At 35.9% G+C, this 144,179-nt stretch overlaps 1 protein-coding gene and 1 long non-coding RNA gene across 7 annotated transcripts; one reads left to right on the forward strand and one right to left on the reverse strand.

Annotated features, from left to right (window-relative positions):
• Positions 1-8,907: 8,907 nt before the first annotated feature.
• LOC107529813 (uncharacterized) lies at positions 8,908-63,194 on the reverse strand. 3 transcript variants are annotated; one of them, XR_015714394.1, is made up of 5 exons: positions 63,045-63,194; positions 61,338-61,415; positions 59,693-59,892; positions 10,470-10,628; positions 8,908-8,989 (listed from the first exon to the last, which is right to left on the reverse strand). It is a non-coding gene; the product is annotated as an uncharacterized LOC107529813 (long non-coding RNA). The 3 variants fall into 3 exon arrangements; XR_001602481.2 differs by lacking the exon at positions 8,908-8,989 and having other exon boundaries at positions 10,403-10,628; XR_001602482.2 differs by lacking the exons at positions 8,908-8,989; positions 10,470-10,628 and adding an exon at positions 40,450-41,880.
• A 331-nt stretch (positions 63,195-63,525) lies between these two features.
• Positions 63,526-102,710, forward strand: PCDH10 (protocadherin 10). 4 transcript variants are annotated; one of them, XM_087816483.1, is made up of 5 exons: positions 63,526-66,970; positions 68,547-68,605; positions 69,205-69,311; positions 77,146-77,451; positions 102,592-102,710. In XM_087816483.1, the coding sequence occupies exons 1-5, from the start codon at positions 64,328-64,330 to the stop codon at positions 102,609-102,611; spliced, it is 3,135 nt and encodes a 1,044-aa protein (XP_087672609.1). In that variant the 5' UTR covers positions 63,526-64,327; the 3' UTR covers positions 102,612-102,710. The 4 variants fall into 4 exon arrangements, with proteins under 4 accessions (XP_087672609.1, XP_087672608.1, XP_087672610.1 ...); XM_087816482.1 differs by lacking the exon at positions 102,592-102,710 and adding an exon at positions 83,623-83,898; XM_087816484.1 differs by lacking the exon at positions 102,592-102,710 and adding an exon at positions 81,970-82,451.
• Positions 102,711-144,179: the final 41,469 nt, after the last annotated feature.

Consider the following 144,179-nt stretch of genomic DNA (forward strand, 5'->3'; position numbering starts at 1 on the left):
AAATATGCTCATGTAAAATATTTTAAATATTGCTCACTTTAAAGTGCTCAGTTAATTTGCCAAGCCCAAGGCCCACAGGAACACCATGCCCTGCCAATGCTGGAGATCACAAAAAGTATGATTAGGATAAAATAAGCAACAGAGGCTACCAGGTCTGCCCTTGAGTACAAATTCCCTCACGTACCTCAAATGCCCTCTCTGTCCCACGTCATTCACAGTAAACAAGCAAACAAACAAGAAATGTCTATAGATCATAAAACAGCATGTTTAAAAACTATAAGGTTTTATAGTGCTGAATTGCTTAATTACTCAGATTTAACTCTCCCGAATTATTTCTTATTCTCTTGGCTTATAATAACACTAAAATGGATGTTAAAATTCAGAAAAACATTCAAGAAAAAAACTGAATAAAAATGAAATAATATATATGGACAATTCATGTTCTTTCCAGAATCATGGCTACAGCTTGGATGTCATCTATCCTATTATTTGCTTAGTGTTATAATTAACAATAAAAGTTACCAGCTGAAAAGTTATATGAAAATTCTGTTAGCTATATAGTCTTCATCAATTTATTTTTTATTTTCTATCATCATAGTTATTGGTAGTTCATCCAAACATGTGCATTATTTTTCTTAATGGCAACATGGGAAGTGGTGTTTAGAGTTTCAGTTTTCTCATCAGAGACTCAGCTTGAATCTAGGGTTCTATTAGTTATTTTTGTCACTTGCTAAAGCTCTGAATCTGTTACCCACCTACAGATATAGAAAATACCTTTAATTGAGCATTTGTATAATATTTTGCATTAATAAAAAACATTTAAATAGTAACAACAATAATAAATTCATGTTTATCTTATGTAAAGAACTATTTTGGACTTAATAAAGAAAATCAGTGCTATTGTTGAGGTCTATGGAGTATTTCATCAATCTTCCTTTTAATCATTTTGGAAAGTTATGGTAAAAATTTTGTAAAAAAAATTATGTTGTTGAATTTGCACAGCCTAAGAAACTTATCATCCACCAATCCACAATAACATATAAAACTCTAGAACAGAAATATTTTCAATGATACACTTTCAATACAAATCACCAAGGAGGAGTGTCACACTATTCTTTTGGAGCAGTTTTTTACAGTGTCACTATTTTTCTGGTGGAGGATATGTTTCATGGTAAACCAAGAATACACTATACAGTATTTCTCATTTAAAATTTTACCAAGAATTTACTAACAGAAAGTTTTTAAGAAGTCTTTCGCTAAAAAACTTACCTGATTATAAAATATCTTTGAGCGATACACTGATACACTTACAGAAATGCTTCTTTATACACATGGAAAAAGCAAAAACAAGATTGATAAGAACAGTGAAAATAAAGGTTATAAAATAAACTGATATCAGAAGAAACTAAATTTATTTTAAGAAAAAGCTTATAACCTTATTTGATTGAGTAGCAACTTTGATGGGTACATTATTATGATTATATTGGGTCAAATGAATGAAAATCAGAGTAATCATATCAATGGCTTTACTGAAAAGATATTTAAGGACTTAACGGAACACAAGTTCAAATTGTGAAAAACCAAAAATCATTTTAAAAGGAACATCAGCCCATATGTCATAAACCCAATTTTAAAAGGCTCTGCAAAATAGCAGCTGCAACCAAAGTATTGTGTATTGGAGTCTCTTATTTTTATTGTATACAGTGGTTTCTCTTGTTAAATTATAAGGGGAAATAGCATACATTGAGACTTTGGTCATCTTTAAATATAAAAAAAAAAAAACACAAAAAAAAATTTAACTGGAAAGAGACAAAATTTGGCAAAGAAAAATCCCAAACTGAGAAGGCTGCACAAATTAGTAAAATGACAAAAAAGTCAGCAGGCGGGCTACTACAACTTGATAGTGCTAAAACTCAAGGGATCCAGCAAAACAGTTTATTACCCACAGCACAACAAACACCAGGAGCATCAGTGTGGTACCACAGGTTTTTCTGAGCCAGAGTCCCAAAGAGAGACAAAAATGGGCCCCGATGGAGACTACACGAGGTGGGTTGTGCCACTTCAGAGGCGCCTCTAGGTTCCAGGGCTCAGCACTTTCTGTAGAAAGCAGAAAATAAGCCAGTCCTTTGCCCTGGGGAGCTAGGAGTTGCCTGGTAGTCACATGTGGTTTTCTTGACCTACTTGACTGTCCATGTGACTAGCTGCTGAAACCGCTTATTATCAGGAGATAGACCTTGCTGTTCCATACATGCAGCAAAGATGTACAAGGACACTCAGGAACCACGGCAGCCTGCTTTCCCCACAAAAGCAAACAATGTCTGCATCAAATTAACACAGAGGAATTAGACTCTGTAACATATCTACAGCGATTTAAAAAACCGGTTATTATGATGATTGGTAATCATATGAGACTAACTGTTAGCTAATAGAGCTGACTTTTTTCACCCTTCAAAGTAGCATTCTCTTAATTTATTTTTCAATTTTGGGATTTTAGGGAAATGATTTCACCTGCTTAGATCTAACCTAATTTACAGATTAAATTATAAAATATAAGCATCCTTTCATTAAATTCTTTATTCAAAATTTGCATAACTTGCCCTAGCCAGTTTGGCTCAGGGTTAGAGTGTCAGCCTGCAGACAGAAGGGTCTCGAGTTCAGTGCCGATCAAGGGCACACACCAGGGCTGCAGGCTTGATCCCAGCTCCCGTCAGGGTGCGTGGGGGAGGCAGCCAATCGATGTGTCTCTCTCACATCGATGTCTCTCTCTCCCTCTCTCTCTCTTTCTCTCCCTTCCACTCTTTCTGAAAAGCAATGGGAAAAATATCCTCAGGTGAGTATTAAAAAAAAAAAAAGTAAAATTTGCATAACTTCATGTATCACTATAAGAATTCTGTAGAAGGCAAAGCTCTACCTGGTTCTAACACAGGTAAGCTTATCTGTAAGTTTGGTTATGGCTCAATTACTTTACAGATGATGGGGGGGGGTCAAGCCATTATAAATTGAAATTTCATTATCTGTTGGCAAAGTCTAATAAATGTCATACTATGAGAAAGTCATATCTTATGAAAATGCTAATAGTGATATCAAAAATAAAATCCCTTTATAACCACGTGTGTACAAAAAACCAAACAAGCAAAATTTGAGAGTTTTCATTTTATTATATTATGAAATGTCCCTTTACTCTTCATAGTATGGTGAGGGATACATATATCTTCATGCATTTGTGATAAGGTGCAAAAATTACATGTATGTATGTACAGAGTGCTAAGACACAGCAGAGGAGAACACTTAAAACAACCTGTGATTGTGATGGATGGTGACCTTGAAATTATTCCTGGATATGGTGTTACATGGGCTCTTTGTAGGAGAAAGCATCGACTGAGTTGACAGAGGAAACAAAGACACTTCAAAGCAAAAGTACAATCTGAGAAACATCAATGTTGAACTAGCTGAAATGTGGCATGAAAAATTGGACTGGAGCACTAAGCCAAGTCCATGTCATAAAAGGCCCAGTATGTCATTATGTTCTGGCTTGAAGACTTTATTCATGAAGGCATAGGGACCACACGCACAAAATTAAATTGAGGTATGATATCCCATCATACAATTTTTGAAATAACATTTTTTTCAGTGGAAAAGGGATTTAAGGAACATCTTAAGTCAATCGATTTAGGAAGGAAACAGTGGTAATTACTCAAATGAGAAACGATATGATGGCTAGAACTTCATAGCCAAGTGGCTGCAATCAGATAAAGAGATAGTGGAGCACATTTGAAAAGATGGCATCATGGAAATTCTTGGTAGTCAAGTAATTGTATTTGGTGAGGAATAAACAGAAGTTCAGGAGAATTACCAGCTTTAATATAGGGTGGTCAAAAGCAAGGTCAACAAGATGGACAATTTAGGGAAAAGATCAACTTGAAGACATTGTGGTGGATTGAGTCCATGCTGCCCACTGCTCACCCTTATTTCTCTGTCATAGCGTCATGCATTCCAACTCATTGCTATATCCCTGGGGGAGGAACATAAGACCAATTTTACTGACTTTGAGCACACTCAAATGACAAGTTTTGGTCAAGGAAATGTGAGTGGACATGGCATTTACCATGACCTCATTCAGGCAAGTTTTAAATGTTACTGTGATATATGGCTTGGGTCTTGCATAACTAACCTCTACAATAAGAACACCCAGAGAGCGGTTCCAGAATTAGAAGACATGCAGAATCCAATCAAGCTTAACAGAGGCACAATTGACCAATGACCCTCATGTAATGTAAACAAGAAATGTAAGTTACCATAATCCAATGTGAAAATGGGGTTGTTTGTTATTATAACAAAACTTAACTAATCAGCAAATTTGTTTGCTTCAGTTTAACATGTCAGGTTTGAGTTACTGACTGAGGAATCTATGAAAAATTCCAATAAAGGTCATTAGGTGCAGCAGATACAAAAATAATAAAATAAGAGGCAGAGAATGAAGATAAAAAGAGAAAAAGGTACCTCCCAAACTGTTTTGTCCGTAGTAAAGATGATCGTTAAAATGAGTGCTTTTTTCTTGGCAGTATTGGCAGTAGATAAGAAGACATCTGCAACACCTCTATCTGAAGAGCTATCAGAGTACAGCTCTAAATTTCAGTTTCCAAAGTGAAAAACCTTGGCTCCAATAAAAGGAAGAGCAAGGATGCAAGTAGCCGAGATGATGAGTAGGCTTGTGTTCAGTGAATTAGCTTTGTACAATATGACTTCGGAAATCCCACTTTACATCATTATACCTACTGTCTCTCTAGAAATATCAGTGCATTGGAAATGTTTTTGTTGTTTTTTAATTTTGAAGACTAATCTAGGGGTGATATCAGAAAAGTAGTTGACTGCTTTATTAATAACATATAAAGTATTAAGAGGTTTGATTTTTAAGAAACATTGACTTTCATTTGATATTAATCTATTGTGGCCTTAAGCATTAGGTGGATGAAAGCAGCCCTTGGAAATTTTCCTGTGTGAGTTCACAACATTAAAGTGTTCCAGTGTCTCATTATTAAGGGGGTTAAGCTCTTATTTTATCAGTAATGTGGATTAATTTTATCTTTTCCCAGCCCTCTGACCTCCTAGGATTAATTCAGCTGTAAGAGAATGAACCATTTATGGAATGATAACCTTACCAAAAATAAAGTTCATCTAGGTTCCTGGGTTATTCATGTGAATACTTTCCTTCTATTGTAAATATCCAATTTAATAGGCAATTTCTAGAGGTGACATGGCCTGCCTTTCTTATAAAAGTTACAAGTATGTCTGAGCATATAATATTTACACCCAAAGACTTAAGGAATCAAAAAATGAAAATAAAAAGACTTGAGTTTATTTGTTAGTGCTTTCAAGGAAGAACAATCTCTTCTTTGTTTCTGTATCTCTGATATCTAACCAGGTCATGTCATATAATAAGCATTAAAGAAAGGATTAAAGAATGCATTTCTCAGCCAAGATAGTGCAATAATTTGCGATGATATATAACACTACATAAGAAGCGCCAGTACAATTAATGAGTTGACTGATTAATAAGTTAATTAGCCCTAGCTGGTTAGACTCAGTGGTTAGAGTGTCTGCCCAAGGACTGAAGGATTCCAGCTCTTGCACATCAGTGTTTCTCTCTTTCTCTCCCTTTCTCTCTCTCTTTCTCTCTCTCTCCACCTCCCACTCTGAAAAACAGTGGAAAAAAATATCCTTGAATGGACATTAAAAATATTAAATAAATAAATAAATAAATAAATAAATAAATAAATAAATAAATAAATAAATAGTTAATTAGTGCATAATTTTTGAGATATAGAAAACTTTGAGTCTGGCACCAAACACCAAACCAGGGATATGTGGAAAGCTGTATTCAAGCTATCCAGGTTGAGCAATGCTGTGCAGAAAATCAAGTTATCCTAGAGAGATGAGGGGAAATACTTCTTTCACAATGTGAGCTGGAGGTCAACTTTCAGAAATCCAAACCAGAAAGAAAATCATATAATGGGATTATTTGTTTGTTTGTTCCGTGTTGAGTTGTATGAGTTCTTTATATATTTTAAGACCTTGTCAGAGCTATTGTTTGCAAATACCTTCTCACATTCTGTTGGTTGCCATTGTTTTTTTAACTTTATTTTTATAGTTGATACTATTACAGATCCTCCTCCCATCGCCCACTTTCAGTTAACTCAAATAACAGAAGTCATTAGGCCTGCAGGTTTACATAATTAAAATTACAGAAAATAAAATATGTGGAATTATCCATGTTGAAATCTAAAACAGATACATACAAAAATAAAATTTAATTAGAATTCGTTAATATTTTTTCAATGTAATATAATACAACTATAGTTTAGAATCAATGATAGATTTCTAATGTTAAAAACATTTAATTTAATTATGCTCTTTATACTATAAATAAACAAAAAATGTAGATCGTGTGCTTTTTACAACATTGTTTAAAGCTATTAAAATATTTTCAGTTATCAGTATTTAAACATTCATCATGATCTGTAGAACAAATAGATGGAAACATAAATTACAATAAAAATTTTATTGTGCATTGTTATTGACGGCTAATATTGTGGAAATTGTTTTTACATAAAAATAAATTATTAAAGCATTTAATAATGATAAATCACCTTATTTAAATATTTGGCATGTTAAAGGTTCTTAATAAATTAATATAGGAACTAATAGACATGTTTACTCACTCATCTTTCAAGTATAATTTGAATCCTATGTTTCAATTTGAAAACTACTTTTTCTAAATAGATAAAAACACATTTTTAGTGGTTAATGCAATGAGTTAAAAAACTATTATTGTATAACATGTTTAAGATATGATCTGCCATTTAAATGATAACCAAAATAAGCACACACACACACACACACACACACACACACACACACACTTGCTATAAAAAAGTAGTCAAACTTTTAGCTTTCCTATCATTTCAAAGTTTGATATTCTTTTATAACAATAATCAGTACCACAACAAAAACAGCAGCATTTAATGGCACTATTAACTCAAGAACCTAAAACAGCAACTACATTAATTATATTCATTATATTTAATTGAACATAATCATCTAACCTAACAATTCCTTGTGCACTAATTAATAAAACAGCATGTTTTCTCTATCAAAAATGTATAAAAATAATCTTTCTTTAGTAGATCATTTTTTGTAAAATATGTAAACCACAATTTTGTGTATACAATAGATAATAAATTACATTTAATTTTAATATTATAATTTTAATGTACCTTAATGTTATATTCTTAATGAAAATTACTTAAGGATATAGTGTCATCCTTTTAAACAACAAAAGCAAATGTTTTCCAATAATTATTTGAAGATTTTTACTGCTCTTGTTAGCATGTGATTTGGGAGAAGTTGTTACTCTTGATATTTATTCCAATTGTCATTTCTTTCATCAAATGCCCTAACCAAACCCTTTCAACTTCACAACAAGTGCATGATTTTGTGTCCCACCTAAGAAAATATTTATTTCAACATTGCCTCTACAAATAAGCTAAACTAAATATACTCATAGAATTATATTTTTACATCTCTCTCAATGAAAAACATGACCCCCCTCCTCCAAATTTCTGTCCCCAGTGAAACAATTCTTGACAAAGTTAATAATGACTACCATTATTATGATATTCCACTGATAGTTTTCTATTTCTTTTTTATATCTTTGCAACAACTGATTGTAGTTTTCATCTCAAACTCCTTCCTCTTGCTTACCCTCCAAATTCCCAACTTCTTCATGAGATCTCTTTCATGTTCAACATCAACTTCACCACCACCTTGGAAATCCATCTTCCTTTCCATCATGTGATTTCTCTTAGTTTTTACATTATATTTTTTCAAATCCATAGATTTTTAAAAACTGTATGCCAATATCTCCCCAAATAATATGTATTTTTTCTCCCAATATACAGGCCACATGTGATAACGATCATAAGAAAAGAATCTCCAAATGCCAACTAAGGAGAAAACACTATAAAATCCATTATGTTTAATATAACCAAATATTTTGGTATTAAATATCTTGTTTAATGAGAATGGTGAGGATCAAAGAATTTAAGTCACTTACGTTTTCACAGCTTATAAACTGTAAAACCATGATTGAAATTTTAGTTTGATTAAAAACACTAGTTCTTATCAAGGTAGGTTGCTTCTCTATATCTAAAAGACAAAGGGATGTCCTAGATATCTAACAGGAAACTCAAGCCAATTCCAAACATAATTCCATCATCTCTATTCTTCTACCTTCTCGAATAAAAGCAAACCTCCTCATGCCTTCTCTATCATAGCGAGTGGTGCTGCATTGCACGCACTCATTCAAGCCCCAAATCAGTGAATCGTATGGACTCCTTTATATATAATCTGTACACAATTCCTATTGCTTCTCTTAGATATATTTTTAAACCTAATCTCTCCTCTATTGAGAAGATGACCTTTGATGCTGCTTTTATTTCTGGCCAGCAGCAGCCTAAAGACTTTTCTCTCTGCTTCTGAACTTTCTCCTCTGCAATCCATTTCCCACATGAGAGTGGATGTGTGTTTTTTAAATCATAAGTCAGATCTGGATACTTGTCTCCTTGAAACAATCCATTGCAATTGGAATCAAAACTAAATTTCTTAAGATAGTCTACAAAGAACTAAATGAAATGGTCCTTGAACACCTGTCAACTTGTGCTTTGCCAATCCCAACACCCCACCCCAGACCTCTGTTTAATTCTCTGCTACAACAATTAGCTTAAGGGTTTTCTACTTGATTTAGGATAGTCACTTCAGGCTGGCCGGCATGGCTCAGCAGTTGAGCATTAACCTATGACCCAGGAGATTGTAGTTCGATTCCCAGTCAGGGCACATACCTGGCTTGCGGGCTCGATCCCCAGTAGGGGGTGTGCAAGAAGCAGCTGGTCAATGACTCTCTTATCATTAATGTTTCTATCTCTTCCTCTCTCTGAAATCAATAAAGATATATATATATTTTTAAAAATACCTTATTTGCCATTTAGCTCACAAATTACACATTTACATTTACCCACTCTACACTAGATTCTTCATCCAGCAATTTTCTGTTAAAATATCCTGATATATTTTCCTTCAAGCACATTTTACTCTATGAAAATAATAGTTACATATTTGTTAATTTATTACATCCCGCCAATAGAATGTAAAGTCTAGGAAAACATAAATCACATTCATCCCGGATTCTGGATTCTTAAAAAAGTATCTGGAGCAATTCTAATACTTATCAAATATATAAAAATACTTCAGTGTCATTCTAATGCTTAATTTGAAAAAGAAGGCTCATTTATAATTAAGTCATTTAAAATTTTATTATTTTTAATTTGTGTACAGCAGTTTGTTGAAATATCCCTTTGACTTCAAAGTTACTATCTCTTCTGCCATTTCCTACTCTTTCACCTATATAGTTCATGGTTTTCATTCCAGACAGAGCTCAAATATTACCTGAAATAGGAAGTATTATCTGGCCTTTAACTTAATTAGATATAGCTATCATATACTATAAAAAAGAAGCTCATGTAGAACTCTCAAAGGACTTCTGTTACTTTTGGAATATAATATAGATGTTAAAACATATACAGAGCCTTGTATTTCCAGGAACATGGCTAGGAGCTTGCTTTGCTATTATGATAAAGAATAGAATAGCATAGCATAGCTAGAATAGAATAGAATAGAAAATAATAGAATAGAATAGAATAGAATAGAATAGAATAGAATAGAATAGAATAGAATAGAATAGAATAGAATAGAAATTTATAATAGAATAGAAAGTTTAGAACAGAATAGAAAATTTAGAACAGGATAGAAAATTTAGAACAGAATAGAATAAGAATAAGAATAAGAATAAGAATAAGAATAGAATAGAATAGAATAGAATAGAATAGAATAGAATAGAATAGAATAGAATAGAATAGAATAGAATAGAATAGAATAGAATAGAAAGAATAGAATAGAATAGAATAGAATAGAATAGAATAGAATAGAATAGAATTAATAGAATAGAATAGAATAGAATAGAATAGAATAGAATAGAATAGAATAGAATAGAATAGAATAGAACAGAACAGAATAGAATAGAAAGTATTAGAGCTGCTTCTTCCATTGAAAACCATTAAAATAAATTGAGAGGACAAAACAAAATTTTCTTGCCCAAATCCAAGTGAAAGCAAAATACATAAAAGTAAATTACTTTTGAGGTTTCTTCTGTCATGAGACTATTTCCTAACCCCAAGAACTTGCTGTGTGTACTCAGGCAGCACAATCCAAGGAGCCACATGCATGATATATTCCACGTGAGCTGTGGTCTGAATCCCATAACTGTGGGATCCCAAAGTCTACCCCTCAATATACCAATGTACCAAATTAAGTTTCTCCACCACTCATTGCCAGGAGATTGCCAGGAATTGCTTTACCTTCAGCAGATCTGCAGGACGGAAGAGGACGCTCCATAGAAGTTGTAACCAACAGAGCTAAACAGGTTACAATTCATTATGTTAGCACATTCCACTTCATAATAATTTGAACTTTGTAATAAATTAAAACTAAGTTTCATCAAGCAATGGCGTTTATCCCTATAAATGGGAAATAGAAGAAAGACAGGATAAAGCACGTTGCTCAATGTCACAGAGCCGGCAAATGGCAGTTAAATTAGCCAAGGCAGCGACTTGCTAAGTCATTATGCTGTTTCCCAGTTTCATGTTGCTGCCCCAAGTATCACTTGCAAATTCTGATTGCCAAATTCATAACAAAAAGTTGTATTCCTACACTCACTTTAGATTTTATGGAATTACAATGTCATGGCAAAAGTGTGTGTGTGTGTGTGTGTGGTGTGGTATACGAGGTGTGAATGAGTATTAATTTTCTTTCAGAATCCTGTGGTGATTTTCTGCTGTTAAATTCAAATATTTATACATTTTATAAACCACATTTACAAAATAATAATGTTAGGATAGTTGAATAAATAAAAAGCTAAAAATAGAGCACACATTATATTCCTTATAAGTTTTCCATTTTATAGATAGATGAATATAGACAATATAATAGCATGTAATAGATGTGTGCATATATGGATCTATAACATTTTCTGAGTTTCTTTATAATGTAGTCAATAAATTCCTTCTTGTTTATCCATGTTTATTTTTAAAGTAAAAATCCTCAATTTGTTTTTAAGTAATCTATAACATCATGGGAACATTCCAATATGAACATGATCTTAAAGGAGGAAAACAAAATGACGCTCTCTTAGGGACAAAGGCTACACTGCGATGCCACTCCTACTAACCATAAAGCATGTCCAAATAGAAGTCAAGCAAAGAGAGGTTGGAGCATAATGGTATTAACAGTAAGAAATAGAACAAGTTAAGAGATTTTAGTCAAAATGCTTGCTGTTGATAAATTTGATAACAATGCTGGTCTAAAATAATTGATTAGTTTAAATCCAATAGAAAATATAGGAGTAAAAGAAAAGGGAAAATCCTTAACTCTTCTGAATTGTAACTTAACATTGTAACCTTACCCATTTGCACAATCTTTCTCAACCACACGTGTTTTATTTGACTTGTCAGTATAGTCTTTTGGCCATTACAAGTTAAGGAATAGCCTTATATTCTGGAATACCTTACTCTTGTAACAGACATTTAAAAGCAGAGTAGTATAACCATAGCATCTGAGACATGTCAAATGGATTGTTGAATATCTCTATCATTCAATGACCTCTTTCTACGTGGTAGTTATGTTCTCTTCACTTTAACATCTCCTTGAACAACCATGTGGTAGCAAGCCAATTATTCTACAAACACTTTCTCTTTAATTTCTCATAAATACAGAGCAGACCAAAGACAGGACATGCTTTGACTTGATAGCTATGCCTGGACCCCTAACCCCTCTGGGAGTTTGCCTTAGGAATGCTGACCATTCTCATGTCCAAGGAACGTGCTGAGCTGTTTTTAACACCATAAAAAATTAACTATCTTGTTGTCAGACTTCAAGATCCTGGAAGGAGACACACTGACCATACACTCTGCAGCCCTTATTCAGCCCCCCTTCCTTCTTGCACGTAGCCCTTCTTCTTTATCCCTGTATAATCAGTCAGCTAGTAGGAGATGTTAGAGCAGAATTTTCAGGATGATGTGCTGCTCTCTCCATACCGCTGACATTATTGGAATAAACTCTCATATATGATTTAACTTTGTCTCTGCTTTATTTGACTCAAGTGGTGACAGGTGACCCCGGACCTGTTCTGTGTCTGGTTTCCGTTAGAGGTGAGAAATTCAAGTAACTGAGAAGTCATATTGTTGGATAAATTGGCAAGTTCAGTATTAATACTGTGACACATGGGCCATCATTTCCAATATATAGTAGCTATTATTGGTGCTTAGGGGTAAAAGACATTTTATCCTAATGGCATGGGCCTTAAATGGCAAAGGTTTATAAAAGTTTATCAAGAAATAACAGCATGCAAGCTGCTAAGAAAATGAGATAATTTACCATACTTTGGACAGTGATGTAGTACTCAGAGCGTGAAGAACTAACAATTCCACCGAGGGGGAAGGCAGAGAAGTAGTCTCCTCAGGAGAATGCTAGGCTTGTGTTAATATAAGATGTATGAGACATGTTAGTTGAAGAGATTGAACAGATAAGAGCCTTCATTAAGCCTGAAAAGCGACTTTAGAGGCAAATAAAAATGCTATCTAACTTGGTAAGAAGGCCATGAATTTTTCTTTAACATTTTTACCACCATTACCAAAGGGAACCAAATTTTATCTGGAGAAATATATCACTCCAGAACTAATTTTCAGGGTTTTTTTAGTTTTTCTAAGTGCCTATCCTAGTGAAAAATTGGACTAAGTATATAGAATGATCTGCAAATGCTCTTTAACCACTGAATTACACCCATATAATTATAACTTATACTCAGGACTTTTTAATGAAGACTTTTTAATAAAAAAGAACTATAAATGTTGTTGTTTTCCAAATAAAAATCAAATTCCAAGCTAACCACTACATGATACTGTGTGACAAGTCAGTTTCAATGGCAAAGTACCATAAATTATAAAATATATGGTTACCACACATATTAAAGAAGATGTTAATTATTCTAGTTTAAATTTGTGTCTTTAGGATATTACAAAGTAAACTTCTTAATAAATTTCATAACCACCCTATAACTATCACCGTTAAATTGCATAACATTTTATTTTAAAAGTATAAATTTTCAAATAAATATTTTAAAATGTGTCAAAATTTTCATACACTTATTTGATTTTTTAAAAATTTTGAGATAGAAATAAAGTCACTGGAAACAGCCTTACTTCTACCAATTTCTTAACCTATTGTATAGAATGGCATAAAATAAATTCCTAATTATAGCTGGAATCAACTCATGTTAAAAAACAATAACAAAAAATCAGTCAACCAATCAGATACTTCGCAGTTGGTTTGCATGATTGTTATCAGGGAATTGAAGAGCCTCTGATATATATCCTTGGTATAACTCTCATGCAACTCTGGAAGTTAAATGTAAATTAGAAATTAATTGAAACAAATGGTATGTTTGTTATTTAAAAGCAAATACATAATTTCAGGAGTATAGATATATATGTTAACTGCTTTTATACATTAATGTTCAGAGAAAAATATTTTGAGTTTTAACTTTTAAAGCTCAAAAACTGAGAAAAATATTTTACAACTTTACCAAATAAATCAGCTATGTGGAATGCATGATAACATTCATCAGTCATGGCACATCATATTTTATTTCTATCGGGCACATTTATTCAACATAAAGAGATCAAGCAGAGAGAATAAATGACAAATATTTCTTCAGACACCATTTGACCCAGCAAGTGTTAGACTCTTCTGGCAAATCACAGTGGCTGTAAATAATGGGGTTAATTGCAGGCTTTTTTCTGCTTCAGAAACTCAGTTGTGCTCATCAAGAGGGAAAAAAAAAAAAGTTTAACAGTAATGTTACATTAATAAGTAATCTCAATGATGTTCATCATTACTGTTGTTTACGAAAACTAAAGCCTGCTGCTGGGGGGGGGGGGGACCACAAAACCTTTGGTTTTGAACTGAGGGCGAAAGAAATCAATCTAAAGGGACATATTTAGTATATAGCGATGGATTTTCCAACCCCCTGATTTCTAATACTGGTCAGATATAAGAATACTTTTTAAAGTTCAGGCTCCCAGGTCTCGTCAACATCTTAATTAAATAAGACTCTTTGGAAGTAGATCCCTGGCTTCAGTACTTTTCAAAAATACCTTCAGATGATTCTTACGTGCATCAGGTTGACAACCTATGGTCTATAATACCCTCTTCTTTCCTAAAATAGTCTAATCTATGAAGCTGTGTGGTCAGCAAAATATTATCAATATTTTCTTTATTACAAATCACTCAGCTAGATCTATTCTTAATCAAAACAGCCTAATAGCCCGTTGCAGGTGCATACCAACCCCATGATGAAAACTAGATTCCAGATAAGAGCTTCCAGCATGCAAAGGCTTGTTATTTCAAGTTGTCATGTATCTTGAAGGCTCATCTTTCAAAATATGAAAAGATAACAATGAGCTGTCTTCCCATAGAGCACTGTGGAGGAACTCCTAATTATTTTATTACATGAGTGATCACAAAAGGTATCCTTCTCAAGGAATGACAGCACAACACCGAAACAAAACTTGTTACCAAGCACCAATGATGAAGAACATTAGAGTTCGTCTCCTAACCAGTGTGCGCACTGGTCAGGCATAAGTGCTCCCGGGAGACAAAGGCCCACCTACAAGAGTCTGAATCTCTGGCCCAGACTTCTGCTATGGCCCTCGCTTTAGGGACTTACCTACTGAGCAGACTTTTGTAAAACTAGCAACAAATCTGACATCTATAAAGAAAAAAAAAGTAGACAAGAGAGTATCTAATAAAGGAGAAGGAAGATATAAAAAGTGGAAACTTACAAACCCTACAAAAAAAAACATAAACATTCAGTGGCATATAGAACACTGCTAAGAATAAAACTTATAAAATAACACAGAAATTCATCAAAAAGCCATTTCCAATCTAGGCTGCTCTGATGTGCTAACATCCCTGATATCATCTGATACGTTTTGCCTTTCCTACTGAGAGTTTTGAGTTATTTTACAAAAAGGCAAAAACAAACCATTTTGTAACCTGAGTTTCTCTAATAGGAAAAAACACCAGAGTAAATATGGCTTATACTTTCATGGCTAAATATTTTTATTTTTACTTCAAGTAGAAAATATCGATTTGGTCACATTTTCAAAAGTAAGATGTGGATAAAAAGTAAGGTCACTATGTATAGTAAGAGAAAAAAACCTAAATTAAAAACAACAACAAGAAAAACTGATTAATTTTGTTGTTCATGGAAGGAGTTCCAATATTGGTACTAAAATAATATTGCTTCATGGCAGTTATTTTTTTTAATAATCCAAAGCAATTCTCTTCTATGGAAGTCTGTAAATAAACTGAAGTGAATTTGATAACATGTTTTGTAAATTAGTACAACAAAACCTTAGCAATGTTAGCAAACACTTTATATATAGACAATTTTCACAGTGTTCAAATCTCTCCATATCAATCAAACTCTTATAAAAACCACAGAGTAATATATTATCTTAATTTTAAAATGACACAGGATGATTAACTGCCCAAAATCACATAGCTAAGGAATAGGATCCAAACTCAGGCATTTCAAATAATGAATATTGCAGAGCAAGTTTGCAAATAGTTTGCAAAATTCCTTTACTGTTTTTGGTGTTATTGTTTTTCCGTGAAAGTCAAATTCAGAAAAGAAACAGTGGAGACAAACTTCTTGACATCTTTAAAGCTCACTTCCACATTCAGAACGTATATTGGGAGTGCAGAGGAAGTCACTGTCACTTTCCCTCCCTGCTTGCCTCTTCCGGTTCCCAGACCTGATCATTAGAATGTAGTCACTTTGCTCTAGACAGATCTCTAATTATCAGAAGGAGTTTCATAGAATTCTAAAATAACAGTAATTATAATTTTAAACACTTAAAATAATTACATGTCATATAGCACTGGGAACAGAAGGGGATTTCGGGCTATGAACTGTAAAGTTGGAAGGTTTCAGCCCATCCAAAATGCCAGAAATAATTATTACAGAATTTCAAGGTGAAATTAACCAAGAACAACACATTTTCTCTCAGAATTGATGGGATACTTTGAGAGAGTCACATCTAGGTTTCAATTTAGTGTATGGATTTCTATTTAGTGTATGAATCGTGTATTAAAAAATCTTAAAACAATAAGTGATTATAACGGAATCAAAATCCCTTGGCAAGATGCTTAAATGGAGCACACTGTTTAAGTCAGTGTTCACTCACTGTGATGGGAGCTTTATTTGAAATGCACATTGCCAATCACTTTGAAAGACAAATCTGAAAACAGAGAGTGTGTCGTGCATGACAATATTCAGCCGAAGAACTTTTATTACTTCCTGTTAATAGCAACATATCTTAAAAGGATAGAAACTAACTCTACTCAAATGCCTTATAAAATGTAGTATTAATCTAGTGTTAACTCTCATGTGGTTGGAGCATATTGTGTAGGTTTGAAATATTCTAATTTACAATTATCTCTTTGACTTTACTTTTTTCTTCAACTATAGAGGCCTGTGTACACTTATAGACTGAACGACAGGTTTCCCCCACTATCCTTTTTAGAGTTCTTAATAACCTACCAAATCATACCAAATAACACATAAAACCTAAAATAACACTAACTTACAGCAAAACCAGTGCCATTATCACTGCAAAACAAACACTAATGTTCATTTACTTTCTGCTTTTTTCCCTAAAACTGAAAATCTCTTCGGATTTCCTTTGCTGACTGAAAATAGAGACTAACGTAGTAGGTCTTTCATAAAAGTAAAATGGCATAATGTGGATTTCCAAAAACCGGGGAATATCTGTTTTTCAAAGTAAACTAAAAGACTGAAATAATCATATTAAAGGACTTCTAACTTTAGTGCTGACAGGTAAACAGCTTGGAAGTTGTCACTCCTGCCCTCGCCACCACCACCACCACAAGATAAAGACACTGGAAAACAATGCCTTTGTTGGACCCATCAGAGAACTGGGGAAGCAGTCAGAGGGGAAAAGGTGAGAGGGCCTGGGTGAAAGAAGGTGAAGAAATTAGCCAAAGAACATACATGCATAACCTATAGACAGACACAACAGTGTGGTGAAGGCCAGAGGGAGAGGGGCAGGGGCTGGGTGGAGGCGTACAAAAGGAGAGAAAGAGAGGACAGCTGTAAAAACAAACAAACAAAAAAACAAAAACAACAAAACAAACAATAAAACCCTACTAATTATATAATGAATATCTATGACTTCAGACATAATAAAAATCCATTATTTTAAAATATATATATTTTTTAAAGCAAAAGTAAAAAGCCATTATTGGTTTTCAAGCTGGTCAACAGCATAATAATAGGAGAATTTTAAGAACATTATTCTAACAGCAGTATGTAGGATGGATGTTTATCAATAAACTAATTGAGAGTTGATATTCCCATTAAGCCACTGCTGAAAGCTACTGGAGATAATGTGTTGTTGTTATATAGTCAGTTAGGCAGATGGGCAGAGCAAGGACTAAGGACCAGGAACAGAAACTCAACAGGCAAAAAGCCCTGGATGCCTAACAAGGGGCAAAGCTGGAAAAACAAAAACGTTGTCCCCAGGGTCACCTATCCTCCCCTAGGATATCACTAGTCATGCATTTTGGACCCCCTGATTTCTTATCAGTAGTCATACAATTTAAATCCTCTGAGCTTTAGCTCCATAAAGATAATGTCTAGGCTTCCATTGTATTTCAGTTCCAGGCCCAGAAAAGCAGCAAAACCAGGCAAGTGGCACCATGGCTGCCTCAGGACCAACTTCATTGACGCATGATCCCTTGCCCTGGCACCAACCAATCAGTGGAGACCACAACCCTGAAAGATCACACTTGGAAAGCTGATGAATATTCTATTGAGACCCTCCCCTGAGAGCTCCCCTAAGGTTTCCACCTGGGAAAAAAAAAGAGATAAATATGTTCAGGATGAAAAACCCAGTGCTGGCTCTCACCCATGCCATTCCCTTTCCCCCTTCTTTCCTCTAAGGGACCCCATGAGAAGTGCAACCAAGGGAGCCATGGGCAGCAGCAGCTCATCCCACACTTACCCCCTGAACCTGTCTTCAAGGTCCCCTTTTCTCTGACTTCCCAGGGAGCCAAAGCAGCCCAGCCCAGGCTGTCCTGGTGCTTCTTCTGTGACCTTCCTTGTTTCACTGTCCTAAGTATATTTTTATTACAATCAATAAATTCTTACTTACTTTGCTACACTTTGTCTCTTGATTGAAATCTTTCCTTCAAGAAGACAAGAACTGAGGTCTCATCCTGTCCCCGGAAACAGTGTGACATAATAATGCATAATTTGTTATCAACCAATCTGGTCATATTTTCTAATGCCTTAAATGATTGCCTACAATACTTCTTTTTTATTTTTTTAGTGTCTCTTTGCTTGTATATTGGATTTTCATAAACCAAACTTTTCTAAACACTGTACTATTTAATGCTGTGGTTGGTTAAATTTTTGCCTTTTCTCATGTTTTATATAGCCAAATGGGTTATATTTAACTCAGTTTAAAGTTCATTCATTCTTATGAGACATACCTTTGTCAATAAAATTAATGCATTTTCCAATTGGTCAACAGTTTTCTAATTGGCCTAATATGTAGGCCATCCATTTCATGCACCACAGTTTTGTACACAAAATGATATGTATGTATTTTCTGATCACGATGAAGTGTGCTTTTATTTTCTTATAAAGGGGATGAAGGTTGGAAGTTTGTGGTAGATTTGGAGCATGTTTGAGATAGAGTAACATTAAAATCCCAAAATGCATTGAGAAGTAATTGTGATTTCTAAGCATAAGTGAGCAAAATATATATTCAAGAACTGAATATATATAAGAAATGGCGACTTTGGGTAAGTGGGAAATTCATGATAAATATTAGAAGGAAACGAAGTAACAAAAAATTCAATGAAAATGTCAAAGTACATTTAAAAAGTCACAAGTTAAATAAAAGATAATATGATGTTTCAATTATGCCATTAAGTTTCAAGTAGTTTCAAGTATTTTATCACAGTTTACATTGAAGAGGTAGGTGTTTTGAAGAATGAGATGAAGAGGCCCAATTAAATAAGCACTGAGTACTAATTAGAAACAGGTCGAATAAATACTTAATAAGCCAAAGTTGCTGCTCTTCATCACAAGGTGGGATGAGGTAAGAATTTTCTTTCTAATTTAATATTTTTTGAACTTGACTTTCCAGAGAGAGGCATGAAATCATTTGTCTACACTGGTAAATGGCTAAACTTGAAATAAAAATGGTGTAGTTTGGGTTTTTAAAAAAATAGAATTAATACAATTTGTTTGGGTTTAATCTTTAATTGTACATAAAACTTTTCTTGCCATTATTTTCTAAATTGAAATGTTTTTAGACATTCATTTAGTAAAGTCAATGGCTGCTAGAATTCCAAACACAAGCCATGGAAAGAATCAACCAAATATCCTTTCTTTCTTATTTACAGTGATACAGCACTCTACCAGATACTAAACATCATGTATCAAAGACTAAAATCTCTTTGACCTAGAGCACAAAGATATTCTAATTCCAGCCAAAGTGGAGTGACACTAGATATTCCCTTCTGCCTGAGGCAACTAAACAAACTTAAAAAAAAAAAAAGAATAGAAAAAAAAAAAAGAAACAGCAGTTTTTAGACATTGAACCTCAGGCAAAGAAGATAGTGATGATCCCTGAAAGTAAGAAAACAAGTGAGGTAGTCTTATGATTGTCTGTTTCCAGGTTAGAAAGTTTCCAGGCTATAGCTCAGAGAGGAAAAAGGCAGGCAGAGACCAGCAGTCTTGTAGAGTCAAGGAGATGGAGCTAGGGATCCATAGATTCTGTCTATTTTCAGGACAGAGTAGCAGCTAGGAAAAATGGTGCACAGAGAGGTTGGCAGATTTGTCGAAAATCCCCCTTGGGCCTATCACTGAACACTAATCAGCAAATATGAGTGAGGAAACTATCAAAGGCTGGAGAATGAACCACACAAAAAAAGGAGAGAAAACTAGCAACAAATTCATAGAACCCTGAAACTATTTTGAACCACTTAGCAGCTTTTTTCAACTTTTATTATTCCTGGTATTTCTGTGATATCACCATAACCAATTAAGTATTCTACATAACTTAAAAAAAAAAAAAGAAGCAGAGAGAACAATTCTGAGAGCTTCACAGGGTCAAAAACATTCATTTTCCCACCAACCAGAGTTTACACCAAGTAGAGTACTCAGAAACTAATGTCTCAGTATGGGATAAAGTAATCCCTAGACAGATAGCCATTTTATTTTCATCTAACAAGCTTAAAAGAAAGTATCTGACAAATCAAAATATTTCTAAGTAACTGCACTGCAGAGTAAAGTAGAAGACTAAAGACTATAATACAATTCAAAAGTACACAGCTCCCAAAAGATAAAATTTTCAATGTCTGGAACCCAATAAAAAATTACCAGACACTCAAGAGGCAGGCAAATGTGAATTAGCAATCAATAGAAGCAAATGCAAAAATGACACAGATGATTGAATTAGTAGCGAAGGACATTAAAACTGTTTTCTATAAGCTCAAAAAAAAAGAGAGATGAATCATATTAAGTAAAGATTATAAAAATGTACCTAATTTGAATATATGACATGGAAAAGATGTCTGCCATAAAAATGCAATGTATAGGATCAACAACAGATTTATATAATACAGAAGAAACAAGATTAATGCACTTGAAGATGTATTTATAGAAACTATCAAAAATGAAATTCAGAGAGATGAAAGACTGGAAGAAAAAATGTTTAAAGTATCATTGAACTAAGAAACAATTTCAAGCAGCAGAATGTACATCTAATTAGAGATGTTGAAGAAGGGAAGCACAAAAACATTTGAAGAAATAACGTCCAAGTAGTTTTTAACTTTAGTGAAAGCTGTAAGCTCATAGTCTCAAAATGTTCAAAGAATCTCAAGCACTGCAAACATAAAGAAATTTATACCAAGGCACATGAATACGAAACTGCTAATGACCATGATAATTAGGATATCTGAGATGCAACCAGAGAAAAAAAACACATTAAGTATAGAAAAACAAATATTTAAAATGACAGTGAATATCTCATTAGAATCAATGCAAACCATAAGACAGTAAAGTTACATATTTAAAGTACAGAAAGGAAAGGAAAATATAAATCTGTAACTAGGACTTTTATCCCTAACAAAAGTATGCTTCAAAAATCATGGTGAAATAAAGGTATTTTAGACATATGATACTTGAAAGAATTCTTTACCAGCAGATCTTCATAATAAAAAATGTGAAAGGAAATGCTACTCCAAGCACAAGAAAAATAATGCCAAATGGAAATCTGGATCTTAACAAAAAAAGTAAGAGCACTGGAAAAAGGTGAATATGTAAATAAATACAATTTTTCCCCCTAAATTTTCATTAATATATAATTTGACTTTTTTTTTAAGCAGAAATAATATATTGATGATGGGGCTTATAACACATGTAGATATCATTTGTATGATAAAGGTACAAAAATATGGGGTATAGGAGTCACTCAAAAAAAAAAACTGGCCAAGCTAGCATGGCTCAGCGGTTGAGCATCAGCCTATGATCCAGGAGATCATGGTTTGATTCCTTGTCAGGGCACATGCCCGGGTTGTGGGCTCGATTCCCAGTGGGGGGCGTGCAGGAGGCAGCCGATCAATGACTCTCTCATCATTGATGTTTCTATCTCTCCTTCTCCCTTCTTTCTGAAATCAATAAAGACATATTTTTATTATTTTTTATTTTTTTAATATGTCTTTATTGATTTCAGAGAGAGGAAAGGAGAGGGAGAGAGAGAGAAACATCTATGATGAGTCATTGATCGGCTGCCTTCTGTATGCCCCCACTGGGGATGGAGCTCGTAACCTGGGCATGTGCCCTGACCGGGAATCGAATCCCGATCACCTGGATTCTAGGTCGATGCTCAACCACTGAACCACGCCTGGCAGAGCAAGACATATTTTTTAAAAAAGAAAGAAAGAAAGCAAACAATGCAAAAAATTAATGGTCATAATATTTAATGGACACCTTGCCTAAAAGGATATAGGGATGGCAAATAAAGATATAAGATGATGTCAACGTGACTAGCAAAAATGAACATTAAAGCCACAGAGATATCACTCCACATCCATTAGAAAGCCTGACATTAGAGACTGACTATTCCAAGTGCTGATAAGGATGTGGGGCAACTAGATCTCTCAATATCAGTAGTGGGAATGGAAAATGGTACAACCACTGTGGAAAGTTTGGCAGTTTTTTGAAAAGTTTAAACATTTCCCATATGTCCCAGCCATACTAATCCCAGCTCTTTCCCAAGGCAAATAAAAGCATGTGGCCGTACAAAGATTTACACATGGATATTTACAACATGTATGCAATAGCCCTAAACTGGAAATGGCCCACATGTTCAACAACTGGTAAATGCAAAAATAAATTGTGGTATATTCATATAATGGGAAACTACTCAGAAATAAATAGAGTAAACTTTTGATACACACAAAAACACACCTTTCAAAATAGTTATGTAAAATTTAACAGGCCAGATAAATAATATTAACATGCTACATGTTTTCATTTATAGGAAATGTTAGAATCTGAAAAAACTAAGTATTACTGACAGAAAGCTAATAGGTAGCTGTCTTGAGATGGGGTAAAGGGTTGGTGGGCAGAAATAAGATACTACAAAGTGTCAGAATAGAGAAATTTGAGGGCTGATGACTTTATTTATTACATTGAGAGTGATGGTTTCACAAGGGTACACATATTTCAAAACTTGTCAAATAATACACTTTAAATATGTGAAGTTTATTGTGAGTCAGTTATACCTCTATGGAGCTTTTAAAAATTCTTTGACAGGGCATCTTTTTTTACCTATAAATCTAATTTTCTTATCCTCTTCATAAGATTTATGTCCTGCAAGAGTTGGTCTTTTCTGCCTGTATTTCTTTCCTCACCTTGTGTTCACCCTACCATCCATGCCAATTTGGCTTCGGCCCCAAGCTTCTGTCAAAATTGTTCCAAAAAAGAGCCACCAATGCCTCTATATAATTCCATCCAAATTACTCTTTCCTTCCTGTCTCACTTGCCTTCTCAATGGCATTCAACATTGTTAACCACTTCCTTTCTTCTTCAAGCACTCTTTCTGTTTTGCTACTAAAAAGTCATTTTCATCACGCTTTCATCCCATGTTTTGGCCAATTTCCTACTCCAATGTTGGCCCAGTCATCTTAGCCTGTTCATTAAACATTGGTGTTCCTATCAATTAGACATAGCCTCCCATATTTTTATTCCTAACCTCCAACTCCCTTAATTTCAATAAACATTTCTACTCTCCAAGTTATTTCAAAATACTTGTTCATAGCCTAGCACTCTCCTCTGATCAAGTCCTGTACCTTCATATGTCTACTTGAATAAATAAAAACACCTCAAACTTTAAAATCATGTTTTTATTCCCTTCATTCTCTACAATGGAGCCAGTACTGAGTTTTAAAAATGCAAATCTCAGTTGCCACTCACTCCTGAAAATACATCAATGGCTTCCCAGTGATTTCAGATTAAAATTTAAATATTTAGCATGATGTATAACATAATCTTGCTCTTACCTTCTTGTGGACTATCTTATTTAAATTACTTGAGTATTGCTGTCTCTCAAACAAGGCTTTAATATGCTTTCTCACTGGCTGGCACTCATCTCAAGCCCATTCTGCTTTTCTGCTTTTTAAATTTCCTTCCTTAGATCTTAGCTCAAGGAAATATTCACTAGGAAAGGCTGTCGGTTTCCTGTTACCTGGTCTGGAAGTGGTCTGTTTCTTTTTCTTTAACAAATTTTGATATGAAGAGATATGTTTGCTTAGTGGCTTTATATGCTACTAACCTGAAAAGCCCATAAGGCCACAACCGTAATCACATCTATTTTGCTCATAACTGTTCGCTCATTGTATGAACAGTGCCTGACACATAGAAAATATGCAAAGAAATAGACTAATATTGTGTATGCCGTAGGAAGAATTATCACAGTTAATAACTCATACAGGACACAATAGTATAGTCTAAAAAGCACGGGCTTAGAGACAAGAAGTTAGAAGATCAAATTTAGCCTCCAACACTTCTAGATGGGTGATGTTAGATAATTTATTTAACTTTCTGAGCCTAAATATCCCCATCTTTATAATGGTTGTAATTAATAAGAGCTCTCCCTTGAGTTTTTTTATGTATAATAAATTCAATGATCAATACAAAACTCCCCATAGAGATCCTGTAAAACTACATGATCAATATGTTTTAAATATTATTACATATATTTAAAATGTAAAGGGAAGTGCAGGCAATCAGTGCTTACATAAATTTCAAAAAAGAGTTAAACAAAAATTGGTTATGTCTCAATGTGATAGACTTTTAAAGATAATATTTAGCTTAAGAATTTGAAGGCAGTGAGCTCAGTTTAGGAAATCACCAGCCCGTGTTACGACAACATGCTTACATAATACCCATTTGGTTATTTTATTTTATTTCATTTTACTATTATTATTTTTTAAATATATCTTTACTGATTTCAGAGGGAGGAAGGGATAGAGAGAGAGAGAAACATCAATGATGAGAGAGTCATTGATCAGCTGCCTCCTGCACGCCCCCGACTGGGGATCGAGCCCGCAACTGGGGCATGTGCCCTGACGGGGAATCAAACCTCGATCTCCTGGATCCTAGGTCGATACTCAACTGCTGAGCCACGCCCAGCCAGGCCATTTGATTATTTTAAACTCTACTTAGCAGCCTTTTTATTCTCCTGCTATTTTTTCTCAAAATACTTAGATCAAAGGTGTGATTTTTTTCCATATTGCTTACAATTATATATAACTGTAAATCTTTATTTCACGTTACTCATCATCTAAAAATTACATTAGCTCCCAGTTTTATTGGCATGCTCTCAGTGAATTAAGAGCAATATTATGAAAGAGTAGTTGTAAATAATAATATAAAGTAATTAAATAATAATTAAAGTCATAAAGAAATACATGGAGTAAAGTCTTATCTTCATGTCATAGTTACTAAGTAACTAGTCATGTACATTTTCAGCCTTTATTCATGGTGTTTTTGATGGTTATAATTAGACAACTGTGTGAAATAAAATATGGTCAATTTTTAAAATTTTAATTGCCAAAGATTCCAAAAATATAACATAAAAATTGTTAGTAAGAAAAAAAGTAAAAAAAGAAGTGGCTTAATATAAATAACATGGTAGATTAGAAAACTAAGACTAAAAATTAAGAACATGATGACACAGAATATTTTTAACTATTTTTTCCAACAGCAAATATGTTTCAGTCAATAAACCAACAAAGATCCCATTAAATATAGTCATGAAAAGTTTAGTTAATATAATGGTATTATGTAACTTTAGTATTTCTGATTCAAATAGTAAATGAAGGCCAGAAGTCAATATTTTAAAATATAGCTATAAGGGATTTTTAACTTCATTATACAAAAATATAAATACTGTATTCATTTTTTATTGATATCAACATGACCTACAGTACAATAAATTAGTAGCTTGTTAGATTAAGCTGATCACATAATTTTGGCCACATCTCCAAAAATACATGGAGTGTATTCCTCTTCCGTTGATTCTGGGTTGGACTCATAACTTTCCCTGGCTACTAGTACACAATAGAAGTGACACTGTAACTTATGAGACTGGTCTTAAAGAGATCTGCAGCTCTTGCTTTCATATGTTTAAAAGTTTCCTCTTGGGGAGCCCGAGTGTCCACCAGTAGATGAGTGGATAAAAAAGCTGTGGTACATTTACACAATGGAATACCACTCTGTCATAAAAAGGAAGAAAATTTTACCCTTTGCAATAGCATGGGTGGACCTGGAAAACATTATGCTAAATAAAATAAGCCAGTCAGAGAAATAAAAGTACCATATGATTTCACTCACATGGGGAATTTAAGAGGACAAATTGAACTACCAAGCAAAATAGAGACAGACTCATAGATAGGGAGCAGGTGGACAGCTCTTAGGAGTAGTGGGGAGATGTTGGGATGGGGGTAAAGGGGTTGAGCATAAAAGAAAAAAAAGAGAGAGGACTGATGGACATGGGCAGCAGTGAGGTGAAGGCAGGGTGGGCGGCGGGGTGAGTGGGGGTGGAAGAAGGCATAAGGGGATAAACGGTGTTGGAAAAAAATAGAAAATAAGAAAAATAAAATTAATTAATTTTAAAAAAAGTTCCTCTTGGAACCCACCCATTATGCAGAGAGAATTCCAAGGCAGGCAGGGAGGCTGTGCCGAGGATAGTCAAGGGGCTCTTACTGGCAACCTAAGCTAAACGTCCAGCCGGCAGCCGGCGCCCACCAGCAGCCGTGTTGAGTGAGCCCTTTCAGACGGCTCAGTCCAGCGGAGCCTCCAGAAGACTACAGTCCCAGCTGGCACCATGTGAGGCAGAAGATCTGAGTCCAGCTGGCTCAGCCTGTTCAGGCTGCTAGAGCAGGATAACAGATTGGATGGCTTATAAATAACAAAAATATCTTTCTTACAGTTTTGAAGGCCAGGAAGCCCAAGATCGAGGCAAAGCAGATTTGGGATCTGGTGAAGGCCTGCTTCCCGCTTCACAGAAGGCCATCTCGCTGTGTCCTCACATGGTAAAGAGGAAGGGCAGCTCACAGGGCGCCCTTCAATAAGGGCACTAATTCCATTCTTGAGAATTCCATCCTCATGACATAAACACCTCCCAAAAGCCCACATCCTAATATCATTACATTTTGGATTAGTTTTCAACATATGCATTTTAGGGGAAGACAAACTTTCAGTCCATAGCACCAGTCAACCCACAACATCAAGAGAAATAATCAATTGCTTTGTTCTTTAGAACCACTAAGTTTAGGGATGGTTTGCTATGCAGGAGTAGAAACTGAAATACAGGGTAAAAGTTCAGTTGTGATATAAGAGGGACGGTGATTCTGGAGTCAGGCTCCTGCCTTTAGACCCTGGTCTCACAAGAGTTGTATGACCTTGTTCAATCCACAATTCACTCCATTTCTCTGAGTCACAATTTCAATAGAAATCACATTACAGCAGCGATTTTCAACCTGTGCGCTGCAACAATTTTTAAAACATGCACTACCTGACTATTTAATCAGGGGCACTGACCTCTTTTCCCTTAGAGTGCCAAATTAAAAAAAAGACAACAGTCAACACAACAATCGCTGTCCAGTGTGAATGAATCAAAATTATAACTATCCTTCTGTCAAATTGGTAAAAATATATTTTTGGTGTGCTGCAGAATTTTAGTAATCAGCTTATGTGCCATGAGATGAAGAAGGCTGAACATCGCTGCTTTACAATACTGTTGTGAGAAGAGTTACTGTAAAGCACTTACACAGTGACCAAAACTTAGTAAAAAAGTCCCGTAAATGTTGGCTGTTGCTTTACTGTTGCTATTGGTGGCGATGTGAACCTGGTCTGTATGACATATTATGTAAGAGGCTTCGCTGCGAGAGACTGGTGATGCTGACCAGGGAATGGAAAAGTAACCCAGCATAAAATCAGACAGAGCTTATGTTGTTCAATACACTTATTACAAAGAAGATACATATTTTAATAAGCTGCTGTTTTAAATAACAGCAATATTGTTGGGCATAAAGGTAATTTTGACATTGAATAAATAAAGCTATGATTTTTTTTTATAAATTGTTGTTTTATATAACAAGCACATTACCCTTTGCCTCCTTTTCTAGAAATATTCAAAAGGATGCGTTTATCATAATGTTATTATGAAGCTTAAATACCTAAAGGTAGTTGACTATCTATAGTTTGATGTGACAATAGAATTCATGTTATTGCTTATTTGATAATAATAATAATAGTTGATTTAATTTTAACATAAAACTGAAGTTATCACATCCAGAAATATGCCATATTTCATTACATGCCCCATTCCGTTCTTCACTTATCTGATTAGATGTTAGTTTCTGACAAGAACTCTAATTTATACTGGCTATTCAGAAAATTCTTTTTCTTTTTATTTGTATTTATTAAATTTCCCAGCGGTATTCTCTAATTAGGTCTCAACTTTGATTTCACATTTAGAATGGTTTTTCTTTGTTCTTAAAAGAAACTTAACATTAGATTGATACTAATAACTAGTATCTATTTGTGTTACCCAAATAACAAGCATTTTTATCTTTATGTTTGACCAAGTGCACATTGTAAACCACTGATTTCACTTGCACAGAGTCAAACGCATAATTTCCTCTGCATTTACCCTTTCCAGCTCAGTGGGGAGTGTCTCTCCTCTCAAGCCTCCGCTGCAGACTTGATTTATTCAATAGAAAAGGGCGGTCATTCTGATGCATGACATGAAAAACTCTGCTATTGCTCCTTACTGATCTGTCCACCATGTACCATGGGCCTCTCCCTTAAATGGGCTCCTTATGATTAGTTTCTACAGGTTCATAAAATTAACATCAATCTAGAGAGGTTCTAACAGATCATAGAAGAAATGCAAAAGGGAAGTAAATGAATGGAAAATTACATTTCTGAAGAGAACACAATTGTACTTACAAAACTGAACAAAGAAAATACATATATGTAAAAATTATCCAGCAGCTCCTAATGCCTCCGTTATTTAGTGAAGATTTTAGGTAGCTACTCAGGCTAAGTCCGCCCAGTTTGTCTAGTTGTTTGTTTAATTTGTTTGTTCTATTACTCATGGTTTGTTCTTACTCAGAAATGTCTTGATCGATATGAAAGCTGCATTCAAACTGCTATTTTCTCTAATTACCCAAATTAAACGGGGGGGGGGGGATGACAGTGAGAATCAAAGAACATGCTCAATATTTTTTCAATGATTAAACAGACAATCTTGAAAGAAGTGTGACAGAGCCAGAAGTATGATGAGAAAACTTACTTTAATAAGAAGAATATAGTCTAGTTAATTGGCCAATGTCAACTAGCAAATTAATAACTAAAGCAGAACTCACACCCAGTCTTTGTTACCTAGTTTTAATTCTACAGTGGAGATCTCTCCCAAAATACAATACAGCAGTACCTCGGTTTTCTAACGTCTCCGTTGACGAGCACCTCAGTTTACGAGCGCCCTGAAGCCGGGTGGAAACGCTTCGGTTTTCGAACCTGCCTCGGAAGTCGAACACACCCCACGGCTTCTGCGGAGGGCAAGGTCCTGAGGCCCAGCTGTCGGCTGTGGATCCCTCGGTTTTCGAGCATTTCAGAACACGAACGGTCTCCCTGAACGGATCACGTTTGGAAACCGAGGCACCACTGTACTGCACATGCAAGAAAGAATCACAATAAATGTAACTTTGATGTCAGAGTAAATCCAAATCCTTATGTCAAATAGTTTTAATTTAATTATTGGTTCACGGCTTCCTTGTTCAGTAGAGACTGAACCAAGGACTGTGTGAGCTAAGCTGTCCTTATCAAATAGGTGTTATTAGAGTCACTTATTATACAGATGGCATAACCAACAGCGCTCCAACAGCGAGTGGAAGTACTATACAAAGAACAGAGCCCAAGCAGGCCCTGCAGGCGCAGCTAAGCTGCAGGAGGAGCTGGCTCGCGCTCAGTGCCATCTGTACTTGCTGCATGGCTGTCTAGTCCTTAAATCACAACCATGGCCCCAATGAGTCCCCAAATTCAAATCCAGTTTAGAGATGGGCCACACATAAAAGTCCGCAGAAGTACCACCACATCCCTGTGGCTCTAAAGGACAATGGAGAAGGAAAACCCTCCCTCTGCGAGAATTTCAGGCAATACATTTGGTTGGTCATCTCTCCTGAAGGAGACAAGGCCAGAGAAGGTTGGCGGGTAGAGAATGGAGTGTCTTTGGTCCACATGAAGGACACTCAGATTCTTCTCACTGAAGGTCTGAAATTTGAAGTCTGAGAAACTTATGCAAAGATATAGACTTAAATTAGAGATTGTGTTGAGTGTCCAGGGCAACAGCAGCAGCAATAAGAATCAATTAAAAATAGAACCAGTGGTGATGTCCTAATCAGGCAAAGTCTCTGAGTTCTACAACACTCCATGAAATTCCACGACCTAACAAACTAAAACACACTTTTCTAAAAATTACTATTTTATTCAAGGTAATCAGAATTATTTTGCTTTTGAAATCAAGAAATCTGACAAATACAATGTCATCTGCTTCTACATGTAAGTATCATTAAAAATATTTTATTCAGCAAGAAATATGTTTTATGAGTTTAATGCTTGGCCTATTTGAAAATAAAAAATACCTTCACTTCTAACATATGAACATTTGTCTACAGAGATTTGTTTTTCAGAGCTCCACTGACATTCTGGGACTATGTTTCACAGATAAGGTAGCCATAGTTAATAACAAATCTCATAAACTTCAATGCACTAAAATAGTATTTGAATGATTTTCCTAATAATATAATGTGAAAAAAATGATACGTGATTAGAAAATTTCTAAAGTGCTGAAAGCATTATACACTAATTAGTACTTTGTAGCTGAGATTAATGTTTTATTTTAAAGGGAAATATGAAGATTGTTCAGAACATTATTGCAGTTGAAATAAAATGGAAATTCAAATTTAATCCACATGTTTTAATTGGTTTTAATGTGAGAACTAGTCTAAATATACTAATGTAACATGACTGTGAAATAATCAACAAGCAATAAGTTTGAAAATATGCATAATTGAAAAGCAATAATAAATAATGTTTACTTTGTTTTGAATTATCTATAAACTATAATTACTGCTTCTGTTTACTCACGTCTGGTTCAAAACATAAATCAACTTAAGGCCAACTTTACTGTTGTTTTCTTCTTTTGATCTTTTGTTTCTTTAAAAAATATTTGCAGTGGACAGGATTTCTACTTTCCTCTTAAGCTGGAAGATGATCCTGCTGAACTCATGAATAGAAAACTTAATTTAAAATTTAACAGCATCATTTACCATGTGAATTATTATAATGTAGCATGCTAAGAGGGCTGTGACTCCAATATCTGTGTTCAAAATACTTGAATATAAATACTGAAGATATTGTCCCTTTTGAGCCAATAAAGAAAGTATCATGAAAGAGAGTAAGTGACTAAAGGAATTGTGGTCACTACAAATGTCCATGAAACCAGAAGTAGTCCTTCAAAAATCTGCTGTGCTGCCAGTGAATTCAAAAAGGGCAAAGTTAATGAGTCATTGATATAATTAAAGTAATAGTTGAATGGGCTACTAATCAATTAATAATACAAACTAGAATATTCTAACATTTTAGTTCATTGGGGCACATTTAATTTAGAAGACCACATTCCATGCATAAAGAAATATAACATTTACATTACCAAAAATATTTATTTTCCTACCCTTTAAAAAAGAAAATAAAAGTGATCTAGAGCCATAGCCTGAACCTCACTGTCTTCTTAAAACATTAGAAATAAAAAAGAACATTTTTCTTTTCCAATCTACAGGCACACATTTAATCGGAATAATGTAACTGATGGATGTCCTCCACAAAAACATGTAGAGGTGATGGACCATGCCCAAGTTGCTCATAAGGCACTTAATAAATGAGAGGGAGCGAGAGGCAGAGATGGAATAATCAAGTACTTCAGAGGGGTAAGCTGTAGGTTTTTCCAGGTAGAGAGACATAAAAATGTCAAAATTATTTTAACTGTTTGATACATAAGTATGTAAAAATGCCTCAGTATCTTGAAAGAGATAATGCGCCTTGCACACATTCTTAGGTCAGAATTTATGTACTAATTTTATCTCCTTTAGAATCTGAATTAAAACAAGCCTTGACTCTGATTACATACTGATGCAAATTAGCCTGCCAGAGTTATGATAAAAGATACACTTTGATAAAGTTAATTCCTACATGAAGACCCACAGAATGGAGGCCACCCCATTGGCCTGGCCCAGATCACAAATCTAAACCTAAGTGAGCCTGCACTTTCAGGAACCGCCTGAAGAAAACCTAACCTACACCAGTCACAATCCTCCAACTCAGCTTTAGCTAGCTTACTGACCCTAAAAAATTAGGACCTGCTAGCATTATAAGGAAATCCCTGATCTCCTAGCCAACCATGCCCTGTTCCTGCGTTGCCTGTCAAACTCACTCTTGCCCAAAATCCCTGGGGCAAGGCCAGCCATTGCTCACGAGGCACAGCCCTTCCCCAGCCCATGGGTTGTTTCGCTTGAATAAAGGACATCAAACTTGTTACTAAATTGTTTTGGTTCTGTCGTTTGACAGTTTATGCCAAGCCCCAGGCCCACACTGATGTTACTTAGCATGCCACTTCGATGGGCATTGTGAGAAATATTGAATTCAAAATTGAAATTATAACAAGGGAACAGCTTTTTGACAGTCCTCCCCTAGAGACCCACTAAAATATCTCGGGGAGGGGAAGATTTGCTCTTTTTCAAAAAGAACAAAAACAAAAACTAACATTTAAATAGTTTCCCTAAATTAGAATATCTAGGACTTTCATTAAGAAAACAATATCTCTAAAGGGGGCCAAATATATGGTGATGGAAGATGATCTGACTGTGGGTGGTGGGCACACAGCACAATATGCAGATCATGTATCATAGAAATGTACACTTGAAACCAATATGATCATCTTCTCCAGTTACTCCGATAAATTTAATAAAAAATTTTAAAAAGCACAATATCTAATCCCTCTTTCACATCTATAATGGATCAGCTTTACGGACACAGAAGAAGGTGTTCCTCCTCTTCACTGCCTACGTACAAACCGGATACTGTAGTAACCATACTCTAAAATCCGGCAGAGTTCCAGTCCTGCAGATGGTCAGATTTTGAGAAAGATATTGCTCAACTCTTACAAATCACCCTTAATTTTCTACATCATAAACATGTAAAACTACTCTGAAATCTGGGGATTGGCAGTGTATTATTTCTTTATTGCTGCTATAGTACATTCTCATGATGTAATGTCTTAAAAGAACACAACTTTAATATCTTACAGTTCTACAGGACAGGAGTCTGACATGGGTCTCACTGGCCTCAAATCAAGATGTTAGCAGGACTGAGTACCTTTCTAGAGACTAGGAAAACAATCCATTTCTCACCTTTTCCAACTTTTAGAGGTTGCCTACTTTCCTTGGCTCATGGCCTTCTTCTGTCTTTAAAGTCGGCATTGGCAGGTTGAATATTTGCCTAACATGATCCCAGCCTTGCTTATTTTATCACACCTTTTCTGACTTTTTCCTCCCTCTTCCACATTTAAACAACCTTAGTGGTTTCATAGGGCCCATCAGAATAATCAGGATAATTGTTTTTTAAGGTCAACTGATTAGCAAACTTAATTCCACCTGTAACCTTCATTCCCCTATTGCCACATACCCTAACCTATTCAGAGTTTCCAGGGGTTTGGACATGGGCCTCTTTGGGAGGTGGGCATTATTCTGCCTACCACCAGTAGTATAATATTGCTTCCTGGAAGCTATTACAAAATTCAGTAATTGACTTAATGCTGGAGTTATTTATGCAGATTGTATTTTTCATGTCCTATAACAGTGTGTTATAGAAGTAGTCCAGACGGGATGCAAGCAACTTGCCTCAGGCCTGCAAAGCCACATGATATAGGCCAAATAACTACTGAAATGTAGCTGTAAATAAGACTTCCATCAACATGGCACACTAAACTAACTGAACAAGCTCTGCCTCAATCTAAATGTAAATAGATATTCTGAATAAAATTTGAGATGAAAGAGTTTTAAAATACATAGTTAAATTTGGGAGGGAAAGGAAAAAGAAAGAAAAAACACAAAGAATAAAAATTAAAAAGAAATAAATTAGCAAAGTACGGGGGGAATTCAAAGCTTCTATAGTGAGAAGGAGCTGGCCCCATGGTTGGTCAGAGAGATTCGACTTCATTGACTTAGGAGATACTGAATTGTGTTTTAATTGCTCAGAAAGATGAAGACAGTAACTGGAACAGCCATGAGTCTGAGAGGTTTACGCAAAGCCAAAAGTGATGCTCTCCCTATAAGAAAGAAAGAGAGGGAGGAAGGGAGGAAGGGAGGAAGGGAGGAAGGGAGGGAGGAAGGAAGGAGTGGAGAAAAAACTACTAATGCCCTCTCTTGATTTCTACATAGGCAAGTAAGTATTTAAAAGATATCTGAGTAAAAGTGAGACAAATCTTGACTCATGCAAAGTATGAGGTCTGCATTTAAATACACTTTGAAGATAAAACATCAATTCATAAAATTAAGATAAATGGGTTTGGGAAAGGGAAGAAACCAAAAACATTGGCAAAAAATAAATACAATGTTTTTTACTAAAAGTTTTACTATCCAAATAAACAAAGGACTACCAGAAATAAGATACCCAAATGAAGCGCATGCAGAGAAAATACCACTCTTTACTTAAGAAAAAGAATTACCATGAGAGAGTCATTAGACATAGAAATCTCATAACTATAAATAAAAAATGAGACTTTACAAAAAGTATGTTTTTAGTGATTAGAAGGTAAAGAATGGATACCTTATTTATTTATTTAAAATATATCTTTATTGATTTCAGAGAGAGGAAGGGAGAGGGAGAGAGAGAGAAACATCAGTGATGAGGGAGTCATTGATCGGCTGCCTCCTGCATGCCCCCGACTGGGGATCGAGCCCGCAACCTGGGCATGTGGCCTGCCCGGGTATTGAACTCCGATCGCCTGGATCCTAGGTCAATGCTCACCTTTGAGCCACGCCTGGCCAGGCTGAATACCTTATTTTTAATGTAATTTCTAAAAATAAAAAAAAAATAGATTTTTTATTAAAAATAAAACCCAATAGACAAATTTAACTTTGTGAAAGAAAAAAATTAGAGACCTAGTGCTTCCAAAATGAATCACCCAGAATGAATTACAGAAAATTATATAGCATGAGGAGACAGAAGTTTAACTTCAGGGCCCAACAAGAAACAGGTCCCAAGGCCACATTCCAGACTTGTTGTAATCCCTGGTTAGCTACATACACCCAAGAAGAATGGGTAACAAAGATAAAGGTACTTTACAAAACCTGCAGCCTTGCCTCAAGCCAGATCGGCTCCTTATTAACTCAAGACAATGCTTCTTAAAATATATACTACCTAGGAGGAAAACCTTTTCATAATAATACTAAAGTGCCATTTACCTTCTCAATTTCGTCAGCATTTGCACCAATGGTGCAAAAGCAATGGCAGTTAAAAATGCGGATGGATGCCTTAGCACAAAATAAGGCAGCGGCCTCAAGCTGTACTAACCCTCACTTCATTGTAGTCATTGTTTTCTTCACAGCTGCACTTACAATTAAAATGCAATCACAATTCCTAATTGACATTTTTATTTATGATGAAGCAGTAAAAAGTCATTAATTGAGTTTTATTAATTGATCCTTAAAATGACATTTCTTTATGATAATAATGTAACTATTCATAAAGCAATCCTGCTCTCTTCTAAAATATATTAACTTGAGGAGAAAAAAAATCACATTTGTTGTAAGCTGAACTAGATACTTTTTTTCATGGAAAGTCATTTTTTTTTAATATATATTTTTATTGATTTCAGAGAGAGGAAGGGAGAAGGAGAGAGAAATAGAGACATCAATGATGAGAGTCATTGATGGGCTGCCTCCTGCACGCCCCCGGCTGGGGATCGAGCCCGCAACCCGGGCATGTGCCCTGACCGGGAATCAAACCACATCTCCTGGATCCTAGGTTGATGCTCAACCGCTGAGCCACGCCTTCTGGGCTGGAAAGTCATTTTTAAAGGAATCAAAAAAATTTAGAGCAGAGAGAGAATGAAGTAGAAGCTGCATATGAAGCAAGAATGGCCAAAAATTTTTCAAAACTAATGTAAAAAATGCTGTAGCACTGGAACAGTAATACAGGGAAATTGAAATATTTTAAAAGTGCAAGTAATACAAAGAGAGAAATTTAAAAGTAGCACAAAAGTAGAATAAATAAACAGCATTGAGTAAAATTATACATATACACCTAACTATATCATTTCTTACATTTAATATAGAGGGAATAATAATCTAAATATTATTTTCAAACTTGAATAAAAAAATACCATATATGTGCTACTTGAAAAAGACATGACTTAAAAGTTAGGACACAGAAACATTGAAGGTAAAATGATCCATCTTGTATAACATGGTAGGAAGAGTGTATTTTTGAGTCTTCACTTTTGGGTCTCCTAAACAGTTTCTTCCTTCTGTATCTGATGTATCCCTTAACTCAACACCATGCTTATAATTCTTTATGAAAATGTTCATAGCTTCTAATTATTTATTTATTCTCTCTATCACTCCCCCCCCCCCCCATTCCTCCCTCTTCCTCTCAGTTTATTCAGAAACACCAACTTCCTACACCCAGGCTATGATCTATAATCTCCCTAAGAATAGGAGCCAGTCTTTCTTGTTTCTCTAAACCCAGTTTGCACATCTTATCAATTAATAACATCATGTGTGTATATAATGAGCTTTTATTGTGTTTACTATGCATTCCAGGCACAATTCTTAGTGTTTTAAGAATAAAATTAAAAAAATAATAACTTGTCTCTCATAGCAACCTAATGAGGTAGTATCATTTGCATCCCCATTTTACAGTAGAGGAAACTGAAGCAAACAGAAGTAATATACCTTTGTCACAGGTGACAGGACTGGCTCCAGGCGCCTGACCTGTGGGGTCAGACCTGACCTGAGTTCCTCAACCTCCATACTTGAGTTCTGGCTGGGAAAGAATTCAGAGCCAAAACTCCAACTATAAGAGAACATTTATTAAATCACAGAGGTATAAAAAGTAATTCCTAGAAGAAATGAGCTTAGCAAACAAGTTATAGAGGCAAAGGAAGGGCCTTGGAGCTTGGGAGTGAGGAAGCTAACACGCCTGGGGGTGGGGAGAGGGAAGTGAAGGGAGAGGGAAAGGTGAGGGCTGCTCCCAGGAGGGAGAGTGTCAGGGGTCCTCTGTCCTAAGGGTTTTAAGCCTGGAGACCTTAGGGGAGGTCCCATGGGGAAGATCTCATTATAATATTCAGCAGCTTTCCAGATGTAACCTTTCAGGTTGTGGTCTCCACTGATAGATTGGTCAGTGTCAGAGTAGGGGTGTCGCTATCCAAGGCCGCTTGTCCTGAGGTCAGCTGTGGCTGGTTTTGTTGCTTTCCTGGGCCTGGAGCTGAAATGCAACTGAGGCCCAGATGTTATTTCTAGGGAGGAAAGGTGAGGGGATCCAAACTACATTACCAGTGGTTTGCTAGGGGAGAAAAGGTCACCCGGGGGACAAGGTCCTACCCTACAATTGTCCTTTGCTAGGCACCTGGGGCTTTCCACCCTAGTGACCTTTTGTACTTGGCTCTGCTCAAGTATGTCTAATAGGCTATCACAACTTGATCAAGGTCACAGGGAGTAGAGACAGAATTATAAACCTAGGCTATCTGGCTGTAAGGCGCCTGCTCTTAACCACTACGCTTTCATTTTCTTGCAAACAGATTAACTTCCTGGAACTACTTTGACATAAACTTTCATTTCAGAAGAGGCTTCTGCTTTATATTTGCTTAATTTAAAAACTCACTCAAAAGATTCCAGAGAGAGAGATAGAAAGAGAGAGAGATGAGAAGAGAGATGAGATTGCCCCCCATGGTGCTTATAGATTTCTACCTTTAGAAAAAATACTTGCTGGTTTAAAATGGAAATACGTAAAGGCAGCTATCTTCTAGACTTGAGATTTTAAAAAAGTATTGCTGATTTCATAGAGCTGAAGACAGGGTAACACATCTCTAATTAGATTAGGGAATTTTAAAGACTAGCTCACTACATTTTCTGAATATAACATTTATATCTTGAAAAATTCTCACTAGCTAGTGAAACATTTTTCATTCAGAGCAGTTGAGAGATCTGTCTTTTGAATAATAGTAAACACAGCTCACATTTATTTGAGAATGTCAGAAAACAGTCCAGTTGACAATATTAATAGAGTGGAAAATCTATGATCATCAAAACTTTCCTGTCAAATATGACAACCTTCTAAATTACTTGTCAAAGTTGACCTGCACACATGCTGAGATGAACCAAGTTAGGCAAGTTAACAGTGAGTGTAAAAGTGAGATAAAACTTCGAATTTCCGTGATATCACTGTATGAATCTTGGAATTGAGTAGAGAAAGCAGAGGAAAAGCTTACCTCCTTCTATAACCATCGAAGAATATAAAGCATATTTATACCAATGTGAGAAGTCCTTCGTTCACCTTTTCCCTAAGTCTTCAGGGCTACAAGCACTTAAGAAGAGGAAGCGGGGCCAGGTATGTGTGTTCAACCCATAGAAGAAAGTCATGTCCCTTTACTCTCATCGCCCCTGGGCAAAGGTCCACAGGTCGTCTGGGAATCTTCATACCAATCCTTCCTTCCCTTGTCCTCACATTTATCATTAATTGTCTGCAACAATCTGCTTGCTTCACCAGTGGCAAGTTTATGCTTAGTGACCTATGGACTGAATGCTGATCTCAAAGTCCAAAAAATTTATTATTCAAAAATAAAAGAAAAATTATACTGGAAATAATCTTGTACATGCACTTCAAACTTTTCTTTTAGTTAAAAAACACACCACTAAACAGAATGTATTTTTCTTTCTCTGCACTCAGTCAGATCATAGAAAAAATAAATATAGCAAGGAAAGAAAAATTACTAAAAGGGATACTTTTCTGTCAGCCAAGAAGATCGGAAGTCTCTGGGGGTTTCGCTCCTCTCTCCCCTTGGTTGCTTCTGTCATATTTTATAATAAAATATATCACAGAAGTGAAAAAACATACATTGTTTCTTCTGATTTTTGAGAAAAGAAATAGCTAAACTTGATATGATGCTTCAAGAATTACTTAACACATATAATTTCTCTGCTATTTAAAGAAAATAAATACAAGACTACTCTGAATAGAGGTGGTTCATAATTGCAAAGATTCTGATTTAATTTGATTTTAGATTTTGTTCAAGGTGCTTGGTAACCAAAGTAATTCCACCAATCACCAGGAATAAAGGCTTTGAGCCCCAAAACAAAAGGCTCAAAGGCTACTCTGCATCTTCTCTTCTGCTAGTCGATATAATTAGATTATCTATTTGGACTCTTTGATTTTCCTGTATTTACACAAGATCTTCCCCTTTGTTTTCCCTTGAAAAATATTATTATTTTTTATTTCTGTTCACCTTCATTTTACATAGGGAGCATCTGTAAAAAAGAATCTGGAAAACCAAAGATTAGGACCCTAAAAAATATTTAAGCATTTTTTCCTTTCTTTTCTTTTTTTTTATAAGAAAACTAAAGTACTTCTTTAAAAGCACTACTTTGATATATAGTTGATTTTTCTTTCCTTATAATAATATATGCTTGTTCATAAATTTCATTATAGGAGAGCTCATTCCAAAACTGACCTTTAGTTTTGGCATTCTGTTCTAATCTTATGGTTGCAAAAATGATCATTTTCCTTTCGGTTCAACTGTATGTATTTTAATACACTCTTTAGTCACACTTTGTGCGTGTGTGGGTTTAGAGCTTAATAGTGTACTCAGGCTTGCCAGGAGAGTGCCATTAGCCTGAGAATGGCAGAAAAGATATATGATACAAAATTTAGGACAATCCAAACACATGTCACTTGTGGGCAAACTGTTCTGTAATATTTTTCCTGATAGAAATTCCACACACTTTTTAAAATGAAAGACTTATGTGACTGTGTGTATTCATTCACTTGTGTACATTTCCTTAAAAGATATTGAAACACTGATTTATTATGATGTATCTTCAATTGCAATAGATAGTCTACAAATATTCCATTTGCTTAAGGATACACTACAATAAAGACATAAGACTAAACCAATCAGACACAGTTCACATCCAAAACAGAACCATAAAGGACACATTTTGGAACCACAGAAATCATTGTAAATGCTTTGACGGATTGTTTTATATATTTCTAAGAAAATTATTGTATTCATCTAAGATATTTAATCATGAACATATTAAAGAGGAATGATTGTCTATTATATGGAAAGGATGCCTGTAAAAGAAAGCTTTATTGATATAACAAGAAAATAATCTGTCCCTAAAATTATAGAGCAAAACATATAATTTGACATATATTCTCAGAAGTTATAGTTCCATGTTCAAATTCACTGTTTTAAAAATTATTAAGATGTACCTTATGAGCTTACTGTGAGTTGAAAGTATAGTAAGTGTAACAAAATTATACTACTAAGCTACTAACCTTGAGGAATGCCATGAAACTTGCATTCTGCATAGGAGAGGATTCTTAGCCTTACCTTCCAAAGATAAGTGTAAGGCTTCTAATCCTTTAGAAATGATCTGGAAAATGTACTATTAAGCCACCCTCCATGTAAATTCTTAGAGCCATTCATCAGGATCTCATGAGGAGGAGAAAACCATAATGCAATTAAAATCCATGACTTTATGCTATTTGGGACTATACACAATGAAATTTTGGGGTTGTGTGTATATGTGTATGCATCATGTTTACGGGGCTAAAAAACACCTTTTACAGTATTAGAAAATGAAAATTTAAAACATATCTCCATGTTTTAAAACAAATCATTGCAAATCTGTTTCTGAATAACCAATCAAATAGACTCTGCTATGTAAAGAGAAAAACAAATGACCCATTTGAAACATCAATAGAAATGAAATTCTGAAGAAAGACAGAATAAATTAAATATGCTTTTAAAAAATTCTTAAAAGTTTCAAAAAGACTTCCTCATTTGGGTCTCATTACAGTAAGTCCTCACTTAATGTTGTCCATAGGATCTGCAACTGCACACGAACCAACATATAGGCCACCAATTTTACCACAGGCTGAGTAATATAAACAAGAGGTAAGCTCCTATGGCATCTCCTAAACATGAGAGCAAAACAGCATTGAATGAAACATTATGAGAGTGCCTGCTGTACCGAGAAAGCTCAGTCCTAAACTGGGCGACAGGAAGAGCCAGGAGACCAGGGTTCCGATTGCCATTTTACCATTAGTTCACTTTGTCACTTAAAACAAATCAATTAACCTGTCTAAATCGTACCTGCCTCCTCCTTAACATTGGCAAATAGATTAGATGATTTCTATAGTAGCCTCTAGCTCTCTGATTCTGATTACATTCTGGCTTGAGACCAAAAATCTTTATAGCAAGTTAAGAGGCTACCACTTAAAGACACTATGAACTTTTTAAATGATTTTCCTACAAATGTAAGAGAGGCAGAAGCTTGAAGGCGGTAGAATGAAAGTTCTGCTTCCTCACAGTGCCGCGTGGTTCATTTCCTCGCTTCAGCCAGGGCTCTGCGAAATATCCCCTCCTCAAAAAGACTTTCCTGAAACAACCCCTGTGACAACTCACCCATTGTTCTCTGCACGTTAATATCTAAAATTTTTCTTTCTAGTGTCCCTTGCTACCAGATATTTTACATTTTTTAATATTTTGGATGTTTATAAACCCCCCAGAAATATAAACTCCAGAAGAGCAGCTTTGCCTTGTTTTAATTCCATGGAAGTTCTTCCAACAGAATGGAGCTTGGTATACAGACGGAGCCCGGTGAAAGTTTGTTGACTGAATGGTTGAGGCTTTGGACAAGTGGATCCATAGGACTGGACCACAGAGGTGCGTTAACACTGTGTAGAAGAGAATGAGGCTGGAAAGTAAGCAGGAACATGGTCAGGGGAGGGTTGATACAACATTCTAGTTAGGGTTGTCCAATAGAATTTTCTGTGATGATTGGAATATTCTTGATTGGTTCTGTCCAATTCTGTATGTAGTCACTAGCCCTGAATGAGGCTGTGATTGAGGAACTTGATTTCTTTTATTTACTTTTAATTCATTTTACATTTAAATGTAAAGAGCCTCATATGGTTAGTCACTACTGTATGAAGTTGTGCAGTTTTTAAGGAACTAGAAACTGATTCCAAAAACAAAAAGCCACGCAAGTTTTTGTAGCAAAAATAAATAAATAAATAAATAATAGCACAAGAACTATATTTTTGAAAAGTGATACCGAAAGTAATCGTTTTTGAATGAATTGGAGTAAAGGAAAACTGGAAAGCAAAATAGCTAGCTAGAAACTTGTAAGAATTTGTGTATTAGGAATGGAGGACCTGACTTAGAGCAGTGACAATATGAATGGAAGGAGAAGAAATGATTAGGAAACATCAGAGGTCAAATCCACAGGATTTTGATGTTGTAACTGTGAATGACCCCATGTTTGCTGCCGTAGATGATCTGATAGATATCAATATCACTAGCAAAAGGCCCGAGGTAGTGGAGAAAAGGCACACTGGTATTAAGGACATTCACTGATAAAAATTCAGCTCATTTTGAATACTTTTTAAATCCAGGTACCTAAATCATAATTATGTTCCAAAAATCAAATGCATACATGAAAAAAAAATTATTGCTTTCTTATTTGCTTCAAAAACAAGTACAAGAAAGTTTGTATTCAATTTAAAGTTGACATTAAATTGAGACTTTTAATATTGAATATACATATATGTGTGTGTGTATGTGTGTGTGTTTGTAAAAGCATATACAAAATAAATTCAAAATGGATAAAAGACTTAAATGTAGGACATGAAACCATAAAAATCCTTGAAGAAAACATAGGAGCAAAATCTCAGACATCTCACATAGCAGAATGTTCACCGATACATCGCCTAGGGCAAGAGAAACAAAGGGAAAAATAAACAAACGGGACTACATCAAACTAAAAAACTTGTGCACGGCAAAATAAACCATCCTCAAAATGCAAAGGGAATTGTATGGGAGAACACATTTGCCAAAGATACATGTGTAGTTTGAAAAATAACTTAAGATTTAAGATGTTGTCAAATGAAACCACTCTGTTCCTCATCTTCATGCAAAGCCACCTGGGGCAAGCAGGCACACACTTTTTTTTTTTTAATGGAGGAATACATTTTTATTCTAAGTTCACCTCTGCACAGTGAAACCCTTTCTATCACAGCACAAGGAAGACTTCTCCCATATTGGCAACTGTTTTTATATGGTTGGCAGGTTTCAATGGGTCTGAACATGAATAAAATCTAGCTACTCCACTGGATGAAAAGCTCACAAACTTCCTCTTTTAAAGATGAAGTAGAAAATAACTGTCAGATGTAAGAAAGCCAAAGAGTGATTTAATATTTCATCAACAAAGAAGCCTTGACCCTTATTTGCACCATTGAAATCTTAATATAACAAAGTCATATAATGGGACAGTCAGAATTTAGAAGCAAATAAAATCCCTTGGCAGACTGAGGACTTTTGCCATCTGTATTTCAAAGCAGAAGGAAACATTCTTTGCATTCAGACTCTGGAATAAGCATACTAAAGTCAAAGGTGTATTTATATACCCCAAGCTAAGAGAAAATGAAAAGAAATGTTTGCAGGACTCATGTTCTGGATAAAACTGCCTATATTTTGAGAAATTCCACTCCTTATGGACTCCTGGTGATTACAACAACAGGAAATGGAGCCAAAGAGACTCAAAATAAATTGAAAAGCACAATTTTATGGGAATTTCCCAACACTCAATAGAATGATAATATAATTTACACAGATTTCAATATATATCAACTAAGAGAATATATATTTAGACAACAGGGACATGATAGAATATAATTCATCTGAGAGACTGACACATAATAGTCACCTTTTCTATTCATCTTCTGAGAGAGATAAGATTATAATTACAAAGCACATGAAATTATTTTAAAGATGTTTATGTTAGGATTTCAAATTTAGGAACTACTGAAAATTTTCAAAATGAGAAATACTGAGAGGCAAACATAGGTAGGATCATGTGTGGAAGATAGCTTACTGCTTAGTCATTAATACTAGCGTGGTAGGTTCAGGCTTATTTTGAATAACTAAATTTTCATTAAAATTCAGTATTATATGGATAATACCATAATTTCTAAGAATTCATTAAGCAACAAATTGTTCATAGCCTTATGCTAGAAGGCAAATCGGATTAGAAAATCTCAGAACTGTGAGCATAGGTATTGGATGATTCTTTATGAGACACTGAAGTTTCAAAATTTTCCTCAAAATTTATCAGTTCATTACTATATGGACATCTCTTTGTGTCATCAGGATCAAAAGATCTACATTGCCACTTTTCCCCCACTTCCCTTGTCTGTGCCACGACCTCAGAGATGCTAGTAGCCTTCATCATTGGTTTGGATTTTGTAGAAGTGTTTGGAGTCTGTTTTTAAAGAATAATTCCTAAGGTATAAGGTTGGAAGTTATCCCATTACAAACATATAAATCTGATTTTCAAGGTTTTAAAGCAATAAATCTTAATGTATTCTAAAACTGTATTAGCTTAACTGAAAATAAATATATTCTTAGGAATGAACTTTCAAAAAGGCAACCCTGGTCTAATCTGTTGCAGACAAATGGTAAATGAACTTCCTCAACTGGATCTTTTTTTTTTCTTATCTTTCTCCCATTGCCCTTATTTCACTTATCTAACATACAAGTTTAAAAGCAAACAAAGAAGAAAGTCGACTTGTCTAAGCAAGTTGTCCTCTGAAGATCTCTATGACTCACCCAAAAATTCTACAAAAGGAAAGAAAATATATTACATTCAACTAATGTGTAAAACAACAGGAATAACTTTTGAAAGGATAATAAATGTAAATATCTTTTTAATATGGATAAGGCAAGAATGTTCATAGGAAGAAATTTGAAAGTATTTTAAATTAGATCAGGGCTATTTAATTTATTTTTAAATTGGCAATATTTAAAATAAGTGAATTTGTAGCTTTAAAGTTTGAAATTGCATTTAAGGAAAGATATTAAAGGAATGTGGAAAAAATCACACTTCAATACATATTTTAACTCTTAACTTCCTCGCTTGTCCTTTAGTATGTTATGTAATGCCCCTGAATCTCATAATTTTCATCAATAAAATCATCATAATTATATCTGTATTTATAGCTTTCATGAGATAGCTGCAATGTCATATGTGAAAGATTAGGCCAAAGAGTAAATTTTCCATGTAGTCAGATACCTAACTAACAGAAAGTGTGACCAATATTGAATGACTGGGGAGATTCTTCATCCAAAGCAGTCAGAGCAAAACCAATTTCAAAGCCAACCCTCTTTAGTCCATATTTATTGGGTAACTAAGACCCATCATAAATAAACCTCCCAAGAAGATGAAAATGAGCAAATTAAGACTGGTCTGCAAGTTAACCTGAAAAACATCAGGGACATTTAAGTGAAAACTACCATGGAATTTGACTGCACACCTATGAACCTATCAAATAACTAAAATTTCAGCCAACACCATGTGCTATAAAGTATGTGAGAGCAATGGGAACTCATAAACTTCTGATGAGAGGTACATTGCTAGAATCGCTTTGAAATACTGTCATCATCTAGCAAGCATATATATCACATAAAGCTGCGGAGTTATGCTAGCATAAATATACAAAAATGCTCATAACAACTGTGCTTGTAATAGCCAATAAAAAAATAACATAACAAAGACATGCAATAAAATTAAAATTTATAACTAAGTTGTAAAGAAAACAAATTAACTACAGCCACCCTCAAGGAAATACAAGAATCTTATGAAATAATATTTATTTTTAAAAGCATAACAAAATAAACTATATAATAATGTTTAATTTATATGAAATTCAAAAACATGTAAATTTGTATTATCTTGCTACATGAGCAGCAAAATTTTAAAGAAAAGTAATTGCCGTAAAGTCAGGATGATTCTAGTGAACAGGGATAGGGAGATGATCATTAAAGAAAACCATGCACTTTCAGAGTGCTGGGGTGGTGGTTTATAATTATTAACACTATCGTGCATTATGTATTATGTATTTTCTGTACTTTTGTTATATTTCACAATTTTAACCTGTTTTTAAAACTTTAGCCATGCTTACTGTAGTGGATTGAGTCCTCCCAAAAGACATGTCCACCCAGAACTTCAGAATGTGATCTTATTTGGAATAAGGGTTTTGCTAATGTAATTAAGATAAGGGTCTCTAGAGACCATCTGGATTAAGGTGGGTCTTAATTCCAATGACAAGCGTCCTTATAAGAGACAGAAAAAGAGAAGAGATACAGAGACACAAGGCAAAAGGCCTTGGGACGATGGAGGTGGCAACTGGAGTTATGTTGGCACATGCCAAGGAAAACCGTGATAAGCGAGGAAGGATTCTTCCCTTAAAGCTTTTGGATGGATATCTGACTTTGAATATCTGGTCTCCAAAACTGTGAGAGAACAAATATATGTTGTTTTAAGCTGCCAAGTTTGTGGTAATTTGTTACAGTAGAACTAAGAATCTAATAAAGCCTGGCCGGCATGGCTCAGTTGTTGAGCGTTGACCCATGAACCTGGAGGTCATGGCTCTGTTCCAGGTGAGGGCACATGCCCAGGTTGCGGGCTCAACCCCCAGAAGGGGGCATGCAGGAGGCAGTCGATCAATGACTCTCATTGCTGATGTTTCTATCTCCCTCTTCCTCCCTCTCTCTGAAATAAATAAAAACATATTAAAAACAAAAAGATTAGTCAAATAATTTATATGTTTATAAGCATAACCCATGGATACAGACATTGGTATGAGGAAGGCCTGGGGTGGGGTGGATGAGGGGTGGAGGGGATCAATGGGGGGGAAAGGAGACATCTGTAATACTTTCAACAATAAAGATTAAAAAAAAAATTTAAAAGAATCTAATACACACATTCTATAGACAATATTGTACAGAGGCCTTTATATCTTGGGTTGAGCAACTGGCCTTGGTTACAATTCTGACTCAATCCTTTACAAGTCTTGGACAATGCATAATATTTTTTAATATCAGTTTCTCATGTGTGAAATGAGAATAATAATATCAACCTGAACATTTTGCAGTAAAGGATAAATAAAAAACATTTGAAGACTGCAATACACTAGCATATATTAAGGGCCCAGAGAAGTCCACACCTTTAAACCTACTCCTCATAAATGAGACACAAATAACAAACTATTCTTCAGGTAAGACCATCATATAAGGAAATGAATGCATTAAATAATCTCAGGGATACTGTAGAATTAAAATAAATTAATTTGCTTTAGTTTCATTTCAAGAACAGCAAGCAAGTGGTCCAAGCAGGGGCCTCCCTATGTGAAGTAAAGAGGCTTCTCTGGTCACACAGGTTTTTACTGCCCTGCTCTCTGTTAGTTCTTTGTCATTGTATTTAAATACGTTCTGTCAGGAAACATCAGTGTTACACTATTGGTGAATGAGAAATGATACCAGAGAAACAGAAATAATGTCAATATAATCAAAGAAATTCTGGACTATGAAAAATCAATTAAATGAAAAATTTGGGGGAAAACAAACTGTTGGCTTTCCCCCAAGAAGAAATCACACCCTTTTCTACTCTTATTTGAACTTCTAGTGCAAGAATGGGTCTAAAAACTTTGAACAGTTTGACCTCTAAGTATGTATACTTTTCCATCTAGTTTTTTACAGAATTTATTTGTATAGCATACTCTTTCTCACTATGTCAAAAAGTTTAATATGAGACTCAGATTTTCAGAAATTCTAAATGAATCAACTGTGAATTAATGTATGATAGACATTATCATATATTTCACTAGACAACAAAATTCCAAATGCTGGCATAAATTCTGCCTTTGAATCAACCTTAACTGAAAAACAACAAAACTGAAAACAATCCCCATAAAAGTCCAACATTTTACATCAGAAAAAATTCTCCCTATTAAGAAAAAGAAGAAAACCAGTCTTCATTATCTATCCGAGCTTGAGGTAGGAAATACATAAACAAACTGTTCCCCACTTGGTTGCCTGTACAATATCCGGAGACTTCAGTTCTGCAATTTATCCCCTCTGTCAAATGTTAATTTTAAGAAAAGTTACTCTGCTTTGTTACTAAAGAGAGAGGAAATGAAAACATTCCTGGGCCTGGCTGGTATAATGCATTTGTAAAGGTGAAACCTTAAAGTGAAATCAAATGGGGCACAGGAAATCAAATGAGCTTAATGATTTAACTCTAACCAGGGAATAAAAGGTTATTCAATTTTGGAAAATCATGACAGTCTCTGAGGAGTCTAATTAAGGAATAAAATTCTTGTTTCTTTTACAATAGACCTTTAAACTATTTCTACTCAGCAGTCGCAAAATGATTTCACTAGGAGGTACCAGAGTTATTGAGCTGAAATGGCAGCTACTGTTTCTCTTCGTTTCCTTTATTCTGTAATAGGATTGGTAACTTATATTTGCATTCAGAATACTTCTCGACAGGCAACTCCCCTCTGCTTTGTTTCTTCCCCCAAAGTTCAATCTGATTTAGAGCACTGGAAGAGGAAAGAATCAGGTTCTTTTTAAAAAGTAATTAAAAGCATGGTGCCTTTTATTCATTCGCTTCTAAATTAGGACTGCCCTTTCAAAGAAATATTAAGCTGAAACAGATAAAGTTCATCTTAGTAAATACTACAATTATCTGGGGAAGGAAGGATCTATACGTAAGTCAAGCTCTTCGTGCCTGTGGGTTAGCAACATCCACGGGAAAGGGAGATTAAGCAGCTCTCAAACTGCACTTTGAACTGTGCAATCGATGTCAACATAATAAATCCCTTACCCTTAAAGATCAATGAGATATTTTCATATTTGAATAGTTTTTTTTAATCATAAAAATATATTCAGTGCCTTCCTGCTAACAAAACAGGATTGATATCGACTGTAGATTTGACCACAGGTTTACAGGTTTCAACAAAATATTACCTAGACAAGAGTATAGAGTTTGGACTTTTTTAGTGAGTTATTTTAGAGTGAACAAAACTAAATCAAGTGAGTGAGAAGAAATATAAAAAGGTGCAAAATCCTCTTATTCAATTAACTAAAGACAAGCTTCCTCAGACTTTTTACAGTTAAAGATCCTTCTGAGGATACAAGTAGGCTAATTAAATAGGTACTTTTGTGCTTCTTAATTACTCCAATTTCTTCCAGAAAGATATTATATGAAATTTAGCAATCTTTTATAGAAGCTAAGATACAAAACTAAAACACAGTTCCAACTTTATGTGATGAAATTAAGCTAGAAACAAGATATCCATAGATGACTATGTAGAAGATAATTCTGCACATGTTGTAGAGCTCATTGTATGCAGGTGGAGAATGGTTTAAACATGATTTTTAAACATTTAGAAGGATTATAAATATATACTTATTATTAATTGCATTACAAGTCTATAAAGTATAGGAAATTCTTTATAGAAAAAACACACATTTGCAACATACAAAGCATGGCAAATCATTAAGCTAAATATATATGGAGTAATTAAAAAAATAGGTTGAGTCCAATCTGCAAGGGTATAACTTATCCATCAAATACTAAAAATAAAATAAGCCATACGAAATAATTTTTATAACAGAACTTTAAAAGAACTAATCAAGAATTTCACAAACTCCTTCAATATATAAATGTAAAGAATTATATTTAAAGTAATTTGTTATTAACTTTATATAAATCTTAACTTTATATAAATGACTACTCTGTTGAAATAATTCTGAAATGGATTAAAAATGTCTCTCCTTCATTAGTAAAAATATAGACAATATAAAACCTTTTCTCTTTGTCATCATTATGAATATCAAATACATAGCATTTAACTGAAATCATCCAGTTTCTGTCTCTCTACCTCCAAACCTAGTGATACTTCTACCTACATCTTCACTATCATCAATCTCTCCTTTCCACTCAATGTACAACCATAACCTAAGAAGAACTAGATCATGGTTCCCAAATTGGATACTGAGAGTAGACATATCACCTTACCACCTTTCATATGAAAAGTTTTTATCCAGAAAAAGTTTCTGTAAGTACCTAACACAATGTCCCATACCTATAGGAGTACATCTCATATTTTTAATAAGTGAATAAATTTGTGAAGTTAGTAAGCAAATAAATATATAAGCTTGGGATGTAGGCATGCTGGTAAAATGAAATAATAATCTGAAAATCTTCCAGAGCACGAGTGAGCATTTTGTAATTAGAGATTTTACAAGGAGAGAGGACATGACCGGAAGACCACTGCTTGTCTAATTATATAACTAAATGAGTTAAGAAAAACCATATGAAGTCTGTGTGAGCTACACATCTATACTACTGGCCAATAGCACATTCCAGAAGTGTCATCATATTGGCATTTAACATGTTTAAGCATCGTCGTTACAACTTGAATACAAATTAGATTTCTGCGAGGCCAATAGAGGCGGGCTCTTAAGGCAGTCAAATCTGAATAAGTTTTTGTCATCAGTTTCCACGTGAAACATACTTGTTCAAATGACAATAACTATATTTTTCGTTGTTTTTAATTTCTTTATTTTTATCATTTAGCTCTTTCCCTAAAGATAAGGGTTTTGTTAAAGCAATCAAGGAATTCCTCTGAAGTCTGCTGAGGACTCAATGTCCTAAACTGACTTTTTGCCTCCACAGACAGATTCTTAAATATTGCCTTATTTTTCTGCCCCCCAAAAGACAACTATAAAAAAATGGAAAACTACTCTACATCCAGACATCCCTTTACTTGCCATTAGAATGACAAGAGTTATTTTAGGGTTCTCCCACTAATCTAGTGTTTGGAGCAAATCACCGAGTGGGAAAACATTCAATTTGGTGGCTAATGAGAAAATCCCTTTTAAAGCAATTCCTAAAGGAAAAGTTAAAAAAGAACAGCTAAAATTGTGTCTGCCTTCCCTTCTCATAGCAAAACAACTACAGTCACCAGTAACCTACTCTACTCCATGTCTGAGTTCCATAACCTCACAAATTTCAGAGCGTTGAAAGTACTTAATTTTCAATTAAGCGAGCCTCTTAACCCATTCTTTCTTTCCTACAGCACCTTCACTTCTGACATACTATTTATTTATTTAAGACACTCATTTGTTGCTGCCTGGACACACATAAAAACCACTGAAACAAAGGTGAGGACATTTGTCTATTTTACTCATTAACATACACCAAGCCCCTTGGCACATGGTAAGTGCTTAATATGTTTTTCTTGAATTAATCAACCAAAACGTCTTGCCATTTTTTAAATTTCAAATTGAAGTTACATAGGGCATGAACAAGTTATTAGCTTCTGGGGGCCCTATATTTAATAAATGTGAGTTCATAAACATAAAGGGTCTGAAATCTAGATTATCATATAGGTCCATGCAAGCACAACCTAAATGAATGATTTTTCCCCAGGCCCTAGCCAAATATGCAAAATAAGCCAGATGTTTTTATATTGCAATATTCACATACTGAAGATGTTTATTTTTTATTAAACCTAAGCAACAGTAGTGGGAAGAATTGAGATTTCAACTAATGTATTTTTTAAAAAATTTTGGAGGGGCATATCCAGTGGGAATAGGGTAACTCTGAGCAGAATAACTGTTTGGGGGAACTCTTTGACTTGGAAGTTGTCCAGGAGAGTAAGTTATCCAAAACTAGGGAGGGCATAACCTGGGGCCCATTGTGTCCTTCCAACCCAGACGGGAGATTTGGGGTTAGTCTCCTATTTATCAGATTGTCATGGCTTCACTGTATATTTAATAGGAAATTTATCCTGATACATTTAGCTAACGTCTCCTTCGGTTTCTACAGGTTTAGGCCTGTTTTAAACTCCCAGCGCTTGACAGTGTTCAGACTTCTGAATGCCAGATAACAACATCATATCAAAAAACAATAAAATGTATTGCAAAGTACTTAAGAAAAATCCAAGTTTAGAGAACTTATCTTACTGACCTTGAAAAAGAGCAGAAAAAAATATCTGAAGAAGTAGTCTCTATCTTAATTTCTTTAAGTCTGCTTATTTCCTCTTAGAATTAATAACGTTTATATATCAGCTCGAGTGAATCAAATGATCCTAAAACAATGGGCGGGCATTAATGTGAGCATTTGCAAGCAAGCATATCTATTTGAAAATTATAGGCAACATATGGACCAAGAATTGCAAAGTAATCGAGTGCATTAAAAATGAATAAACAAGTTAGGTGGCAAACAAGACAAGCAAAGCAAACAAACAAAAAACCCACACCAGAGAAAACAGAAATACTGAGTAAGTGTGGTTACCTATCTGCAGTGTCAGCCCTACCCTGATGATTATTGACTTGACCCTGGGAGAGTGTCAGGATCTACTCAGTTCTTAATTTCTGCTCTATACATGAAGAATTTGAATCAGATAAAAGGATTTCAGTTTAAAAGTTCAATATGTAAAACAAAACAACAAGAAAACTGCAGGGCACCCAAGTTGGACCTGCTTGCCTCTTTGACTCTTAGTTCCACTCTCCCTGCTCCCCTGCATGTCTCTAAGTAACTTTCAAAAAACCTTAGGATGCACTTCGTGAAAGTCTCTGAAAGGAACGGTGTCACTGGGCCACCAGAATGCCTGATGCTTTTAGTCTCCATGCGATGTCACAGTATGGCTATCGATCATCAATTTAAGGTTTATTCTGTTCTCTACATCATTTATAATTCTATTATCATGCTTTCTCAGTGGATATCAAGCATAGAGAATAGCAATTTTTTACTTAGCATTCTTTAAGATAGATATCACCCCTCAGGATAGTAAATCAAGAAAGTATTGCATTTTTACAACCTTAGCAACCAAAGCACATTTGCTTGTAACTTTTAAAACAGAAAATCTAAACAGAATAAAAAATTCTCTATCACTGGCTTGAGATGTAACTCTGAGAATCCTTTCAGCTTTAAAATTCTGATTTTAATATTAAATCAGCTGTTTAGTCAACATTATACTTTTCCCAATACATCGTTATTTAATAAAATTTAAAAAAACTTAATTATTTGATTAATCAAAGAGCTTATATGTTTATAAGCATAATCCACGGACATAGACATTGGTATGGGGAAGGCCTGGGGGGTAGGGTGGATGTGGGGTGGAAGGGATTAATGGGGGGAAAAATGGGACATCTGTAATACTTTCAACAATAAAGGTTAAAAAGTAAAATAAAACAAAATAAAATACAATAAAGAAAACACACACGCACAAAAAAACATTTAACTATCTTTCATAATAAACCTGAGATTCAAAATACTTCCCAAGAGCACTCTTTACCTGCGGGAGTTTATTTGATGTTTTTAGATTAAAAATAAAAAGGAGGGGGTAGCTTAGAATGGGGGCTAGAATGACAAAAAGCTTAAATATAAAGTTGTTAACCAATTGAAATATCTTCTTTATACTTTCAATAAAACATGGAATTTTGCTGTGCACACTGCCACCTATAACTCACTGAAATATAACACATTCTTCTCTGATAAGAAAAAACAATTCACAAATATTCCTAAACATAATAAAAAACTCAGCAGAAACTATATGATCACCAACAATTTAAGACAATAGCACCATATTAAAAACATGTCCCTAAGTGCCATAACCTTAATTTTTCCCCCTTTATCCATTTTAATCATAATTATTAGAGTTAAAATAGAACTCTAACATCAATAACATTTCTTCCCATATATCTAAAACTCTGCTTCATATGTAGGTAAAATTTAAGAGCACAGAAATAAAGAGGAGTTCATGTTACCTCCTCTGTTCTATGAATCAGATTTCATGCTCTCTGCATGTCCTTATTTTAAACATAAAAGTATTACATAAATGATGAGAGTACTAGCTAAACCCAAACTACTAACTTTAAGAGAAAGGGAGCATTCTTTTAAAAGGGCATTCATTTTAAAATTGCAAACAAAAGTTCCCTCCTCAACATAGCTTAGTTCTGACATACTATTAAAAATAATCATTATAAAGATCAATAGATTTTTAAAATAAATAAATCATGTGCTCTAGGATGATATCTACTCATTCTTTGCCATTCAGAGGTAAACCTAATCTATATTTTAATTCTAGGAAAAATGTAGTTAATTGGATAAAGAGCAATATACTAAAACATAAATAAGTGACGAAGCAAAAGGCTTTAAAAAAATTCTGCTATGAATTTTAGTAAGCAATAAGCATGAAACAACCAGTAACTGAGCTGTCCAGCCGGAAGAGATTGCCCCAGCTTTCTGTGCATGTCAGAAATAGATCTCACTATTCCAAAACACTCTCCAATTGGAATCTGAAAAATGGGTTACTATTTAAGGACTTTCCAACTAAAAGAAGCCTCTTCCTAGAGTTTCTGGGATCTCAATACCAAAAATTGGATTTAAAAAAAAAATCCTGTTAGTGAGGAACATATTGAAAGGCTAACCATCTTAATTGCACCTCTTTCCACACCAGTGTCGAAGGGGGTTCATGGCAATAACGGACGGGTGTGAAACTCCCAGGCCCTGCTTTCCCCTTCCAGAATCTCCACCGGTTGCCACCACCAGAGGTTTCAGTCGACAGGGGCTACCCCAGGAGTAGTCCCACGAGTGGGTACTTCAGGACAGGGGCACGTAGCTTGGTTGCAGGCTCAATCCCAGTCCGGTCGGGGCACATGTGGGAGGCAATCAATAGATGTGTCTCTCTTTCTCTTATATCAATGCTTCTCGCTCTCTTTCTCCCTTCCACTCTGTCCAAAGAGCAATGGAAAAAGTATCCTCAGGTGAGAATTAAAAAAAGAAAAAAGAAATGTACAGTGGATTTCCTGTCTTAGGTAAGGTTTCTTTAAAATAAGCAACTTAAAAAGACTTTTCTTGAATACAGATCACTAAAAACATAGCTCGTGGAATTGAGTATAATAGAAATATCTTTTAAGATGAATAATAGTAGAGAGTTAAAAAGGTCAAGCATTCATTCATTTAGTCAGTGCATCTTTGTTAAGCACTGGTTATGCAGCCAACAGATTCATCAAAAATGTGACCATTCAGCAGGATGTTTGTTGGATTCTTTGGGCTTGAGCAATACTTCTCCCTCTAATCCTGCCAAGCAGAATAAAAATATGTTCTTGTTAAATTAGACACTTGTTCAGGTGTCTCACTAGACCAAGTTAAAAAAAATGTTTTGAGAAAATCAGCAATCAGAATTTCAGCATTAAATTAGCAGTAGCAGCCAAGGTTCCCAAATAAATATGCTAATGAACAAGCGATAAGCTGGTAAGTTTTTATCATCATTTTAAGGCTGAACATTGGCTATCGGCCCAAGCCATAGCAAAAGCCTTCCTCAGGTCTGAATGCTGAATGAAGATCTCACTCAGCTCTGCTAATCTTAAATTTGGCCAAGTTCTTGTGGGTGGGTATGGGGAAATATAAATCAAATGAAACAAAACTGAGTCCACCTGGCATCACAGATTTAAGAAAATGCATCCGAAGTCAGGATATTGGCTCATAACTGAAAGGATTAATTGCTGTTTTTATTATCATATATATATACACATATATACACATATATATGTGTGTGTGTGTATACGTTTTTATTGATTTCAGAGAGAAGAAGGGAAAGGGAGATAGAAACGTCAATGATGAGAGAGTCATTGATCAGCTGCCTCCTGCACGCCCCCGACTGGGGATCGAGCCCGCAACCGGGGCATGTGCCCGGACCCGGAATCAAACCTCCATCTCCTGGATCATAAGTCGCTGCTCAACCGCTGAGCCACACTGGCTGGGCTATTATCCCTTTTTTTAAAAAAATGTATCTTTATTGTTGAAAGTATTACAGATGTCCCCTTTCCCCCCCTATTGGTCCCCTCCACCCGGCACCCCCCACCCCCACCTAGGCCTTCTCCACACTGCTGTGTCCATGTGTCACGAATATATATGCATCTAAGTTCTCTGATTAATCTCCCTGCCCCCGCTTCCCACCCCTGCCTCCCTCTGAAATTCGTTCGACTGCTCCATGGTTCCGTATCTCTGTATATTATTCCTTTTTGACAGCTTTATGATAGCTTTTGCTATCACTGCCTTAACTTCTTTACTGCGCAAGTCCCTCTAACTTTCTTCACATATCTCCTTCTACTAATCTGTATCATTGTTACCTTTAAAACCATAACCAAAAAACTGTCCTTTTCTAGAAATCTTTGCTTAATTAATTAATTTTAGTCTAGCCTCTAATCCCCATGCACTCAGCATTCCTAGTTATTAGGTTTTATCATTTTTTCCACACTGCTTAATGAAGTTATTTAAACCTTTCTATGCATATCCTTTCTCAATTTCACTATGAATCCTTGAGACATATTGCATGACCTACATTTATTTTCCTTTCCCCAGATATCCCTATGGCGATGCTTCATCGCACCAGCACCAATGCATGCCTTCGCTTCTAAAACTAAAAGTTACTGGAGAGAATACTCATAACAGCAATGCCAGGCAGAAAAATGACAAGGAGGAAACTGCTGAAAAGAAAGTAAAATACAGTTGAGGCTTAAGGTTCAGTCTAGGTCATTTTAATAAATTCACTTTATTTTAAGGGACCGATTTTCACCAATTTGTTTTCAATTTTGAGAATTTTAGTAGTCACTGTCGTGAATAGAGTATGAGGCATTAAGACTTTACATCAAGGAGTTAAAATAAATATAAGTGAATCTGTCAAATAAGAATCCTTTAATCCTAAAACTTTGAGGTGGAAATAGGAAAAACAGTATTTCACAATGAAAGAGCTATGTTCTTATCAAAATGATCTTTAAAATCTATCTATGTATCACTATTTTCATAGAAATGCAAACTTACAGAAAACTTGAACTTATCTGGATGAAAGCAAATACAAGTATAAAAATAAAACAGCATGAAAGCCTAATTTAAATCTAATTAGTTCAGTCATCTTCCTTTACATTCGCATCTTGTCTTCAAAATTATAATTTCCTGCAAAATAAGGCCAATGTAAAACTTTTTTTTTTTTGGCACCTCAAATAAATACTTTAGTTTGTGTTTCATAAAGAAAAGAAAATCAGTAGAAAAATCAATGTCAGTGATTCTCAATAAGTACCTTATTTATGGACTACCTGACTCAAAACATCTTGCTCTAATAAAGGCTGACATATACTAAGAGTCTCCTATGGGCCGAGAATCTCACACACATCATGTCAGTCTAAGTTCCACAATGACTCGACAAGGTCAACACACTATTATATTTATCAGATGTTTGGAATGTTTGACCAACTTTGACAGAGTTTCAAGGGAGTTCAATAACTTGGCCAAGATCAAATATTTGGAGAAGCAGGGATTAGAGCCTCAACACAAGCATCAAAAGGCCTAGATTTGAAGTTTGTATTAATTTGGTGAGTTATTTAAATTCTGAACAACCTTAGTATCCTTATTTATAATGTTGGGATGACAATACCTATAGACATGGGGGAAAATACTATAACTTATGTAAAAATGCTGGGCATACACTTGTTGTTTAAAAAACAGTCACTTTCACCTAAAAAAACAAACATGAAATTTCAATAAAATAAATATTTTATAGTATAGCATTTTCAAGACATTTAAATAAGGCATCATGAAAATCAAGTTTCTTATACAAAGAGTTATATTAACTAGGAAGTCCAACTTAGAGAAAAACTTTTTTCTTTAATGGAAGTATCTATTAAACTATTCTGTTTACTATTGTAATTCTCAAACTATGTTTGATATTCTTTTCATGGTCTGTCTCCAATAACATTTTCAAACTCTTCAGAAAATAATGCTCTGATTTGTAACCCTCATTACAATTTGGGTAATTTCACTCTATGTATAAAGTCAACGGGCTTTCTCTTAAGCATACAATGAATACTTTCCAGACAAGCACTAATATTATGCTGATACTAATAAGAAACACACCCACTATACAATAAGAAAAAAAAACACTGGGGATGAGAGCATTCTAGACGCCTTTTGTCTTACTTATATATAAACTTAATTGAGGCTTACAATTAATTTTTGAAATTGTTCTACATCGACCTTAATGTTTAAAGCTTCATTTCTACCTCATCAGTAAATCCCATACGTCATTCCTGTTAGCAAGCAGCTGGCTTTGTAAATGTGATGTCTCGTAGTTCCTATTTACAGTCCTAATCACATCATTGATTTCAGTAATCTTTCAGTGAGAGTGATTATCAATGCTCTCAAAAGCAGAAGCTGGGATTCAATATTTTTTTTCTTTTTTCCTTTTTTTATAAACCTGGATAATTAAGATTAAGCTTAATAATGTGACTCTAGAGGCCTCTGGGTAATTAGAAGTTGCCTGTGGTTGAGTATTAATACAGTAAAGACACCATCTTCGTTTGAAATTCTATACACACTCCAAAGTACTTACTTAGACAAGCAACAAATGGTTAAATAAAAATGCTAAAGGTATTCCCTCATCATAACACAGTGGTAACTAGGTTAAAAAAATTTTTTCAGACTGTAAAAACCACCACATAAAATATTCTCTGATTAATTTCTCTCCTGTAATTTAACAGCCCTAAGATCTATTTTGTCTACAAAGGTAAAAAAAACCCCTAAGGCTGTCACCTTTTTACTAACTCCAGTGTGTCTTTAATACACTATGGAATTAACAATGAACAGTGTTCTGGAAAACAACAACAACAACAACAAAACCAAAACAAAACAGGATAAAACATATACCAAAAGGATAAAGATGTTCTGGAGAAATCAGATTTTTCAATATCCAAAGCAGTGAAAGAAAAGGGTAAGATGAAGTAATGCATTTTGGTTTACAGAAAAAGAGGTCATGATGTAATAAAGACTATCGTTCTTAATCAGATCTATTTGTTGGATTCTGAAGGAAAGTGTAGAACAAAAACATAAATCCAAAGGACTATTTATTTATCACTAAAAGACAATATTTGAAGGAGCTAAGAAGAATGTTAGTATGTTCAATGTTCATCACCACCACCTACCCATACTCAAGAGAAAAAAATATATATATTTGGAAGCAGTATCAAACACCATTGCCTAATTTAAAAATATTCCTGGACCTCTTATTGATCAATATCTCTTATAGAAAGGATGAGAGTGTAGCATCTGAACTGAAACAGTACTATTAGAAAATGATATCGTGGGCATTAGGATGTATAATTCATGTTGCTTTCACTTGCTCGGACCATTGTAAAAATCCATAAATCATTTTCTTGTTCATGTATTGCTTAAGTGCAATTTGTCATTTTGCATTAGAGGGCTGCTTCAGCTCATCAGTGCTTTTAATTCACTGTTTAGAGTTTAACAAAATGCTGGCCCTGTCTGATCACTTGAAAAGGCACTGAAATGTGAAAGCCACACCAGTGTTAACTAGGTTAAACAGAATAGAGAACATTTCTACTTTGAATATCAAGTAAAGCTTAATGGAATATCTAGTATTCTCAGTCCCCTAAAACATGGATTGGTTTGTTCTCTGTTGGTTCAAAGCATTAGAACACAGTAACTGAAGAATTACCTGAATGCTTACAATAGCATAGGCTATATCCCTCCCCCACCCCCCACCCCCCAAGAATCGGTAGCCAACATTCACTCTTTACTGTGAGTGAACAAAAGCTAACACAGTGTGCGTGGCATTGGCTCCAAAGCCTTGCCTTCTCACCTCTTAGGTCACACTGCTACAAATAAACCTGTTGCGTGGTTACCCTTAAGAGATGCAATTCAGCCCAGGTCTTCTGCCTTTGTTCTCTGCACTCTCCTTGCCAGAAATGACAAGTGCTTGGAACCATCTAGCTCAATCCTGGAGGAGCCTGGCGTTTGAAAAACTCCTTATTGACAATTTTAATTTTTTGTCTTCCATTTCTAAAAAAAAAAGAAAGAAAAAAAGTCTTCTCTCCAAGCTCTGGGTACACTGCAATAACAAGAGGATTTAGAAACAAATTGCTTTCAAGTCAAGTTAAATCACTGCAAACACTCATTTATCCAAACGCTGGTTAACAAATGTGCTTCCCTCCCACCTTTTCTAGAAAGGGTAGGGAAGAAGGCCACCTGGTTACCTAGTTTCAGAGTTTGTAACTATGAATATAAAATGCGTTTGTGGGATCCTTAGCGCCCCCCCCTCCATTTCCGCTGTGCTTAGTGCCCAGTGAACGAGGCGAATATGCACTATCACTCTCACACACCAACCAAGACTTTTATGAACATTGATTTTGATGACCTCCCTCCAAATCATCACTGCTTTCCCCTTCTGCGTCAGGATGCAATATGTTTTGGCCCAGATGGTTGAAGCTCCTGGAGGGGACATGGGGGTTGGGGGCGCAGGGTTGCTTCTCCCTTTGAGTTCCAGGGATGGGGTGTCCAGGGACACAGTATTACACGAGATCCTGCATTTCAAAGAGGTCCTCAACCCACCACCCAAGCTATTTATATGCTCATGGCCTCACTAAATTCGGGGTCCACCAAAGAGAGAATGAAAAAGAAAAAGGTTAGATGGACAAATCGGCTCGCTTGACACAGCAAGGGGGGGAAATAAACCAGTTACCCTTCAGAGGCGCTTTCAAAGGGCAAACTGAAAGTGGTGTTTTGTTTTATGGGTGACAGGGAGGGGCTGTTTAACGGTTTCAGGTTGAAGGAGGCAAAGAAAGCTCTCTCAATGCCACTATCTGAATCTTGATCCCCAGCAAAATGCTCTTGCAACTGCTCTTGGCTGGAGTTACCCAGAGGGAGGCGGGACCCTTTCGTCACCTTGCCGGTTCCAGGGCGCCTCGGAGACTACAAGTCAGACAGGCGAGGCCTCCAGAGGACCTCGGCCGGTGTCGCTAGCGCGGATACAGGCCTTTGCGACCCAAGAAATCCTGCAGAGCCCCCAACAGGCGAGCCCTGTGCTACAAGAGCTCCCAGCAAATTCCTCTGGCTTGCCCTATGCCGCTTCTGCCGCTAGGAGGCGCTTGTAACCCACGTTTGCGGAGAGAGTCCCGGTTCAAACACGGCCGCTACGAGTAACACACACACACACGCGCACACAACACCAGCTCAAGCGTTACAGCGGATGCAGTGATTATTTATTTACAGGCAAATCTGGCCATCTCTCCACGTCCTCATATCCACCTCTGGAAGCTCTCTGGCTCACGCCGAACGCCCCAAGTCCGCTCAAACTTCACCTGCCTTCCGAGAACAAAAAGCTCCTCCCCAGTTTCCGGATCTGCATTGTCATTCAGCCGCAGGGCTCTCACACGCGGACACGCACGCGCGCGCGCGCACACACACAAGTGTTTCCATACTTACGAACGAAAACATTAGAAAATTACCGTCATTTTAAAAAATGCCCCAGGATTCTGATGAGTCAGCTTGAAGAGCTCGAAACATGTCATTTCAATCTTGCAGCTCTGTAGGGAAAGAGAGGGGAGGGAGCGTGTGTGTGCGTGCGTAAAAGTACAGATGCAATCCCGTATTAGTATTCAGATAAACTGTCATCTCCTTTTCATTGATCCACAGGTCCTTTTGTAAAGTGCCGCTGCGTTCTCCGTCGCAAGACGTGACGTTAAAATCATTTTAGCTGCAGCGGTATTCGCTTGGCTTTGGCCAGTCATCGGTTTACTGCAGCTGGAAAAGGGTTAGCCATTTCATCGGGCGTCCTTTCCTTCTAATCGCTCAAAGGAGGACCCATCACCACGAAATAGCTTAGGGCGGAGGGGGGCATGCGGGGGGGGCAGGGCAGTAGGCACGCACTCGCAGCACTGGCAGGGGCACGGCTCAGTCTGCCCTCGAGCCCATGGCCACCCGCCCCCCTTCATTCCCTGCCAGGAGGGAACGGCGACGGAGCTCAGGGTCGGGGAAGCGAAGCTCCCTTTCCCACAGGTCGTGGCGGCGTCACTCTGGGGGCATTCGTTCCCAGGGAGCCACAAGGGACCTTCGTACCTCGCGGCTTAAGGAGACTTGCACAGGGGCTGCTTCAGTGAGTCAACAAGCCCCTACCGCCCATTAATTAATATAAAACTAGGTTTTAAAAATCTTGTCTTGGAGAATTGACATGCGATCCTCTCTCGCGCATGGACGAGCTCGCGCTGTGTTTTAACTTCACAGGAGCTGGGCGCGCGGACGCGCGGCTTTCCCGCAGCGCCTGGAGAGTGGACACTCGGAGCTGGCACGGCGCACCCCTCAGGACTAGGGGGTGGGGGCGGGGGCGGGGGTGGAGGCGCGGGTCCGTCGGGACTCGGAGCTGTGCGCCTCCGCCCGCGAGAACGGACGCGAGCTCCCGCGTGTGCCAGCGCGTTGGCAGATGCCCGCAGAGGCACGCTCACGGGCCCGCGTGGTCACTGCCCGGCCCACCCCCGCGCCCGCCCTGAGTGCTCGGCCGCCCGGCTGTCCTCACCCTGCGAGCGTGCAAGCGGCTCTGCGCGAGAATCGGCGCCCGGGTCTAGCACGGGGGCGGGGGGCGGGGGAATCTTCAATTGTCAGAAATAAAGCAGAAAATAAACAGCCCGCGCGCGCCGCCGCCGCGCAGCACTCGGCCTGGGGAGGCGCTGGGCTGTCGCGGGCGCCTGGCAGCGCTCGGCGGGCGCGGGCGGGGGCGCGGGGCGCGGGGCCCTAAACCTCGAGTCGAGCGTTCGGCGGGCTGGGGGCAGCGCTCAGATGAAACAAGCTCCCCACTTATTGCTCAAAGCGCTCCCGGCTCAAACTAGGTCCCCAGGCGAGTTCATCTATTTGGTAAGAAGAGCCCGGGTCTGCGGCGAAGGCGGCGAGAGGCTGCGCCCGCGAGCCCGCGCGTCAGGGGAGCGGCCGGCTCCGGCCCCCGGCGGGGTCCCCCCTCGCCCCCCCCTCCAGCGCCTTCCTCCCGCTCCACGCGCCCCTGCAGACCCCCAGCTCCGTTTGGCACGGGCCATATCACATCCGGTTTCCTAATGTTGCTCTGCCAGAGCCCCTGAGCGAGGTGACCCCTGCCCATGAACGGCCACGCTGCAACTTTTTCCCCGCTCTCGGTGATTTATTTCCACCATCAGTAGCAAGGAAAATACCTTCAAGGAAAGAGAATGTTAGCGTCATTGGAAACCCCGCTCCGCAGAGAGGATACCGCCGCTGTTGTGGCTGTTACGGTGTCGCAACTGCTGATGCAAACGGGGAGGGGGGACCTCTGTATTCCCTCTCCGTTACCGGCGGCTGGGGACTGGGAACTTTCCGCGGCAGAGTCCCCAGCGCGGCGCCTCGGGACCCGCCGGGCGGTTCCGTCTCTCGCACTCACACTCACCGAGAGCCGCCGCGCTCGGCTTCGAGCCCGCCCCGCCCGGCTGCCAGGTGACGCGCCTACTTGACGGCCAGCCCAGCCAATGAGCGGGGGTCCGGTGGGTGGTGCTCCTCAGCGATTGGTTGGCAGAACGAGGGCGCTGCGCAAAAACAGAGAAGCGTTGCGCTCGGAGCTCAGAAACTGCCAGCCGAGATCGCAGGCTCGGAGGCTGAGGCGGCGGGAGGGGAGGACGGCGAGCGAGGGAGCCGGCGAGGGGCAGAGGCGCTCGGGGAGGAGGCGGCGGAGAAGAAGCTGCTCGTCACCCTCACAGGCAGACGACGGCGGCGACCAGGCCGGAGAGAAAGACGAGGAAAGCCAAAAAACACCAATAGAGCGAAAGAAGGGGAGGAGGAAAAAAATAAATAATAAAAAAATGCCAAGAACATCCATCCGGAGAGATGAAGAGAATGAAAGTTTCATGCTGCAGAGCCGTTACCTGCTTTTCCGGCGCCCAATCCTCTCGCTGTGTTTAAGCCCTTTGGCGTTTGCCCGCCGCTGACATTAAGAGGCATGTGCAGCGGTGCCGGCAGCACCTCCTCTTCATCTTCCTCCTCCTCCTCCTCCTCCTCTCCCTCCTCCCTCGCCTCCCACCAGCGGGAAGACACACCGAGGACAGTCTTGACACACCGAAATCTCCTCGGCGGGACTCGCGGGCGTCGCGCTGCGCCAGGGCGCGCGGAATAAAGGGCGCGGACTGTTATTATTGAATTAGGCGGCCGGTGAGGCGATCGCGGAGGAGGGCGAGGGGCCGCCGGTCTCCCTTCCTGCGCTGAGACTGAGACATGAGGCTCGACTGGGGAAGCCCTAACATGAAGCGAAAGGAATAGATTTTTTTTAAGGACGGAAAGCCACAGGAGCCCCCCTCCCCCCTCCACACACACACACGCGCGCACACACACGCACACACAGAGCACTTTTATTTGTATTTCAGTTTTTTGTTTTTTTTTTCTCGCGGCGGTGGGGGAGGTGACGGGGCGGCCGGCTGGCTGCGGGAAGCTGCTTCCTTCCCCTTTGGAGATGGTCGTGCTATTCTTGTTTGCCTTGCTCTGGATGGTGGAGGGAGCCTTTTCCCAGCTTCACTACACGGTGCAGGAGGAGCAGGAGCATGGCACGTTCGTGGGGAATATCGCCGAAGATCTGGGCCTGGACATTACAAAACTTTCGGCTCGCCGGTTTCAGACGGTGCCCAACTCGCGGACCCCGTACCTGGACCTCAACCTGGAGACCGGGGTGCTGTACGTGAACGAGAAGATCGACCGCGAGCAAATCTGCAAGCAGAGCCCCTCGTGCGTCCTGCACCTGGAGGTGTTCCTGGAGAACCCCCTGGAGCTGTTCCGGGTGGAGATCGAGGTGCTGGACATTAACGACAACCCCCCCTCCTTCCCGGAGCCCGACCTGACGGTGGAGATCTCGGAGAGCGCCACGCCGGGCACCCGCTTCCCCTTGGAGAGCGCCTTCGACCCGGACGTGGGCACCAACTCCTTGCGCGACTACGAGATCACCCCCAACAGCTACTTCTCCCTGGACGTGCAGACCCAGGGGGACGGCAATCGGTTCGCCGAGCTGGTGCTGGAGAAGCCGCTGGACCGGGAGCAGCAGGCGGTGCACCGCTACGTGCTGACCGCGGTGGACGGGGGAGGAGGGGGGGCAGGGGGCGAGGGGGCGGGGGGCGGCGGGGGCCTGCCCCCCCAGCAGCAGCAGCAGCAGCAGCAGCAGCGCACCGGCACGGCCCTACTCACCATCCGAGTGCTAGACTCCAACGACAACGTGCCCGCCTTCGACCAACCCGTCTACACGGTGTCCCTGCCGGAGAACTCGCCGCCCGGCACGCTGGTGATCCAGCTCAACGCCACGGACCCGGACGAGGGCCAGAACGGCGAGGTGGTCTACTCCTTCAGCAGCCACATTTCGCCCCGGGCGCGGGAGCTCTTCGGACTCTCCCCGCGCACGGGCCGGCTGGAGGTGAGCGGCGAGCTGGACTATGAAGAGAGCCCGGTGTACCAGGTGTACGTCCAGGCCAAGGACCTGGGCCCCAACGCCGTGCCCGCGCACTGCAAGGTGCTCGTGCGGGTGCTCGACGCCAACGACAACGCGCCCGAGATCAGCTTCAGCACCGTGAAGGAGGCGGTGAGCGAGGGCGCGGCGCCCGGCACCGTGGTGGCCCTGTTCAGCGTCACCGACCGCGACTCGGAGGAGAACGGGCAGGTGCAGTGCGAGCTGCTGGGGGACGTGCCCTTCCGCCTCAAGTCCTCCTTCAAGAACTACTACACCATCGTGACCGAGGCGCCCCTGGACCGAGAGGCGGGGGACTCCTACACGCTGACCGTGGTGGCGCGGGACCGGGGCGAGCCGTCGCTCTCCACCAGCAAGTCCATCCAGGTGCAGGTGTCGGATGTGAACGACAACGCGCCGCGCTTCAACCAGCCGGTCTACGACGTGTATGTGACCGAGAACAACGTCCCCGGCGCCTACATCTACGCGGTGAGCGCCACGGACCGCGACGAGGGCGCCAACGCCCAGCTCGCCTACTCGATCCTCGAGTGCCAGATCCAGGGCATGAGCGTCTTCACGTACGTGTCCATCAACTCGGAGAACGGCTACCTGTACGCCCTGCGCTCCTTCGACTACGAGCAGCTCAAGGACTTCAGCTTTCAGGTGGAAGCCCGGGACGCCGGCAGCCCCCAGGCGCTGGCCGGCAACGCCACGGTCAACATCCTCATCGTGGATCAGAACGACAACGCCCCTGCCATCGTGGCGCCCCTGCCGGGCCGCAACGGGACGCCGGCCCGCGAGGCGCTGCCGCGCTCGGCCGAGCCGGGCTACCTGCTGACCCGCGTGGCCGCGGTGGACGCGGACGACGGCGAGAACGCGCGGCTCACCTACAGCCTCGTGCGGGGCAACGACATGAACCTGTTCCGCATGGACTGGCGCACCGGGGAGCTCCGCACGGCGCGCCGGGTGCCGGCCAAGCGCGACCCCCAGCGGCCTTACGAGCTGGTGATCGAGGTGCGCGACCACGGGCAGCCGCCCCTGTCGTCCACCGCCACCCTGGTGGTGCAGCTGGTGGACGGCGCCATCGAGCCCCCGGGCGCGGGCGGGGGCGGGGCCGGGGCTTCCGGGGAGCACCAGCGCCCCAACCGCTCGGGCGGCGGGGACAGCTCGCTGGACCTCACCCTCATCCTCATCATCGCCCTGGGGTCGGTGTCCTTCATCTTCCTGCTGGCCATGATCGTGCTGGCCGTGCGTTGCCAAAAAGAGAAGAAGCTCAACATCTACACGTGTCTGGCCAGCGACTGCTGCCTCTGCTGCTGCTGCTGCGGCGGCGGGGGCTCGACCTGCTGCGGCCGCCAAGCCCGGGCGCGCAAGAAGAAACTCAGCAAGTCGGACATCATGCTGGTGCAGAGCTCCAACGTGCCCAGCAACCCGGCCCAGGTGCCGGTGGAAGAGTCGGGGGGCTTCGGCTCCCACCACCACAACCAGAATTACTGCTACCAGGTCTGCCTGACCCCCGAGTCCGCCAAGACCGACCTGATGTTCCTTAAGCCCTGCAGCCCTTCTCGGAGCACGGACACTGAGCACAACCCCTGCGGGGCCATCGTCACTGGCTACACAGACCAGCAGCCCGACATCATCTCCAACGGAAGCATTTTGTCCAACGAGGTAAGGCTGAAGCGAAAGGACCACCATCTCTCATCTCCTCCATCCGAGAGCCTCCTCTAGCCCGGCCCTTGTTATCTCTGGTGCACTGTGTATTTATTTTTAGGATATTTAGCTTATTTGTATCTTTGTGGGGGTAAGAACGGGGGGAGGGGCGGGTGTCACCCTCTTCCACCTTTTCGTGTGTAACCTAAACTTAGTGTTGTCCCTTATTTTCTGCTCTCCACCCCTCCACGTTTATTTTCATTTCCTACCCTTGGAGCTTTGCCACCTTGGACTTTCTTTCTTCCCTCTGGCATCTTTGCTTTAAAATCCTAACCCCCCTCTCAGTCATTTCCCTTTTCAAGAAATCTGGGTGCGAAGGGTCAAGTGGGCGGGGACAGAGGGAGATGGGGTTGGAGGAACTTGCTGGCACTGGCAAAAGGTTTTTTTTTTCTCTCTTTGCGTCTGTCGCAGGCAATAATAAAATTGTTCTGCCCTGTTTATCAATGCTTTCAGTCGCGTGTAAAAGTAAGCTATAGATTGTCTAACTTTGCACAGTTGTCTGAACTCGAATGCATGTTGCAGTGAATGAGCTATCAGATTCCTGTCCTCTGAACTCGGGTTGCAGAAAAGCCTTCAGTTCTGTTCTGGACAGCATTTACAGACGCTCTTGCATCCGAAGGCCCACACAGTGTGAATTTGAATGAAGCTGCTTTGGCACAAACCCCTGTGAGCGTAAACTAAACGGAAGGCTTAAACAATTCTTGTCTTAAATATCTCTTTTAGCTAATAATCCTTGCCACTGTTTTTGATAAAGCACTGCTGTTGGCGTTCTTCATCAAAGAATTTGGCTTGTCAATTCTGATTTCTTCTTGAAGGGCGGAGAAGTGGCCAACTTGGAAGGAGGGAGGGAGAGGGAGAACGGAGTTGATTTATGTAAAAGAAAGTTTGGACCAGAAGAGGTGTGTGGTTGGTGGAGGCGGGAGGAGGATGCTGAGGGCCTTGGGAGGGGGAAAGAGCTGGGGGGGGGGGAGGAAGGGTTATGAACTCCTTCCTTGGCAGGTTATTTTATTTATTTGAGTCTTAGATATTACTGACTTTCATGAATATTTGTACAGCTCATTTGTATCTTAAGCACATTTTGGAAATAAACAACAAAATAATTCCATAAAACATACAAACTTTTGCTTATTGAGCGTGCTGTTTTTCTTGTGTCAACACAGTATGCACCTAAACACTTTTTTAGGTCATTGAAAGAAAGACTACAGAGTATAACTAGGTTGACTCTATTAGAGGCAATAGTTTATGAGCCCCAGCTATGAGGTCATTTGCACTATCCCTTTAAAAACACCCACACATTTAAAATTGGCCTTTTATATCTGATTTTTTTTTAAACCTTTACTGAAAATCTAAACTGAAGTGTCTTTTCATATCTCCTTGCCCTTACCCAGCAACTGGGCTGAGATCTTAGGACAACATGGAAATTCATAAAAATGTACACAATTACTTAAGCTAGAATTAATTCCTAACCTCAAAAGCAGACTATTAGGTAACCCTTAGCATTCAAAGGCTCTTGATTTATTTATTTTTTTTCTAGACTAAACACCAGAGAGCAGAGCTCAGCTATCTAGTTGACAGACCTCGCCGAGTTAACAGGTATGGACTCTTATTTATTTATTTATTTATTTATTTATTTATTTTATTTATTTTTCATTTCCTAGCTTGGTGTATGGACAATCTGCTACCTACTACAAGTAAGAATTAGGTGTATTATTCAATATTAAAATATAAAACATATAAAGTATTTCCAATTAGGGTAGGACATAAATGCTAATTATGTTGGGTTTCCTAAATAATACATTAAAATATGGGTACATTTTATTTATATACAAGTTACTAAATATATTTGAGTATTTTGCCAGTTTTCACTTCTACACTGCTTCTGATAGTCTTCCTAACTGTTAGTTCCAGGTGCATATATACACCTGCTATATAAAAATGATATGAACATATACTTAGCTCCAATCATAGAATATTGCCTAAACTTTACATGCCTTAAAGGGCTCAAACTGACTGCTAATACTCAATTTTAAAGAGCTGGGCTTAAGCTTTTGAAAACAAGCTTTATGCAGAAATAAAGCCAACTAAGAGGTCTATGAATCTGCAGCACCACTGGTGACCATGTGGTGGCAGAAGAATGTTTTGTGTGTAACTTCACCTTTTTTATTCTAATATTCACATTTTTGTGCTTGTAGTTCTGCATTCCAGGAAGCCGACATAGTAAGCTCTAAGGACAGTGGTCATGGAGACAGTGAACAGGGAGATAGTGATCACGATGCCACCAACCGTGGCCAGTCAGCTGGTAAGTGTGATCCAAGGGCAATCTAAATGCTGACTTTTATAGCTTAAAAAAAAAAAAAATCTAGAAAGGAGGATGGCCTAGATACTTTTTTGGTAAATTTAATGTGCTACCTCTACAGCGAAAGATGGTGTCATCCTATGTTGATAACTGTATATTCAATGAGGATTATAAACATTCAATGTTCCTTTGGAGAGTTAAAGTTAGAAATTCATTGTGGAATATGTTAAAATATGAAATATTTCTCCCTTATATAATGCGCTTTAATGGGATTATATTGCATACAAAAAGCCATAGATCTCTCACCTGGGCCAGTCCCCAGTCTTCAGTCAATTAAGGTATTATTAGACTGTTTGTGGATGAGGTAACTGAAGATGAATGAAATTGATTGACCTGTACAAGGTCACAAGAGGATAAGTGAATGACTGGGGACTAGAGTCCACATTCGTGCCTCCAGAGTATTTTGCATGCCACCAAGTAGTAAATGAAAGAGTGAAGGGTGATTAAAAGTCACAAGTAGGTTGAAGGCAGGATTTCCAAATCTGGGTTCTGAGGCTTTAGGACATTAGGAAACATGTGATAGTGTGTATTTTTGGAATTGCACTAGGTTTCCTAATATTTTCAGCAGGGCCTATGACCTGTCAAGAATTTGGACTCTAGGTATATTTATATGTGGGCTGAATGGTAGTCACTCATGGAGTTGCAATGGGATACATATTTATTTTATTTTATTTTACTTTATTTTGCTTAAGTTTTTCTATATAAATTTAAACTTTATATTTTAAAGGATCCTGATAACTGTAATTACTAATCTGTTAAGGAGACACTTAAGAGAAATAAAATATGTACTTAACATAATGAAAATAATTTCATAAAATCTGGGTTTTCTTTCTGTTTCATTTGCACTTCAACTAAAAGGATGCTTGTTGATTTTTTTTTTTACTGTTTCTTTTCTGATTGTTTTGTATTTATCTGACACATAAAAAAATGAAAAGGAACGCCAACTTTTGTAACTTCTAAAAATGTCCATCATTGGACCATCTCTGGGTTCAACTTCTTTTGCTTGAGATGCGAGCTTTATTTTGGTCAATGGCATAAGCATAGAGTGACAGGGTCCTGGTTTTCAGGGTAACGCTGGTCCTCGAGAGCACCCATTCCTCAATACACTTGATGGACCTCTGAATGGTGCTGAGGCAGTGTGTCAAAGGGCAGTGCACGCCCCACGGTCGCCTGGCAGCAGTGGCCGCTGCAGGCCTAAGGCTGGGCTGATGTGTGATGTGTCTGAGGCTGCCTTAGGCTTGGGAAACACAGGCAGGAGGAGGGGGGAAAAAGCTGCTCAAGGGTCTCTTTATATTGCTGCAAGTCATTAATATGCAGACCTAATGAGACTTGAGAACTGCCAAGAATCCCCGGAGGTCCCTGCCCCTTGCGGGCCTTCACGCTAAGTGAACAGAGCATCTATTTAGTGTCTGGGAACCTGACAACAAACCAGATCTTGCCAGAAGTTTATATCTGAGTACAAAGTCCCTTTCATTTTTGGCCTATATATGGCATATGATTGATTGTTATCTTTAAGAAGCTGTACATTTAGAATCGTGCATTCCTATTCTTTACTCTGAGAGTCTAACCTAACGGTCAGCCTTTCAAAACTTTTCAAGCAAAATCTTTAATATGAAAAACAGAATACCTGCTGCATGCTTCCTGGGATGCACTTTATTCCTTTCCCACTCTCCCACTTTGTTTTTTTCTTTTTTGTGGCGCTCTAGTCTCAATGAACATTTCGGTTAGTTTAGTCCCTTAGACATAACGAGCTATAATAACCTAACCGAAGAAAAAGAAATGAGTAAACATCTGCAAAAAAACCCGCTAAATTCGGAAGATGGATGGGAATATATTCTTGCCTATGCGCCTTCTCAGCAGCTATTTCATTTCATAGGCACTCAGCGTGCCATTTGGGTAACGTTTCTTTCAAATTGTCTGAGACGTCAAAGCATTAAAAGGAAAAATAAAATGCTAAATTGTGTTCCGAAAAACATTTTTTAAAAAGTAAGGCAGCTTTTATTCTTTATCAAAATGGCAATCCCCCCCCCATCTTTATGTTTTTAAACATGTAAAAGTGGTACAGAATCTATAATCTGTGTATTTCATTAGCAGTTATGGGGCAGCCACTACACACTGGGCACAAGAATGGCTGTTTCAGAATTGGAGCAGCACACTTTTATTAGAAGGAATCGCACCTCTGTGTGCTGAATTGAAGTCAGTTTTAATGTGTCTAATTTCATTGTAAGAACGACTCTGAATGTTTTCTTTTTAAGTATAAAGCCCTAAGTGCAGAGAATTAAAATGCATTTACTTAATGTTTTTTCCCAGTCATAGCTATGTTGTGTACTATAAACCCCACACGAAGTAGCTAAAATATTTTCTAAAAGTGAAGCCCATTTCAGGTAAATAAGTACATCTGCTTTATTCCCTGGAAAAGCCAGCTATTAATGATCTTCCTATGCTGTAATATGTTGAAAATATTTATAGCACACTTATTTTCAGGCTTAGGCTATGAAAACATTTTGTATTAATAAGCAAATCTCACTCAGATGGATTTTTAAGGAGAAAAGGTTAGATTATTAAGGAAAAATAACTCTGGAAAGATATAGATTCTGAATTCTCTCCTTTAGTTTGTACCTCATTTCATATTGCATTTCCTGTACTGTTTGCCTTACTACTTCACCTGTTTAAGCTTCCTAACTTTATCTTTATTCCCACTTTCTTTTTCTATGTTAACATTACTTTGTATGCATTTATTTAGATATGCCTTCTATTTATTCTTCTATGAATAGTTTTCCTTTTTGTTCTTTCTCCACCCCACCCCCACTTGTCCCCTTTCTAAGCCATTTGCAGTCACCAATCTTGTTCATAGAAGGGCTTTAAATACGGAGCCAGCTGCACAGAGAATCACATAAGCTTTTTCAGTTTTCCACTGCACCTGGCTCCATGTGTAAAATTCTTCAGATTGACCACTGCTCTGTGGCACTATTTTTCTATAGCCTTGTCAAGGTGCTTTCCATTTTTGTGTGTTTGTTTTTTCAGTGCATTATTGATATATTGGTTAGATATGGCAAAAGTCCAAGGAGATGTGGTAAATGCACGCATAAATCATCACAAGAAGCAAAACTGATTAATCACAGCTGAAAGAGCCAAAGAAAGTCAAGGTGGATTTTAAAAGAAATATGTTTTCAGTGTTGTTTATTTTATCATTAGATTAAAAGATAGGCTTCTTTCCTCATTTAGAACACCGATATAACATTTTTCTTGTATATTCTTAAACATTTCAATATTATTGGAGGTACATCTAAGGAGACCTATGCAGTTGTAAGAATTTTATTTTCCACTTAAAATACAATAAGCCTAATACTAAGACTTATTATGAATTTATTTTTAATAATTGTGACTTCTTAAATAATATGTTGAAGAGGAGAACCTTAATAAAGGATTCTATTAATGTTACTTGCTATAGTTTACCTCAAAATGTCAAATTGCTCTTGCTGATTTTATTTACAAGGGAACTTAGCTTCTAAATCTACTCATTTCTTAACTAATTATTATGAGATTGATACATGATACATGGTAAAAATGTGGCTATACATTTAAAAATAAAGTGATTTGAATCATCAATATATTCAAACTAGTAAATAAATTATATCATGAAGTATATTGTCATTGTACAACTACAATAATATCAAAAAGAGAGTCCTTGGCTTACCATAAATATAAAGAAGTCAGACACTGGCAAAGTTTTTGGCTTTATAAATAAAATGAATTTACACCATAATTAAGGTTTCTGGTGAAAATCTGAGCTACGACTTGATGTGGAGATTTATAATTAGAAAAACATGTAAGACAAAATATTGAGAGAAAATGGGGAAAATATAAACATTTTCAAATAATAAGTAGGGGAAAATTATGATAGACATGTTTTAAATTTTTATTATTGAATTATGCTGATAAATATCTGCCTCCAAACCACATTCTCTTAAAAAATTACAGCAATAGTTATAGTTATTATTAACATCTTTCAGTTTATCAGTGTTATGTGATTAAAGGAAAATGAGAAATTTTCTCAAAAAATTTTGTTGATTTTCTTTAAAATTAATTTATCATGTTTTGGGGGAAAAATAAACATTTTTTATGAAGGCTTGGTGCATGAGAAAGAAATGTACACATAGTTTTGCATTATTACATTCATCAGAAAACAGTACAAGTTGAATACACATATAATATTTTTGAAATTGCTCTTTGTTCTCAGTGGTACTATCACTGTCTCTGACTAGAAGGGACAAGTTACTTGCCAGTTACAAAAGACATATTTTAAAATTTGCCTAAATATATCTCTGCATAACAGGCAGTCTATCACATCAGCCGTCAGGCCTTGTAGAACAGATTATTTCTGAGAAGTGGAGAAAATAAATAAGTAGGAGAAGAAATTGCAAGTAAAATATATATATGTTGAGATGTTTCTTAGAAACTACCATACATTCAAAACTGAGGTTTGTTCTGTATTTTTCTGCTATACAAATCCTTCAGGTACTATAGTAAGGGAATTTGAATCAGGACCAAAAAAAAAAAAAAAATCTAGTTAAATTTATTTTCCTCTGGGACTTCACATTAAGCCATTAAAAAATTCCCAGAGTGCCTGGCCGGTGTGGTGCAATCATCACTGATGTTTTTCTCTCTCTCTCCCCCTTTCCCTTCCTCTCTCTGAAACCAACAAAAACATATTTAAAAAATAATAATTCCCAGAGCAATGTGAATTTTAATATATCATTTTACTATGTCCCATGCTAAAATACCTGGCATTCCTGTGTGTCATGTAGTCACTTAACACAATAAAACATAAACATACCACTGCTTTTTTGGTCATTGTAATAATATATTTCATAGAGCTAATAACAAATGAAAAAAGATAAAATAATATTAGCCTTTCAATGACTCTCTAAGCTGAGGACTGATAATGGGAAAATTTATTTGGTTCTCAAACTATATATTAAAAAAATCAAATTAAAAACGTTCATTTTAAATAACTGTTTTCAGTGTTATTTTAAATGTATTGAGGTACTATCTATGTTATTAAATTTTGTATGACATTTTCCTTGTAAGAAATGCATACACTTGCTTTATCAGTAAAACTGGTAAAACATATGCATGCATAATTTATGACCCTTTATCTTTCCTTCAAGTTATATAATGCTGTGTGTTATTATTATGGGAATTCCATTTTAAAGATTAGTTCATAAATTTCTCAAGAACATTATTTATAAGTGTTTTTTTCCTTCTGTCAAATAACATTCTTCCAACAAAAAACTTGATCTTATTTCACCACTGTTCTTATGTACGCGCTGTATTATTTGTACAGGTTCTCAACTCATGAGAACTCGATTATGTCATCTTAGGGAATTTTAAGTAGCTTCTAATAATTAAAAGAGGCAAAACATAATACACTTTAAGAGAAGAAAATGGGCACAATTGAGTATAAACTACCCATAAAAATAAGTTCTACTGAAAGCACCTCTTAATATAAACAACATCTGCATAATAACGTTGAAAGACTAGTTTATTAATTTTTTTCTGTGTGACATTATCATATTCATAATTATAAGAACACTTGGGTACAGGTCCTCAAAAGATGTGAAAAATTATTAATGTTCTTGTGGTATATTTAAAACGATATTCCTCAGTCATGTGAGGAAAAGGTTGTATTAATTCTAAATTTCGCATTAGGCAACCATCTTTATCAGGATCCAATAATACAATTCTATCTTAATATTTGAATAATTCTATCTACTTCAAATTCAAAAAAACTCAAATTTATTTTTAAAATAAATAATTGCTGATAATAATTGTAGTCTTAATGGTAGCTCCATCTATTTAAGAAAACACTTCCTCTCCTCCCCTCACATGTACTATAAATAGGGAGCATTTATAGTACCGTGTGTCAAAATACAAACCTCTGGTTCTCTAGCTACCTACCTGGTAAATCAGTGTGCATCAGGGACATTCCTCTCCCTCTTCTCTTTTTCTCTCTACATAGCTCCTTACAGAAATAGGATAAAGAACTGACCTCTGATGTCTAGGGAAACACTGACATGTTTTACATGCGGTTCTTAGTCTGGACCTTATCCCGCCTTCAGCTCACGTTTCTGTTCCTCAACAGTTCACTGATCAGTAATTTATTTGCAGGCTTATGCACGACAACTGTCAATGGAATGTTATAATCGAAGTTAGACTTTGCATTATACATAGTTCAATTTAAATTTAAAAAGTCATTATAAAGTGAGATTAACATATGATAAGAAGCTTGGTGTTATTTCTTTAAACATTTTTGTAATCAATGGTTCTTAATTCTTAGATAACCTAGAGGGTTAGTAACATCAAAAAATTATTCTCTTTATTTTATATATACAGATGTTAACATATACACAGAAACAGTAAATTAACATGTGACAGGATACCATCAGGAATTTAAGAACTAAAACTTGTTTGAGAGCTCAAATCACTTATGATGTTCATGAAAGAAACAATCAAATGTGTTCATTAAATAAATATTACTATGTTGGTTAAACAAACAAGGAAAATCCCATGCAGACGAGGCATCATTTGAGTTTCTTATGTACAGACCAATCTTACTTTGGTTAATTCAAATTGACCGTGTTTAAAAACATATTCAATAAATATGTTACTATGTTTAGAAAACCATTTTTATACAATCTGGGCTTATGGCTGGTTTTTCTGCATTAGTGCTAATTATCAAAATGAATATCGAATAGGATTCTGTAGTGCTCAAAATTGTTAAGAAACTGAATTAGCATTCTTGAGCCATAATCAGATACGATGTAATAGTCTTGTCAATCTATGGCAGACAATGAAACTTGAAGTTGACATTTGAAATCTTGACATAGCAAGTCCTCACTTAAGGTCATTATTAGGTTCTGTGAAACGACTTATAATAAACCAGTTATACCATAGGCCAATTGATAAAAAAAAGGGTTAATTTCCTATAAAATCTCATCGACATTATAACAAAATGATGAAACATTATTCAAGGACCTGCTATATTCTAGGATTAGTAAGCAAAGAGTTTGCGTTGACTAGGACCAGTGTTTTCCAATATAGAACAAGTGATAAGGGTTTTGTCAATAGTATCTGCAGTTGACTCCCATTGCACTTGGTTACCTTGGTTTCACTAATTACAGTCATTTGTTCTGAATTTGTCTAAGGTGGTAAATGATAAGTGGTTTGGAGTAATATGAGCTACCAGAGTGTCACTGAGAATTACCTTCTAGGAAGTAATTTCCTAGGAATCTACGGAAGCATGTTCTTGGCCACTCATAAAGTCTTATTTCATTCTTGTTACTTACTGGTTTATCAATATGTATGCCAGTTTTCTGTTGAATTTCACTTTTTGTTTCATGTTCAGATTTCATAATCTAAATATCAGCTTTAGTGCTTTGCATATTTTTTCTAATGCTGCTTCTAGGGAAAAACATGTCAGATGATTTACCATCATGAGAGATTATGGATTATGAAAACTTTACACTTGAATTTTTTCTCTGTTATGAACCTCACCAGAGATTTTTAAAAGTATTCATTCTTTTTCTACTCACCATTTCCAAATTATTTTTAAAAATTTAGAGCCAATGTATTTTTCCCAATACCCTGGGTAGTTGAGAAACATCTGTCTCAGAGGCCTCTTTGCCAAAGAGCTTTTTAATGGTCCTTCACCGCTGTGCAGCTGGTCATGTTGGTGCGTGCCACATCTGCAGCCTCTCTTTTTTCTTGCTCACAGGTATGGATCTCTTCTCCAACTGCACCGAAGAATGTAAAGCCCTGGGCCACTCAGATCGGTGCTGGATGCCTTCTTTTGTCCCTTCTGACGGACGCCAGGCTGCCGATTATCGCAGCAATCTGCATGTTCCCGGCATGGACTCTGTTCCAGACACCGAGGTGTTTGAAACTCCAGAAGCGCAGCCTGGGGCAGAGCGGTCCTTCTCCACCTTCGGCAAAGAGAAGGCCCTTCACAGCACCCTGGAGAGGAAGGAGCTGGACGGACTGCTGTCTAATACACGAGCGCCTTACAAACCACCATATTTGAGTAAGTATTCTATAAAAGGCTGTATCAAAGTGTTCCCTGTGAGGGAATCAAGTTCAGCACATCAGTCTTCTTAGTAAAAATAGAGTTCAGGATAACTGACTCTCGGAGGCAGGCAGCACTTTACTGTGGAAAAATGAATATACTGCACAGGAAGACAGGCTTCTGTGTTAGGACATGGTTCTTGACAACAATCAAAAGCAATACTTTTGATGTTGTCGAAAATATTTTTCAAATGTTCTCTATATTTCCTTTAGACATTGCTCTCTTGCTTACTTGATTTCCATGCTTTTTGAAGGGCTTAGAAAAACATCTCAACACTTGAGTTGCTGAGGGATCCCATGTTCTTATCGATGGGTGGTCACCCTTTTACCATAGTCACACCAAACACATTGCTAAATTCAGAAAGCAGTGCAGCCTTTAGTTTGACCAGTCAGCATGGGTTAGTAATGTGTTGGTGTGGATTCAAGTCTGATTCGAGCCAGAGGAACTATGTGATGATAGTATATCGATACGGCAATATTCATTTATTTAAAATAATAGGTTCTTCTAACATTGAAACTTTGATAATTTCTTTCAATTTTGGGACCATATTTTCTAAATGGACTATTTTATGCAACCACTGTGAAAAATGAAGATGCTTTGAGATTCTCTGTAGTATATTTCCTTTGAGGATCTTAGAAATGCAATTATACCATTTATTGTCTACCACATAGGGATTTTTTACTTTTAGTTAATTCATAATTGCTACTGGTGATTCAGTATTTTGGCCAAACCACATGAACTATTATTTCATGAGGCTGAAACTCGTAACAACTCAATCAAAAGATGACTTTTATTTTCTTACTTTCACTGTCTAGTACAAAAATAAAAATAAAAATCCTGGAACCATAAGCTAGAAGCAAAAGATGAGATAGACTGAAGATGTACCATTTCTTTTATGACTTATGAAACGGGAGGAAAAAATACTTAAAAGTAGAAGAACACTTATACTTCCCCTTATGAACGTAAATGTGAAAGGCATGGATTGAATGCATTGAGGACGTGGTTACTACTCTGGCCACTAATAAGAATAGACAAGTGTCATATAACTAAATGGTGGGTCTGCCACTGGATAAATACATCGTGATGGCAACAGTGATCAAATGTCTCATGAAGGAGTATGTTCCACTTCTCAAGTTACTTAGAGATGCCATTGCCCTAGCATGACATAGTATTTCAGCATTTCACACCCAAAGAATTGTGTCTCCTTATAAATTGATATTTGTTTTGATTTATTTTTTAAAGTTATAAAACATAAAGAGAACACAAACACTTAAGGAAAGTATTGACATGCCTAGCATAATAATGAAGCTGTAATTTGAATGCTAAAGTCCTAAAGTTTAACTCACACATTTACACACACTAGTGATTAAAGTACCCTAAAATCAAATTTTAACAAATGAAGACTGTGATGTAGTCAGTCCTTGGCCCTCAAACTGAATTCTGGATTTTAAATTGTATTAGTTATAAAAAATAAAACAAAAACAACAACAACAAGCTGGTCCAAATTTAAAACAACATATTCTCACTTTGAATTAAGAATACAGGATATAGAGATGCATTATCAATAATTTCAACACAAGAGGTCAAAGAGCATATGATTAAGAGTAATTCAAAATTGTAGTTCTAAATAAATACAAATATCTACTGTTGCTATATGTATCAGTTGGTAAGTCTACATTAAACATAGTTAAAAAATCAATTCACCTTCTTTTGCTCTTAGGGAGCACAAATTTTGAAGTTTTACTTATACATAGAAGTGAAAATTTAAACATTTACAAATATCTTTCTCCACTGACTAGTTTTTCTTTTTCATTTCAAGTATCACAGTAACAATTTAATTCATACAAAAGTTAATGTGCATATATTTTAATGAAAATTTCTCTAATTTCTAAGAACTGAGTGTTTTCATTGAGAGACCTGATTTTCAGGACTATGAACTATGTTAGCAGTTATGTGTGTTGCTAGAAATCAATGGATGCATGTATTATTTTATCAAGACAATTGAATTTGTTGGCATATTATCCAGATATGTATTAGAATAAATTAGTTTTTAATAACAATTTGTTTTTTTCTGGTTAGCCAGCTCACATTGCTCAGACTTTAAGGTTTAGTATGCATTGTGATCTCAATGAAAAACAAGTAGAACAGTAGCTATTTTGTTTTTACTTATATTGTCCTTAGTTCTTCATATAATTTGAAGCATATCTGAATACCTTTTTAACTTCTAGTGTTTCATGCCATCTTAAACTCACAATTACCTTTAAAATTACATCAGAGCTCTGATTTAATAGGCATAGTCAATTTTGTGGTTAACCTAATAGCGCAAACTAAAATCCAAAACCATTCCTGACCATTTTCCAAAACCATTCCTCACCAAATTCACATGGTGAGAGTTGTTATTAGTTGTATCATTTATTGTTGGCAATGGAAATATCCTCATCTTTTAAATTGAAAAACACATCCCTTATGTAATCAAAGAAGCTAAAAACTAACACTAATTACTTGCTTTTAATCAGAATGTTTAAATAATTATTGAGGTAGCAGGTTTTCTTTTGCTTAACATGCATTTAGTTTTATGATGAACATAATGTATATTTTGATGCTCAGAACAGCAACTGTATATTTAGTCATGTTAGTAAAGCTCTAAAAAAAGCCTAATGAGGCTACCGCTGTCATTTATGAAATGATGATAGGGAAATAGTGGCATGCTTAATAATACAAATGAGATCATTGTCTTTACCCAAGAACTTTCCATTTCTATACTACTGATTCTTAAGGTTAAAATTGAAAATTGTAAGAAACCAACTTTTACACAAAAGTACGTACGCGCATGTTAAAAAAATTATAGTTTGTGTTTTTAACAACATACCTAAATAAAGTCATGTTTCCTATTTTTTTAAAGATCTGTGAAGAGTATACATGATACATTTGATGAAATGGAACTTTAATCAGGAGTAATTTTGAAAACACATCTATTAATACTTGCTCGTTAGTCATGAGCACTTTGTGAACATGCTTTCTCTTATTTTGGGCAATGTTGTCATTTGCTATTACTCTGATGAGGACCAAAGGGGCACACTGAAAAACTGAGGAAAGAAACTTAAACATGGAGAATATATTTATCATAAAATAAAATCGACACAGCTTTTAGATTTATCTTAAAATGTTAATAAATTTTAGCTTAACCTCACCATTAATTTTTATTAGAGTAAAAAAAATACTAAAATATTACTTTAACTTTTAGTAAAAATTAACCATTGTTTTCAACACTTATTGAAATGAAACAAGAAAAAAATAGTCTCTGAAGTTTAGAAATAACTTATTTTTATCCTGATGATTGAAGAACTTAGAATTATAGACATCATATTTACATCACATTAGTCTTTCAAATAACACAATAAATTATACATAAAATACTCTGAATTGTCTCAGCAAATAACAAAAATAATTTAAGAATATAAATTGTAAAAGTTATTAACATAATTTAGAAGAAAACAATAGTTAAAATACTATCTTTAATATTATTTTTCAATCATTCTTGCTTATGATTTTGGCTTCACATTTTGAACATCATCTCTTAAGATTTTTGTCAGTAAACAAACATGTCTTTCAGTAAATAATCAGCCTAAACAATACAAAACTCAAGTTATAAGTATTTGGAAAATTGCTGATATCTTGTCAATAAACATAGTCCCTAAAAATTGAAGACAATCATAAGATTAAATAATTAATGAAATGTCATCTAAAATATATTGTGAAAATCACTTACTGAAGTCATACAATGGTAAATTATATAAAGTGAAAAAACTGCATTGACATAATAATTTCTTAAATCCTAAATCCATGACATTTCCTAGAATCACAGGACTGCAGGTAACCACATAGTCAAAGGTGTCATGGTCCATCCTGCCTTCATCTCATAACACATTTAGACTCGTCCATGTATGCCAAAATATCACACTAGCTGTTTCCCGACTTGACTTTGGCCTACTTTTAAGCCTTTTTGAAATTTCAACGTGTTGTAACATAAAAAAAGGTGTCAGCACTTCAAAACATTGCATGTAAAATATTACTGACATTTTACCTAGACTTTGTTTTTCGTAAACCTCATTTTGGGAAATTTTTTTTAGGCATCTATATTAATTAAACAGATTGCTGAAAGTTTTTATTTGATTGAAACTGTGGAGCCGTTTTGTTTAGGTCACATCTCTTCCAGTCCCTTCATGACCTCAGTCTGCCTTCTATATGTTTTCATAATTTGTTGAACTCAGTAGTGTGGTAAGAGCATATATAGAATTCAAAGTAAAACTTTCTTATTGATACACGTTATTTTCATATTTACATACCCCTGTGTAGTGTTTTCTCTGAGATTTGTATATTCCTCTAGTGTCATAAAGGTAACATCACTTTATCAAATATTAAAGTCCACAAATAAGTATTTTTATACATGACCTTTTTAACACTTCTCTCTCATAGGTCCATACATCACTAAATGAAGGGGAAACTTTTCCGGATTTTTGTTCTTTTCCAGTAAATATGTTTATTTCTGTTCACTTTTTCTTCAAATTGTACTACTTTTTTATAGCTGCCTATTTCTGAGATTTTTGTTCTCTCATTCTTTTTATAAGTATTTATCTAGATTTGTAAATGTAACTAATTTTCTCATTTTTTTTCACTGTATCTCTTTGTGACAAATCACTGGGTCTTTGAATCACACCAGTCTTTCTATTTTTTCATTAAATTATTTTTCTCAGGAATTAACCATTAATCTCTCATAATCAAAATAGCTTTATCTCCTTAACTCTGTGAACAGGAACACATGATAACTCAAGATCAAGAGAGTACCCAATCCCTGTTCATATTCTCTATCTATCTACTATAAAATTTAATGTTCACTGAATTTTATGATCTTTTACTTTTGTGAAATAGGTAATCTACTCACAACTTATATAATTACCCCAGTTAACTGGTGTAGCAGCTGACTGGAACCTCCGTATAGTTCTAGATAAATGAGATACAATAACGTTATGCCATTTCTTATTTAGTTGTTGATTAATGGTTGACCTCAACTAGTATGGTTTAAAGGGAAAGCTATAAAAGTCTTCCAAGGTGCAGATATGAAACAGAGACGCTCTCACATCTGGTGATTTCGGTGGGCAACTTCATTTTCATTTATTCAGACGTCAGTGCTTTCGTGACATCACCTGTCACTTAAAATTTGTGCCTATGGGTGTTTCGGAACTAGTAGTATCCAATACTCTCTTGGGGTATTGAGACCTATTACCCAGCTATATATATTATAAATTCTAAATAATTATTGATGAACAATCAATTAATGGATAAATGAGTGTTTTTAAAGTACCTAACTTTTCTTCAATGCTGTCATCACACTTTCTTTGACACACAGGCCTACACACACACTTTTCAATATGCTAGGCAAACTTCCATTTTTACTTCCAATGAAAAATGTTTTAAATTAGTTGTATTTCGCTCCAGCTAATACCTGCAATCTTTTGTGAGAGGAAGTAGGTTTTGAACTCATTCAAAATATTAAAATGCCCCTAACCGTGGTCTTTTGTAAAACATGGAGTTTTTCAATACTTTGAAATTTTAAATTTCTTTTCATTTGTTCCAAGAACTTATTCCATATTCTAAGAAGGAGTTAATTTTTTTTTCTTTCATATTTCTTAACTCTCTTAGAATGTTAACAACTTCCTTTCTTACATGGCCTGTGAGACAATTCCTCCCTCCCATATTTTATTTACTAGAAGCTTTCATATTTTAGCTCCCCTTTTCACTTTTTCATTAAGTTAATAAGTACATACATTCCCCTGGTTTAGTCACTTTTTTTTTCATTTAACCCATATGCAAGAGTTATTTCTTTGTATGTTATTAATTACATTATTGAGTTCACAGAGATATGATTAAATAAACTCTTGTACATTTTTAAGGGCATATAGAGAGGACCATTGATAAAGGTAATTTATATCTTTCTGCAATAGTTTACACTCATTGGTATGTGAGTCTTCATCTGTTATTTAAAGCAGTTTATTTTAAGCATGCTTTACATATTCCTGAGTTACCATTTCACATATTAATATTATTTATATACTTCATTTTATATTACAGATCATTTCCACCCTCTTTCTTATTTTGTACATTGGAAGTAAATTCACTTAAGCATTTGTCCATCACGTGAGCCCAACAAAGGAAGATTACCAATTAAAATATAAATAGAATTATTCACTGAAAAAGACTATCTACTTGGGAATTTTTCCTGCCTCATCAAACTGAAGATTTATGGGTCTAAATTTAAATACATTAAGTTATAAAGATATTGTAAATAGTCTGGAATATACAAATTCAATTGCTTATAAATATCATTAAACATCATTTAATACTCAATGTGCCAGACTTTTTTTGGATGAGTATGCGTCTTCTGAAATTCTTTTAATAGGAATTAGTGTCATTTAGACAAGATAGCTTGGAAACTGCTTTAGTCTGTGAGGCTCAAGATCGAATAATACTACTGAATCAAGGCTCAATTCAGCATAATGAGTCAATTTAATGTTTCCCAAAGTATAATAAAAACCAGGGCAGTTTTATGTGGAGGTCCAATAGGAGTCTCTAATTACTACATTAGTGGTCCCTAATTATCTACATCAGTTTAGGTGGGGAGAAGAGAGGAGATTTGACAAAAAATTAATCCCCAAATGTAATTACATACAAATGGGTGAAGATAAAAACAAACCGTAAGTTAGAAACTTTGCAAATAAAAATCAGGGCTTTGTTTCTGATTCTATAATTGGTACATTACAGTCAACATTATACATTATATTTATGCATTATGCCTAAGCACACAGCTGTATGCTTTCTTCTAGAAATACATGATTTTTAACTCTAAGAGCTGAAAGGATTATATGTGAACTTCATTTCAATAAAATTTCTATAATCTGTACAACAGACTTATCTAAATTACCAATGATATCTTTTGAGTATTGAGTTCAACAAGTGATTATAAATGTTTTCTGTTTTCATGATTCCATTGTATGGATACATTTGCACATATATGCATCCTGTATGAAGACATTATATTTTTAACTTAATTTAATTTTAATTATATATATTCATTACCATAAAAATGACAGTGATTATGTTTAATGCAAGAGTAAGTTTATTTAACTAATAGCTGTTTCATTATCAGAAACTGTTAATATGACACTATGGTGCTTGCTGAGAAACAGATAAGAGACACAACCAATTTTAGCCCGTTCCTTTAATTTTTAAGGTACTGGTTGTATTTTTGAGGACCAGTTTATATGCATAGGTAGCAAAATTAACCATGATACTTTAGAAGAAATATATGTCTGATTCATATGTATTATGAGGAAGACATTATTTTTACTACTTGTAAAAATGTTGTAATCTCTAGGGCTTTTTTCTCCTTTTAATGTTGGCATTAGCCAGAATTCTGCACTAGATCTCAATATTACAGATAATTTTGTTGGATATTGAATTTTATATTGTCCACATACTAGAAATGTGGCCTCAGTTAGTCATTAAATGTTTCAAGGCTAATGTATATACCAATAACTATATGGCAGCTGAAAATTAGGTAATTACTATATTATCCCATAAAGAGCATATTTGCAAATGTTTTTGTCAAAATTTTTAAGTAAATGTCTCAATAAAGAAAAAAGACTTAAACATAGAAGTAATACATTAAAAAATCAATATCAAACATATATTTTGTGGATTAATTTTTTTTTAAATTTTTTTATCGATTTCAGAAAGAGGAAGGGAAAGGGAGAGAGAGATAGATAGAAAGATCAGTGATGAGAGTCATTGATCTGCTGCCCTCTGCAAGCCCCGTACTGGAGATTGAGCCCACAGCCTGTGTATGTCCCCTGACAGGGAATGGAACAGTGACCTCCTGGTTCATAGTTCAATGCCCAACTACTGAGCACACCAGCCAGGCCCAGATTAAATTTTGAATCACCCCAATTAAAGAAATTGCCAGAGTCGAGGGCTTCTCATATCTAACTAAAAATATTATTGGGTTTTGATTCAAAGTACAGCACATGGTAGAAAGAAAGTATTGAATTAACAAAGTCAACAGTAGATAAAGTATATATAATAGATTGTTTTGATGATGTACACTTGGTGTATGTAAGATAAAATATTTCACATGTAGGTGAAATATTAACTTTCATAGATATGAAGTTAATGTTATTGTCTGACAGTTGCTATCATTTTAGTCTTAGAAAATGTGTAGAAAACATGGAGTCTGACCTTTAAAATTAGTATAAAATTCTTGCCCTGGCCGTTTTGATTCCTGGTCAGGGCACATGCCCTGGTTGCAAGTTCTATGCCTGGTAGTGGGTGTGCAGGAAGCAGCCGATTGATGTTGCACTCTCACATTGATGTTCTCTCTCTAAAATTCAATAAAAATATTTTTGAAAAATTAAAAATAAAATGAAATTAGTATAAAATTATTGTACCTTTCCCCGCCCACCATTAATAAACCTGATGCCAGAACAAATCCCTTAGCTAGTCACAAATAGTATGGTTTTATGGTTTATTTGTCATAGAATTAATTACTCATCAGATGATTACACTACATCATGGAATCTAGATATGTTTTGGTACATATATCTTAATTCTTGACTTATCTCAACTTGATAAGAACAATGGCAACAGAGAACATTATTGTATAAAATAATATTTAGTTCTAGTAAATTATATTTTTACACATTTTTAAAATAATGGAAAATTTTAAGTATATATAAAAACAGATAATAGTGTACTAGACTCTCCATTTCTATCAATTCTTTGCCAAATTTGTTTCATTCAAACCCTACCACAACTGCCCCTTCACTGAGGCTTTAAAGTAAATCCAGAGATTCTACTCTTTAATTTATTAATATTTCAGCATATGTTTAATGAAAGTTTTTTAGCATAACCACAATAATATTCTTAATTTTTTCTAGTCTTGTTAGTTATTCACATTACCATAATTTTCTCATAAATATTATATTTACAGTTAAGATGTTGACTCATGATTAAAATAAGGTTCATAGATAACAACTTTTATTTTTAAACTTTTATTAAAGTATAATATGCATGTAGAAATGTACAAAAATCATAGATGCAAAACTCAAAAAATTTTCAAAAAATGAGAATGCCTGAGCAACCAGTGACCAGAACATTAAGTAGGTACAGTGTTCTGTAGCCAAAACCTTGCTAGTATCTCATTAAGTCCAGAATTCTACCCTCTTCCAGTTACTACCTCCCAAAGAATTACCGCTACTCTGACCTCTAACCAAAAATAGTTTTTCTGGATTTTAAAAATCTATAATTTGAATAAATAAAATAATGAGTATGTTTGAGTTTCACTAAAATTTATTAGCCAGTTATTTTTTCTGGTAATATAAGGAAGCAATCAGCAGAGTCCATATATATCGGCATATAAACTATAAAGACAATTTAGGACAGATGTGTTCTCCTTGGATATAATTTTTCTTACTATTTTTGGAGTTCTCATGTCTAGTCTTTTAGAACTGTTTGATACTTGTCTTTATATCTTTCTTACTGTTTGACCATAATCTGATATTTAGTGGTGTTTTATAGAAACAAATATTTCAATATGTTAACTTGGCTACAGGATTATAACAAAAGAGTAGAGAAATTCAAATGTCTATACTTCTCATTTCTTTCACCCTAGATGAGAGGATTGTGGTAAATTGGAGATACTTAAAAGAGACTGAATAAAGTAAAGAGATTATCATTTTGGAGTAGAGTTTATCGGAAGAGAGTTTAAAAGGATTGAGGAACTGTAAACTGAGAAGAAAAGAGGGAGGGGACATAACAAATGTTAAATATTTGAACAAATATAACGACACAGATAGTGTGATCAGTTAATCTGTCTTTATTGAGAGCAAAGAAAAGAGAAAATGGATCTATATTGTATCCCGAGAGATTTAAACCTCACTTTATAGAAAATATACTGCCCCTGGCATTGGTATCTGCTCCTGAGAGATGTGGAAAGACTTCACCTAGAAGTAGAGCTTTAGCACGGTCTAGCCCTAATGTGATGCATTTCCTGCAGAAAGAAAAGGAATGAAGACCAGGCTTAATCTGACCAGAGGGCAAAGGAAAGGCAATTGAGAAAGCCTTGGTTTATTTTGATTTTTTTATTTTTTTCACAGTTTGCATTCAGCACATTTTTGTATTAGTTTCAGGTGTACAGCACAGCGGATAGGCATTCATATGGGTTGCACAGTGTCCCCTCGGGTAGTTCAAGTGCCCGCTTGGCACCATAGGGGGTTATTACAGTGCGTGAGCTGCCCTCCCGCGCCGCGCCTCACATCCTGTGCCTCAGTCTGCAGCTCACAATTAGCACTTCTTAATCCCATCACCCAGAGAGCCTTGGGTTTCACCTGTTTCCTTCCCTTCCTGTTTCTATGTGGATGATTTCTTATCCTTCCTTCTTTGGAATTTTGAAAATTTAAAAAAAAAAAAAAAGGTTTTTTAAACTCTTTTTCCCCCTTCACACATTGAATTGCAGAGGATGATAAATTCCAGGAACAAAAATTAAGAAACTGTAGATTTAGAAGACACCTTGGGCAAACGTGTAGAGTGCAAAAACTGACTATGAAATTACCTATTACATGTATAAATAACAGATTTTGTCTATTAAAAGTATGGATTTGAACTTGAAGGTTTAAGACTTCTATTAAATGATAATATTTATAAAAGAAAGATGATTATAGATTTAAAAAGTCTAATTTTGTTTGTCAAATATGAAATCTTCCCTTTACTGAGGTGGCTTATTTTTCTTATAATAAGACATTTCTACTTCTGCTGTTCTATTATCCTCTGTGGAATTTTAAGGAAAATTTTTGTTTTTTCTCAGTTACTGTGCAATGGATCATAATTAAGTGAAAATGAAACAGCCATTATTAATAATTCAAAGTCAATTGCCTACTCTCCTTAAACCTAATAGTAATGCATGCTTTCTTAATTATTTTGGAGGCTATAACAAGCAGGTTATATATGATTACTATGTTTTGGTTGAAATTTTTGAGAGCAAATGGAAATGTAGTTAGTATTAGCTTGGTAATGTGGAAGTTTGAATTAACTGCAAAGTTAAAAATATAATGAAAGGGGAAATAATCATTAGCTAAACATTAATGTTAAATTTAGTAATAATAGTATTTTAGTACTGAATGCCCATTTTATAGGCACCAGTTTCATAAATGCACAACCAGTGTTAACAAGCGATAGTTACTCTCATCAATCAAGGATGATGAAATAAGCCCTGTGAATCTCAGGCTATAGTAAATCATTTTAGAATTGGATACATTAATATTTTATGATTATATAAATATACTTAATTTATATAGGCAAAGGGGTTGTTTAGTATTAGACGGCTAGTGAATTCTAACTTTTTTGAACCTGAATTAAGCTAAGAATTTAGGAAATGTATATTTCAAATCATATTTAATTTATGTTAGGGAATGATGTGGAGATAATTATTTCTCAAATTATAACAGCAAAATATTGTCTCTTTTTGTGTTTTGATTTTTTACTTTTGGTTACTAATTTGCAATCAGGAATGAGGTAGCATAATTTAATTCCATAAAAATCCATCATTATCAAGCACCGTTTATAGTGTTAATATAGACGTATTTTTTAAAATGTTTAACTGCAGATATCTTGTTTAACTGATTCAAAAATATTGTCTCTTATGGAAATTACTAGGAAAGGTAATTTAAAAAAAATGTAGGCTTACATTAGAATTTTTTTTTTTTAAGAAATACCTGACACTGAAAAATATAATTTTCATTTCTCACACTTAAACTTGAGCTTGAATTCTAGAACATAATCTTTGAGAAGTTAAATTGCTTGCTTTGTAGGAATTCTTCATAAAAATTATGCTTCTATAATATCTATAAAATATGTGCTAATATATCTAATGTGAAGGAACATTATCTTACCTTTAAATAAAAACATTTAAGGTAGTTTACAAGGGGCATATTATATTGCTTTAATGTTAATTTTAAATTTATTTCCTTTCTTAATCTTTAGTTTTACACTTTTCAGTAACTTCCTAATTTCAGAGGGATATTAATAGGCCCTATTACTTGTAGAACTATTACTTTTCCCAGAGCAGTGACATGACCGTTCAGAACCGCAAGAAAGTTTTTAATCAGCTGCTTTCAGCAGGTCCTCCCAAGCTACTGAGGAAGACAGTGTGATCCACATTCAAGAATTCTCATGTTGAGCATGCACAGTGGTCTTCAGTGTTGTTTGCCCTGGAATTTGGTTACGTAAATGTTCTCAAAGCTTACTGTATAAGAACATGATTATGGCACATGCACTCATCACAGACTGATGTGAAAATAAGATCGATATCTTAACTTACAATACAAATATAATAACTGAATCAAAGAAAATACTCCTGAGAGATACAAAAAAATGAGAAATACTACGAGAATGCTACTTTAGCATAAAAAGGGCATGAGATCAACTTCCTTATTAGTGATCACACATAGTCTCATGCATTCTCATTTCATGCAAGGATATTGTACCTCCTGCACAGATTAAAATACTCAGAGCAGTTCACCTCAGTGTGACCTGTCCTGGGCTGTCATAGAAACATGCAAAAGCATGTTTAATTCTTGATACCCTCTGTCTTAAACCTCATGCAAACCACCAGCCCTCTTTTGAGGTTATTTTGAAAAATATGAACAAACCAACCTCAGGCATGTTACAGTAGTAGTGAAAAGTTCCCAGTTCCTTTTATGATGTACCTGAAGCACAACCTGCCTATTAGTTGGACTGTGGTGTCCTTAGTAAATACTTGAATATACTCCAGTCATTATTTTCAAGATTAGGTTTTTAAACAGCACTAATTTTATCTATTTTGATTTTATGATGGCTTGGAACTCAGTTTTGGAAGAAAGTTTCATGTGCAGTACTTCCTTTTGGACTTGTAACCTGCTACAGAACACAGGAGTGGGCTTGATTGCGGCCCTCACGGCAGAGAAGGGATGTGGTGCAGTTAAGGCCTCTGGTTATGGGGCCAGTCTGCCGGGGTTCAAATACCGATCCATTAGTTACCGTCTGTGTGACCTCGGTAATTTCTTTAACCTTCCTGGAACTCATTTTCCTCATCTGTGCCATACATCCTCAAAAGCTCATTGTGGAGATTAAATTATTTAACGTATTTAAATCGGTGAGTGTCTGGACCAAAGGAAGCACTCATTAAATGTTCAAGGCAACCATATATTCAGTTAAAATTGGAACAATGACATCAGCCTGGTATGGAGAAAATTAGAATTCTGGGCTTCAATAGAACTAATCATGCTCTCTTTTACTCCCAGAAAAAAAAATCTGACTCCAAATGTTCTTTTCAAAATCTATCACTATTTTCATCTGCAGTATATATTCTTTCACATGATACATATGTTTTAAGAGAACAGTTTCTTTGCTTCCCTTTTTTATCTGTGAAACCAGTGCAATGGATAGAATACAACCAAAGGTATATGCCCAGAAAGATTGTTTTATATGTTCTGCGGGGATGTTAGTGACAAAGCATGATGATAACTTTTTAAGTTTTGTGTTCTCATTATTTCACTAATGAGTGAAATATTTGTTTATGTACAATAAACAGTAAAAGTAACCTGGTAAAAAATACTCTTTTTTTGAAAAAACAGATTTTTATTTTAGTATAGGAAGCAGCACATTGTTTGATGATTGTATAAAAATTTTTTAAAAATTATATTTCTTCAGACGAAAAAGTTTTTAAAGCAATACAAGTGGCATATACAATATGACTTCATCTGTATTTTGACAGCTGCGCTAGCCTATTAGTGTAAATTCTGGCTTTAGGTGGACATTGTTACTCTAAAGAGCTCTGATATCCCCAAGTGAGGGACACTGGTGCCCTAAGCTCATCGCACAAAATAAATTAAAACAGTCCCTTAGTGTAGAAAATTGGGTCTTTCTATAAGATATACCAAGGATACCTGCCTGCCATAAAGCAGTGTTGGAACAGAAGCTCGGGTATTTTCCTGCCTTCTCTTTCTTCAAGAACATCCTATTACCTGATCAGCCCGATCGTCTCGGCCAGCCTTGTAGTTGTATTTTCGTACCTTTGTCTTTCAGTCAGATAAAAACCTAACAAATGATACCACAAGCCCACTTAAGAAACACCTGAAAAACTGCCCCAGCTTTGTGTGAATATTTATTCGCTAGGCTCTCTGTGCAGTTCTCATTGCTTTGTGATCCTGTGGGCTTTCTATACTCTGGCTTTCACATCAGTTTTACATATATAAACGTAACTGTATATCATTATTTTACTTGAAAAACAAGAGGCCCAACAACTAAGTTGCAGTGTCCAAATGCTTTGAAGCAACACATGTTCTTATTTCTGGTTGTGTTTATGTCTCTTATGAAAACAAAAAATTCTCATATTTTATAAAATGGTAAAATTTCCTGTTATTAATAGTACTGCTTCCCAACTATGGAAGAAATGAAACAGATTTGTTTCCTTCTTATTTGACATATCTGTGAATGAAATTACAGTGTCTTTTATTTTATTTTTTTAGCTTTTAAAAAGATATTTTTATTGAGTGCCTAGTATGTCTCAGTTATATTATTTATAGTTTTGCATTTAATTTTTGCAACAATTTTTCCAGGCAGTTATTAGTATCCCATTTGTAGATGAGAAACCTAAATTGAGGGAATTTAGGATACATAGCTAGAAAGTGGTAAAATTGAGATAGAAACCCACCTTTTGTTCTTATTCCATCAGTCTTGCTATTGCCCTATAGCTATTAAAATGGTGAATATATCATTTTATGTTCTTCTATTTTAAATTAACACTATGTGATAGAATTATCATTGTATTTTATTTTATATTTTATTATTATTGAATTGATTGGGGTAACATTGGCTAATAAGATCATATAGGTTTCAAGTGGACATTTCTATATACATGACCTGCATATTGCATTGCGCCCATCACCCAAAACCAAGTCATCTTCCATCACCATATGTCAACTATATGAAGCATTTTCTCTTTTCTCAAAATATGCTGGTTTTCAACCAGCCCATGCTGTTTGAAGTTTCTTATTTCATTCAATGAACAAGATATTGATTTTATTAGAACAGATCTCTGGTTATGTTTGAGAAAGATCCTTTAGAGGGCAGTGAAGGTAGGATTTACAGAACTCTGCTTTGGAGCCAGCATCGGGCGCTGCTGTGTGGCTCTACCTGGGAGAGAAGCGGGGCGCCCTGGGCGGTCAGCGAGGCGTGAACTAAAGCGGGGGATTGCAGAGCAAATTAACGTGGAGAAGTGGCTCTTCTAGGTTGCCAAATCTAGAAAACAAATCCAAGGGGAATAGTGGAACTTAAGGTTTGAAAGCTATGTTTTGGAGAGGTTAGGACATGTTTTAAGTAATAACAGCAACAGTAATAGTAGTTAACAGCTGTTAAGAACTTGTTATGAATCTGGCACTATTTAAGAACTTTTCAGATACTACTCCATGTAAGCCCTACAATAACCAAATAAAATAGGTATTCTTACGATCTGCATTTTATAGATTATAGAGTTAAAAAAAGAAGATTTCCAGTAGCTTGCCAATGGCCTCATGGTTAGTGAGGGAGGGTCAGGCTTTCTATTTGAGGCTATCAGATTCTAGAGCAAGCATTTCTAACCAATTCACCACTTGAACTTTAGGCTTAAGAAACCGGACACTATTCAGAAGGAAGTCAGTAAGGATTAGTTGTGTGGGGTTGTATTTTTGTTTTACTAGCAGAGCATTCTTGCAGTTATCATGCTTTGTGGTCATAAAGGCCTGGTAGACAAGGAAAATCAAAGAATGGCTATTAGAGAAATTTTGAAAGAAATCCATAGTATTAGAATTTTAAATGTAGTAATAAAAAGTAAAGAAAGCAGTTATCAAGAATGGTTCTCAGTGCTTGAGACTGGATGATTGGGACAAGACTGCTTCCCTATTACTACTACTATTACTACTAGTACTACTACAACAACTACTACTAAAGCTTATATGCTGGGAGGGAATCAGTTTTGAAATGAAAAAGTGTACTTTCTTTTTTAAATTAAGAATTTTGGAAGTAAAAGGAGACATGAGGAAAGATAACTGAAAATACTAATAGATTGAGATGACAGATAGATAGATGATAGATAGCAAGGGTTATTTATTTTGAGGTAGAAAATCCTTAATCAAATATATCTGACCTTTAATTACTTAAAATGTGTTATTTTGAGTGCCACATTAAAATTGTCCCTGTCTCTTCCTGGTTCTGTGAGTTTCAGACCAGATGTTTCTAGGGCGAGATTTACTTGTGAGTGTCTCTCTGTAAAAGAATTAACTCGAAAGCTATATATATATATATGTATATATTTTAAGTTTCAGCTTCACAGTTATAAAGTGAATTTAATATTAGTCTATGATCATTATCTGCCTTATATTTTTTTTGTTAAAATTTGTGGGGAAAATGCCTCATGATTTTCTCTAGGTTCCTAACTTTGATTGCTGCTGACACTACCCGAGGCTTGAGATAATGGGATAGAATCACTTTCTTCCCTGAGCAGCTCATTTCATCACTTTCTTCTTCCTTTCACAATTATCCTTAGAATTGAGTTATCAGCCACTAATACCCAGACAGTCATTTTGACTGCAAAATGTTTCGTTACATTTGGAAGATTTAGGGTGATGAAATGCAAACTATTTCCAGATATGTAAAGTATAAAATCTGGAAATGCTCCTGGGCTCTGTGAGAAGACACACATACATTTTCTCTTGTGTTTCCCTAACCCCGTCCTTTCTGTTTAGCTCACCAAAATTAGTGAAGACCCCTCTCCTTTTGCATCTGGCTTTCCTGTCAAATAATTAGAGTATTTATTTACATCTACAGACATCTGACTTCAGTATTCCCTGTAAAATGTTTGAGAGGCACTCGGTTGCAGCCACAATAATGCTCACATTTTTACTAGCTTTAAAAGTTGTTGTTTTTTAATATTTAAAATCTGCCTAGTTTTTGCTCTGTCATTCAGTGATTGTCAGCTTCTTGATACACCATTTTTCCAGGACCGTGTACTTGGACACATTCTAGTCTCCCTGGGAAATGCTCTCTCCTTTACAAAACCGCTCCTCACCACATCTGCTCACCACCTCTCACTCATCAATCAAGATTTCAAGTCCTTTACCTTTGAGAATCCTCCCCAGACAAAGAGATATGTGCATTCTTTGGGTAACTTCTTACAGATTTTTATACAGGATTTCTGTTTTAAAATATCCTGTAAAACAATTGTTTGTCTATTGGATTGTGAAATCTTTTAGAGCAGAATCCATGGGTATTCATTTTAGAGTCTCAAGTCCCAGAGCTCCGTCCGGGGCAAACACCCACAAATGCTTATAGACAACAGCAGTGCCTCAGGAAAGGAAACATCCTGACACCAAGGAAGCAAGTGCATTTGCTTCTCGTTAATAATCTAGGCATCTTCCTGATTTATGTTTAATTAATTAATTAATATAATTAAAATAATTAATTAATCTAAGTATAGTAATCTCTGAATGGCAAGACAAACCAAACCATACCCAAAACCTAACCATCTCTACTCCTAACATCCTCCCGCCTGATTTCATCATCTTTCAACCTTCCACGATTTTCACTTTCTGTTCGTTTTGGCCTTAGTTACACTAGTGCTCCTGTTCTTTTTTTCTAATCGGTCACTTTCTCTTTAACAACTCCTTGAGCCTCATGTCTCACCATCACCGGCTGCTAATTTCACTCATCTATTTCTTTTCAATTGTCTGTCATATATAATTTACAAACATAGATGTAAACAGTAAGAAAACATAAATAATCTTAACGATGAACGTAAAGGGGACCCATTGTAGACTCTGACTATGGGGGGAGGCTGTTGATAAGGGTAACTATGGCTATAGGCAGTTTATCTGACTTTCCTTTAGGTTTCTGAGGTTTCCATTTAACAGTTTTTAAATGTTGGTATTTTTATTAATAATGATTATCTAATAAGTTACTTCAGTTTTTTTCTTAGATATTGTGTGTATTTATGGCATCTAATGTGAATCTCAGATACTTAAATAAAAATAATGATACAACATTTATTTATTTTTTAGTGAGAACTTTATTATGAGATATATAGGTGGGTTTGTGTTTTGTCATATTTTAATAAGGACATAGATATTTTATATATCAGAATACATTGCCAATACTATTTAAGCAGATTTTTTTACTAGCTCCAACAAAGGTTGATTACTTAAAATTTTGACTTTTTCCTAGCTTTATTGTGACATTTTTCATAGATAGTTAGTGTATAACATGGCCAATACTTTTACTTTATTACGTGGTTAAATATTTATAGTAATTAAGATGAACCCCATTCAAACACTAGAATTAAAATTCTAAAATGTAATAGACCTATTTAAGGATCTTAGTCTTGCCATGTAATTAGAATTTAACTAAAGTGCTTTTAAACCTTAACAAGCATGATATAATCTTATTTCAATAATTTAGCATTTTTGTGATGGTTTTTAAAGCTGATTTTTGATTCACTGTCTATCAGTTTTCAAAACTCTATCTGATGATAGATGAAATTGAAGGGTAAGAGGTTTCTAAGATATAACTAAAATTAAAATGTTTACATAGGGTTAGATTTTAAAATAAATAATTTAAAATTATATGTATTGTGCAAAGAAAGAACATTTTATCTAATATGTTATATTTATCTCACAAAAGCAAAGATTCCACTCCAAACAAGGTTAAAATTTTTAAAATAATTTAAGTAACAATTAAGAATGTATTCATTTATGAAAATTAAGCAATTAGTCATTGAATATAAATTTATATTTTAGGTAACAATTTAATTTCTTTATCTCCTTTTGATTCTGACATTTTATTTTAAAATATTTTTTGGTGGAAATATCTAGAATATTTATTACAAGAACTATAGTACTACAAAATAATTAGAAAATATAGTGCAACATTTTTCTAGAAAACAGTGTAACATTTGCCTCAGTGGCAACTAACATGTCACCTGTGGTGTCATGAAGCAGTTGCTTAGAGGACAGGTGGCCAGTTTTAACAGATATAATATATGACACCTAAATATTGTATGGGACAGATGTATACTGACAAATTATTCCTTGTTTATGTGAAATTCAAATGTAATTGGCCAACCTGTACTTTAGCTGACAACCTTTCTCAAGGTGTTATTGAAGCCTACATAGTCAGGCTTCCTAACCTGCTTTAGTGTGGGAGTATTTTTCTCGATTCAGAAAAACAGTGGTCAGCTTTTATTTCTCAGTGTGTCAGCATGTCAGCTCCCTCTGAGCCTGCAGTTCCTGTTTTAAACCTGCTGTTTGTTTTGACATAGAAATGACTGCAATATGTTAGGGGAAATCATATCATCAAGCATATTGAATAAATAGCCATACTTTTACACACAGTTTCTAAGTCGTGTATGCTGTACCTTTTTTTGAAAATAAACTTGTACAAATTGTGTTATAAGTATTTTATTTACCAACCAAGGAGATTTTCCATTTGTGTTCATGGCTTTATTATCTAAGGTTTTGGTTAAATTATTTTGAAATGTTAGCCCTGTTTAAGTAAGCTATTAGTAGTTAATAAATTAAGTACATGACTATGTAGTTTTTAAATGAAGATCTTACATATTTATTCTTAAGTTTTCCATTTCTCACAGCTAAAATTTATGCTTGGTTTTCATATAAAATATGAACTTGTACACACCACTAGTAGTTGGTCTAATATTGTGCTACAATGATGTCATTTGTTGAAAATAGATTTATCTAGGTGTAGCACCCTTATTTTTATAAGAATAACCAATCCCATTCAGGCATGTTCCATGCCTTCTGCTTTGAAAGTTAATGCTCATTTCAACCTTACAAAAAGTAACTAATAGATCTCCTTATAATGTAGTTTTGAAATAAACTACTTGAAATATAAGTATCTAAATGTCAGTAAATATTATCAGTAAATATGGATATTCTCAAAGAAAAAAAAGGGACAATTTATCCTTTAAAGGCACGTATGGATATCTTGTTAGACTCTTAGGTGCTAATTTAGACAAAAGTATTTTTTTGTCATTATTAAAGTAATATATAACTGAAAAGATATTTCAAGGTTACTTCTTTGCCGGTGTGAAGGATATGATTTCCAGATTGTTCTGGAACAAATCAGAGTTTCCATATTTTAGTAGATTATGATACAGAATCTCAGAAAAATTTTCAATGATAATCATAAACATAGAGAGCAATATATGTTAGAGTTTCATTTCCTAAATATAGGCCAATGTAGGATAGGATCAAAGCACCTAAAAGTTAATTCAGTCTCCAAACTTGATGTTAAGATATCGTGAGGTTAGGGGGGTTTGCTTGTCAAAGAGAACCTGGTATAGTGGCCAAAGTGTTCTATGTAGGGTCACATCCCATTACTTCTGATCCCCCCTTAAGAAAAAATTGTTAAGCTTCTAAAGCATAATTTTTAATATTTCTAGAAAAGTTTGCAATAGATCCCTTCAATATATAAAATTCTATGCAAGTGCAATACCATAGTAAGATTTTTTAAACAAATAATTTAAGACTTTAACAGTTTTAGTGTTTAAGAAAGATATTTAGGATGTTGCCAATTCTTGTGCCTAGATGGAAAAGTTATGCATGATTACTGTGTGTCTTTGAAAATCTTGCTCAAATCAACTCAGATAATGCTAATAATCAAAGTGTATTGTCTCATGGAAGGAGTTGATACACTATCACTGTTTTTTTGTTGTAGAGTTCAAAGCACTCTTAATCCATATAATTATTCAGCGAGAAAGAATTTTAGAACAAACAAAACTGAGTTAACTATAATTACACTACCCTGTTAAAAATATTAGTGGCAGTCAACACGGTCACAGTAACTCAGAGTAGGTATTTCCTTTTGAAACATTTGTAAATGCACTATTGCCTTTGTGAGAAGGTGGTTTTACATTACACATGCACATAACACACAAACACACCCGGGTGTACAGAAACTTATAGAAGCCTGTGGATCCTCTGTTTAGAAGGAACCCCATGATGTTTCTGTCTTTCAGGTTATGATCGGCTTTGTCACAGGCAACAGAGAGCAGGTGTTTCTGGCTTCGCCAAGGGGTAATGGGCTTAGACTCTTATGTGCCAGATTAGCCTTAGATATAAAGAAGTGTCCTGATGTGAGGCTCATTAAAATTTGGATGAGCTCCCGAGTAGGTTACTGATCCCAGCCCCTGAAGTGTTTTACTGTAGTGGAGGGTCTCAGTCACCTGGGATGTTTGAAGGCTGTTTTTTCTTTCAGTTGCAGAACTAGATTAGATCACTTCACAAGCTTTATTTATTGCTTTAGCTTCTGTGGTTTATACTCTCATGAAGTATAAAGGGTATTTTGCTTCCTGCTATGCAAGCATAGGAATGTGAATATTCAAATTATTAAATTATCCTTTCAGTATATTGCACAAAATTATTTTTAACAGGCTATTATGTTAACATACATGATACAAATAGAATAGCAGTACTGATGTTTCTACAACTGTTTTGGCAACAAACATGTTCGCAGTCATTTTTCTTTAGTCATTAATCAGAATTTTTTAAAGTTTCATAATTTAATATCATATTTCACAAATTATCAAGGGCAATAACAGGATTCCACAATATAAGGAAAAATATGCATTGTGAAACTTTCATTAAAATTATATGTATGTTAGGTATACACATACATATATATGCTAAATATACACACACGTATATGCATGCTAAATTATAAGAAGGTAGGTATTTGAATATCTCTTTTCCACTGAGAGTAATTTTTTTTTTACCTGTAGTTCAGCGAGTAAGGAAGTCTTAAATGCAACATTTCCATGACTCACTATGAAGAATAAATGCAGGGAACAAATAAACAGAGGTAAAAAGGAGTTCTAACAGTCTCTTTCCTATTCCTTCGGATTTGACCCAAAGGAAAACATTTCATCCACATCAGGTGACCACATCCCCACATATGTTGATGAAAACCTAGGGGGAAAATGCACTTGTGAAATTCTCCAAGTGGGCTTTCCTAATTCCAAAACACAGGAGATTTCAGAAAGCAGAGCGCGTCGATGCATCTGACCCACCCTCTGCAGCCCGAGAGGCCTCAGCAGACGCGTAGTCAGAACAGTCAACCCTGTGGGATAACTGTCACCGGCCCGGACTCTAAAATGTAATACCATTGATTTTTTTAAAAAAAATAACATTTGTGTGTTCCTTGTTCACTGTTAACTCATGCAGACCCCAAAACAATAATGATTACTCCACATTCAAATTCACCCCTTAGAAACCTCGAAACAAAATGTGTGTGACCATGCCTTTGGGAGTGAGGCAGCATTTCAGTTTCTCTGCTTGGTCCGGGGGCTTCACATCTGGCGGATCAGCCTCTGTAACGGGGAGGTCACCCCCACTCCGATGAGCGCTCACCTTCGGGCTCAGCCCTTGTGCGTGTCCCATTTAGATTCGCATTTCTGAATTAACAGGTCGAAGCAGGTCCATTTAATAAAAGGTGATAATATTTTGCAGACAACGATTGGAGTAGGTGCACTTTAAATAAAAGCAGCACACAGTAACCCTAAGCAGTAACTAATATATGCGCTTTAAGCTTATGTTTATATTTAAGAGACTGAGTATAATGTGCTAAACTTCTGTGTTCTGACCACTGTGAACCACTTTAATAACACGATTGCTTTTTGTATTCTAAGTCAAATGAACACATAATATTGATGCTAGTAGCTTTTCTCATAAGTAATCTTTTATCTTAATCAGAAATATTTTACAGATTTAAAGATGCATTAGGTTAATTAATTTCTGCATTTATGCTAAGATGTACCAGCTTTTCAGTATATTCATTTTTTTCTCGAATTCTTTTTTCCTTGAACTGCTAGAATGATGTTTCCTTTAAATCAGTATTTTCTGACATACTATTTAAAGAAAAAACTTCAACCTGTAAGTAATAGCTCTAACTTATTCTGAAAAGAGTAATAGTCTTTGTAGGGTGACCATATTTTCTGGGTTGTCCAGAAAAGCATAAGGTTATATCTTGTGTAATTGTTAATAGTGCTCTCTTTCACTCACACAGTTGTTCCGTTTCGAGTATAAGTTATGTGGTCACTGTAATTATTTGTTCCAATTTATTTTAGAAACCTGAATTTCTATGGTGGCTCACTATTCTAACTTACCAAATAATTTTAAATTCTGATTGGTGTAAACAAAATATATTTGAATCATTTATACTCAAGTTTATCATGAAACAGGGAATTGAATTCAAGGTCATAGAAAATAGGATTTGATTCTTTTAAAAGATTCTTTAAAAAAGTTTCTATTTGCTAATAGAATATTCTCTGTAGCATTATGGCCAGGTAAGGTATAATTGCTACCCATGTGGCCCTGTGTTGTGGCTAACTCATTCTATAATTCATGATATCATATGATATAAAGCAAAATATGTTTTGATTCTTTTCAGTACTGGTTACTACACAGTATATGCATCCCTTTATTTGCACTTTAATTTCTGGCTATGGTGGTAACTGACTTCTACAATTTTAGTTGTTGTGATTCTGCTAAAAGGTGAACTGGTGAAGAATGTTTGATAGTCTGGTCAGAAACTGAGTCTGTGAGTAAAAACGAATGAGAAAATCATGGAAAATAAATTAGGAAAAATATATAATTAGATAATCTACTTGAAATGAATGGAAATACCTTGAGAGAAATTGCACTGACCAGCATAGTCTTACATTTGTAAAAAAAAAAAAAAGGCCAAATTCACCAGATTAAAACAATTTAGTTATGCTATGTAGTTTAGTTCTTAATTTTTAAAAATTTTAAAATATTTTTTAAAAAGATATGTTTTGATTGATTTTTAGAGCGAGAGGAGGTGAGAGGGGTAGAAAGATAGAAATATCGGTGGCGATAGAGAAACATCAGGAATCAGCTGCCTCCTGCGCGCCCCGTGGGGACTGAGCCCACAACCCGGGCATGTGCCCTGACCAGGAATCGTACAGGTGACCTCTTGGTTCCTGGGTTGACTCACAACCACTGAGCGGCACTATCCAGGCAGTTCTTAATTATTCATGAGATATACATATATGTGATTTTTATCACACTGGAACAATCTTGATTTTCAGCACATTTTTATTATTCATCTATGATATGCCTGATACTGACCTAAGGGATGCAAGTTTCTGTTCTCATTGGGCTCATTGTCAAATATTAGAGATTATGGAGAGATGGGAAAAATAGCCTTTATCACTGTAAATGTATACACATCTTAAAAGCATAAAATCTGAATAACTGAGTCTGGACATAATTCAATAAATTTTATAGGACTGGATCAAATTTGATAATATCTTTTCCTCTCCTTTGCTTTCATCCTCTTTATGAGAAAACTTATTTATATCAGGGAATAAATTTATGTATTTTAAAAAAGTTGTATACCATAAAAAGGTTTGGTTTTCATATACTTTACAAAATGAGATAAAATAAACCCAGAACATATGAATCACCCTTCTTTAACTACATAAACACTTTCTGGTACAATGTTCTGTATCATATCTTGATTTAGTATATATCATTTAGGGTTCATTAAAATAAATATATAACAAATTGTTCATAGATATTCTAAGGACTTGTTCCGGAAATGTAAGAGCCACACAGCTTTTTCAAATATTCTCGTTACGTGTGAGTAGTGAAGTAGGGACTGGCTTATACATACAATCTCCCATCATTGGGGGTTGGTATATAAAGTTCACATTTCCCATGCAAAACTGATTTGTCAAAATGTCAAAACTCCCATCTTCAGAATGCCCAGCACCAGAGTGACTGTGGCCCTTAGAAAGCCCAGGTAACCCTGAAACCTGACAGCAGGGGGCCTCCTGTGGGGCCCCAGCTCCTTTGCATCGCATCTGATTGTTCCAGTGACGCTGGGTCTGAGGCAGGGCGAGCGGGCTGCGTTTCTGAGCGCTGTTTGTTTTCTGTCCGGCAGCACGGAAGAGGCTCTGCTAGTCGGTTCTGCAGCATCCCCGGGGCAGCCTGACCTGCACAACGTCGACCAACAAAAGCATCCACCTTTCAGCTCGGCGGGCTCGGCCGCCCAGGGGCGCGGCGAGGGGCCCGAGGCAGGAGGCGCCGGGCCGCGTGGCCCCGGCAGTGCGCGCCTGTTGGCAGCGCGCAGCTCGCTCTCCCGGCCCCGCCGAGCCCTCCGCACGCCCATCGCCGCCGCGAAAAGCCAGTCAGAAGGAAAAGGAAATGTGTGCATTACAAATGCAATATCGCTGTTTTAAACTGGACTGTTTTATATTATTTTTGTGTGATCAAGTGTTCCCCAAACTATTCCAACTTTACGAAAAAGATTGTGATGATGTTCTTTTCACCTGTGGGTTATAAAAAAAAAAGATGTTGTATTCTGAAGGCCCACAAACTATCAAAGACATTCTGTAGTTTATACACCGTGTTGCAAAGTGTTTACTGTACTATTTCAAAGCTTCTAAATAAATATAAAATATATATATTATATTATATAATTTTCCTAAAATGTGGTACAGCTCAGTTGGTTTTTAAATGGATTCGTTACAGTCCACATCATACAATAAAGTAAAAGGTAATTCAGGGTTCCAAAAATAAACTTACTGAGAAAAAAAAATAAGCATTAGTAGTGTCCTCCCAGGTTTCATATCTTATTCAACCCTGTTTTTCCTTGTTTAAAAGAAAATGAAGCTCTAAGCTAAAAAATTTTGTCAAGAACTTGTACTGAATTTTCAATGCCAAAGATATAGTTGTCAATGTTATCAGAGGAGCACTGAACATGTTCTATCAAAATACCTAACAATCTACATTATTTCGATTCTATTTCTATGGCTTTGAATTTAGAATCATTTAAAGCTTTTATAAAGAATCTATACATTCATCTGTATTTGTTGTTAGAAAAAGCAAACACTGAGTGTCTGTACATTTTGTGGTGTAAAATATGTAATTGAAGATTACTATTTTAAGAAGTCCTCAGTCATACAACTCACACTGAATTTTATTTTACATAGTTTTGCATAATTTTGTGAGTTCTAATAACACATGCATATAAAATCTATTTATAACTCTACATGGATATATAGAGATATATAAATCTCTAAGCTGGTAATAATTATTATATAAAGAGTCTCTAAATTTAAAACCAATTTAATAAATTTGGAGATAGAAACATGGTACACTATTGTTTCAGTAATATCTTACATGTGAAAATTTTATAGCTTAAATGTAGTCAGTGTTACATTAATGAGAAAATTATTCGTGAGTGAGCCTTGAAAACTGAAGCTTGCCTTTTACTTTATGTCAAAAAGGTTAATTACTAAATTCACTAGGATGCATTTTTCTTTTACATATATTCCTTTTCTTTCTACTGCTGTTTATTGCTTATTGAAACACAATTAAGAGAGAGAAAAACCAGAGAATGTGAGATAATCTTTTAAACAACAGAAATGTCACAGATTCCCATCTAAAAAAAACAAAACAAAAGCCTTCATGATAATATCTCAAACTTTGCCCAGTCCAAATCACAGATCCACTTTGAAATGTTTCCCTTAATTTTTAAATGATCTTGTCTTCAATGATAATTTGAGCTATGCTATGTTATTAAAGAACAGACAAAAATTAACACAGAAGAAATGTTTCCCACTGAATTTTATGTCATTTAAATGGGAATATTTTCCTTACATTTACCATTAAAATGCATACATATGTTCATACGTCCTTGATGTGTATATTTGAGTGATATCTTGGTATCACTTATTTGATTGTTATGGAATTAGATATTTATGTCATAATCACAATCAGTTTATATAACAAAAATGTGTGTAATGTTCTAATCTTTTGGGGATCCTTTAAAAATATATAAAGTTATTTCATTGACTATGACACAAAAAAGCACATACATTCACTAAGTGCAGCAGTAAAAAAAAATCTCAAACTTTTGGCATTACTACATTAATATTTTGAATGATGGACTATTTTAGTAAGAAAATGTTTCTATATAATTTAACTAGAAAAAAATGTGTTTGTTGTAATTGCTTTTCAAAAAAAAAAAAAAATGATTTTCTTGTTGAATCACCCTGCATTAATTAAAACCTTTCATTTATCATTTTACAATTATGGGGAAAACCCACATCCATCTGCCTTATTATGTGCATTGAAAATAAGGTTATACTCGCTTTCTATATAATAGCTATATTAATTCATTTGACTTAAAATTCTTTCTTTAATCATTTAGACCTTTACATCATTGTATATAATCTCCCTTGAACCAGCTTCTTATATTATATATTTGTGAATTAGTTTTTTAATATATCATAGTAACCAGTTATACTAATTTCCATTTTGGCTCCTAAATTTTATTATCAATCTACAGAAACAAAAACAACAAAACCTTTACCTAATTTATGGGACAAATAGAAATATTTAAATATGAAATACTAAACTATTAGGTTGTTAATCAACTACTACATCCAGAATAAATCAGAAGGTACAACAGAATAAGGGTATGATTTTAGTACATTGGCTAAAATATTATATATTAACGACAGCGACTATTGAATAGAAAATGCAACCAACCAATAATTGAAGGTTTCCAAATAAACATTTATTAGATTCGTATGCAAAGAATTGTAGATTAGGTTTTCTATTTAGTCTAGTCATCCTAATATCCAATTTTCATAATTTTATATACATCGAAATAATATCCAAATTGTAAGACAGTATTTCATCAATAAATTATTTCAGAACAGAATAATTATATTTACTCCTTGTTAACATAGTTAGTTTTAGAGTAGTAAAAAGTCAAAATATTTTCCTGTGGAAATAGTGTCTTAATGTTTCAAAGGTATGTCAAATGACAATTTTTAGAAATATTTCAGCCACATGTAAAATTCTAATTTTTAACTGTGAATATATTTATGTAAAATCATTTTAAGTCAAATATTTAAATATCACAACGGAATTACTTTACAGATATGATGATGTCTGTTTCATTATAAGTGAATCATCTTTTGGAGGAAGTATTAAGGAAATATGTATATTTTATTTTATGAAGATATTAAATGCAATGCCTTTATCAAACATTGCAAATTAAGTAATATAGAAGATGTAAGATCTTAATCACTCGTTCTCCTGTTTCATTTCTCAATAGTGTTATAATTTGCTGTCAGATCTTTTATAATGGAGACACCCTTCAGCTTCTCAAATAAGATAAAAAAAAAAAAATCTTCCCAGTTCTCAACATAAACTTTAATAACTGTGCATTATATTGAATAAATTTGCCTTCCAAAAGTTACTCACTGCGGTAAAGTTCATCCTTAATATAATTACTGGGTCAAAATGTTGCAAATGTTAAACAGGGTAAAAAAAATTATTCAAGTTACTGACTAAAAATAGCACTGCTATTTGTCATCGCACGTGGCTTTTCCCTCCCCCTCACATTTCTATGTGTGCTTTTTAATACCCGAGCAACTAAAAAATACTTAAAATATTGGTATACTTGATAATTTTTCTGAAAATCTTATATTTTTCATATTGCAGTTTCTTGGGTTCTTTACCTTTCTCAACTCTAATTTTGTAGTGGTAAAGGCTTTGCATTTAACATCCGTTTATGTTCCTTTTTAACAAGGAAAAACAGAAAATGACAAAATTCCGTATTTTTTATGCCATGGGGTAGTGAAATTATTTTATATATTGTTAGCACTTCAAGGAATATGCTTCGGTCAAGTCAAACAAAACCCTTATACAGTAATTTGTGAAGCTCCTGTTCAGTAGAGTATTTTTTTTCCTTCCAAACTTGGAGTAGGTGTTAAGTGGTCGCATTCTGGGAGAATGCAGGTAGATGGGTGCCGCCAGAGTATCGCAGGCAATAATGCAACTAAAAGTCTAATACCTTCGGTGTGCATGCATGTATTTCTAATCACTGTTATTTTTTAAGTATTTGTAAAGTTAGAACAATGGCTTTTATTTCTTGAAAACTTGTCACATGCATAGTTTGAAGTTTTACACTCCAGCTGTTTTTGAGTTGCGTGAAAATATTGCATTAATGATGCAATTTAAAAAAAAAAATTTCACATGAGACTCAAAAGCTTCTGAATGATAGAACTCAGATTTCCCATTCATCCATACACCCTTGAGCTGAAAGTAAGCAGGGAATTTCTGCTCTAAACACATTTTTGAGACAGTTATCTGTGAGTGAAAACAGGGTATTATAACAAAAGATGAGTTTAAATCTTAACTATAGTGTTTGTTACTGTGAATGCTATAATAATACATAAGTAAAATGAGTGTAAATGTAATATATTATTTTATACTGCTGTATACATACGAAATAAATAAAACTAGGATACATATTATGCCATTTTTCCATGCATGGATCTTCCACTGACGCCGGTGGGATCTTTGAATAAAACTCAGTGGCAAAATATGGCCCAAAGTTTAAAAACAACTAATGCTGATTTAGTAATTTTAGCTTTAATAAAACAGGTCTAAGGGGACATCTGTTCACAACTGAGTTTCATTTGAAGCAGCATATGGTAGATTTAAAGGATTTCACTGTATTTATAGTTTTGAAAGCAGGCAGTTAGTCCAATATGGCTCTCATGATACCCACAATGAATATTTTAAACATATATTTCACACTGGATGTTATATTTTCTTTTAACCTTTTTGATTTGTAGCTACACAAAGGACCTACAAGGATGAATGCAGAGGTTGTACCTAGAATATGAGTACCTTCAAAGAACAAAAGGCAAAAAAAAAATCTAAAATTTTAGAAACAAATTATTTCATACTTAATTGATGGAAACATAAGAAAAAATAAAATGTATATGGGTATCATTTTCCAAGAAAAGGACACATAAATTGAGGTATGAAATTTTTATGATGTAAAGATAATCTGAATGAGCTTCTATTGATTTACATTCTGAAATAGCTGAAAGGGAGCAGAAGAAAAACTGTGCTTCTTAATCTCACGTGTGGTTTGTAAAACTGATTTTCTTAAGTTCAAACTGTAAATATCTGGAGAGTGGTTACTATTAGGAAGCAACAAGGGAGAGGACTAGGTATATCTCTTGCTTTGAATGTCTAATAAAGCCAGCCCTACGGTGGGAAAGAACGACACAAAACATTCAGGATCGGTGGTTCTCTACAAAACATTAACAGTTACAATTGCAAGTTGCTTTGGTTCCCTGTAGACCTGTCCCTCCTGTCTGTCCCTTGCATTTACTCTTTTGGGGAATCATATCATGAACTCTTCTAATTAACAAGATTATGAATTTTCAGAGGTGAAATTAAATTTTATCAGATTACAAATATATTAAAGTCCAACAATGAGGGGATGTAATAATACGCGGTAATATCTTTTTTCAAGAAAGTGATCAAATAATTAAGTAATCAAAATTTGTGGTCAAAACCCAACAGTGGTGTCATGAGAGTAAATTAATATTAAGAAAATAACATAAAAGTGAAGTAAATAAAGTAAAAAAAAAGAGTAGAAGAGAAAGTATCAAAGCATAATTTATGGTAAAAGGGAATAGTTCTGTGTGAAATGTCTTTTTCAGACACACGTGTGAAACAGGTCACAACGTGAGATATATTTCTTACTGTGAATCACTTCCCCAAATGTTTCAAAAGCACGGCTCCATATGATCACTATGTCAAATTTAAACTTATTTAATGCTGTGGAAAGACAGGAAAGATATTTTTAAAAAGTCGCTTCTCATTGAATCTGAATCTTTACCTTTGTAAAATATGAGGTACACTTAGTTGTAGAATTTTTGTGGGAGTTAGGTGAACAGGTTCATGTGAAATGCATGGCAATAGTAACACTCAATTAGTGGTATATTATATTATTAATATCATTTGCCATGACTTTACCCCACTATTCTTGGTTACCAAAAGTATGGAAACCAGTCTACAAATAGAATTTCCTCCCCCCAAAATTGCAGGCTGCTTGAGAGTTATATTTAAGCAGTGCTGATTTGAAACCCATAGACTTGACTTTGGTATCCACTGACCAGCTCAGTTCACTTTTGCCTCTGTCTTTATTGATGGTGTGGAGTCCATGAAATAAAACTCACAGTCACTGAGTTCCAGTCCCTCAACTCCCCTCTTTTCCTACTATTGAAAAATATACATGTATGATTTCAGTAGGACATATTTATCTGATTTTTTCCCTTCACCCCAATGTGCTTTCTGAATATCTTTCTATTCCCATGCAAATAAATGTTTGTTGGAATTACTTCATATTTGATAGAATCATATTTTTGCATATGACTTATTATATTATAAAATTGAATTTGGGCAGTATTTTGTATCTGCTCAATAGAATTGGATTTTTTAAATGGTTCTAATTGTTGAATTCTAATTGTTGAATTCAGGGTCTTAGTTCAGCATATCAGACCCTGTTCTCTAGAGCTGTCCCTTTAGCTGTTCAAAAATTTAAAATATTTTTCTCTATTCTCTTTAATTGAAAGTTTTATTTCTTTATCTTGACAATTTAAAGTCATTAGTTAAAATGAGTTAGTTCATATTAATCTGTGACTAAATTAGTGTTTCTAGGGAACATTTATATTTTAAAGGACATTTATCAATTCATGTAAAAACTTCTACTGAGAATATTGGGTGGATAAAGATATTTTTTGTTTTATTCTTACTTCTTTTCTTTGAGAGCAATTGATAATCATTAAGCAACTCCTTATCCATCTACCTGAGAGTAAGGAACTTGTCATTAGCATTGCTATCCCCTAAACTGGAACACAACCCTCAACCTCTCCTTTCCCTTATCAGTGTGACTGACTCCTCTCTTAATAATCACAAAGGGTTAAAAAAACACCACACAATTGATGTTGTGAAGTGCATAAACCCGAAATTCTGAATTTTATTCTAAAAGAGTGAGAATTCTCTTATTCTTAGTTGTGTTTTCTAATTAATAATGAAGTGAATGATCAATTTCAAAGTTTTCTGGCAATATTGATTTTTGTGTTTATGTGTGAGTGTGTGTGTGTGTGTGAGAGAGAGAGAGGTGGGGGGAGAGACATGGTGAGATGGTGACAGGTATTAATTGACACAAGAGAGACTCATGTGGAGAAATAATTGAAGAGAAAGAATAGTCTCATAGGTAAATACATTATGTGTCCTGTATTAATTAGTGTTTAGAATATCAAAGTGCCTGGATGGGAGGTAATAATATTTGATCACCAACGAGCCAGCTGGGGCTTTTCTACACTTTGGGGAATCAATGATCAATTTCTTTTAACACTGTGTGAAAACTACCCTCATTTATTACTGGGCTACATAGACTACAAAGAAACAACATAATGGCTATAATAAAATATTCCCAGTAAAGTCAAATTAGAGTAAGGGATAAGAGAGAGAAAAGAGATACAATACAATCATGTAGTCATACCCACATGTAAGTTAAAACAAAGAGAACAGAAATAAAAAAGAAAAGATTTTATGTAATTCTAGTTAGAATATAAGAAAGAATGTACTAAAGTGACACAATATGCCCTAGGAAGGAGTGAAAAAGAAAAGAGATATCTACATTTCATTGAAGAATATAATAATACCACACTCACTCATCGGGGGGCCTTCATACAAATATGCTTTGTTTCCATTATTTTTTTCACAAAGATATAGGGATTCATATGACAGTGGTTGCAAATATTACTCATTTCAAAGGTGTCTCAATGATCCTAAGATAATGTAGTTGCAATTATAAGGACCAAAACAAGAGAAAAATTGGCAGTGGCATTAACAGGTCATGCAGAATCATGTGACATTGGCATAACATGTCATCAAGCTTTATGACGAGGTCGCAACACTGATTCTCGGTGAAGGGTATTGCTGCTGAGGTGGGAAGCAAGTTTCCAGCTGCAAATCAGTCACACGGAATAAACAAGGTGTATTAGGTGTTTTTAAATTTTAGATATTAGCACAGTTAAAGTGCAATATTTCTTTTTACTCTTTATAGAACAGTCTTTTCCAGTGTTAGATATACGAAGTAAAAGATGAAAATAAATGTTGCAAATAGCTAAGCATTATCTAATTTAGATTTAGTAAATAACTCGTAACCTTAAAAAAAAAAAAAAAAAGAGAGAAAATGGGATAAGGTAAGAGCCCATGTTATTGTAAATCTCTAGCTGGGCAGCAAATGAGCACAATGAATTTACAGATTGGACTAGTAAAAACGGAGGGAGAAGGGCATAACTGAGAGACATTTCAGAAGACAAATCGATGATACTTCCTCTCTGATTAGACAGTCAGCTGGCTGGTGAGAAAGAGGGAGAGGAGTTACCATGGCTGGGACTTTTCATTGGTCTGAGTGGATCCTGCTGCCTTTAATAAGACAATATAAAATAAAGGAAAGGGTTTGTGAAGAAGGTAACCTTATTTCTAGAAGGCTTTGCTAATTTTCTTTTTTCACTCAAGTATAACTATGTGTTTGCTATCTAAGTGGGACATGAACTTCATTATATATATTTTAATATTTACAGAAAATTTTAGATTTTTTTCTTATGTTGATAGTGTCTCCACTCTTTTCCACTTTATTCTCTGTAACAATTGATGATGATTACCATTTAAATTATATTTCAAGTTAATTTTTATTAATTATTATTCATTTGAAAATAAATTTATAAATATGTAATGCGTAAATTATAAATATTTAAAAGGTTTTTTTGTTATTTTCCTGTGAAAATTTATTTAGTCTACATGCCAAAGTTGGTCTTGGCCAATTTAAAAAGGACACTTTAAGTCAAACCCTCTGGCTTTTTTTTTGTGACATATACATGGCACTCATAATGAAGTGGAAGAAATGTAAATAAAAAGAAATTAAAACATAACAGTTGTAAAAAATTATTTATCTTCCCTTTCCAACTGAGTTAAAAATATGTTTTCAGCAAATGCTTTTGAAAAAACCCTAATACCTTCATGTTGATGGACCTGTATTTATCAACTAACATCTAAACTCTATTAGCAGTAAATCTTATTTCTATGTTGTTGTTGTTTTAAAGTGGGTCCCACAGTAGAATAGGATTTTAGTACAGAACAAGGCCTTGAAAATATACTGGCCCTAACCCCCCTGTAAAGAACGGGACAAATACAGACCAAATGATAGAAGAACCTAAACATAACCCTAACATTTACCCAAACCCTCCTCTTGACTCTGAATCCTCAATTCATTCCAAGCTCACATTTCTGGTCTCTGTGTCTTATTTTAACTTGAAATCCTAGAAGTAATTATATTTAAAAACATCCAAATAAGTTCTAGCATCTAGAGCTTAACTTTATATTTCCAAATTTCAATGCTCTCACTATGCCAGGTGCTTGTTTGTAAGGATGATTCTCATGTATAAGGCACCATGAAATTTGGCCTAAGAAACTAAAGAATAGTTTCTGAACTATTTCTATAACTACCGAATATCCTTTCACAATTTAAATTTAGAATGAAATGTTGTTTTCACATATGCACTTTTTATCTCTCTTAACAACATTTTACGTTGGCAGTGAGTAAGCAGAACTAGAGTGAAACAAATATGAATACATCTTCCAGAGAGACCATATTTAACCACCTGCTGCTTCACCAAGCATAGGTCTGAGTAACCTGACTTTATGAAATCGTCTTGTCATCCCATCTAATAAATTAACTGAATTTAGCTCAACTTACTTCAACCAAATACTGTAAGAAAAATAAGGAGGTAGAAAAGTGTGGTTTTCATTGTCAACCATCTACTCTGTTGGTGAGGAAGAGATTTCCACTCTAAGGTTATAAATGGAGAACACACAACATTTGACACTAGACAGAGAGAGGAAATCAACAGTTTATTAACTGAATGCCTTCTTCAAGAGCCTACCATTGTCTGTTTTGAGAAGTGAAACGAATGCCTTGGTCACCTTGAATAATCTCTGGAATTCTGAGGGGGGTAAGGAATGTTCTGGTGAGGCCTTGAATTGTGACCCTAGTAGTTACATTTGTTACTTGAATTTGTATTTTAGGTTTATGTGAAGCAAGAGATTCCCAGAGTCCTTTACATTAAAGGGGTCAAGTCTTATACGGCACACAAAGAGTTTATTAAAATGGACAATTGGGGCCATTTTCTGGCCAGGGCATCTGGTGCTAAGATGACTGCCTAATATGTGCTAACCCTTAGGTCCTGTCATTTATCAGAGACACCATAAAGAAAGAAAACCAGCAGCATTCCAGTGAGCTCCATCACTGGTGGCCATCAATATGGTCCATAAAGTATATAAACTCACATTAATGCTCAAAACTCAATTGTGCCCAAGGGGCTCTCCAGGTTGCCAAGGAATCTGAGAGACGGGTGACCTCCTCTAGCACTGCAGCATCAGGCAAGGGACTGAGGAAAGGCAAGGCAACACCCTCCTTGCAGGTGGGATATACGTCAGAGTCCAGGTGTAACTCCAGCCTGTATGAAGGGGCACTTGACAACTGTGCAGGGCTTGTGGAGTGCTGCTTCCATGACCCAAGGCTTAGTAAGGGCCAGCTTCGGAAACAGTTACACAGAAAATGAACCAAGTAGCTACCCTTGCAGGGGCAACTCTTATTAGGTGACTTGGGTGCCATGTTTAATTCTCTCTTAAATTGTGATCTCCTTCTTTTCCACAAACCCCACAATAAGTCATCCCCAGGCTCCTCCTGAGGATGTGTAATTATAAATAATGTCCTCATGGTTGCCTCAGGCAGTTAGTGATAGTTGTCTGCTCATAATAAAGAACAGTACTCTAAAATGCTGAAGGTAAGCTCTGTGCTTGTGTAAAGGGCTTATTGAGTGTCTTTGTCTTAATGGTGATCTGGCTGGACCATTTAATTAAGGAATACCCAATGTTAATACATCAGGTATATATTTTTTCCTGAGTTAGTTAGATAGCAAGAGAAATATTTTTGGGTCTTCTTCCTGAAAACATAAGCCTGGGTATTTGCATTCTGAGAGCTAATTGGGGGAAAAAGATGGCTGGGAGACTCAGGACCCAAAGTTTTCTCTTGGTGTGTTGATCTCACATCAAACAGTGCCTGCTGTCCTCCAATCTAGGCATCTCTGTGTTAATCTCCTTAGAGAACATATCTCCAGTCTTCTAACCAGAGAGGATAACTGATCACCTGCATGTACATAGTCGATTAGAGCAACTTGCAAGTGTAATTGCTTCTTAATGACATTTTTGATCTTTCTTTTTACTTTTGTATTTGCTTCTACTTCAGAACTAATTTGTCTTATCAGTTCCTGAGCCTTTGGAACGTTCTGTGGGATAAAGCAGGTTTCTTCTTCATACTCTTAACTCCTACCTAAGGATTAAATATTAGGTTAATTACAACTTATTGATCTACTTCCAAGCTTAAAAAAATGTTGTCACAGTCATTTCCTTAAGAGGTTTTCCCTTTACAATTTTCTTTTCATTTTAGTGAAGTTTTAAGAAAAGTGAAGGTTAATGCATGAATTTACTTTCTCTCTCTTTAACTGGAAGCTTGAAATGAGCTTTGGACATAATGAGCAAAGTCTTATGAGTTTAACAGAAAGTGTCATGAAGAAATGTGTTCTTAAATTACTGAGAGTTTGTGGGATTTTGGCATATATATTTGTTGTTAGAGTTACATAGAAAGCACTGATATGTTTGACATTGGGTTACATTTCGTAATTAATAATTTAAATGTAAAATATAGCCCTAGCCAGTTTGGCTCAGTGGATAAAGCATTGGCCCAAGGACTGAAGGATCCCAGGTTCAATTCTGGCCAAGGGATCTGTGCACTGATGGGGAACTGAATACACAACCTTTTGATGTCTGGGATGACACTCCAACCAACTGAGCCACCCAGCAAAACTAACCAAATTTTAGATCAATGATGTTAAAACAAAAAATGTGATATGCACTTTGGTATTTCATGTAGATTAGAATTGTTATTATTCAATTGTCTTTATGGTTATAATTATAAATGAAAATGTAATTTAGAACCTGACAGAGCTTTTTTCTCATTGCATAGGTTTATTCATCATATTAGTCTACTTTGAAGAGTGCCTGAAATTAGTGTCCAAATAGTATCAGGCAACTTGCAAGCTTTAGTACTTGAGGTCAATTTAATTACACTGTGCATGACAGAAACTAGGCCATTTGGGTATTGCCTTTGCCACCAGCAATTGACACCTGAGTGTTAATGAGCTGGTAATTAAGAGCTGGCACATACAGACACATTTTTCTGTTTGGGACTAGGATAACCATATGCTACATAACTTCAGTGCTAAGTATTTTGATAGCTTCAGAATTTACACAATTATGTTTGTTTGTTTTTAATCTCTATTTTTCCATGGTAAAAATGATAAAAACAATTACTTAACTCTACTCATCATTTTCAAATTATGAAACTTTCTAAAACTGGTAAGATTATATAGTTGGAGAACAAATATTTGGAAAAATAAAACTGCAGAATTTGTATAGTAGCTATTACTTTCAGTTTAAAAGTCCACAATTAGCGGTCTTATATTTTGAAGGTCTTTTGTAATATTAAAAAAGTACCCAAAACAACTTAACATGAATACATATATGTGGGCTTGGCACCCCCTGGCAATAATGATTGCCATCTCCTGTCATTCACAACCTTGAGTAACCACCTTCTCTTGAAGGTAAGTGGGAAACTCATCTCTAAGAAAAGAACGTAGTAGACATGAGGGAATGTCGCTCCTGAATTAGGTTATAAAAAGGCTACAGTTTCCATCTTCGGGGCCTTCTTGTACTTTCTCTTATTCTCTTTCGGATTGCTTGCAGTTGTGTCATGGAGGCAACTCTATGGTAAGATGCATGTGGCAAGAGATGGAGACCATCAACAACCCTGTGAGTGAGCTTGGACGCAGACTGGTGCCCACAAATGGCATCTTCAATGCAGATCACAACTCTGCCGACAGCTTGACCGCAATCTCAGGACAGATTGTAGCCCGAGACACCCAGGTAAACTGCACCGAGGGCTTCGAACCACACAAATTATGAGATAACAAATGTTTGTGATTTTAGGCTGCTATGTTTGGGAGTATATCATTATGCAGCAATAGATAACTAATACAATATGTAAATGAGAATCCTACAGTCTGCCACATCATAAAATCAATATGAATTATTGATTTTTCTGGTGTGATGTGGCCATTTTCCCAGATGATAGGTATAATGCACACGCACTATTTTTTTGCTTTCCTCTCCAATCCTCAATTCATCTTTCTGATGCTTCACCTCCCTACCTCACAAAAAAATCCCCACCACTTTCTGGATCACTCTCCTATTGGCTTAAAAAAATAACACTGTTTCCATCAGATAAAAAATGTATTAAATTCAGTAAGTTTTAGTTGTGGGAATTACTTCTAATTTTCTTCTTTGAAAGTGTTTGCTTTTCCAGGAAACCCTCTGTAGGACATACAGCCTTTTATATGCAGATTGGTATAATTATGCTCTGAAATAGCTTTGAATTCCCTGTAGCTTAAACTGAAACATAAAAGGCCAAATGTTACATCCAACCAAAGGATATGAAAGTCCATCTACATCAACCCAAAATGAGATATAGAAACGAACAGTGCTTTACACAGCGATGTCGGTTTTTGACACGTTATTGAAGGATCTTTCTAGTTGCCGAGGCTGCCTTGGGGGGCATGAAAACTCTGCCTGGGGATAACCTCATCAGTTTGTATTTTTTATTCTTTCAATACCAAAAGGTGAGTAGATGTTAAGTGAAACAAGAGAGATACTGTCTGACAAGAGCTTTGACTCTCTTCCCCAAAGATGACACCTGGCCCCACGCTGTAAACACAGTGAGATCCAATGATGGAGTCATCTGCCCAATCTGTCAGGCTAGAGAAGGCGGCCTAGATGAGGAGGGCACCTGTTAAGAAGTCGACAGAAAACCCATGTGGCACTCTTCACCCCCTGAGATCCCAGTGACAGACAAGGGCCTCTTCTGCATAGGAGGGGAGTTTATTGTATCAGTGACAGATGCCACATTCTTTCTTATCACCAGCAAGAAGATAAAGGAACACAGTGCATTGTTGTATATTCAAAACCTTGAAATCAACACAATATTTATTTAAAAACAGATTCTAAAAAAACTTAACTTTATGTTGAAAGAGTAAGTACTGATGCCTTTTAATATCCCGACTGCTTTGAGTTAAGTAAAAGTACATCTTAGAATTGTATTTTTCTAAGTTTCAGCAGTGAATAATGAGTGTTTTTTTCTACTTAAAGGGCATATCTTTTCCTGAAGTTACAAAAGAATAATATATCCACCTCATCTGGTCTGTTAAGTAAAGAGAAATATGTCTTCAAATTGAAGACAACATCCTAAATTCTAGTGTTTCTAGAATGTGCATATATTAAATACACTTGGAATAAGAACAAGGGGGAAGGTAAAACTTTTTGAATTAAAAATATGCACTTTGAAACTGTCACTGATTCAAGCAGAATTTAGTAGATGATGCATATAATACTTATGTATTTAATCTAGGCCCAGAAATTTTACTGTGTTCCGCACTTTGCAGAGTTTACCACTTATTAATCTTCAAAGCATATGAGGAAAAACAAAACAAAACAACAAAATATGAAGATAAAAATAAATAAATGAAAAAAGCATATGAGGAAAGAAATGATAACTCAAGAGGTAGCTGAGAAGAACGTAGTTGTTAATTAGCTCTGATACCACAATTTAAAAACTATATACAAATGTTCTGCCTATTTCCTGAAAGAATTGTCATGGATTTAAAAAAGTTCAAAGGCTGTAAACACACAACTCAATGTACATATTAGGTTAGTTCCAGTGTCCATTAACATTGATATTATAGGAAATATATATATAGACAGTGTGTGATGGATAGCATGGCAATCCTGCAATTACTTTAAACAAGATTATCTTAAAGCTCTACTACCTAAAATTGTGTGACCTCGATAAAAGTTTGCTGCTAATTTGGAGACTCATATCAGCTCTCAAGTCTAATTTAGGGTCATGAATCAAATTTTAGTTGAGAATGATGTTAGATAAAATCTCCATTTTATAAGGAGACTCTTGTGTAATCTGGGGTGGATGGGGCACATTCAGAGACCATACATTCACATGAAATCCTCTGTTCAGGGAAAGTTCTGCATAGAAATAACAAACAAACAAACCCCACAACACTCTTAACCACTTATTGAAATGCTTCCAATTATTAGCGTTGGGGAATAGTAACTCTAAGTTATACTTTCAGGTGTTATAAGTAATCTTTTCTTGATAAAGACAATAAAAGAGCATCTGTCATCTGTACCATGATTTCTTTTTACAACTCCAAACTGTGGTAAAAACCAACATAAGCATATAGGACTCACATTATAATCAAATCTAAGACAGTTCTAAAGTTATAGTGAGAGCTAGTATTTATCGTTTCATCTGTGACAAGCCCTGTGCTAGCCATCATACTATTTATATGGAAAAGATGATGCTTTAAACCCATTTACACATGATGAGAAAAGATATGCCTTTTAAGTAGAAACCCATTTACACTTGATTATTTCTGAATTATAAAGCTGGTGAATGTTGGGCTTGGGAGGCAACTTCTGATTTACAGAACTTCTAAGATTAGTTAGTTACCTTAGTGTGGAAAGAAGATAAAATAAAATGATAGAATTAAGCAAATAATGATTCATTAGAAATGTCCAAAATAGGTATACTATATACTGAATCTTAAAGAGAAATTATTTTTAGATGCATAAATTCCTATCATGTGTAAACCACATAGACATGTGGTTTAAATAGAGTTTATAGTGGAAGTATTAGAAGTGATAAAAATACTTTAAGATTTAAATTGTAGGTTTTATGCTTTTCCGTATATCTCCAAACTACAACAGTAAATGTCACACTATACTGAGTACAGGTATGTGTGTGTTTATCTGTGCATGTGTAAAACGAGGGATGCACTTGATGGTCACATGATATTGGAAATCAAGACAGTAGTATAAAATAGAGTACAGTCAAGTACATAGGAATAAAATGGGATTTAGAGACCTCCTTGTTTAAACTACCCAAAGTATGTTCCATGAAACCTTTGTTTCTCTAGGTTAAAAGATGGGGAAAGGGAAAAATATAGACATTTTCATATTCAAATGGACATTTAAACCAATATTCTTAACAATCCACAATCTTTTTTATTTTTTTACAAAATTTTTCCAAAATGATAGTTTGAGGCACGTATTTTGGGAAATGCTGATTTACCATTTCACATATTTTGTAGAGAGGAAATTTAGGCCCTGAGGTGTTTGACTCAAACCCATGCAGCAAACTTCTCAGAGCTTCATAATATCATCATCATCTGCACTCACCTTTAGATCTTAACAGAAAAATTTTTGGTCACCATTTGTATTAGGATTGTTCTTGCAAGTGATAGAACATCAGACTATGTTGGTTTAAGAGAATAGGACAGCTCTGGCCCAGGTAACTGAAATGTATGTGCATGGGTGTATTCAGCGATCCAAATTTGAACACTTCTCTTAAATCCCAAGGCTGATCTAGCCACCAATGCTTTTAACCCCATTTTTTCCTGCCTGTGTTCTCAGAAATCTTGTTCCACCAGTTACCTCCTCTCCATCTTCTCCATTGTTTTCCCCCTTGGTATATAAACATGTTCAAACTGTGCTATCTTAACAATTTATTTTGACAAATCTAAGCTCATTTATATGTGTATTCTCCCACTTTGTCTCAAAACACCCTAACTCAACCATCCGGGTGTCCCTTCACCTCCTATTTCTAAAACCAGCCCTCCAGCTCAATGTATCAGAAAATGAAAGCCTCATTTGGAGCCTATAGAACACATCCTGGGTGCTGCTTACTTACATGGGCCACGGCACTAATCCAGGCACTCCCTAAAGCTAATACTGTTCATAATTTAGTCTCTGAACATCCTTGGCTTCTAGCTCTTATGTCCACTCTTTAAGAGCCTTTCAGGCTTCACTTTCAACTTAAATGAGCCAAGGACTTTTGTTGCTGACGGCACTATCTGCATGAACATGAAGCCACTAACCAAGCGTAATAGCCTTAAACTTAGAAGATAGAGCCACTTGTGTTGGGGAGGGTATTACGGTAGAGATTACACAAAAGATGTTTGGCCCATCATTTCAACTATTGGCATTCCACTTTTACCTGTTTTATGTATAAGACACCAAATAATATTTTAAAAATTTTTCACTCTGAAAAATATTTGAACACCATTGACTTACTGGATAAAATATAAACAACTTCAGTTCATACTCTGACCAATGAATTCAACCTTCCTTTTTCCTAGGTTTGCCTGTTATTTTTCAGTCTAAGAACCCTAAGTCTTATATCTCCTAACAGAATAACCCTCTTTCGGCCCCTTTGCTCCCTGCACTTGGTGTTTACTTTGTGTGCAACACCCTTAGTCACTTTCTGTCTGGACAACCCCTACCCATCCTTTACTCCTCAATGACTCAAATGCAAATTTTTCTGTGACATTTTCTATTTGCCAGACGTATTTTTATACATCTTTTACTTGATCGCATTTCACTTCTTTCAGAAGTGATTTAAAGATGAATTTTAAAAGAGATAAATCAAAAGATAACTTTTGCTTTCATGGTGTTTATAATCTAGAGACATGTGAAAATTATGTACAAAATGTTTAGGACTGAGGAAGACAATATAGGAGCATTTTCTAAGATAAGCTTATGAAGTAAGAGATTATTGAGTGAAGTCTATGTGGAGTTTATTGGAGAAGATTTGTTTATAGAGATTGGTGTAAGCAAAGATTACAGAAGACAAGTGAAACTGAATTAGGCATGAGTAGATTATCTCTATAATTTATCAGTAATAATCTTTATGCTCTTTATAAATGTTGTGGTACAGGTAATTTCACTTTGTTTTGTTGATGTCATGATACTTAAATATTAAAGCAATAAATTGATAAAGTGGACAATTTCATGTAATAACCATTAAAGAATTTTAAATTGCTATATGAATAGTTATTTTTTGCTAAATATGTCAGCTATCATTTTTTCTGTATATTGTCATCAAGATAAATTCTGAACATTTTAGAACATTGAAATAGAAAGCCTTTTGATGTTTCTTTCCCAAGTTCATCTAAATAACTTGGAAATGATTTTCCTATTTCCAGGGATTAGCTTGACAGTAGAACTATAAAGAATTCGCCTTTTTCATCACAGGAGTTTAACAGCATGCTCATTATTTAGAATACTTTAAAAAATATAAGTTGAAAGGATTTATGAATGAAGCTCTTTAAGTCAGGTTGATGTTCTGAATCAATCTGAGAAATAATTTTTTTTCCCTAGAATTCTATAAAAGTAGAGATAAATTGATTTGGGAAGAGAGATATCTGGATAACTTTCCAACTCTTTATAATTGTGTCTTCAGAGTGTGTCTCAATTACCTTTGATTAAATGATGTGAGTTTTTTCATAATTGATGTATTCTATAGAGAAAATTATATGTACATATAATAGTTTTCAAAACAATTCACTATTTTTATTTTTACATTATATTTTAATGTTTAAAAGAAACAACATATATAAAAATATTTGTCTTTTTGCTATTGATTCTGTATTATTGATTGAGATATATTCTCTTCATTTCTCCATTTCTTTATACAGTGTCATTTTCTCTAAGAACAACTATTTAACTTAATCACAGAAAGAAAATTGGCTTCAAGTAGGAAATTCCTATAGGACATCCTTTCTTTTTAAGGCAGGAGAAACAGGAATAAACACAACAGCTTTTGTTGTAGACGCATGAGGATCAATAAATCCCCATTGTATTGAGTTGATAAAAATGATAGTTGGGAGAGGCAACTAGTGGCAGTATCTCTGGAATGCCATAGTAGAACCAATATTTCATACTAAAGGTGCTTTCAATTATTCACTCATTGAAATTTTTTAGACAAACCTGTGTTCAATGTTTGGCTTTGTCACTTTTTGTAACAGTGAATAATCTCTCTGAGCCTCAGAGGCCTGATGGGTAAATCTGGGTGTGTGATACCTTTCACCCAAGCATTTTTACATGGACAAACTATAAAGTGACAAAAATTGGTAGAATTTTGTTGTTGCTGTGGTGTTGATGATGACAAGGATGGTGATTTTTAATTGAGTTACCAGAGCAGGCCCTGAGCTAAGACCATGAAATATAATGGTGAGTAAGACTGTTGGGTGGTTCAGAATCTCATATTCTAATGTTTCTGTTATGCACACATTTCCCACAATTGTGAAAAATACTGTGATGCAAACTAAGACTGACTTGTCTTCATCTGGTCTGAAGATCTCACTTTCTCCTTATAGCAGATGGAGCAGAAAACATTCTTTTCCCTCAAAATCAATATTTAGATAGGTCAATTTGCATTAGATCCAAAGAGAAGCTGTGTCCTTTATTCAATATCAAATATATCTTATTTTCCAGATTCTGTGTAAAAGCGAGTGATCACAAATGAGTTTTATATAGCCTCTGAACTACAGCTGAGCCAGAATGGCATCAAAATCCTCAGCTATGAAGGAAACAATAAGGTCAATATTCCCAAATTAAAGTAAAATGTAATTGACAATAAAGATAAATTGTAAACAGTAGTCAGAGGTATCTTAATATTCCCAGAAATTTACTTTACTTTTAACTTTGCTCAAAAGTACATTTCATCTATAATTGCGTAGTTACAGTTTATACTCATATGGATTTGAGGACTCCTCAGTAATTGTAATACCCACTAATATTTGTCAAACATTGACTATATCCCAATCACTGTTAAACAATTCATATTACATTTAGTTCTTACTATTGGTCAAAGTACCATTATAAAGAAAAATAATTCCCTCTAGCTATTATAAGCAAGAAGGAATTTATTACAGATTATTAGGTGTCTCACATACTTGTGGAGAGTGTTAAAGAAAGAGAGATCTTTGAGAGTGTAGGAACTCCTTTCGCAGCTATGCTGCAGGACCAAGTTCCTAAGGGAAATACTGTCCCGTTTGTGATCAGCTGTGTATCCACACAGCCACTCCCATGGAAAGTCAGAAAACTCTCCATGTTCAGGAAGGCACCACTTGGAATCAGTTCCCTTGGTTACTACATTTTGGTAAACCAGATGCAATTTATTCCCACAACAAACTTGTCCAACAGAGATTAAATAAAAACACAACAGAGCCAAATAATTTGAGCATGAAATATCATGTAAAGCAGAGGTAAAATTCAGCTGTTACCATGAAATTCTAAGTTAGAAATATCTCTCATTAAAGAGCAGGACATTTTCTCTCATACTGAGAGAATGATTTGTGCCTCTGCTCCCAACTCAGTGACATTCACTACTACCTGTCATTTTAGATTTTTAAATAACTGCAATGGTAAGTTAAGAATGCATGGTTGTTCCTGATAAGTCATATGCGTTGACAAGTTGTATTTTATTTATTTTCTACTGGGTAGTCCTATTTAGTTGTGCTGTTGATTTGAGTGCCTTGGGTATAATATGCTCTAGAACACATGTGCCAGAAGCAGTATATTTTCTGATTTCCTAAATTGAATTGTATTTAGTGCTACTGTTACATTTACCAGAGTGAGGAGATGTCTAACTACTGTGGCCGCTTCCTCTTTTCCTGCAGTCCTCTTGACAGAAGCAGGGAGTTGTGTATGTACATTCCTATCTGTAGAAAATAATTTATAGTTGTTTTAAGTGTGCAGATGATCTTAATGACTAAACCCAGCATGCACGATGAATTTGTTTTCTAACTTGATTTATTGGTGTCATTTAAAATAATTTCTCTCTTTTTTTCTTTTTTAAATATATCTTTATTGATTTCAGAGAGAGGAAAGGAGAGGGAGAGAGAGAGAGAGAAGCATCAATGATGAGAGAGTCATTGATCGAACCCGCAACCTGGGCATGTGCCCTGACCGGGAATCGAACCCAGATCGCCTGGATCCCGGGTCGACGCTCAACCCCTGAGCCACGCCCGGCTGGGCTCATTTAAAATAATTTCTCATCAGATGGTTACCTGTCCTTTTAGTTGTATTCTGAAGAAATCTTCTTTTCTGATTTCCTTAGGTCTTTCTATCTTCTCTACCTCATTTTATTTATTTTTTTCATTCTTTCCAAATCAGTATTGGTTTCCCCAGAGTTCCCTCCTGGGTCTTTTACCTTCCTCTACATGCTCCATCTGAAAGGTATCTATCCACCTCCATGTTTTTAACTAATACCTATATGTTTGTATCTTCAGATCTGGCAACTTATCTTAGTGCCCAGACAGGATTAACTAATGGCTAGTGATCATCATTACATACGACACCTTGCTTTTATAGGCACCATACTAGCAAGATTATAAAACCACTTTTAGTGTTACACCAAAAGTCATCTTCCTTTTGAAATACTTGTTTTAAATTATAAACTCTTTCTTATAATTTATTACTAAAACTTAAATTCAAGTCCCAAATCTCTAATATGTCTGTCTTTTTCTATCTCAATTAATTTAAGCTGATAGAAGCTCTCTTCACTTTTTTGCATAACTTACTGCTATATAGATATACAGATATACAGATATATTCTTTACTGGTTACCAAACCATATCTCTTTCCTTTCTAATACACAAGGCATCAAACCTGCCTCACAAAATTGCCTAACTCTCACATTATTTGCTTTAATAAATTCAACCAGAGATCCCCAATGTCATAGAAGTAAAGTGTAAACTCCCTCCAATGTGACAGCTTGGTCAGACCCATCCTGTACCACTTCCCACCAGACACTACTAAACAACTAAATAAATAAGAAAACCACATGTCATTATACATGCTTGAAAATAAATAGAAAGGTTGAGGCACTTGCACATAGCTTATTGGGGAAGGAATTTTAGAGAATATACTTTATCTTTGAACTGAGAAGGTTTATAATATGCTGGTGTTTTGTATTGGTCAGTAATGGCATTTAAGTACAGTGGCATAGAAATTGACTATTTTTTTTCCCATTTGAAAGCTCCAGAAGTAAGCTATTGCTACAGAGGTTTAGCTATTCCCTGATGAAAGCAGTGACCTCTTCATCTTTAGCTGCTGGCTTTCTCCCTCAAGCTTTTTGCCTCATGGTCACACCACGGCTGCTGCATTTCCACTCGTCTCACCTCTGTTCAAAGGAGAAATAAGTAAGAAATAGTCACATATGTCATCTATTTTTAGGGAAGCAAAAGATAAACCAGAAGAGTGTCCAACAGAGATTTGCTTACATTGGGTTGCCACACTGGAAAATTTACATGCACCAATAGCAAAGAGTTTAAAAAACTAAGGACTATTTTTGTTATATAGTCCTTTATTTTTGGGAATAAACATGATCTCTTCTTTCATACACAATTTTAAGCAAAAAGACAGGAAATAGGCATATTGAGTAGTAAGCTATCAGTGACTGCGAAAGACTTTAAGGCTGAGAAATAGTTGGTCATGTCAAGGATCCCAGGTAGAAGGAACCTTGAGTACAAGCACCTGAGGTGGAAAAACCTCTTGTGTATCTGAGGAATAAAGAGAGGTTAGTGTGGCCTGATAGGAATGCAAAAGATGGGGTGTGGTTGATGATGGGTTCAGAAATACAAAGGCTAAAATGTAACAGCTATCTCTTGCATGGGATCCTTAATTACTCAAATCGAGGAACCACTTTTAATGCATTTCTTTATTCTAGCACTTTGCACTGTTCTAGGCAAATGAGCTTCGTTTTTATAATGAGTGAATTTAGGGTAACACTTTATATAAATATATCAAAGAGCTCTGTGACTTCCTTTCTTATAAATAGCTTAAACTGAATTCACAGGAACATATGTTAATAGGTCAAAATCATCTCGTGACCAGTAGTCTTCACTTTCAGCATAGGTTTTTCTTGCTTTAATCATGCTATTTGAAACAACAAAGGCCTACTTTTAATTGTCAGTTGCCTCAATGCCATAATTTCTTCTTACATTTTTGTTTTGTTTGGCAAAATAAGTCATATAAAAAATTAAATATAATTTCATAAATGGTTATTTCTGTTTATTTTTGACTGGAGTTCTGATAATATTTGATTTTTAAAATATATATATATCTTTATTGATTTCAGAGAGGGAAAGGAAGAGAGAGAGAGAGAGAAACATCAGTGATGAGAGAGTCATTGATGGGCTGCCTCCTGCACGCCCCCGACTGGGGATCGAGCCCGCAACCTGGGCATGTGCCCTGATGGGGAATCAAACCACAATCTCCTGGATCCTAGGTGAACCCTCAACCACTGAGCCATGCCTGGCCAGGCAATATTTAATTTTTATAGCTGTGAAAAATGTACAAGTAACTGTTTGATATACTTGATTAAGAAATTACAGACTGATTTTTTAAATTGGGCACTGAAATTGGAGTAACTGGTTTATTCAAGCAAATGTTACATTGACTATATAGCGCATCAGCCTTAATTTAGGTGGTGTGCAAGTTTTACCATATGAACTGAAAAAAAAATGATTGACCTTATTATTTTCAAAAGCAATAGACTAAATTGCAGGCAGTGTTACACCTCACATCAAATAGTACACATTTTTTTCTTTGTAATTATTCTTTTGAATTCTTTTTTTCAATACAAACCATACATCCCCATGAGGAACATATTAGCAGTAATTTCCCTTATAGTCACAAGAAGAAGCTTTTGTGGACAGGTTTATAATATGCTAGAGTTGATTAAATTTAGTACCACACTATGTATTATAATATTCAGAAAGGTTTCTGTGACCTTTTTTTTTTTTTTTTACAAGGTCTACAAAACTACTGAATAGTTTTCATTTTCTGTTTCACTTCATTGAGACCAAAATATGTTTCAGCACAAAAACATGTTTATTAGGGCTTACATAAAAAAAATTAAATAAAACACATATATATTTGTGTATGTATATATATTTATATATATTCCTGTGTAATAAATTTTTATAAAGCATGGATTAATTTTTTTAAGATTCTAAATAACTTTATCCTGAATTACTTTGAAAACCTAATTTTTGTTTCTCATGTTTCCCATCTGGTCATCTTCCATTATCATTCAATGATCTGTTTCCAAAATAATGCTGCAAAATGGAGTGTTGATTTCTTCTTTACTAAACTACATTTTCATTATTTTTGAAGTAAGGAAAACATTTCTATTTTTGTTGAGTTAGCTGACAACACCTTTTTCCATTATTTTATTTTTAGCTGACTAAGTTTAAACTTGACTGTGTGCCTTTTAAAATTCAAAGTGAAAAAAATCAGACCATTGAAATTTGCCATCAGCTGAAGGATTAGTTACTGCAACTAGAGCACAACATAATCAATAATGGCTACATTTATGCCCACCATGACCACCGCTGAAGGTACCCTTTTCCTTCTTGGAAGCATAGTTCAGTCCGTCGCAAATGTGGCCGGGAAAAAGACCCTCAGTTCCTTCCGAGTCTCTGTTGCTCTTCTGCAGTCCATTTTTATGGAAGGGAGGTAAAACAGTAAGTCACAAACCATGAGTCATGAAAGCTCAGTCACGTCTTCCTAAAATATACTGTTTCACCGCTTAAGGTCTAGAGGTTTTCATATACAACTAATAAGACTATTTTTTACTTTCACTAAAAATTGCATAATAAAGCTTTCAATTATCAGGATAATTTAGATTTACATAATTTTCTTGGATTGTAACAGGAATTCACCTGGCTTATACTTTCTTTTAGTACTAAACTACAGTTTCAATTTAATATGCTTCCAGAGTATAGAGGTTATAGTACTTAATACACATCGAATAATGTTTTTAATGCTTAGAATACTTCCCAGGCTCAGAAGCAATGGGAGATGAATAGCAAGACTTCACTGCGCTTACAGTGCTCATTCTAGAAACACGAGGCTGCATCAACAAGTGATATTTAGAGGAAATATAAGTGATATAATATTATTCTGTATAGCTGGGCCCAAAGCCTGCTTAGACTCCATAATATGTTCCATTTAGGTAGTCTGCAAACAAAGCATGTGTATTTATTTTTCTGAAAATTAAGCCTCCAGCAATACTTCAGTAAGACATTGTTTTCCTCATTTAAACACTGGAGTTTCCCTAGGTACCATAATAATGTATCTTTATAACTTCTCCCTCCCATTTCAAATAATTTAAATACACATTTGTCTTCGTTAGTCCCAAATTGTTCTATTCTTCCAAACTAGAGTACAGCATTTCCCAGTGCAATATTATTCTGGCCTTAACTTCGTAACTCCCAAAGGCGTGATCCAGAGGAGACTCTCCATGTAAGAGTCCTTCATGTAAGTAAGGATTACTCGAGGAACTGCATTAAACCATTTTGTCTCTAGACTGAAGATCTCTACATTTTTTAATCTTCTATTGCTGTGCCAAATCTTCAAGTATTTTAACTGTCTTTCAGACCTTCTCCAAGAAGACTTCTCTTGAAATTGAATTTTTCAAAGCCCTGCATACTCTCCTACCAAAATTCTGACCATTGCCCATGACGGCAGAAGAATTACTATATTCTTTTCCTTCGTCTTACTTCACTATGTCAAAATTTATTTAAATGTTATGCTTTTAAAACTTACAGTTGTCTCATCTGGAACTATTAACCTCTCCCCCCCAAACACTGTCCTCTCTTGGTTTTCACGATGCTGCCTCCCATTACCCCCACGTGTGCATCCCTGCCTGTGTCTACTCAGTTTATATATATAGTCTTTCTCTTCTCTCTGGACACTTTGGGGCTCTGCCTCGGGTGTTAGACTCCCGTTACTCTGGCTGGGTTATATTCGCACTCATGGCTCAACTGTCATTGGCATGCCTATGCTTTATGCATTGAATTTCCCCCTTTCTCCGGATCTGCCCATCCTATAGACGTTCCCACGTGGGTGCCCCAATCGCCCTCCCATCTTTCGCTCGGCACCTCCAGGTGAATGGTGTTATTATCTGCCTTCAGATTTCAGAGTCTGGAACTTGGAAGTCGCTCTTTATCTCAGGGTCACTGCTTAGTCCAGGGAGTTCACTCGGATTACTCCAGTGGCTTCCTGATCCCATACTCTATTCCTGGTGCCCCACTCTCTTCTCTTCCTCCTGCCGCTCACCTATTTGGTTTCTCTTTAAAGATATTGCCAAAGTATTTCTCTAACATACCAATTGGATAGTATGCTGTTCCCCTTGCCTGGACTACTCTGTCTAACTCTCTGTTATTAGTGTCATGTAAGATATTACAAAACATTTTCTTACTCCAAGGAAGCCTCTAGAACATCCCAGCTCATGTTTTTATTAGACTTTGTTTGATTGACATTCTCTGGAATGCAAAGTGGTGGTTGTACTTTCTGGAGAATGATTAGACTTCAACAGGGACACATTGCTTTTCCACGTGAAGTCCCTTAATGCCTAGAGGAGTACATGGGCTAGGGTAAAGACTTAATAAGAATTGTGTTAATATACTTAATTTTTTTTTAATTTAAATATAGTTGGTATACAATCTTATATGGGTTATATTAGTTTCAGGTGTTCAATATAGTGATTCAGCATCTTTTTATACCTTACAATGTGATCACGGCATTCAATAGGTATTTTTCAAAAATAAATGAAAGAATGAATGAGTGAATGAAGATATCAGTGAATGCATATGCTCTTTATAAGCAGAGCCTGTTATGGTAAACATCTACGATAGATATCGTACCAAAAATTTAAATTTTCTTGGCCCTTAAGAGATTTTCATATGGTAGGTAAGTGCTGCTGTTGTCTAAATGTATGTGAAATATTTCAATTTAAGGATCTATTTAAGGAGCTTTTCTTTCAGTAAGTGAAGTGCTTAGATTTCCTGTTTATGTCATCATTCTTCCACATATGAAGTAAGCTTGGAAAATAATTAATAATGAATGAATTAATTAGAAGACTACATGAAGAGTAAAAATTAAGAGTAAGGGAAATAGATGCTTGGTTCATTTCTTTACTCAGTAGGTATTCATTGAGTGTATATAATCAGCCAGGCACTGTTAGGTTGCTGATGCACAGCAGAGATAATACTGCACTTCAGGTTTCCCTGCGGCTACAGGCTTGTCTATCAAACTGCTTTCTGAACATTTTTATTCGGGTGTTTAATATGCAACTCAAATATAACATGTCTAAAAACGAGGTCTTGACATTTTTTCCCAACGCTTATTGTTATCTATAAGTCTCTCTCACATCAGTTAGTGAAACCAACATCTACACAGTTTCTCAGGTTAAATACCTGGAAGCCATCCCTTGTTTTAATTTTTCTGCATGTCCCAAATCCAATACAACAGTTAATCTATCAGCTCTACTTTCAAAATATATTCTTTTGGATGATTTCTTTGTCACCTCAATTTACTCCTGCTGTAGTCCACTAATGTTTCTCCTACTAAATTTACTATAGAGACTGGAAACCTGTGAGAAAGTTAATTTGGAGCATATCACCACATTCCAAATCTCCTTTTTCTCAGCCCCACTTAAAACTTCCATTGGTTTCCCGTTGTATTCAAATTAAAACCAGTTGTTAAGTAGAATAAACACCCTCCATAATCCAGACCTTGCTTACCTACCTGACAGGTTTCTGACCTCTCTGCTACTTCTCAGAGCACCAGCCACCTGGCCTTTAAAACATCAAGTTCACCCCTTTTCAAGGCTTTGCCCTCACTGTGACCTCTGCTTCTTTCTTGAGTCTTTACATAACTGGCTTCTTTTTGTCAAACAAGTCTCACTTCAAAATTTACCTCATGGAGATCTTCCTTTAATCACTTCAATTCTAATGTACTTCTCAAAAGTCCCATTCTACTTATTTATTTATTTTTTCACAGCACATCACAATCTGCCCAATGTGTTTATTTTGTTTACGGGCTTGGTCTCTGCATCCAACCAAGAGTATATAAACTCTACGAGAGCAGAAATCCTTTGTGTCTTATTTATGCTCTGTCTTCAGTGTGCAGGAGAACACTACCTTGTAAAATTTAAAACTTGGAAAAGATTTCCCCTAAATCCTAGAGCAGACACTTTGATGTTCATGCTCTAAAATATGTGGTATACTTTCAGTATTCTTGATTTTCTGATCTGGAGTGCCTCTCCCATGGAGAGTGCTCAGCTCATGCTGACAAACAATTTGCTTCTTTGTAAAATTACTTCAGTTGCTTATATGGAATTGCATGTGGTTAAATGCATCATATATAGTTGTGTATTTATTTGTATATAGTACTGGTTCTGAAGCATTTTGATCAGAAATTCTTGAACACTCTTCAAAATTATTGAGGACACTACTGAACTTTTGTTTATATAGGTTTTATCTCCTGATGTTTTCAGTATTGAAAATTAAAACAGAAAAGTTTTTAAAATTTCTATAATAATTTATCTATGATAAAAATAAAAAGCTTTATATGTAGTCTTAAATAATATACTTTTACACAAAATAACTACATTTCCAAAACAAAACAAAACAAATTTGACAAGAGTGACTTTGTTTTACTACTTTGTAAATCTCTTTAATGCTCTAGCTATTAGAAAGCAGCTAGAGTCTTCTAACTGCTTCTTCATTTAATTTCTTGCTAAATAGTTTTTGACTATAGAATATGAAGTAAATGTCTGTATAAAGCACACAGATATGTAGTTAGAAAAGGGAAGGGTATTTTAATAGTCCTTGCAAATAATTGTGGATATATTTCTTTGATATTACACTAAAAGTTGACAGATGGTTGTTTCTATAGGTTAGTGTCAATGCAGAATCTGAAGTCATGTCAATACACTTTTTTGAGCTCTGTGTTATTATGAGAAGTTTTGACTTTATGGACCCAGTAAAAGTGTCTCAGGGACCCCAAGATATCCTGGACCATGTTTTGAGAATGACTGGTATATTAAAATCATGTAATTTTAGAGTAAGTTTTCTGTGTACAAGACATGGAATTAGGTGTTCTGGAAGATAACAAAGAGGAAGACTAGCCAGTTGAGAGACCACACGCTAATTTAAGAAAATTACACTGGAAGACTGAAACAAGAGAGGGTGTACAGGAGGTAATTTTGACAGAGGGCATATTGGGTTGAACTTTTAAGGAAGATAAGATATAAATACATCTGACTTAGATTTTAAAAGAGTTGAAAAACAGACAAAACGATTCAAGGGAAAAACAGGTGGCATAAATGTTAAGTAATGATAGACATGAATGAGATTTCTAACCTAAGCCTTATAGATATTATTAAGTAAAATTCAAAACAATTATAATGAAAATCACAATACAAATTTAATAGAAGTAAAAGTCATAGAGCTGAGAAAAGTCATGAGTCTGCATGTCAAATTTTTGTCTGTGTTTCACTAGCAAACCAGGTAAAATTCTTTCAGGGGTGTAGAAAAAAGTTGTGTACGGAGAAATTCATTAACATAAAGCAAATCCTAAATAAGAGTAAAATACATTAATTTATGAGTAAATATTTTAAATTTGGATTATTTTATTTTTAAAATTAATATGTAAGGAGTCAATTTTATGTCAGGTACCCTTAAAATTTCAGCTGGCATGGCTCAGCGATTGAGCGTCGGCCTATGATCCAGCAGATCGGGGTTTGATTCCGGTCAGGGCACATGCCTGGGTTGTGGGTTTGATACCCACTGGGGCATGCAGGAGGCAGCCGATCAGTGACTCTCTCATCATTGATGTTTCTACCTCTCTGTCTCCCTCTCCCTTCCTCTCTCTGAAATCCATAAAAATATATATAAAAAAAATTGTAGGAGTTGTTAGTGATGCATTGCTCCAGAGAACTAGTGTCTTATGAAGGAGACCAAAAAAAAAAAAAAAAAATTAACAAGTTACTTACAATTAATAACAGGCGAATCACACTTCAGTGATACAAATTTACTGCATTTAGTTACCCAAAAGATAATGACCTTGTATTTATATGTGTATATATTTTATTACATTATATTGATATATGTTTATATAAATACTATTATGTGTAGCTACATATATTTTTTTCAAGAGAATCAAAGAATATGCAAATTGCTTTATTTTCATAAAAAATTACAAATTATCTATTTGGAGTTGGTGAAAAAGATCCAGCTGAAAGGGTTATCACTGTCCCTGAAAATTAGAGCAGAAAGTAATAACTATGCATGGTGCCAGCTGGGTACTGAGAATATCAGGGGATCGCTTTGTGAAGTATATGATTGTCTAACTACTATGTCATACACCTGAAACTAATACAAAATAATTTCGAACATAAACTGTAAATGAAAAAAAAAACATTAGAGCAGAAAACAAAAGGAACAAAGATGGGCTTGTGTAGCCTTCGGGCCATAACAATGCTCAAGTGTGAAAGCACTAGCAGGGGTGTTACAACAAGCACACACTCACCTTGCCTGCTTACCACAGGAAAAAGGAGGGAGGGAGGTCCTTCAATTCATAAAGAAATTTGGAATATTTAAATTTACTTAATTAATTTAGATTAATAATGCTTGTCCCTTTCTGAGTAGTACCTGCAGTAAAAGAGATTGGGATACAAAATATAAGAAGCGTTTTAGGAAGGTAAGTAATGATAAAACTGGCAGTGTGGCACTGTATAAATATTGAATTGTAGGTGAGATGATTTGCAGGAAAGGACTTCCAGCAAGCCTGAAGCTTGTTTCTTCCGCTCCAGTTAAATTGCCTTCGTTTCCTCCTGAGTAAAGGTGAACACTCAGAGCGCGGGGCTGGAGTTTAAGGGCTTGGGGACGTCATCAGCATGCAATGTACTGATTTGTCTTCTGCCTTGTTTTGTAAAGCTTCCTTTGCACAGAAAAGTTTTTTAGAAGTCTTTACATTAAAAGAATTTCTAACCTTTCATTTTTTTGCTGGTTTCCTACAATCAAGTGCTGTTATTCCTAAGACAAAAAAAAATTTATTAAAAAAAGTGACATTCTAAATAATGACTGGCATTGCAAAGCAGGATAGTACTGTAGATAGGAGAGTAAGATGAAAGCTTCTCAAAGGGAGTATCCTTGGAGCTAAAACCTGGTATGATCCATCCGTGGCACAAAGATCTAGTAGAGAATTCCAGGGAGATTAAAGCGTAAAGAGAAGGAACCTAGAGATGGCAGGGAAGAAAGATGGGTGTGGGTGATGAAGTAGGAGAGGGAAGAAAGAGACCAGCTCATAGAGCAAACTTTCAACCACAATAAAATTTGGGGTTTTATTTTCCATGCAGTGGTAAGGCTTTGAGTTTTAGGCAGTGAAATGTATCACTCAGATGGCTGAGTGAAAAAGCATTGTAGGGATATTGTGGTAGGAATTTGAATTGACTCTCAAGACTATGCTACATCTGCTGTCTGTTTGCCAGGGTTGAAAAAAACACGCTCGTTTTCTTTACAGACTTACTTGAAAGTAAGGTCCTGGATACAAAGAAATTTCTATTAGACGCTTGATGTGGAAGGAGGAAGTGGACTGGACGCTGTCAGTCTCCTGAGGCTCCTAGATTGGCTCATCCAACAAGATGTGGAATTTTTGCAAAAGGTTCTAAACCTGAGGCCTGGGCTTCAAGAAAAGTGAGAGCAGAGATAACCTCCTGATTTGACACCAAATCCCTGAATCGGAGTCCAGTGCCTCCTCTGCAGCTCTCTGAGGTCCCAGGAGGCTTCTGGAAAGTAGTGATAATTCCAGACCTGGAAAAGCTAAGCAGCACTCATGACCTCCGCGACCCCAGCTCCAACTGCAGGGAGCTTAGTGTCATCCTGGAGGAGCCCGTGAGAAGCGCAAGCTAATGCCTGCTTGCAGCGTAAATGCGGGGAAAGACTGAACCTAGCTGCAGTGTCAGGTGAAGTTTAATCCTGGCCAGATCCACAGGGGTAAGGCTTTAGAGTTTAAATCAGTTCACAGCGTTTCTCTCTCCTGAGAGAAGTGGGCCGGGCATTGTCGCCTTCTCTCCGTCAAGCTTAGCCGTGGCTGCTGCTCCCGGAGAGGAGAGGAGCTCATTCTCACAGATACCGCTCTTGCTCTCAGGCAAGAGCAATTCTTTAGAGAAGTGGGAGACGATAGGGGGGACTGTTGAATTGTTAGTAGCCAAAATGAACAGCAACAGAGGAATACATGTGTCAGCAAGGTAAGGAGTATCTGGCAGGAAACTGGATCACCTACTATATACATCGTTGTGGAGTGAATGACACAGGTCTAGGATTTATACAGTATGTTTCCATTTATATAAATATAAAAATAAGCTTAATGAGACCACATCTGGATCAGAGATCATGATTCATATCTGCACAGAAAGTAAGAGGCCAATTAACCCAACATTCACATTAGTTATTACCTGTTGTTTGTTGCTGGTGGGGGAGGCCAATTCTGAAAATATTCACTTTCCTAACCTCTATGGGGGATTCAGAGAGATTTATTTTATCATAATCCTTTAAGCTGTATAAATACTTCACATGCAAAAGCACATCCTTACTCTCTAGGACTGCAATTCAGTGTGTGGCAAGCGTGAGGAGAAATGAATCAACTCTGATTTCTTGACAAATGTGACTAAGATATGAGGAGAGTAGAACCCATTTAACTTTCAACAGAGACATGGGCAGAGGGTGGGGCACTAAAACTCACTTCTAGGCAAGAATGTAAATTCCAAGATAAGGAACTGAGTAAACATACAGGATTTAATTTAGTTTAGAGACTAAAAGGCAACACCAGCAACACCAGCATCAAAAACTATTGCCCCAATATTCTTCAATGAATTGGAAGTCAGAAAGCATGCAATATTTTTTAAAGCATAGATATGTAAAATTTTATTTAAAACAATTTATTAGATAGCTAGCATAAGCTATAATTATAAGTAATTTTCTGAGTAAACTATATTATTTAATTTTATCTTATGGTCATGTATCTAAGTTGTCTGTTGTCATAAATGAACATTTATACTTTGAATGCTCATATAAGTAAGTGGCTTTAAATAAATTTCATTTGTTTTTCTCTTTTTCCTACAACTCCAATCACAACTCTATATTATCTCTTCAAATCCACATAAATTTTTATATATCCAATTCAGTGAATGCTAAAGCTTCAACTTATCTTCAATAATTAGAGAGATGACATTCATCTGTGTTTGTGAAAATCAGACATTATTTCTTATTGATACTTTTAGACTGTTTCACTTAATGTTGTAATTCATTGTCTTTAAAAAAAAACACTTTAAAAATGCATTTTACACTGCAACCTAGAACATATAAATACGTATATATAAACACAAATCAACATAGTGGAAACACAGTTTTATAAAGCACTCCTTGGTTTTAATACATGTGATAGACTGTGCATTTTCTGTTTTATAATCTTTTATGCTGGGGAAAAACTAAATTACGTATGTCAAATTTACAGTTTCTAAAACATTAATCTAGTAAATGCCAAAAATGAGAATACTTTAAAGTAAAGTGGATTTATAAAGTGTGTTTGCATTTTTATTATCAACTGCAATTTGTCATCCAAAGGGTGGACAAATTGCTGTTTCTTTGAAGAAAGAGGGCTTTTGTCTTTCTTCATAGAGCATATCAGTGCCTTCTGAGCAGGCTGGCATGCTGGCCTTGCTTAATGAGTACGTAATGGTTACTCGAAAACATGTTAGTGGGCTTTAGTGAGATCCGTATTTAACAATGAAGAAAGATTATACAAAAATAGTTCTCACTTCTTTCAGAACAACAGCAACAAAAGATATCTTCTGGATCAAGTTGCAGAGTCTAGGAGCAAATTTTGTGTCATTGCTTTAGAATTCTATCCTTGTCTGCAGACAGGAGCCCTTTGACTTACCATACTCATTTAAAATATCCAATCATACCTCCAAAGACAATGTTTGCATTAACTTATACTTAATGTTAAGGATATTAAGAAAAAAGACTGAGGCTCCCAAATAAGTTAGAAAAAAAAAAAGTTTTGAAAATGTTGGAATCAGTTATAGCTGCATTAAAATAAGTGTATTATCTTCAAAGTGCTTATGAGCCATTATGTCGCCTTAAATATCACATGCTGACACACACCACACTATACATAAACATGTTACAACACTCCTTGCTTTTTAAATTTATCTTTATTGTTGAAAGTATTACAAATGTCCTTTTTTCCCCTGTTGATCTCTTCTACCCTATACCCCTCGCTCCAAGCCTTCACCCCACTTTTGTCTGTGTCCCTGGGTTATGCATATATGCATATAAATTCTTATGCTAATCTCTCACCAACCACCCACCCCCACCTTCCTTCTGAGATCCCTCAGTCTGCTCCATGCTTCTATGTCTCTGGATCTATTTTGTTCATAAGTTTACTTTGTTCCTTAGATTCCACGTATGAGTGAGATCATGTGACACTTGTCTTTCTCTGACTGGCTTATTTCACTTAGCATAGTGCTCCCCAGGTCCCACCGTGCTGTCTCAAAGGGTAAGGGATCCTTCATTTTTACAGCTGCATAGTATTCCATTGTGTAAATGTTGGGGAATATGCTTGATATGATTTCAATCTTCTTGAACTTGTAGAGACTTGTTTTGTGTCCTAACAGGTCATCTATCTTTGAGAATGTCCTATGTGCTCTTGAGGATAAGGCCTGTTCTGCAGCTTTGGAGTGGAATGTTCTATAAATATCAATTAAATCCATCTGATCTAGTGTGTCATTTAGAGTCACTGTTTTCTTGTTGATTTTTTTGTCTGGAAAATCTATCCAGTAAAGTCAGTGGGGTGTTAAATTTCCCTACTATGACTATATTTCTGTCTATCTCTCTTTTAAAGTTTTCCAGAAATTGTGTATTTCCCCCCCCCCCCCCCAGCCTGTGTGAGTCTTTGTTCTGAGGGGGGTCTCTTGTAGATAGTATTTTGGGTCTTGTTTTTTTATCCATTCAGGTATCCTATGTCTTTTGATTGGGACATTTAATCCATTTGTACTTAAGGCTATTCTTGATAGGTACTTACCTATTGCCATTTTATTTCTTTATGCCTGTGTTTCTCTCTTTCTCTATTTCAACTTATTATAGCAGTCCCTTTAACATTTCCTGTAATGCTGGTTTGGTGGTGATAAATCCCTTTAGGTTTTTTTTTGTCTGGAAAGCTCTTTATTTCACCATCTAGTTTGAATGATAACCTTGCTGGATAGAGTAGTCTTGGTTTCAGATCCTTGTTTTGCATTACCTTGAATACTCCATGCCATTCCCTGCTGGCCTGTAGAGTTTCTGATGAGAAGTCAGCTGATAGCCTTATAGGAGCTCCTTTGTAGGTTACAGCTTGTTTTTCTCTTGCTGCCTTTAAGACTCTCTCTTTGTCTTGAATTCTTGGCATTTTAATTTAATGTGTCTGGGCATGGGCCTCTTTGGATTCTTGCTTCGGATTCTCTGTGCCTCCTGAACTTGTGTGATTTTTTTCCTGACCAGATTAGGAAAGTTTTCTGCCATTATTTCTTCAAACAGTTTCTCTAACACTTGCTTACTTTCCACCTCCTCTGGCACTATTATGATGTGAAGATTGTTACACATCATGTTGTCTCATAGCTCCCTTAGACTGTCCTCCTGTTTTTTAATTGTTTTTTCTTTTTGGTTCTTTGATTGAGTGATTTTTTCTACCCTGTCTTCTAATTTGCTGATCTGATCCTCACCTTCCCCTAATCTGCTGTTCATTCCTTCCAATTTTTAAAATTTTTTACTATGTCATTTTTAATTTCCTTCATTTTCTATATCTTTTTTCATGCTGTTGAGCATCTTTATGATCAGTATTCTGAACTCTATATCTGATAGATTGCTTATCTCCATTTCATTTAGCTCTTCTTCTGTAATGCTGGTTTGGTGGTGATAAATTCTTTTGTTCTTTCATTTGGAGCTTGTTTTTTTTTTTTGTCTCCCCGTTTTGGCTGCCTGTTTGGATTTGTTTTTATGTATTAGGCAGATCTGCTAGGACTTCCAGTCTTTTGGATGGTGTCTGGTGCAGGCCAGTGCCAAATGCAGTTTGTGACTGGCCTTGAGTAACCTGTTTGAAGTTTTTCACAATCCACACCTTCTGGTTTCCTCTGCTGGGGCTGAGTGCATTTGGACAGGATCAAGATGTGCACCAAGGTCTGGTTTTCCAAGCCCTGAGTCCAGAAGCAAATCAGGCAAAGACTCAAGGCACCCAGAGACTGTTATTCAGTCTCTAAATGAGCCTCAGGCTGTAGAAACTACAAGGAGTGGGGCCAGAGGTATCCCAGAAGGCTGGGGCAATTGCTTCCCCTCCAGGCAAAAAGCTACTTGGAAGGTAAATGTTTGCCTGAGGAAGATGTCCTCTGCTCTATGGGGGAATGAGTCAGCACCGTGGTCCAGATGGATGTCCTGTGAAATCTATTTTCCCAGTCACCGCCCCCCCCCCCAGATTCTCCTCACACAGCTCTAGTCCTCTCTGCCTCCACTGGAGCCCAAGGTGAGTGGCTGCACAGGAAGCTTTGTGTGTTGGCCCTTTACGAGGGTGCCTGCATTTCCAGCTGTCTCTCTCTGGCAGACAGAAACCCCAGCTGCTTTTCACCACCAGATGTTATGTGGGCACCTTTCTCAGTTCTGATGCTCTTGGCTGGGGAGCCCAGCTTGGGGTTAGACCCCAGAGTTCTCAGTGGGAACCCCCAACATCTGAGATATCTGTCCAGACCTTCAGCTGCTGCCTGTGGGAGCCCAGCCAGCCCTCTCTCATCTCCCCGCTTCCTGCGGGTCTCTATGGGGTCTTCAGTTGCAGTTGATTATTCAGGATGTTTTTTCTGTATTTTAGTTGTAATTCCAGTTTGGTCCTGGGAGAGTATCAGTGTAGCTTCCACTCAATCTGCCACCACCGTGGATCTCTCAACACTCTTTCATATCAACGTGTTTTTTGCCTTCTTTTCTTAGCAACCAAACCTATGCCTGACATATGCTATGTACTCGGTAAATAGTTTAAATTAACTGAATGGCCTTATATAATCATATTTTCATAAATTATAACATACATTAAATGTTATATTAACCAAGAGATAACTGCCTTGCTAGAAAACAAAATTTCAAGAAAGAAAGAATGCTTTTTGAATGAGTTGTTGATGAATCGTTCCAAGACATCAGAAAAGCATTTATATATCGTAGCTAGTTTAAAGACAGGTGACCTTTTAAGAGATTAGTTAACCTTTCAGCAATTTTGGAGAGTTACTGTTTTGAAAGATAAAGGTCAGAGTAGAACTTAGAATGCAGTTATTGTCTTTTGTTTGTTGCTATGTCTTTAATTCCCAATAAATTAATTCAAACTGTAGAGTCTGTTCAGGAGTAGATTTCTTTTTAAATTAAAAGAATGATATTGGTTTAATTTTTTCAGGTCTTTAGATATGAATAATCAAGACATTAAAACTCAAAATTCATAACTTACTTGTAAAATTCACCTTTAATCTCATTTTGTGCTAAAAGTTACTAAGACAAAAATGTGTTTGATTAAAGAAAAGTGAGTGATGTTTACGGTTATTTTTTTTCTCTTAAGTAAAGTTCATTTCACTTTTCAATTCGCACACCCTAATTTTTTTTAGATTTAGTCATTCTAATTACCTTCTTCTAAGCCCCTGGAGTCATAGACCCAGTGTTTACATATTTCTTTAGAGGTGTTAACACCAAAAAGAAAATTGCACTGAGTTTTTTAGAAAACAGTGGTATAAAATAGCATTTTGTTCTAGGTTTCAGATACTTAAAATTTGTGTACAGGAAATAACCTCAAAATACTTTAACATTTATAGATTTTGGTCAGGTTGTGATAAGCAAAGGATCATTAACCTGACCTACATGCTCTCTTTCTTCCTTGTAGTTTCTTGTATTCGTATTTTCAAACGCATACAAATTGCTTTTTGACCCATTCATTTCAAAAGAAACTACCCTCTAGTTTGGAAATAAAGAAAATGTGTATTTCTGCTAGATTTGATGATATTTACAAAGAGGTCAAGCCAATTTTATATTACCTGGACATATAATTTAGTTTCTAATGTTTTATTCATATTCAACCAGGAAACAAATATAGATAACACAGTGAATGCCCAGACTTAGGAAAGCATAAAAATATCAAAGGATAAAATCATATTGTAACAACCATGTTCCTACTTGAATGAACTAGCACTATTTTTATTTTTTATTTTTTTAAGTTTACCTTTATTCTTGAAAGTATTACAGATGCCTCCTTTTTCCCCCCAGTCGACCCCTTCTATCCCGCACCCAGTCCCCCACCTTAGGCCTTCCCCACGCTATTGTCTGTGTCCATGCATGTAAGTTCTTTGGTTCATCTCTTTTAAAGACAGCAATGAACAAGTGATAGAATTTTCACTTATTCAAAAATATGTAATTATTTTTACAATAAATTTTATTTTAAAGGATGAATATTATCCACCAGTTCCCACCATTTCAATATCAGTGTAGCCTTAAAAATGAAGAAACATCCTTGACTGACATTTGAATGGTCTGGTCATTTATTAAACAAGCACAGAGAGAAAAGGAGAAGAAATTGAAGTTAAGTAAAGGATATTTTTAAATATATAAGAGGACTGTATTGAAGGCAACCATCAAATACAAATTCTCCCTCACGGCAAAAGTCAGAAGATAGCTTCTGGCTTGGCAACCAGATTCTTTAATCTCACCATTCTCATATTTCTGAGTGACTGCACTTTGTGCTTATGGGCCAGGATGACAGGTATAGTTTCTGAAATTGCGTCACATTCTAGGCAGCTGAAGAGAGGAGTGGACAAACTGGCAAGTGGAGTCCACCATATACTATTAGTGTGCATTGAACTTAATTTTGTTGTTTCCTTTCTGTTTTTGAACATTTCTAACTATTTGTAATGTTTAATATTTTATCATTTTCTTAGGCGTTTTCCAAAGAACAGAGAAAAAACTTTCTTTAAAGATTAGTATAAAATTCATTGTATCTTTGCTATTTCTTGTATGAGTCCACTGGATCCTCAAACTTCAGATACATCATGGGTTCATAACTTAATTTTGCTATGTCTTGAAATGTTTTGCTATCATCACTTAGAAATTATTTCATCACTCATCAGTTATTCCAAACCATGCTAATAAAAGACTATAGATATATGAAAAAAATGCTTAATAATATCAACAATCTTTAATATTCTTATTCAATTGCTCCAGGTGTTGCAGCATTATTTCAAGAAGGTACAAAGGTAGCTGATAATCTGCTTTTAGTTTTCATTGAACACAGTTGAGATTTCAGAGGTTTTCATTTTCTACCTGTAATGACAGAGAAAAGAAAATTGGTAAGGTTAGATGTTTTGCAATTACCTGTATTAGAAGATAAATGCAAAGGGACATGTAATTGTATAGAGAGATACACTGTCCAATATGGTAGCCACTAATAGTCACATGTGACAGCTGAGGGCCTGAAATGTGTTCAAATTAAGGTGTGCTGTAAGCATACACTACACAGCATATTTTGAAAACTTAGTATATAGGAGGAAGCAAAATATTGCACTATAACTTATACTTATTTCATATTGGAATAATATTTTTGATGTACTGGATTAAATAAAATATAGTGTGTCCCCCCAAAAATGTACACACACTTTAACAACTGATAATTTTGAAAATGAACTGTATGTTAATAAACACTGACTTTATAATCATTCAAAATATGTAGACATTTTTAGGGACACCCTATATATTACTAAAATTAACTTCACCTCTTTCTCTTTACATTTGCAATGAGACTATAAGAAATACATTACCTTGCTCCACAGGGCATGGCTCAGCAGTTGAGCATCGACCTAGGATCCAGGTGATTGGGGTTCGATTCCCGATCAGGGCACATGCTCAGGTTGCGGGCTCGATCCCCAGTCGGGGGCGTGTAGGAGGCAGCCGATCAATGACTCTCTCATCATTGATGTTTCTCTCTCTCTCTCCCTCTCCTTTCCTCTCTCTGAAATCAATAAAGATATATTTAAAAATAAAAATAATAAATAAATAAATAAATAAATAAATAAATAAATAAATAAATAAATATTGTATGATAAAGTCCCTTCTGCTAAGTGAGTAACTGGGTGAGGATATCCTATATATTTTATTTATTAAGAAACATATATTTTACATATTGATTTTTGAGTTTGAGAAAAAAACTCACTAGGATAATGTAGTCTGCAAACTCATAGCCTGAGATTCTATTTGTACGCTCAATTTCACTATCATTGTTAAAGCCTAGAAGAAGCTGTCTACTAGAATTATATGAGCCACATATGTAATGTATTTCTTTTTGAAAAAATATAATCTTTATTGATTTCAGAGAGAGGAAGGGAGTGGGGGAGAGAGAGAGAAACATCAATGATGAGAGAGTCATTGATCGGCAGCCTTCTGCACGCCCCCGACTGGGGATCAAGCCCGCAACCCGGGCATGTGCCCTGACCGGGAATCGAACCCCAATCACCTGGATCCTAGGTCAAAGCTCAACCGCTGTGCCACACCCGGCCAAGCTACAATACTTTTTTAAAAGAATTCGAACCATTCTCTTTTGCTACAAGGGAAAATACTAGTATCCTTTCAACTTTTATGATATTTGTGCTGCAAAACTTATCTGATACAAGAGGTTTATTATACTTATTTTTAATTAAATTTTTAGAAAATAATTTTTCCTATCTCTATATTCTTACTTCATAGTACGTTATTTATAAAATGACAAAAAATTCAGAGTCTGTTGGAGGCAGATGGCTGCTGGTGAAAGCAACTATTTCCTGGTATAAGGAAGGTTAAGGATTTTTTCCCCCAGAAGTTGTCACTCAACACTTTACACATTTCACAGTCCAGAACTTAGTGACATCTCTGCGTAAGAAGGTTGCAAGGAATTGCAGTATTCATTTTGAATTACTACATTCTTAGCTATAATACTTAGAGGTTTTTTATTTTTAAAACAGGATGACCAATTCATATTTTTTCCCTTTAACTTTGGATTAGAACCTTTGACAAAAATCCATCAATACTTACTCCTTATAAATGTGATTTAAACTGAATTAGAATACAAAATTTAGTACTCTTTACTTATATGGAGAAAAATTACTTTTTACTTTTATGCATTCTCTAAATTCTCTACTCTCAAGAATCCCTCTTCCTCTTGGTTATTGGAGTGAGGGGATTCATAAACTTTCCAGTTAAGGTATCTTGATCTGTTACAATGTGAGGCAGTTTTTCTCTATTTTAACCAGTCTCTTTTAAACCACTTCCTCTCCCTTTCCCTGTCCCAGAAGGCACTTTAGTTGAGAGACAGTTTCTGTGACACCTGGATGGAGGAGTAGACTCCATAGCATAACACAGTGTTTTTTCTTTGTCCTTGCGTTGGTTGGGCTCAGCTACAATATTGTTGGCTTCAGTGGTCTCCAATCATTTATACTCGTACCTGTCAAGATGACCACTGATGAAATTTTCCATTCTTCTGTTGGGTTAGTGCCCAGTGCTCCTCCCTGCCAAACCTCGTTCTAATCACACGAACTCAGCAGATTCTTCTTGAGTTTCAGCCATGTCCTCTACCTGGAGCCTCGTTTAGGATATCCATCCACTGTCACTCTGCAGTGAAAGGTCATCTGTCCCTTTGCATGACAAACCTGTGGATCTCAGCTTAGCCTTGATG

The sequence above is a fragment of the Miniopterus natalensis genome, chromosome 4, assembly GCF_054644295.1.
Source record: "Miniopterus natalensis isolate mMinNat1 chromosome 4, mMinNat1.hap1, whole genome shotgun sequence".
NCBI classification, from domain to species: Eukaryota; Metazoa; Chordata; class Mammalia; order Chiroptera; family Miniopteridae; genus Miniopterus; species Miniopterus natalensis.

What these genes read in the sequence shown, in the direction of transcription:
- PCDH10 (XM_087816481.1), top strand. Translation starts at nt 64,328, where the DNA reads ATGGTCGTGCTATTCTTGTTTGCCTTGCTCTGGATGGTGGAGGGAGCC. An exon ending in AGACCTCGCCGAGTTAACAG is followed by an intron (nt 68,606 to 69,204) that starts GTATGGACTCTT and finishes TTGTGCTTGTAG; the next exon opens with TTCTGCATTCCAGGAAGCCG. An exon ending in CAACCGTGGCCAGTCAGCTG is followed by an intron (nt 69,312 to 77,145) that starts GTAAGTGTGATC and finishes TCTTGCTCACAG; the next exon opens with GTATGGATCTCTTCTCCAAC.